General features: G+C 34.7%; 1 long non-coding RNA gene across 3 annotated transcripts; it reads right to left on the bottom strand.

The window, feature by feature from the left end:
- Window positions 1–25,243: 25,243 nt before the first annotated feature.
- On the bottom strand, window positions 25,244–92,753 carry LOC102120185 (uncharacterized). Of its 3 annotated transcripts, none has more exons than XR_010582634.2 (8): window positions 92,686–92,753; window positions 90,684–90,736; window positions 71,358–71,429; window positions 68,425–70,238; window positions 63,406–63,513; window positions 43,870–44,007; window positions 42,572–42,719; window positions 25,244–25,722 (listed from the first exon to the last, which is right to left on the bottom strand). It is a non-coding gene; the product is annotated as an uncharacterized lncRNA (long non-coding RNA). The 3 variants fall into 3 exon arrangements; XR_010582633.2 differs by lacking the exon at window positions 25,244–25,722 and adding an exon at window positions 37,212–37,832; XR_012426694.1 differs by lacking the exon at window positions 25,244–25,722 and adding an exon at window positions 37,212–37,832 and having other exon boundaries at window positions 68,425–70,200.
- Between the last annotated feature and the right edge of the window lie 45,431 nt (window positions 92,754–138,184).

The raw sequence follows: 138,184 nt of genomic DNA, 5'->3' as shown, positions 1-138,184 counted from the left end.
ATGTATTTGTGTATATATGCATATATGTAATAATGAAAGAATAAAACCTAAAAATGCATTAAGATGAATACTTTAAAATGCTATCTATATTTTAAAGGAAATCTTTTCTACTGAGAAAAATATCCTGGTAAAACATTAGTCTATGTTCTAAAAATTCAAACTAAATCACTAAAGCTACATGTTGGGTTAAGATAAAATAAGCAGACTCTTTCTCTGAGTTTTATTAGACTGAGTTGAGATTGGTAACAATACACAAAGACAAATTGAGAAAATGTTATTATTTCAAAAATTGATGATTATTCCTCCAATAAATAATGTGATATAGATTCATTTAATTACTCCTCAAAATTTCATGAGACTATGAAGTACTTAATGACTGTCTTTAGATATCATTTCTTCTACTCCTTCAAAAGAATTTCCACCAAGATGCAATCAGTATTTGTAAAGTTATCAATCATTTTATCATTCCAATGCTTGTAAACATTTGAACATTATATCATATCTCACTTAAATTATTTATAAAAATGCTTAACTTGAAGAAACTGTAGATATTACATTATATGTTTGTCAACGAATACTACATTGTTGACAACTTAAATTTTATTATTTAATTTATGCTCTGTAAGATCATTTTAATTGTTTATAAATATTTAGGAAATGTTTTTGGCTATTTAGAGTTTTATTTACTTTCTCTTATTTTAAAGTTAGTACTTTTCTCTAAAATATCATTTTGAACATAATATCTATTAATCATGGAATCAAAATGTGTGTACACATGTACATTGATTTATCATCAACATTTTTAGCAGTTCCTCCCTCCAAGATCCAGACAATATGGTATTCACTAGGAAAAAAATTGAACAAAAATAAAATATAGGCCATAATATTATTAAAATTAAGATGACTGGTAAATGTCAGTGTAGTTAAAAGCCTAATCACGTTACACTCGATATGAATAATATTTATCAGATTATTTATTCATTCAGCAAAACAAATTATTTGACATGTATTACATATCAGGAAAATATTGTATATTATAAAACCTGTTCATTAATTGTCTCTTTAAGAACAGATTATTCTGTTTTCAGGATCGTTCTACTAATCAAAGTATTATGCTGGAGAGCAGAAAGAATGCATATGTCATTTGCAAATAAATGGTTAGTGATTCTCAGTTCCCCACAATAGAAAATTATTTACTATTATCACATAGTTACTATACATTTTGCAAGGAGAGAGTAACTCCATCTGGGACAATCTTCAGCATCTCTGCAGCTATTTACACACATTCAGTAAAAAAAGTAGAGGACTTCCAATATTTTCCTTCAGAGAGATATAATGACTGGCATTATCACAGACTGGGATATCTTTTTCCAAATGATTATTGATATTGTTTGGATCTGTGTCCCCATCCAAATCTCATGTTGGATGGTAATCCCAATGTAAGAGGTGGGGCCTGGTAGAAGGTGATTGGATCATAGGGACAGATTTCCTCCTTTGGGGCTGATCTGGTGATACGAGTTCTCATGAGATCTGGTTGTTTAAAAGTCTGTGACACCTACCCTCTCACTCTTCCTTCTGCTTCAACCATATAAGCGCTTGACTGCTTTCCCTTTGCCTTCTGCCATGAGTAAATGCTCCCTGAGGCCTCCTTAGGCATGCTTCCTGTACAGCCTTCAAAATCATGAGACAATTAAACTTCTATCTTTTTAAATAAATTACCCAGTCTCGGCCATTTCTTTATAGCAATGCAAAATCAAACTAATACAATTATAGTTTACTATGTAATCCACATTTACTGATGTTCCCATTGTTAACTATGGTTTCAAGGATGATGGAACTAGACATTAAAATATAAATTTTTAACTTTAAAATTATGAATTTCTCCGATGAAATATTTTCTTCTCTTCACTATATAGTTATCAGATAAGTAATCACATAATTGGCATTATTTCAAAGATGTACAATGGAACAAGTGTGATTGTAATACTTAATGAGGAAAAACAAGTCACCATCTAATTTTTGACTCTATAAGGAAAATCAGTTTTTAAAAATGCACATTCCAATATCCAAAACCGTATTTAATTTTATTTTTATGCTTATTTTTCAATATTATATGCTTTAAAGATTTTGTTAACTTTCTAACTAGAGTATTACTTCTTTTAGAATAATTCTTTCCATGCAGTATTAAACCTAAATATAAAAGAATAATTCTTGTTTGAACATGTTATATTATTTAAATATAGATATATTGGTTCTTGCACTTACTGGCTTTTGCTTCATTAATACATATCAAAGTAACATGTAAAATTCATATATTATTGTCTCAGTTTAATAAATTATAGAGCAGAACACTTTTAATGACACAAATCCATTAATCTATATCCACATCTACAGTACTTCTTACCTAGTAACTTCTCTGTCTTTTCTTACATTTCTAATATATAAAACTCCACAGCATCATTTTCACAAAGAAAACATTGCATCTATATTTTTGGATGCTGAGTTTCACTCTTAAGTGGTCAAAAATAGTGTTTTACTTTAATCAAGGAAAATAAAATCTAGATAGACAGGGTAAATATCTAGGTAAATTAAGACACAGCCATAAACGTAAAACTTAAGGCCAAACTACTAAAAAAATTCCAGTTAGCATGTCTGGAATGTAAAAAATATAATTTAGATATGTGATAAAATATGTTCATCAAATGAAATTAATAAATGATCATTGTGTTATGCTAACTAACAAGGGCTTATGAATTATATTTACCACATGGAAGAAGAAATAGAAAATGTGTTAATTCTAACTGTATTCAGAGCTGCACAGTTGGACACATTCAATAAACATCTTTCACATCTCAGTCCATATGGAAGGCAGTGTCTGAAGTTGGAAGACATAAAGTTTGTAGCTGCGCACAGTGACCTTCTATACTAAAAAATTTGGGTGCAGTAGATCACACCTACGAGTGCAAATGTAATCTAAACTCCTCAATTTGCAAACACCTGTTCTTCCCCGAAGTATTGGTTTAAGATTGAGCAATACATTTAACCACCACAAATTAGTTCATTAATTTGCAAAATGGAAATAAAATTAGTGTAGTATTACAAGCATTCTTGTAAAAGTTAAATTAAATAATGCCTACCAACTACTTGATTCAGACCATATAAATAATTGAAAGCATAAGTGTTAATTTGTTACCACTAAATTAATTAAATTATTTTAATTTCATATAATTGTTATTCAGTGACATAAGCCAAAAGTTTTCATTGCAAAATGAACCAATATGCTTTATATATTTATAGAGTGATAACAATTTTAAAACATATTTTAAAATACTACTGGGTGCTCACAATAAAGAAAATATTACTTCAAGGACCCCAAACAAATGATTGATGTGCAAGCTGAAGAAAAACACATTAAATCATACATACTATTTTATTTTCTTAAATATTGAAGAGTATGCAGAGTATGCCTCTTTTGGAAAACAGAATGTAAACAGATTCTTGATGTGTCATCACCAAGTCATGTCGGAACAATGTAAAATCAGTCCAGAGTGTTTCAGAGCAAACCTCTAAAAGTAATGATGTGTAATTCCTATACAGCATACACAGCTTACTCCTAGGAAATCTCATTTCTCTTTATCACAAAAGAAAGAATTCGGAAAAATAATTGTCAGTGTCAGTAAGATAACCTGAAGCTATAACAGAAAAGCGGTTAACAGGCAGAGGGGAAAACTTTAAAAAAAGAAAAAAAATGACTGATAAGAATATATATAAAAGAATGCAAATGGTTCATTATTAAGAGGACATAAGGATTTCTAAGTAAGCCTGATGTATTTTCATTGGTAAAATCGCATTTTATATGTCAAAATGCTGTTTGATCAATTATTTTTACAGTACAACTAATTAGAGTTAAAGGTACACCAAGAGACACAGACATTATTTCTTCAAAATGAATTTCACTGATTATGTCACACAATTTTATATTTAGAACCAACCAACTCAATTAGGTTTCTCAAATTTAGATTTATCTGTCTTAGTAGTTAAATGCATTAGTTCATTTTCACTCTGCTATGAAGAAATACATAAGACTGGGTAATTTATAAAGGAAAGAGGTTTAATCGACTCACAGTTGGGCTGCAGAGGCCTCAGGAAGCTTACAGTCATGGTGAAAGGGGAAGGAAACATGTCCTTCTTCACACAGCAGCAGGAGATTAAATTGCCAAGTAAAGCATGAGAAGCCCCTTATAAAACCATCAGAACTTGTGAGAATCCACTTACTATCACCAGAACAGCATGAGGGTAACTGACCTTATGATTAAATTACCTCCCACAGGGTCACTCCCATGACACATGGGGATTATGGGAACTACAATTCAAGATGAGATTTGGGTAGGGACACAATTAAACTATATCACTAAATGTATTTCATTTCTCTCTATTTTACTCCTTCATACTTTAGCATTCAGGAAATTTAAAAGAAATTTGGCTGATTCAGAAGATACTTATTCAATTTTTATTCATGTATTTAACAGACATTTATTGAGCCTTCATTGTGCTAGGCACAACTTTAAACACTAGGAATATACTGATGAGGAAAACATACTCTTTCATGAAGCTTGCTTTCTACTGAAGGAGTTTGAAAGTAATCAAGATAAATATATTAAATATGCAACATGTTATATGGCCATAAAAACAAAAGAGAAAAGTAAAGCAGGAAAAGGAAAATACGAAATGTTGAAAAGGTTTTGCAATAGCTTCAAATCTGGATCCTGAACTACTGAAAGATCATTGTCACCATTTACCAAAATGAGAAAGACTATGAAAAGACAAGGCGTGGTGGGAATATCAGAAGCTCAGTTCTAGGTGCATTGTTTTTGATGTTTGTTTATTATTCCTTAAGATTCAAGGTTCTGTGGTTCCTGGGAGAGATCGAGGCTAGAAAGGTAAACTTGAGAAAAATTAGTATATGTATGTATTTAATATGGAAAACCAGGAAGCTGTCTGACATCACTGAAGGAGTAAAATGGATAGAAAGAGACTCAGTCGAAGGACTGAGCCCTAACACACTCCAGTATTAAGAGGCTGGAATATTTAGATGAAGAGAATCCAGCAAAGCATACTGAGGTACATCGTTTAAAATAGAAGGAAAACAGGATGAGTGTGGTAAACTAAAAACCAAGTGAAGAAAGTGCTCCAATGACAGTTGAATGTGCTAAATGTTGTTGGTATTAAATACAGATTAATATTGACAAATAATAATAGGATTCAGCAACATGCGTATCATTAGAAAACATGATGGGAAAAAGTCTTGTGGTTGGCTGGAATAGGTGGAGTAGGTTCAAAAATTTCAAAATGTTAAATGAAATGAGTGAATGGGTCCAATTCAATCAGTTGAGGTTAATCAAGCCAGCTTTCACACAAGTCACAGACACAACCATGACTGTTTTTTTCCAGAGGTTCTCAGAAGGTTTAGTATTTATACATTTTCCTAAAAAGAGGGGAGGATGCAGTGAGACAAATCCTTACATACTTGTGAGACTTTAGTTAATGTGCAGTAAATCTACATTTTACATAAGATAAAGTGAACATTTGAAGAAAAAGGAAATAGAATAAGAAAATAATTATGCAGATTTCTGGGTAGGGAGTGAAGGAACAATTGATCTCATCTTACCTTTGTTTTGCACCAGAAATATAAACTAATAATGGACATCTATCAGTGTGGAAGCTAAAAGACTTTGGTTTTAGGAGCTAGACATCTGTTGCAGATCTAGAGTTTCAATTTACGTGACCTTGTTTTGTGGGAAGATATACATTAGAAGGTTTTGAGGCTAGTAAAGAATTTACTTATGAGTGTTTTTTTGGTGAGTAGTCAGCAGGAAATGTCTGAGGTTTTTGCCTTACTGTGGGGTCTGTCTAATATATAAAGGGTTTTGCTTGTTTGTTTGTTTGTTTGTTTTTCGAGATGGGATCTCCACTAGAGTGCAGTGGCATGACCATGGCTCACTGCAGCTTCTGCCTCCTGAGCTCCAGCGATCCTTCTACCTCAGCTTCCCGAGTAGCTGGGACCACAGGCACATGCCACCACACCCAGCTAATTTTGGTATTATTTGCAGAGAAGGGGTTTTGCCATGTTGCCCAGGCTGGTCTCACACTCCTGGGCTGAAGCCATCTAATCACCTTGGCCTCCCAAAGTCCTGGGATTACAGGCATGAGCCACCACTGTATAATATTTTGACACCAGATTGGGAAGTAAAAGTTATTCATGTTATTCATCAGGGAAGATGATGGCAACATAGGGTGACTCAGCCTCCAAGCTTAACTTTCCCTTTGTCATAAGGAGTTTTGGTGTCCCGTGATTGTATTTTCCAAGAGAAATTGGAAGCAGTTTTAATAGACAAATCTTTATAGAGTCTTGAGCAAAGCGAAGGACTATAATCATAAGAGGATGGAAAGACAATAGTGCATCATAGTTTATATTTTTATTTTTTGGTTGAGACAGAAATTATGGTACATTTATATGTTTATGGAAACAATCCAGAACAGGAATATTTGATGCTAGAGAAGAAAAAAAGAGATAGTATTGTAAGAGTAAATACAAATCCGAAGAAAAATAATAATAATTTTTCCTTTCTATAAGAAAGAAAAGAAACTAGTCCTTTCTTTTTTCTTAGAGCAGTTTCTTTAGAGAGTTGGTCATTGTAAATTCTTTTTCTGCTTCTTTGATATGTATGTAAATCATTATAAATGCCAAATAAACATCTTGCTGGTTTTATGGCCCAGGGATGTTTTTCTCAAGGACCTGGGAGGTATGTCTTTGAAATGCAAACATTAAGGAATATAGAGCCTCTATCTCCAGTTTCTCTGGGAGTGTGGGAGCCTACCTTCAGTGGGTACCTTGCTCCAAGTTGCAAAACTACTATCCATCATGAATGTATTGTTTACTTTTCCTTTAAATAAAGTCAATTAGGTGACACAGTCACCACAAGTACCAGGTGAATTTAGGATGAAGAATGTGTAACAAATGTTGCTGTCACATCCTCTTGAAAACAAGTATAGCTTGATCATATGTATGTAAAGAGTTGTATCTGCTCGGCTTAACAAAGGATAAGAGTTCTTTCTCCCTTTGTATTCTCTTTAGCAGGCTGCCTATGATATGCATCACATTCTGATTTAAGGTTTATTCCGTAATAAAACTTTTCTTTCTGTTCTTTTGTGAGGGTGTTTCTGAGTTGGCAGGAAATTTTGTTTGTAATTATATTTTCCTGACAACATTCAGTGAGTCAGTACAGGGGATGGTTTCAGCTAGGAGCTCAGGTAGTTCATCTTTGGAAAGCTGGAATAGAACAGAAGGTACAGTACATCGTTACAGAAACGAAAAGTGTGTAGGAATAGTGATGGAAACTCTTTTGATTGCTCCTCTTTTCTCAGTGGAAAAAAGGAAGTGATATCAACAATAAGAGATAGGATGTGGTTCGTTGTTTGAAGTGCAAAAGGAATCTAAGATCACAAATTCTCACCTAGTAGAGTAGAGCGATAAAGGTGATGGAATATAAAATTTATTCTAGGCATTGCTAAGGGCCAGAGAAGAGTAGTGTTGATTAATTTAAACTTAAACCAGTCAGGATAAAGGCATTTTCTCCATATATCTTGAAGCACACTAGTTCCTGCGCTAACTTGGGGAAGAGTTGCTGGGCTAAGTTTTAGACAAGTAAGCCTGAAAAACAATGAAAAGAAGAGGAAATAATTGAGAGTTTTAAGTAAGTGAATAATTCTAATGATTGATCATAGAATTTACCTGATATACATAACAAGCAGAATAAAACATCAACAACAGAATATCCCTTATGTTCCATGACAGACAGCACTGTGAATTTATGTAAACACATTAGCAAGTGAGCATTTATCAGAAGTATTAAGTGCAGGGAACAATATAAAATAGAAGGCTATCATAGAGATAGAGCTGAAAATGGTCTTTGATCTTAATGGTCAGGGTAAGTCTGACTGCAGGTGGTGCATTTGAATTGAGACCTGAACCCAGAAGGCTACACTTGGAAGATTCAAGGGAATTATATCTGCCCTCCCTCCTGGCCAAATAGGCAGTGAAAACAAAGGTAGAATGAGTTTGACATATTTAGGGAGATCAAGTGTTTATAGCATAATCAATGAGGGTTAGCTGGTGTAGGACGAGGGGATTGGAGGGGTTGGTGGGAGCCAGATTAGGGAAGAGACTAGCTAGGATCTTACTCAGAATACAGTGGAAAGACTTTGGATACATTTAAGCCGGAGATACATGCCTTAAAAAATGTACCCCTTAACAATATCTCCATGGGTGTTACATGGTAAATGGATGTCAGAGGCTAGAGTAGAGGAAGAAAGACGTGAACAGGATTCTTATGCAGTGCAGGTAGGAAATAATCCTGTTTCAGACTAGGGCTTTAGGACTAGAGGTGATAAAAGTGACCAAATTCAAGAGGTTTCCTGGAAAGTGACCTGTCAAGTATTCATAATGAATGGGTAATGTGGGTAAAGTCAATAAGGGGATGAATCTAAGATGAAAAATGAGTGTTGCCTTCAGGAGGTGGGTGTGGGTTAGTGCTATTTCCCTGAGCTCAGCAACAATTGCGATGAAAGCCAGTTAGATCCCCAAAATGATTTCATGTGACTTCTCTCAATTTCATACTTAGGCAGACATTTTTTTTTTTTTTTTCTGTGCTCCTTGCCAAATGCTCACCCCTGATTGCTACTCTTGAGTATTTTCTTAAAAGTTGTAGGAGCCCCTGTATAGCATCTAAGAAAATATTAAATGTACAAGAAAATTAAACATCTAGAAGAAGTCCTCGCCTGATGGATAATGGTTGGGGTGGGCAAGTATCCCAACCTCTTGTCCTTCAGATGAACAGTCATAAAAGGCATTTTCTTTCAAAGGTTCTGGTAAAATTGAGCACCCAGTGGCCCATATGAACAATCTCACTAATATACCCTGTATTGCCTTTCCCCTTTCTGTCTCACACTCTGTGTCCCCTCATTCTTCCTTCATGGTGTCATCTTCCAAATAAACTAGCTATAATTAAATCATTGTAATCATGTGGTTTCAGGGTAAGCCAAACTAAATCCTATTGTTGCAGGACTTTTCCTTACTTCAGCTAAAGATGGGGTCCTTGTCCATTCCACGGCCACAAAGATTTAGGTGTGCAGACGGTTTGAAGGGTGAGTAAGGTAGCGTTTTATTTCGTGAAAAGGAAGAAAAGGGGGAAACAGGGACTCTCACAAAGCCAGAGTCCCTGCTGGAGAGCCTCCCACCCGCCATTCAAATCTCACGTTCCACACAGGAAGGGAGGGAGCCTGACTCCTGCCAGCTGCAAAGGGTGCCAACTTCTGTGGCTCTGCCCAGCGTGCAGGCTGCTCGGAGTTTCTCCAGGGACACTTTCCCATCTTGGTGTCTCAATATACTTTTATTCAAGAAAAAATTCCAATAATAATAAAAAAAAAAAGTCCAGAGATTCAAATGAGAGGGAGAAAGATAGAAGAAAATCAAATGAGCCTCAGAAAAGCAATTAGATGTAGAAAATGTGGGACCTGGAACTGTATGTTTAGCCTGAGTATACAACTAATATGAAGGAAAAATCCTTTTTTAGACATGCAGCACTTCAGGATATGCAGTTTTTTATCATCTGTCTGAAATATGGATGCATTCAGCAAACCATCAACAAAAATTAGTTAAAAACTATGATTACAAAAGAGCATCGATGTGCTCTGGTGGTATTTAGGGTCTGGTTGCGACTGCTTATAACTGTAGAGTATCTGAGATATCTTAGTAGCGGTACAGGATACACATTTGAAGATCTACTTGGAGGAAACTCAAAGATCAAAGATGTCTGCCTATATTTAGTGAGGCTCAATCTGTGGTCAAGTGTTCATTTTGCTTCATTTTGCTTACGTCCTGAGATAAAAACATAGCAGGAAAAAAAAATAAGCTTTTGAGTCTTAACTTTTTAGTATTTTCCAGTAGTAACAAAAAAATTAAGTATGTTTTTTTCAGATACTATTCCAATATACAGTGCATATTGCAATATTGATTTGAAAGATACAATATAAATTACAAGATAAATGCTAAATAGAAATAATAAGCTGGGGGTGGTAACTCATGCCTGTAATCCCAGCCCTCTGGAAGGCTGAGCCCAGGAGTTCAAGGCTGAAGCGAGCTACGATTGCACTACTACACTCCAGCCTGGGAAACCCTGTTTCAAAAAAAAAAAAAAAAAAAGAGAGAGAAAGAAAAAGAAAAGGAAAGAAATAGTAATCCTTGTTATTATTAATTTCAAAACAGCAATGCACTATCATATGAACTCTGCTTTGGATATCTCTGCTACCCAGTATTACATTTAAAAACAAATTCCCAAAGTAGATTGGGTCGGACAACTTTATAGTGCAAAAGAGTTTTTACATATGAAAATATATTTCTTCTTTGATATCTTCTTTATCCATAGGCAACATACTGCCCAATAGGCTAAGAATGCAGCTCTGTGCTTCTTAACATTTAGGAAAATTTTTTTTGACAAGTACATTGCAAAAATAGTATCTTAAGATAATTTATCTTCTGTTTTTTTGTTTGTTTGTTCCCCAATTACACAATGTTAGAGGAGAACAGGGCTGAAGAAAGAGGGAATACAGTGATGGAGGCAGGCAAGGGGAGAAGAGGGAAGCCAGGGGGAGCACGAGGATCAAGAAGGAAAAGAAAAGGAAGAAAGAGAAAGGGAAGGGAGAGGAAGAGAAAGGAGAAAGACTGTTAGTTTAAGATGTCCTCAGACTGAAAAGAAATTTTTCAGAAACACCCAGAGATATTTAGAATTCTTCCCTAATTCTCAGCTGCTCTCTGAAGGCCTGGCAGGACTGCAAAGTGTTCATGTGGTACAAGGGAGGCTCTCAAATGCTGGATTTTGCCAAACAATTTGGTAACCCATGTGGAACAGCAGAAGAAAACTCAGGGGCTTTAATGAAAGCGATAATATCTGTAACTGTTTAACTAACAACAACTGATGGGACATTCAGACACTGAGGACCCAAGAAATCAGGTTCTGCCCTTAAGGCTAATGAAGACTAATGAAAGTGAAGATAAAATGCCCCATTCCCCTGTTGGGAATAAATGCTTAAAATCAAGATCTACTCGTTTTATCAAAAATACATAGATGAGGCAACCTAGAAAGACCTCTTCTCTGGAAAATAATTTTTAAAAACGATTAGCTGGGCATGGTGGCATCTACCTGTAATGCCAGTGTTTTGGGAGGCGGAGGTAGGAGGATTGTTTGAGGTCAGGAGGTCGAGACCAGCTCAGGCAAAAAACAAGACTCCAAGTCTACAATAAATAAAGAAATAAATAAAACAAATTAGCCAGGCATGGTGATATGTGCCAGCTCCTTGGGAGGCTGAGACAGGAGGATCGCTTGAGCCCAGGAGTACGAGGCTGCACGAGCTAGGATCGTGCCACTGCACTCCAGAATGCACTCTTAAAAAATAAACAAATAAACACTAAATAGGTAGATTAAATATGTTTGTACGTAGAGTTTATAAGCTAAAATTCATGCCAATTTTACTGATTGCCTCTTTTCTGGGCATTTAGGCATAGGAGTGAAAATAAAGTCAAATCCAGGATATGTGAGCCTAAAAGTGATTTTAGTTTGAGTAGAAATTAGGCCAATGTGCTTTAACCTCTTCTGTGACAACAGTTCCAAATGGAGTCTGCTAACTGAACCATGTGTGCAGGTAGTGACTAAAATGTTTTAGTAACGATGTAAGAAGTGTAGCAAAATGACAGTAGGTGTGCATTTCATCTTGTCCTTTATAAGTTCTTATTTATTTTAAACACATTTAGTCAGATATGTACGTTCTCAGTTCTTCTAGAAGCATATGCCGAGGCGAATATATGAATGGAAGTAGTTTATTTCAGGAGTGATCCAAGAAACACTGACAAGGAATAAGGAAGTGAGACAAGGAAGGATAAAAGACCAACATTATCGCATTAGCAGACAAGCTACTGCAGTGGGTAATTGGAGCTTAATCTTTCAGGCGAACTGTGAGAGCAGATACAGAACAAGCACTTCAGTTGTTCCTCCCACAGGACAAGGGAGCTGGGATGTCAGTGCTAGGGCTGCTCCTGGGATGCCTTAATGTGAGCACATCTGGTTGGCTCTGTGTGTGCTGAAAATTGGGCCCCAATAGCCAGAGAAAGCCCTCAGGCAAAAACAATGAACACTGACATTTGGAAGTCCAGCTCAAATACACTGAAGTGATAAGTGTAAAGAATTAAGGAGAGCATAGGCAACATTTTGTGTCATAGACCCACCAATGTTTATTTTTCGATGCCTGCCTGCTTGATTTATTCATATATACACTAACTGCATGGCCTTAATACACCTTTGAATTCATAACTTTTGACATCACAACTCCTCGAGAGTTGTGACTACAAATTTCTCACTTGTAAAACAATGCTTAAATGATGTCTTGTAGGAATTTTTAAGGGAAAATCAAATTCAAATGAACTTGTGTTAAGTTACCATTCTGTAAGCATTTGCAGGCAATCCAAACTTTATTTGTGTGGAGGAAGAAATGTCTCAGACATTTTCAAATGTGAATAAGTAATTGATGACTTAGAAAACATAAAAAAACTTTTTTTTTTCATTTTTTGACATTATGAGTTTATTTGTTTAAATAATAAATTGGAAGGTTTTTATATTCTATTTTTCATCTTAAGGTTTTTATACTACTTGTATAATTGACCTAAAATTATAGGTTATTCAGAAAGTTAACAGGAGAAAGAAAGAAGTAATTCAAATTTAGTAGTCCTTGCTTTGATGGTGAATTGATTTGGAACTTTGTAGAGCGATAGACTAGGGAATAGTTCTTAAGTCCTATGCTCATTCTAGTGCCATCTAATACAATTAATACTCAGACAAGTGAAACAAAACTGGGTCAAATCATTTATTTATTAAATTCTTAACAATAAACCCAAAAATCAAATCAAATGAACAAAATGTACAACATGAATCAGGGCTAAATCTATCATCTATTTATTACCTATTTTTAAAAGTCCATTATTTACCAAACATGTACTTATTCAAAACCCACACATGCTTACAACATTATAGACCTTAAGAATGTTGTGCCTTCTTTGGCTAGGCCATCTAAATGCAAATTCCAGGCATGTATCCTAAAAATCCATGTGTGATGTAATCATTTCTTTCTAGCGTTTTAAAAATATGACCCCAGTTATCTACATATTAATTTGTGCTGGTGTGTACATAAGTGAATACTAGAAATTTCAACATTTGAATTACAAATAATGGGCACAATGATAGTATTTAAGCCTCACTGCTTCCAAAAACAGCTTGTTAAGAAATTAAGATGATCATTTAAAGCTAAAAGTTCTGATTGTAATTTCAGATCTTAACCTTGATTACGGAAGATAAAAGAATGCCACACACTTTTATTGTATGTTGTTCTACAACATTTATTGAAATACACTGCAAAGAAAACATAATTAGAAACAAGTAATTCATTTTACAATATTAAATAAAAAAAGAAAAGTCACTGAATTTTAGAATTTGAGTATATTTTAGAAATAATGTTTTTGGAATTATTATTTTTGCAAGTGATAAAAGCGACCCTTCGTTTTATTGATATACCAAGCTGAAATAGTCACAATCAGTAGCAGTGCTGACATTTGAGCACAGGAATATGTCCTTTCTCCGGAGTTTATGCACAATATGTCATTACTTCATTAAGCATGACAAGGAATCTACTCTTCTGCAAATACCTTTAATTATGTTTTTCAACTAGGAGAGTCAACATCTCTGTATTCCCCGAACTATGCGGTGCTGGTGATCCTGCATCTACAGCCCTGATTACAGTCCTATTGTAAATGGAGCAGACTATGTTAAAAGTTTATTGGGAACACAGCAGGGATTTGAGCTGTTTGTGGATGTGTATGCTCTAGATTATAAATAAATCCCTGCACAGCACAACATAGCAACATAACAACACTCAGCCCTCGCAGTGACCTTAAATGAAAAGCCCCAGGCATCTCTGCCCAGCCAGTTACTCATTCCACTTGATAACATTTTGGCTGATAGAATGAAAGAGGAAAAAGCTTTTTCTGTGTAGTCCATGAAAATATTATAAATGAAAAGTAGAGAAAACATGACTGTACTGGGAGTGAAATAATAGTGGATGATCCTTCCACTGAAAATCATGAATGAACAATTCTCCTAGAGAATTATTCGTTAGACTAAATGTCAAAGATGCTAATATATGCTAATATATATTATATGGAGCCAGTTATATCCCAAATTCAAGTTTCTCTCTGAGTTTGTTGTTCATCTCTTAAACATATATTAATCAGTTGAGGGTTTAATTTGATACAATTTTTTGGTTTTAAATTTAGTTTGAGTACTGGGCAGTGACTTTTGTACTACACAGTTATTGCATTCTATATGACTAAGTAAATGCATTCTATACCCATAATAGTACCTTAAATGTACCAGTATAACATGTGATAAAATACATGACTTAAAGATAGTTACTTTGAAACATGTGCATACTACAAAGATAATTAAATGTACTTGCATTTATAAAACGATTCTCAATCGTCTGTACAAAGCTAACTTGTTAATATCTGATGTGAATTTTAAAAATACATTATAAGTAGTCATAGTCCTCAAACATTGTGTTGTATTTCAACAAAAGAATCATATTGCAATGTTTGATTTGAGAGGAACTTGCCAGTAGCTGCAAGATATAGTTTTTACCGAAACCTCGTTCATTAAATACCAGTGAATACGTAAATATTTCACATACATTTTCTCTTAACATATCAAAGTCAGCACCTGCAAGATGAAGTTAAACCTTATTAAATGTAACTCAGAGTATTATAAGAGAATGGCATTAGGTGAAACACGTGAGAGCATTTTGAAAATAAAAACTAGTCTGTAAATGTTACCTCTATCTAAATGCTGAAGTCATAGATAGTTAAAAAATATATATATATATCAAATGTACTTGCATTTACAAAAAGATTCTCAATTGTGTGTAAAAAGTTAACTTCTTAATATCTGATTCGAATTTTAAAATTACATTATAAGTAGTCACAACCCTCATTGTGTTATAGCTCAACAAAAGAACCATATTGCAAAGTGTGATTTCAGGGGAGCTTGCCAGTTGCTGCAAGACCTACATATATAAAAATATATACATTTATAGTATAATATATATTATAATTATATATTATATTAATTAATTAATATAATTATATATTCTATTATATATTTATAATATAATTATATATTCTATAATTATATTTATAATATATTATATATCTTATAACATATTTATAATATATATTATATGTCATATAATATATAATTATAACATATATACTTAAATCTCTTGATTTATTTAACCTTACAGTTCAGGTATCAAATATCATCTCCAAATCAGAATGAGCTAGGAACAATAAGACATAGATTTCAAATTTATCCAAACCACTAGGAAACTTTGGATTTTAAATGAGATCACAACAATTATGCATAGAAAGGTTGTTAATTGAAAAGGCACACTACTTCTGCTAGCTCTATTCCAGCAGACATGCCTAATGGGAGTAATGTGGCTTTCACAGATTTGGAAAATCAAGATTTTCTTAGTTTACATAAACATTAAAACTTTTTCAGAACAATACAAAACAAATGTGCATATGACATGATACGAAATACAATGTTACAGTCCAAATTGCTTTTAGAACACCATTAAAAATAACTGTTTTTAGGACTAACATAGTGGCTTATGTCTGTAATTCCAGCATTTTCTGAAGTTGAGGCAGGAGGATTGTTTGAGTCCAAGAGTTCATGACCAGTCTGGGCAATGTAGAGAGACCTTGTCTCTCCAAAAAAAAAAAAAAAATGTTTTAAAATTAACCAGAGTCGGGTGCAGTGGCTCCTTGCAAGGCCAAGGTAAGGCAATTGCTTGAGCTCAGGATGAGTACTTCGTGGCACATGCCTGTGGACCCAGCTACTTGGGAGACTGAAGTGGGAGAATTGTTTGAGCCCGAGAGTTTGAGGCTAAGTGAGCTATGATCATGCCACTGCACTCCAGCCTGGGCAACAGAGCAAGACTCCATCTCAAAATAAATGAATGAATAAATAAATAAATAAATAAATAAACAGACAAACAAATAAATAACTACCCAGATGTAGTGGGTAGTGTAGTGGCACACATATGTATTCCTAGCTACTCAAGAGGCTGAGATGGAAGGATTGCTTGAGCTTGGGTGTTTAAGGCTGCAGTGAGCTGTGATCATGCTACTGCACTCCAGCCTGGGGAACAGAGTGAGATCCCATGTGAAAAATAGTCGAAAACAAAAACAGAAAATGCTGCTGCTGTTACAAGCAAATAAATGGTTTTATGTAGGAACTTTTCCATGCAAAACTTTTTGGTGCAATGTTGTGATTTGGTGCAATATGCTACGATTGTGAACTCGAAATAAATTTTGGCATATTTCCATTTGGGGAATTGCACACTTAAACAATATTATATAGCTATCAATTTAGCTTACAAAGAGCTGCCAGATAGAATTTACATAATGTTTCCAGAGACATCCTTGTCAATTAATTCTGGCAAGCAAACCAATTAGGTAACAAAGATGAACAGTTCAGCCAAAGAAGAGAAAAATGATTTTTCCCGTGGCAGAATACTCATCTTAGTAAACAAAATGTATAGAAAACTTGATATCAGAAAGATTACAAGGTTAATGATTTCTCCATTTTTAACTCACATTCATATTTTCTAGAAAGTCATCGTTAATATTACTTAAATTAGGAAACCAATTGTTTTTAAATGTACATGAAATGTACTTTTAAATAATATTTAAAAATTAAAATAATTTTCATTCCTTAGTAAATACATAGAAATGAATAAAATTGGAAAAACTAGAGAGAAGCAGAGTCAAGGATAACAAAAATAAATTTTTCTATAGTTCATTTAATTGATAAAAATGTATACATAGTTTTATACATATTAATGTATGGCTGGTCAATAAAACATAGAAAATCAATACTTTCTAGAAAGATACGCATTCTGGTGGAGAATGAGAAATATGTCAATCAGTACAAACATGCACACACACACATACATGTGCAGATCCATACCAAAATATATACCACATATATACCACATATTTTATGCAAATATATCTGGCAAATATGTGGTACATACTTTTGGCAAATATATCTCATCAGCCAAAAGTATATACCACATATTCTAGGCAAATATATCTGATAAGATCAGCTAAGTTTAGCTAAATCTACTTAATAAAACTTAGTTTTGATAGAATTTCCAAAATAAAAATGCAACAATTTTTGTTGTTAATTTATTTAAAAAAAAAAAAAACAAAATAAGAATATGCCTTACACCTTACACAACACACAATAATCCTTTCAAAATGTCATTGGTTCTTCTTGGCATTCAGGCTCCCAAGTGAGCATGTTCAGCAATGAAATAAATAAGGACAATGATCCCTCATTATACATGTACTTGAAAGTTCTAATCTAGTGGAATAAAAGCCTTGTACTTAAAATATATATCTATATGCCTTCATTCATTATTACAGGGAGATACATGTTATTTCTATCTTGAGTTCAATGTTTCACTGCACAAATAGAAACATCAATGCATATGAAAGCTATCATAATAGAAACTCATTTACATATAAGATGGTTCCAGAAAATTAAAAATGTCATGAGGAAAAGACCAAGCTTAAATTCCTTTACACTGAATTTGAATAAGCTCATACTATTCCTCTGATTGTAATTATATATTATTGTCTCTAATGTATCACAATTTCCAGTAGGATTACTTTTTTTTTCCATTTTACATTTGTGTGAATTATACTGTTTCTGAACTTTGATTTTGACCTTCCTTAAATTATAATCAGAAAGAGTGGAGTTACATCATGAAATATTCATATTTACATTGGGCAGCATCATTGGATGAGCAGATGAGCTCATATTTACTAGTCTCCTTCAAACACAGTTTTGTTTTGTAAACAAAATCTAAAAGTAACTGGAAAGTAGGGTATCACTCTGGTTAAAGGTCTGGTAATTAGAGTCAAACAAACTTACTTTCCAAAGTGTGCTGTGATCCTTAATGACTATGTAGAATTTTTCAATGTAATTGAATTTGCCAAGATGTATAACTTCATAAACTGTTCCTTATATGAAAAGATCAGGATAATGACAACTATTTCCATTTAATAATCTTGAGAAAAAAGAACAAAGATAGAAACATATCACATCCTGACCTCAAAATATATTACAAAGCTACAGTAATGAAACAGTATGGCACTGACATACACACAAAAGACAGACATAAAACCAATGGGACAAAATGGAGGGTCCAGAAATAAATTCATGCACGTAATGTCAGCTGCTCTTAGACAAAGGTGCCAGGAACACACAATGGGGAAATGACACTGTCTTCATCAAATGGTGTTTGGCAAACTAGATATCTACATGCAAAAGAATAAGTTCAGACCCTTATCTCACCCCATACACAAAATTCAACACAAAATGGAATAAAGACTTAAACTTAAGACCTGCAACTGTGAAACTCCCACAAAGAATAATGGAGGAAGAGCTTTATGACATTGGTCTTGGCAATTGTTTCTTGGATATGACACCAATATCCACCAATATGCTCAGGCAACAAAAGGAAAATAGCAAGTGAGACTACATCAAACTAAAAAGATTCTATACAGTAAAGTAAACCATCAACAGAATGAAAAGGCAACCTATGGAATAGGAGAAAATATTTCAAGCCAAATATCTGATAAGGAAGTTAGTTTTCAAACTATATAACGAACCTCTACAACTAAGCAAAACAAACAACCTGATTAAACATGGGAAAAGCACATGAATGGATATTTCTTAAAAGAAGACATGCCAATGGCCAAAACATATACCAAAAAAAATGCTCAACATCATTAATTATCGGGCAAATATAGTTGAAAACTACAATACAATGAAGTATCACCTTACATATGCTAGGATGGTTATTATAAAATAGAAAATATCAGAACTGGTGAGAATGTGAAGAAATTGGAATCCTTGTACACTGTTGGTGGGAATGTAAGATGGTTTGGCAGCTATGGAACACAGTATGGATGTTCCCAGAAAAATTGAAAATGAAACTATGGTATGATCCTCCCATCTTTCTCCTGGGTAAATATGCAAGGGAATAGGAATCAGGATCTCAAAGGGATATCTTCATGCCAATGTTTACTGCAGCATTATTCACAATAGCCAAGATATGAAAACAGTCCATGTGTCCATGGGCCAATGAATAAAAATGGATAAAGAAATTGTGGTATCTACACATCATAGAACATAATTCATCCTTAAAGAAGAACGAAATCTATCCTTCCATTAGTAGCAACATAGTGGGACCTGGATGATATTATGCTAAGTGAACTCAGTCAGTCACAGAAGAAAAATGCCACTTACAGAAAACATATAAAATAGTTAAAATTATAGAAGCCAAAAATAGAATGTTGGTTTTTCAGGGGCTGGGTGGTGGGAGAAATGGTGAGATGTTATTCAACCTGTATAAAGTTACAATTATACACCTGAGTATGATCTCAATATCTGTTGTACAAAATAGTGCCTACAGTTAACCAAGATGGTACTGCGTATTTCAAAATTTGCTAAGAGCATAGATTTCATGTCGCGTTCTTACCATAGAAACAAAACAAAAAGACACAAGGAAACAAAAAGAAACAAGAATACTTTGGGAGGTGTCAGATATGCCTGCTTCCTTGATCGTGGTGATGTTGTCACAGTTGTTTGCATATGTCCAAACTCATCAATTTTGTACACATTAAATAAGTACAGTTTTTGTACATCAATTTTATCCCAATAGAACTACTAAAATTTTTTAAAATGTGTCTATGAAAGTAATCACCTTTTTCCATACTTAGAGAAATGTATATTCAAGATTTAATGATCAGGGAGATGAAATGGCTCAGATTGAAGTAAGTGAGACAAAACCAGATATTAAATAAATATAAATAATAATATATTAACTAAATAGAAAAGGCAAACTGTGGGATGGAGGCTGGGCAGGACAATGAGAGTAAGAGGATACACAAATTGAGAAAAGGACACAGTTGAAAACGGAGACTCAAACAGTAGAAAAGAATCCAACTATTCGTGTGTATCAGATGTAGCAGGATTTAACAGAAATACAGCTCAAACTTTTGAGTTAGACAGATATGAGGTCTATTTAATTGACTATTCAATTATTCAATTAAATTCTTATTTGTGTAAATGTGGTTACCACTCAGTCCACTCAATTGTACAATTGAAGAAATAATATTCTCTATGGTTCTTAACAAACGGTAATTATTAGCATAGATACTTTGCAGAGATATAGGCAAGGGACGATCTAGAGTTTGTGGTTTCTGAAACATATGCAATTTGTGGAGTCCTCTTAGAAAAATAATTCAAAATTAATGTTACTAGCTTACATAAGAATAAAAGTTTTGCATGAGAAAGTAAATCACCACCAATTACAAATACCACAAATTTCATGTAGTTCCAAAAAATAACAAAACATTTTTATTAATAAACAGCTCAACACAGCTGTAGAATACATTTTTCTAAAATATTGGTGGCATATTTCATGACTACTTCATAGGACAATGATTTCATAATATAGTTTCCTATATAAATTACAGAAAACTAGTTTTCTCTTTCCTCTGGCATGCTTGTAAAAATTTGTTACATTTATTACTATTATTATTATTAAAAGGAAGCAAGTTTAGAAAGTGTTTGATTCAGGTTCACAGCTTAATACTGAAATTATTATCAAATATTCAGAATTATTGTTAAATTTGGGAAAACTATTACCAGGTTTCTTCCACTTAGAATACAAAACTACAAGTCATTGAAAATTTTCATTTGGGGTGACATTTTATATACTAGCTGAATTGATGCTACCAATTAGCCAGTTTGTCACTGATGCTCTTATAATGTTATTTGTATTATGAATTGTCTATTATCTTTGTTAATGTCAGTATTTTGTGTCAAACAAACAAGAAACAAATCTTTGGCTAATGAGCTGACACAACACAATAATAAGTTGTAATATATAAAATGTGTGATCTCACATGCAGACGTACTCAATATTTGTTTTAATGATACAAACTTGTGCCCTATAAATACGAGGTTTCTGATAAATTCTACTTTATGTAATGCCCCCACAAAGAAAAATACCTATTTTTTTTTCTTATCTGGCATATGATGCATTATAGTGTATATGCCTGACAGAACATTTCTTCCTTTTTGATTAGACATCAATAAGAATCAATCTTTTGCATATTATTTTATATTCCTGATGATTAGTATAATTTTTCACAGACTATCTTCTGACTCCAAACATGTGGAATCTTGTTTCTTCTATTTAATCAACTCCTCATAACTGACGCTAGGCAGTTTTTTGTATCATGTTGATGTTGTGATACTTCTTCTAGACCTACTTCTTTTGCACTATAGTGACGGACTAGGGATTGTGGGCAGTAGAATGACTTCTGCAAGCACTCCTAGATTAAACAGAGAGTAAAATTTGACTTTCTGTGTGTCTGTGATACAGAAAAATATTTTTTTCCACAAAATCCAGACTATCTCAGCTCAGCTTCTTCTGAACCAGATCCTAAAATTGTCTGGAAGCACTGTAGCAACATCGACAGTAGGAAAAGTGGGATGGAAAACAAATAAGAGGTGTAATAAAGTTGGTTGAAGCAAATGCAAATAAAATATTTTAAAACATAGAAATTGTTATGTAAACATAGCACCATATATATTAGTCAGCTCAGGATTCCATAACAAAATATCACAGACTGGTTGACTTCAAAAAATTAATTTTCTCAAAGTTCTGGAAGCTGGAATTCCACTGACAGAGGTGCTAACAAACTCTGTTTCTGGTGAAGGCCTCTTTCCTGGTTTGCAGATGGCTGCAATCTCACTATGTCCTCATGTTGCCCTTTCCTCAGTGTGGGTGCATGGGGAGAGAGAGCTCTCTGCTGTCTCTTCTTATAATGACATTATTAGATCAGTGTCCAACCTCATGACCTCATTTAACCTTAGTTACTTTCTCATAGGCTCTGTCTCCAAATAGAGTCACATTGATGGTCAGGGCTTCAGTGAATTTATGGGAGGTGAAGGTAGGGAACAATTCATTTTATGAAACCATTCTTAATACCTCTCCTAGGGTCTTGTAGGGAGTTTGTGTAAATGAAGGTCTTTAAATCTTAAAATTCTTCAACTTTATCTAATGCCACTGGTCACCCATGGGTTCTACCATTTCACGAGCATGCTGCTCATGTGCCTATCTTAATATAGTATTGTTATTAATAGTGCCACTTTAATTTTTATTAAGTTTATTATTTTAAAAATGAAAACTCTAAAATGCATAGTATTTAAAATAGAAAATCTATTAGTCACTTTGCCTATTTTAAAATATATGTTTATACGTGTTTAAATACATACATATATATGCATTTCAAAAGCTATATTTACAAAGAAACCAGTAAATTAGGTAATAAATTATTCAACTGCAAACTTCCTAAGCTTAAAGTCATGGTCTCTGTCATGGTTTCATATATAAAGATGTAGTATTTTCTACATGTGCATAGGATACTTCAAAAATAATCAGACTGTATAGAGAAAATATAATTTCATAAAAGTCTGTAATCAAATCTAACACTAAAAATATTTGCTACAGTTTAATATTGTTTTCAACTATTTGTAATGTTTTGAAAAAGTTATTTTGATAGTTACAAATACAGAAAATTGTTTTTATATATGTCTTATTTTAAATAAGTTATGCTTAGAGGAGTCTATAAACATAAATAAAAATAAGTATTCTATAGCAAATTTTTTTCTATAAATAAGTAAAAAATGAATTTTTTTCCAGATCTGATTTTCAAATTATAAGTTCATTTATTGCTGCTATTAGTAGTAATATTAGGCAACAATTTAAGGAAAGTCACTAGAAAAATCATCCAGCTTTCATAATCGAACTGTGAGTAAATAAGAAATTAAGTGACAAAATAAATAGAAGTGAGAAATTGAAGAAGCTGAAGAAAACAAAGCAAAACTTAATAGAAGAACAAGTGCTTTAGACTTCTGTGCAGAAATCTTACTAAGTATATAATTAGAATAGCAAATCCATTTGGCATTTGACTGTCAAAGTAAATAAAAGGGTAACATTTAAAATTGAGTGCCTCCAATAAGTGTTTAATTTAGATTTAATATGATAGTAAAAGTTGAAAATGAAAAACAAAAATGCTTTCAATTAAAGAACTGACAGTTCATATTTAATTCAGATATCGTGACTAAATAGTAAAACGGCTGTTCTCTTAAATTTGTTTTCCACAGATATCTGGAGAGGTTTATAATTAGAATACTCAAAAATATTTTTAAAGTATAATTCATTTATAAAATTTTTCTTCCATAATTATTAATGAATACATAAAATATATTACTAAATTTTGTTGGAGCTATATGTGTGTAGATATGTATATACATGTGTACATATATTTATATGTATAGATACACAATTCCCCATTTTTTTAATACATAGAATTTCAGGTTCTTCAACAAATGAGTTAATTTTTCTCTTTTCATCCTCTAGAGACACTTATTCATAAGTATTATTTGTGTCAAGTGTGTTCAGAAGTTCTTACACACTTTAAATAATTTAGTTCCTTCATTAAAAAGTCTATGCTCGGCCAGGCACGGTAGCTCACTCCTGTAATCCCAGCACTTTGGGAGGCTGAGGCAGGCAGATCACCTGAGGGCAGGAGTTCGAGACCAGCCTGATCAACATGGAGAAACCCCGTCTCTACTAAAAATACAAAATTGGCTGGGCGTGGTGGCACATATCTGTCATCCCAGCTACTTGGGAGGCTGAGGCAGGAGAATCGCTTGAACCCTGGAGGGGGAGGTTGCAGTCAGTCAAGGTCATGCCATTGCACTCCAGCCTGGGCAACAAGAGCAAAACTCTGTCTCAATAATAATAATAATAATAATAAAAGCCTGTGCTCCAATTTTATGCCAAAGAGATTCTTCATGTTTTCAAATTGTAACTTGGTATAGAGCATACTACCATGTAGTTGCCTACCCATGTGTGAATATTCATAGAAAATAGTTTATATTTCTCACTCTGTGTGTGTGTGTTTGTATATATATAAATACATAGTTCCCCCGTGTTAAATAACCATAGGGCTATTACAAGTAGCATCTGCCTATTTTAAAAATTACTAATTAAAAGCAGTAAGAGAATCTGCTACTGGTATGGAAGAGTGAGGGCTTCAACAAAGAAAAGCTGAAGGAGAAATGCCTTCTCTGTTTTAATCAAGGCTTTAAAAGAAATTAACATCATTACTTCTCAAACTATTCTATAAAATAAAATGAGAAAATACTTTCCAAATTATTTTATGAGGGCAATATTACCCTGCCATCAAAGCCAGACAAAGATATCACAAGAAATAAAAACTACACACCAGCATACCCTATAAATATAGATACAAGTATCTTCAACAAAATACTAGCAAAGCATAGTAAAATCCAGCAGCATATTAAAGGATTATACACTATGATCAAATGGAATTTACCCCAATAATGCAACGTAGGCACAAAATATAAAATCAATCAAGGTAATATCTGATATTACTAAAATAAAGGAAAATAGTTATTTCAATTGATTTTTAAGAATTGACAAAATACACACTTCAACATGATAAAACATTCATCAAAGTAGAAATGGAAGGAAACTTTCTTGGATCTCCAAAATCCCACAGTTAACATTATATATAATATTGAAAAAAGCTTTCCCCACTAGACCAGGAATAAGACAAGAGTGTCCACCCTTGCCAATTCTATTCCACATTATACTAGAAGTTCTAGCCAGATAAGACAAGAAAAAGACATAAAAGGTATTCCAATTGGAATCAAAGAAGTAAAATTATCTCAATTCACAATTCATATATAACTTTATTGATAGAATACCTTAATAATACATGTACATGGAAATCTATAAGTCTTAATAAAGAAGTTCAGCAAAGTAACAGATACAAGCTCAATATGAAAATCAGTTTAATTTCTGTACAATGATAATGAACAATCTATAAAAGAACAATTTCACTTATAACAACATAAACAAATGTGTAATTATATAGTTAACAAGGAAGTGTAAGATATAAAACATTGTGAGAAATTAAATAAGACCAACAAATGAAAAGTCATGTCTTATTCATCGATTGGAAGATATGATGTTGTACGATAGCAAGTCACTGAATTGACCTACAGATTCAATGCTGTCCCAAATCAAAATTGCAACAGGCTTTTTGGCCTACAAGCTGCTCCTGAAATGCATATAAAAATAAGGGACCTGAAGAGCCAAACAGTTTTTAAAATAGAAACAAAATTGTAGGACTCCGATGTCCGATTTCCAAACTTACTGCAAAGCTGCAGTAATTAAAGCAGTGTGGGATTGGCATAAGGATAAACATAGAAATCAATGGATTATAATTGAAAGTTCAGAAGTAAACACATCAGGGACGTATGATTATTCAATAAGGGAAGAATAGTCTTTTCCACAAATGGTGCTGGGACAACTGGACATCTGCATGGAAAATAAAAATGTGGATCACTATCACATGCTATACACAAACATTAGCTCAAATGGATGAAAGATTTATACATAAAACTCTTAGAAGAAAACGTAGGTGTAAAATTTTGTGATCTTGAATTAGGTAATGGCTTCCTAAACACATCACCAAAAGAACAAAGATAAAAAGAATTTAAAAATAAATTGGATGTCATCACAATTAGAAAACAAAACAAAAACTTACGTTATTCAGAGGACCCTATCAAAAAAGTAAAAATGACCACCAACTTATAGAATGAGAGGAAATATTTTTAAATTGTGTATCTAATAAGTTTTTAGTATCTAAAATATATCTTTTCTTTTTTTTTTTTTTTTTTTTTTTGAGATGGAGTCTTGCTCTGTCACCCAGGCTGGAGTGCAGTGGCCGGATCTCAGCTCACTGCAAGCTCCGTCTCCCAGGTTCACGCCATTCTCCTGCCTCAGCCTCCCAAGTAGCTGGGACTACAGGCGCCCGCCACCTCGCCCGGCTAGTTTTTTGTATTTTTTAGTAGAGACGGGGTTTCACCGTGTTAGCCAGTGGGTGTACTAAAATAATAAAATCATTTAAAAAAATAAAATAATTTAACAAATATTTCTGCAAAGAAAATACACACACGGCCAATAGACACAGGAAAAGATACTCAACATCAATGGTCATTACAGAAATGCAAACAAAACTGCAATAAAACACCACTTTATGCCTACCAACATGAGTATAACCAAACCAAATCTAACCAACTGAGCAACCAACAAAAAATATAAAAAATCGACTGGAGGCAAAGATGTGGAGAAACCGCAACCTTTATACTACTGCTAGTGGAAATGCAAAATGCAAATGCGCAGCTGCTGTGAAAACCTTTTTGTCAGTCCTTCAAAAATGTAGGCAGAACTTACAATATATCCATGCATTTCACTGCCAGTCTGATATCGTAGGGCACTGAAACCATGTTAACATGCAAAAAGTGGCGTACACACTTTTAAGAGAATTTCACCAAGTTCTAATATTCACATGATTTGAGTCACAAAGGGATAAGAGAAAAATAAAATTATGGCCAACATTTTCCAACTCTGGCAAAAGACATAAAGTTACAGATACAAGAAAATCCCCAAATGAGAGGAATTCAAAGAGAATCATCCTAGGCACATCATATTTAAACTTCTAAAAGCCAAAAAAATACGAAAAATCTTGAAAAGAATCAGTGATTTTAATTACCACAAATGTAGAAACTATGGTGACCACAGAGAGAGGGACAACAGCTTTAAGAGACAGAAGAAAAAAATAAAAATGAAGACTTTCAACTGGTAATTCTGTATTCATTTAAATCTCCTTCAAAAGTGAATTTAAAATAGAAACACTTTCAGATAAAGAAAAAAATAATAAAATTTGCTGTCACTAGATATGTGATACAGGAAATGCTAAGTGAAGTTTTTCAAGCTGAAGGGAAATATACAGGAGTGAAAATCTGGCCATTAAAATAAGAAAATGAAGAGCATCAGAAATAGTAAATACAGTTTTATATATACAATAATATTTTTAATCTTCATTTAAAATTTACACGACTGTTTAAACATTTTAACCCTTTTTTTGTGGGAGTAAGATATATGTGGTAGCAATACATATGACACCTATAGTATAAAGATTGATATGGTGGATAAATGAATTTACATCATTGAAGGTTATCAGTAAACATATTACATAAAAAGGTACACTATAAATTTTAATCCGTAAGCAAATCCCGAAAAGATATAATGCAAAGAGATTGAGCTGAAAGGTCAATAGAAAAGTTAAAAAATTAAATTTTAGGGCCGGGCGCAGTGCCTGCCTCACGCCTGTAATCCCGGCATTTTGCGAGGCCGAGGCGGGTGGATTTCGAGGTCAGGTGATCGAGACCTTTCTGGCTAACACGGTGAAACCCCGTCTCTGCTAAAAAAAAAAAATACAAAAAATTAGCCAGGCGTAGTTGCATGCTTCTATAGTCCCAGCTACTTCGGAGGCTGAGGCAGGAGAATCGCTTGAACCTAAGAGCCGAAGGTTGCAGTGAGCTGAGATCACGCCACTGCACTCCAGCCTGCGTGAGAAAGCGAGGCTCTATCTAAAAAAAATAAAATAAAATAAAAAATAATTTTAGGAGTGTCCAAATAATTTAAAAGAGCCAGAAGTGGGACAGAAAGGAACATAAAATAAAAACAGCAGTCAGAAAAAAAAAAAAAAAAAGGCAGACCAAACTTCAATCATATAAATATTTTCATTAAATGTTAGTAAACTAAGCACTTCAAATGAAAGGCAGGGATTATAAGAACTCATTTAAAAAAAAAATCTTATAATTTGCATTCGTTTAAGCATTTCTTATTCTTTGCATCACTTGAATATCCACCAGCTTCTTCATTGTGTCTTCTAGTATTTGGTGGTCAGAACTGAGCCCTGAATTCAGAGGCAGTGTAACTGAGCCAAAATGGTTGAGTAAACATTAACAGAGGACAACAGCACTCAGAATGGGGAGGCAGCAGGTTAATTTATACGTGTTGACTCTCTCTGAAGAAATATATTGGAAGTTGTGTTTTTATTTGTTTTCATACTTACTTTTATGTTTTTCCTCAAAATGTGTTCAACCAAAACAAAAAAGAAAACTTTGTTAAATAACCAGATTATTCAGCTAAATTTCTTGACATAAATTGCTATGACTATAACTTGAATAACAAAAATTATTTACTTTGTCTGTCTGAATGAAGCCTATCATTTAGAGTATGTAGAGATTTTTTTTTTTTTTTTTTTTTTTTTTTTGAGACCGAGTCTTGCTCCATTACCAAGCTGGAGTGCAGTTGTGCGACCTCGGCTCACTACAACTTCTGCGTCCCGGGTTCAAACAATTTTCCTGCCTCAGTCTCCCGAGTAGCTGGGACTATAGGCATGTGACACACGCCTAGCTAATTTTTGTATTTTGAGTACAGACTGGGTTTCACCATGTTGGCCAGGATGGTCTCGATCTCTTGACCTTGTGATCTACCTGCCTTAGCCTCCCAAAGTGCTGGGATTACAGGCGTCAGTCACCGCGCCCCACCAAGAATATGTAGAGATTTTTAAAAATATTTTTCATTGAAAATTAAACAAAACATACACTAAAATCACATCCTGTTGGTAAAGAAAATATTTCTGGGGAAAAAATACCCTATGCCTCAGACATTGATACATTGTCAAGTGGAGTTGAACCTAGGAAGTGATTTACTACTTCAATGATAATTTGATCACATCAGGAGATCATAAGTATGTATTTTGGTAAATAAGAGAATTTGGCTCTTAAACTTGCAAGCCAATACTGTGATGACAAATAACAGACCTTGTATATCCAAGTTCCCATGGAGAATTCAATTGCTTTCTATTCATTTCTGAATAGTAATGGTATATTGAAAGTATTTTATTTAAATGAACAACCAAGTTGCGAATTCTATAACATGGTGATTTTGTACAGGGTTAAAGATGCATACTTTACACTCTAATAATTTCAAAAACTGTTCTATAAATACTCATTTTCAGTTAGCCACTATTCAGAGAATTATAGTCACTCTAAGAATGTGTTTGAAAAACCATTGCTGAATTTAGCAGTGAGTGTTTAGTTATGTTATTAGAGGAGTGCTGAGTTTTAGTCATTGAAATTTAACACACTTCTGCAACCCATTGCTGAGAGTACTTCATTTCATTCCCATAGAAACTGATGCTTCTTTGACAAATAGACTGTAAGTAGCTTTTGACAAATGAGCTTTAGAATTTTAAGTCTTTGCTGTTGTTGGAAATTTTAAGCATAACAATATAGTTTCAGAAGATATTTTTCCTATTCTAAATTTTGTTTCATTGTAACTACTAAAAACTAAGTTTTATATGACAACTATTTCCAATAAAACAAATTTTTAGAAATAAATACTTGGTATTTTATGCTGTACGTGAAATGGTGTAATACAATTGATAGGTAGATCGTAATAAAAGCAAGATGCCTTTTGTAAACTCTAGGGCAATAAATAAAAGATATAAAAAGTTTTCAAATAATAAGCCAATAATGTAGGTAAAATGGAATCATAAAAATTTAAATAATAGAATACAAGCGGAAAATGAGGAAAAAGTAAGAAAAAAACATGGGCCAACCAGTAAAATCACAAAAAAATCAACTAGTAAGGCTATAGATATTCTTTAATAGATCAATAATGACATTAAATTTAAATGTTGGAAACATCCTGATTAGAGGACATTATTGGAAGACATCCTGATTATTACCAGATTGGGTAACAAATCAACATCCACTTATAAAGGAGGTCAATTTGGCAAGAGGATCTACAAATCCAAAATATTTATTCACTTAAAACATAGCTTCAAATATATGAAACAAACTGATAGTCATATGAAGAAATAAAAGAATCCACAGTCACAATCAGATATGTCAATACCCTCTCCCTGTAATATATCCGTGGCCCATTATAAAAGTCTTAACATATTTAAATAGATAAAAGTCTACATAGTACATTATCTGATCACAGTGGGATTTAATTAGAAAAAAAACAACAGAAAGATATCAGGAAAATTCCCTAATCTATAGAAATTGAACAAAATGCTTCTAAACAGAACATACGTCAAAAGAAATAAAAAATAAAGTTAGAAAGTATATATTCTGAACAAATAAAACTGAAATGCAACATACCAAAATCTATAATACTAATACTGTAAAGCAGTATTTAGGGAGATATTTATAACACTAAACATTAGAAAACAAAATTTTTTAAACTCAATGAACTCAGCTTCTCCTTTAAGAATTTAAAAAAACACAAGAAATAGGAAAATAGCAGAGATCAAACAAGTAATTAATGAAATAGAAAAACAGAAAATTAACATAGAAAAACCAACAAAATAAAAACGTTGTTTGAGAATATCAGTAAAGTTGATCAACCTCTAGTCAGACTAATACAGAAAAAAAGACAAATGGAAATTTATTATACCAACAATAAAGGGTAATTAAGGAATATAAGAAACTTATATGCCAAAAAATTGACAACTTAAGTAAAATAAAAAATTCATTGAGATAAAACCTACTAAAATTGATAAACTGGATTACTTCAAAATAACTTTTGTGTATTAGGGACTCAATTAATAGAGTGAAAGACCACCCACAAAATGAGAGGGAATATTTGCAAATTATGTATCTAATAAGAGGTTACTATCTAGAATATTAAAAAAAAAAAAAAAAAAACCTGCAGCAACAACAACAACAAAAACACACAAAGAAACTAACTGGAAAATGAGCAAAGGACTTGCATAGATGTTTTATCATAAGAAATACTAAAACAGTCAATAAGTGTATGAAAAGCTGGCCGATACCCCCAATCATTAGGACAATTCAAATGACAACCACAATGAGATATCAACTTATCTATGAGGGTGGCTACCGAAAAAATGAAAGCAAAACAGAAAATAACAAGTATTGGTGAGGATGTGAAGAAATTGTAACCCATTATGCACAGTTGCTGGGAATGTGAAATGCTGAAATATCTATGTTAGTTCCTCAAAAAGTTAAAAATACAATATGATCTAGTAATTCTTTGGGGTGTATAACCAAAATTATTGAAAGCAGGTACTTGAAGAGATACTTGTACAACAATCTTCAAAGCAGAATTTTGTGTAATTGCCAAAGGTAGAAGCAATCCAAACATCTGACTATGAATGAATAGATAAGCAAAATGTGGTAGGTGTTTACAAGAAAATATTATTTGGATTACTACAAAAGAAGGCAATCCTAACACATGCCACATGTTTGGACTTTCAAATTGATCAAATTTATGAAGCGATTGTTCCAAAGAAGATGTCACTCTACTTCAGGATCACACAAATATATTGTGAAAATAATAGTGATATAAGTAGTAAAAACGTGCTCTCAGTTTAAAATCTCAAAATAGCCGGGCGCGGTGGCTCAAGCCTGTAATCCCAGCACTTTGGGAGGCCGAGACGGGCGGATCACAAGGTCAGGAGATCAAGACCATCCTGGCTAACATGGTGAAACCCCGTCTCTACTAAAAATACAAAAAACTAGCCGGGCGAGGTGGTGGGCGCCTGTAGTCCCAGCTACTCGGGAGGCTGAGGCAGGAGAATGGCGTAAACCCGGGAGGCGGAGCTTGCAGTGAGCTGAGATCCGGCCACTGCACTCCAGCCTGGGCGACAGAGCGAGACTCCACCTCAAAAAAAAAAAAAAAAAAAAAAAAAATCTCAAAATAGTCAAAAAATTGTAAATCACACACACTTCAAAGAGAAGTTGGCAATGTAAATCACCATAATTCGGGTAAAGTCACAGAAACTACAGGGTAAATAAATATAAATGCTAAGAGTGAAAGAAAATGAAATGTTATTTCAAATACTGTAATATATTGCTTATTTATTAATTCTAAAGTTCCATTCTTACATTTATCTAAAGCTAGTTAAGTCATTGACATTTTAGAAGAGTTACCTTCTAAATAATTATAATTTGCAATTTAACTAGTATATACACACATACACTGAGAGAGAATGTACTCATAATGATCATTATACAGTCATGTTAATTGTATCTGTCTTTGAGGAGTATGAATTAATATTTTACAATGTTTTAAACATTGTATCAATGATTTTACTCACAATCTTCTGGTAGAAAATCATTATTTTTATTGTGTAATCCAGGTGAAGAAACATACAGGTTTAATGCCTCAGCTAATGATATACAGAAAGTTGCGGCAGGAGTCAACGATTACAATTTATTTGGGGATGTCACTTTCAAACTGCTGTTACACATTGACCTCTGAAAGAAAATCAATTATATAGAGCTTACTTGCTTAGAGAATGTCAATGCAATGCAGTTTAATTCATCATTAAACCTGTACTGTCTGTGTTACTAGTCTATTGTTTACTGTGAGCAGTAATGCAGCATAAAAACAACATCTGGAAAATAAGGAAAGGTTTATTTATTGAGATATCTACTAGACATTAGTAGTATGCCTGCTGAAGTGCTTCCCTATCAGACTGAATACATTTTTCTAAAAGATTTTAATTTATTGAATGAGACTGAAGCAGAAAGTAGAAGAGATAATCATTCTATTGTACTAAATGTAATGTGTTATTGTTATAACTTCTGGAATTGCGTTAAAACACTCAGGGAAATAAGCTGTCTCGATGAAGAATAATGGATTCAAAGGCAGCTGGATGACAAAAAGAGGTAACTAAGTTTTCCATTTCTAAGCAATTTACTGTCTGACAAAAAGGCATGCATATATATATGTGTGTATATATATATTATATATATATAATGGGAATTGTTTTGTTCTGTAACTACATACAGAACTCCAAATCCAGTAAATCCTCTTACCAACAAGAACATATGACAATAGGCCGGGCACGGTGGCTCAAGCCTGTAATCCCAGCACTTTGGGAGGCTGAGACGGGCGGATCACGAGGTCAGGAGATCGACACCAACCTGGCAAACCGGGCGAAACCCCGTCTCCACTAAGAAATACAAAAAACTAGCCGGGCAAGGTGGTGGGCGCCTGTAGTCTCAGCTACTCAGGAGGCTGAGGTAGGAGAATGGCGTAAACCCAGGAGGCGGAGCTTGCAGTGAGCTGAGATCCGGCCACTGCACTCCAGCCTGTGCGACAGAGCGAGACTCCGTCTCAAAGCAAACAAACAAAAAAGAACATATGACAATAAACACAATTCAGTCAACTAAAAATATTGGCTAAAGACATAAAATTTATTCTCAAGAGAGTACTTCTTGTGAATTTTGACAAAATGTTAATAAGCTAGAATTTTTCTTTTTAATTCTTCCTCCCAAAATTCATATGATTTGCATAGTGTTAACTTGGATTTCTCACTTGTACATGGAACAAGTTCAGGGATTAAATTTTTTGTAAGAGACATTTCTGCTACCACAGCATAGAGGCATAGGACAGACTTTCTGGGACCTTCTTAAATACATAGGCAGATTTTTCTCTAGTGTAAGTTTTATTAGAGGACAACTATTATTGGATTATGAAGTTTTTTGGAGTGATTTTGGTTTTAGTTTCTGACCTCATTTGGTTCCAAGGTAACTTACACCTCCTGCCCTCTATAGGAACTGTATTAAAAACTAGCCATAGCAATTTGGTGATAGGGCTTACAATAAGTAATATATCTATCCTGTCTTCAAACTAATTCATGGCATTATTTTCTCCTGCTTTAACTTATCATATTTGTTTTCACTATCTGGGACTTAGGTTTAGCTTTATGTTATATTACAAAATAAGAGAGTATATGCATGTGTGAGGTTCAGTATATTTTTAATATATAAACAACTTCCTATTTTTCTTCTGAGTGTGATTTAAAGATATCTTTTTGAGAGAATCTGCATGACTGCCTCCTTGGTTCACACATTCCTATTCAGCCTACTGAATTTTCCTGCCCCACCATGTCATAGTCACTTGGTTATGTGTTTAAATGTATGCACACATTCATACTGAATATTTTTGGTGAAAATAAAGCATCGTTATTTCTTGTGGTAAGGGATATTAGATGTCATGCATTTCCACTTCCTTCAGTTGCTTAGAAATAAAGAAACTCAGACCTAGAAAAGTCAGGCCATTTCCTCAATATCATTCATCACAAAATATGTTGCACAGTTCTATTTAAAAACATCCTGATTTACTATCTTATTTTAAAACTTTGTAAAATTTAAAAAAAAAAAAAAAAACTTGTGAATCATTTGCAAAAGACCTGATACTCACAAAATTGGGAGAATGCTGCATCTCTTTAATGAAGTAACACCAAAACTACCATCTGTGTTTGTGTTTGTATTAGTCCATTTGCACACTTACATAAAGATACTGCTGGAGACTGGGGAATTTAAAAAGAAAAGAGGTTTAATTGACTCATGGTTCTGCAAGGCTGAGTAGGCCTCAGGAAACTTACAATCATGGTGGAAAGTGAAGGGGAAGGAGGCACCTTCTTCACAAGGCAGTAGGGGAGATAAAGTGTTCAGAGGAAACTGACATTTTTAAAACCATCAGATCTCATGAGAATTCCCTCATTGTCATGAGAACAGCATGGGGAATACTGCCTTCATGATCTAATCACCTCCCACCCGATCTCTCATTAGACATGTGGAGATTACAATTTGAGATGAGATTTGGGTGGGGACACAGAGCCAAACCATATCAGGGTTCTTTAAATACAGATTTTCATGAAAGTGAAATAGAGGTAGTGCTAAGAAGCATGAAAGTGTTTAAAATTATTTAGAACATTAACCCAAATTTATATGCCCATTCTTGGCTTTTAATAAACATAGTGAATGTTGGAAAACAGTTGTGTTCTTTTTTTATATTTCTATTTAATAGTCCTAAATAGTTCTGGTTATATTTACTTATCATTAAATATATTTTCATTTATGTTTTAAATTATAAATTTTACAGTGGTCATTTAACTTAAAACTTAGTTTAATATACGAATAAATCTATCACATATGTACTTCTTTCAATTTACAAGCATTATTTAATCAAGTAGTTTCCTGATTTCTATTCTAGACCAATGTATAACAAACTTTGAGAATATCTACTACTCATTTTCTATGCATTATATATATATATAACTAAGTGCCACTGAGAATGAAGTACAAAAATTCTTAGCATGTCATGACAGGTTGATTACCTTTTGGGCCATGTTTGCTTTCATCTTCATCTCCTGACATTCCAAGCTAAACCCTCCTTTGCCCTCTTCAGGGAATTTCGTGTATCTTAAGTGTTCCCAAAGTTTCCATATCATCTCACACATACTTCCATCTGCACAACTTTCTTTCTGTCCATTGAAGTTGTTTAGAGTTCATCTGACAATATTTGACTCATCCCTGAACCTTCAATTCAGATATTACTAATTTATGAAATTTCACAGCTCAACCCTAGATAGGGTTAATACCCCGGGAGAAAATGAAGTATATTTCCAGCTGTTAAACTATGTTAGGTACCTCATTTAATAATTACAACAACAGTGTAAATGTATATGTTGACCCTTTGGTGCCACTGATAAACACTGCTCTTAAGTAGGTAAAAGGTAGTCAGAGAAGCTCCCTGTTCCTGCATGCCTCTCATTCTCTGAAGCATTCGCTCTGCATGGTGTGACTTGACCAGTGAAGATTGGTGGTCCACTTACAAGACCTAGGGAATTATGCATTTCTGTTGATTATTTCTTATTCCTTTATAGCCAGAGAGTTTTGTGAGATAATGAATGTTTCACAATTGATTAAACTTTTATCATATAAACCTTTTTGTTTTTCTAACAAGAGACAAAAATGAAATAAAAACTAAATAAATTATTTTTCCTACCTCAATACAACTTTCTCTTAGTTTCTCCCTTCTATGGAATAAAAAATCACATGATCTCTTTAAGAATCTTTAGTCACTTAGTTTCCTTACCCAAGAATAAAAAACAAATTTAAACTAAATTATATTTAGTCACAAAATAGGTGCATATTTAATGCTATTAAACAATTTAGTAATATATTCTAAAGTCCTATAGAGAACACACATTAATAATATAATTTCCTGAAAGACTTCTACAATTCATGCTTTAAGCACTACTGTCTATGAATTTATCTTTTAGAAGTGCTCACAAAATTGCTCACTGATACATTGTTTGTAAGAGAAAAGGAAAAAGGAAGAGCAAATTTAAACAATATAAAAAGCCATCAATCAAGGATTTCTGAGAAGAGCTCATAATCCTATTCCAATCCTACTTCTTAATGCTAACTATTAATAATATTAAATATATCCTTCTAAGAATTATCATTTATGTCTATGTAAATACCATTATGCCATAAACATGTTTTAACAAAAAGGAATTATCATACGAATAGTACTGTTAATTTACTGCTTTACTTAACACTACAATGTAAACTAGGTATTTTTCCTATTCCAAAGGATAGAGCTCATTTATTTTAAAAGACATAAAATAAAGTTGAATAAATTATTCTACAAAATTTCCAATGAGTAATTTCTTTTACTATGATGTATTTAACTGATGTTTTATAATGCCTTACTACTTCAAACATATGAAATAGTGAATACAAAAGCAATTTTAATGTATATGAGCTTAAAAACAAAAAAGAGTGATACCTAGGTGCCAATTAACATAAAGGAACTCAAAAAACACAGTGGTAGACTGAAATCAAAGTTGCATTATCCCCAGGGTATATTTTGACTGGATATGGCTTAGAGGCTTGGATTTTAAAACTAGTATGAAGATCAGAGTCAAGGCCTTAAGACCAATGCATGGCTACAGCTAAACCCGATAAATTCTATAACTCAAGGAGCTGAGCAAAGCCTGTCTTACCTACGAATGGAGAAAATAAGGCCCTGGTTAATGAGCTCACATGCAGTAATCACAAAGCATACATAGAAACTTATTTCCAACTCTCAATTAAAAAACAAATCTAGACTTAAGGAAGGAGAGATTTTATTTGAAAAGACTACTACAATAGAGAAAGCACTCTGACCTCAGCGTCTGTAACAAGCTTCTCAAAATCACACAGAAAAAGAGCTTTCTTGTATAGGGAGATTGAAACAGGGTATACAGGAACTTTGTGGGGAAATTCCTGCAAATCCTGCCCATGTAGGGGTGAAACGTAGGTATGGGAGTGAATATGAAGCATCAATGGAACAGTCTAGTAGAAAATGTTCTCTGTTGTCAGTTGACTCTTGAAAATGAGTTGTTAAGGGAGGACGTTCTGCACATTAGTGTTTGCTTAACTCTGGATTGAGCCAAATTTTAGGGGCCAGAGGGGGAGACGAGAAGCGTGACTAAAGTGTGGACAAGCCAAGTCACTGGGTAAGTTACAGTATGTTGTGAGCACTTGGTCAGCACCTCCTGTTGTTAGACACAAAGCGTGCCCTTTAGACACTGATAGGAATAGAACAGGAGTCACTGCAAGGCTGAGATTAGTCAAAGTAGTTTTCAGAGGTAGACTGGCTTTTATGAGTTTGTTGGCCTTGAAGGATGGACTGTCTCATCTCTGGAGTATTTGCGAGACTGGCAGTTGTCGGAAGGTCTTATATATCAGGCACTAGAAAAGATAAGCCAAGAATATAATAAAAATAATAATTATTAAAGGCTAAATAAGTGAATAAAATCAATATGTAAGTTTTGAAGGGAAGTTTGTGGGAAGATGAGAATATTTCAGGACTGAAGAATCCTTAGGTTGTGGAATAAGGAGGACTGGCAAATCATCAAATTTTCAAGGTTGTGGTCTGAATATTTTTGGTGATGGCATAGACATCAAAGAGATTGTGAAAAAAAAAATACATACAGTAATTGCTCTGACCTCTATGCAAATGTCTTTCTAGAAAGCACAAATTATGTCCACTGACACATATTTTGAAGCACCACTCCATTTTATAGTTCTCTGGTGATGATGTTAGCGGTTTTGGTAAGATTGCCACATAATCCTGGTTATTCTCTTAGCAAATCATAGCAAAGATTCAATGCATTTCTCGAGTTGCCCACGCAGCAGTAGCACAAGGCACAAAAAGTTATTCATGATAGAACTGCAACAATGATGAGTCCTTCAAAGTACACATCAAATCGTTGGTGTACTTTTAGCTTGCAGTACTTTTTAGATCCAATAAGGTGCTGGAGAGTCAAGTTTTAGTTCTTGGTGACACCAAGTCAGGAGAGAGAGAGAAAAATTGGACAAACTTGTTTGGAAGATTTTAAGAGACGATGAAAGAAAATGGAAGAATTAAACACTTGGTAATGGTTGACAATTTGTGTTAGGTGACAGGACATAGCCCAATTCACAGTTAAGGGACAAAGCTGTTTTATCCATAGTGAGAGAGGAAATGTAAACCAAAAGTGTGTCTTATAATTTTCTGATATATAAAATGTTCATTTTACAGTCACCCTCCCTTTGATTATAGATAATTTCAAGGATCCATTATTCTTGACAATAAAGTAAGACTAGCCTTGTTAGGTTTGGCCTGATTCTTTATATAGGTGCTACAACAATGATAATTTACCTTAAAGCCTTGCTTAACTTGCTTTGCTAGTAGTTTATATAAAATGTATCAGATTAGACTTTTAAAAGCCTCTCGAGGCTATGAAGCTGAGCTGAGAGCTTACTGTACAATTTTGTGTGTAGTACTTACAGATTTGAGTAAATTTCACTTTTCTCTTTGTAACCAAAATATGCTAAGATTCCTGGGTCTGACCGGAAGTGAACTTACCCACTCATTTGAAAGACTGGAAACCTTATAACCCAGTCAACAAGCCAATTTTCTCAAAAGGTCTTTGTAAGCATTGGTTCCATTAAGTTAATTTTACCTCCTTAAAAGTGTCTTTTCATATTTGATTAAATGAGTAATATTCTTAAATATGATATTTCAGTCAAATCCTTGGTTGCATGACCAATGTATTCCTTTAATAAGGAGGGCAGACTCTTACGGATTCTACGCAAAAATTATATTGCCATGAAAGTAATAATAATAGATTTCAAAGAGGAGCCAGACAGAGAGAAAAGATAAATATGTCAATCCTGTTTACAAAAGCATAGTCGACTAAGTTTTACGGTTATAAATAGCTTAAAGGAAAAGAAAGATTTCTTAAGTCCAGGAAATAGAACGCGGCAACAATTTTGTTTCAAACAAAACCATAATTATCCTTCTTTATCTCAAAATTATACACAAGTTTATTCAGTCTTATGTATAATAATCCAAACTTATCCACATGGCATACATTTCAAGGTTCCCAGGAGATACATGAAACCATCGATAGCACTTAACACTATACTATATTTTTCCTATACATACCCTGATAAAGTTTAATTTGAGAATTAGGCAAAGTAAGAAATCAACAACAACTAAAAACAGAACAAGTATGACAACTATAGCAATATGTTAGCAACACTACTCTTGTGCTTTGGGGCCATTATTAAGTAAAATATGGATTACTTGAACATAAGCACTTGTCTACCAGGGCAGATGATATGATAAGGGCTATGATAATCCACACCAAAGATGCTATTTATTGACTCATGAGTGTTTAACATATATAATATGGAGACTGTGGACAAAAGGACAATTCACATCCTGGGAGGGACAGAGTGGGACAGTACAATATCTTATCACACTACTCAGAATGGTGTGCAATTTAAAACTTATGAATTGTTCATTTCTGGAATTTTTCATTTAATATTTTCAGACCATAGTTGACTTCACATAATTGAAATGGAGGAAAAGGAAACCACAGATGAATGGGGACTATTGTAATTAATTTTTTGTTCTGCTCAGTCTTGGGATAGCATCTCTTTATCCCACCTGCTTTATTGTTTACTAGAATTCTTCATATCCTGACTCAGTCCACTGAGATGGTCTGTTATTTAAATTATTCCATCAGAGGCCTTGCTCAAAACTACCTGGCTGACACAGTCATTTTTATGAGTCTGTAAGAAAATCTTGTTTTTTTGTTTTTTTGTTTTTTGTTTTTTTGACAAATCTGATCTGTAGTTGACTCAAAAGTGCTTTCAGGCATGCATGAGAGTTAAAAACCACATGTAGGTGATAAAAGGCTTAAAATGTTTCTGGCAATCTTGCTAATAATTTTTGAAACTCAAATATCATATAAAAGTTATTATAAAAATAATGTAAGTGGCAATGTTGTTTCTGTGGAATGCAAAACAAAACAAAGTAAATCCCAAATGTTTTAGAGAAATTGTCTAATAAATTCAATTATTAATTTTATTTTCAACAAAGATCGAGTGTATCTAATTTATGAAAAGAGATTAACATAATACTTACAGAAGAAATTTCAGATACACAACAATTCTAAGACATAACATACTATAAAAATAACAAGCCAATAATTAAAATATATAAAAATACATTAAGACTATTAAGTAAACACATTCAGTAAGCCTGTAGTAGCATCTGTATATCAATGAAATGAAAAAGGAGTTATTACAACCAATATGACAGAAGTACAGAAGATCATTCAAGGCTACTATGAACACCTTTACATGCATAAACTAGAAAATCTAGAGGAGATGGATAAAGTCCTGGAAATATATGACCCTCCTAGATTAAATCAGGAAGATTTAGAGACTCTAAACAGACCAATAACAAGCAGCAAGATTGAAATGATAATTTTAAAACTGCCAACAAAAAAAAAGTCCAAGATCAGATGGATTCACAGCTGAATTCTATCAGACTTTCAAAAAAGAATTGGTACCGATCCTCTTGACACTATTCCACAGAATAGAGGAGGAAGGAATCCTTCCTAAATAATTCTATGAAGCCAGCCTCACCCTAATACCAAAATCAGGAAAGGAGATAATCCAAACAGAAAACTGCAGACCAATATCCCTGATAAACAAATATACAAAAATCTTCAACAAAATACTTAGTAACTGGTCAAGTGCGGTGGTTCACGCTTGTAATCCCAACACTTTGGGAGGTCAAGGAGGGCAGATAACCCGAGGCTAGGAGTTAGAGACCAGCCTGGCCAATATGGTGAAACCAGGTCTCTACTAAAAATACAAAAAATTAGCTGGGCATGGTGACAGGTGCCTGTAATCCCAGCTACTCAGGAGGCTGAGGCAGGAGAATCACTTGAACCCAGGAGACAGAGGCTGCAGTGAGCCAAGATCATGCCTTCGCACTCCACCCTGGGCAACAAGAGTGAAACTCTGTCTCAAAAAAACAAAGCAACAACAACAAAACCCCAACAACAAAATACTCAGTAACTGAATCCAACAGCATATCAAAAAGACATTGCACCATAATCAAGTTGGTATCATACCAGGGATGCAAGGATGGTTTAACATACTCAAGTCAATAAATGTGATACCCCACATAAATGGAATTAAAAACAAAAACCACATGATCATCTTAATAGATGCAGAAAAAGTATTTGGTAAAATCTAGCCTCTCTTTATGCTTAAAACACTTAGCAAAATTGGTATAGAAGGGGCATACCTTAAGGTAACAAAAGCCATCTATGACAAACCCACAACCAACATTATACTGAACAAGACAAGAACTGGAACAATACAAGAATGTCCACTTTCATTACTTCTATTCAATATAGTATTGAAAGTCCTAGCCTGAGAAAACAGACAAGAAAAAGAAATCAAGGGCATTCAAATCAGTAAAGAGGAAGTCAAACTGTTGCTGTTTGCTGATGACATGATCGTATACCTAGAAACCCTAAAGACTCATCCAAATAGCTCCTAGAAATTTAAATGAATTCAGCAAAGCTTCAGGATATTAAATTAATGTACACAAAACAGTAGCTCTGCTATGCAGCAAGAGTGACTAAGTTGGGAATAAAATCAAGAACTCAACCCCTTTTACAATAACTGCAAACAAAATAAAATACTTAGGAATATATTTAGCCAAGGAGGTGAAACACCTCTACATGGAAAACTACAAAACACTGCTGACAGAAATAATAGACAACACAAACAAACGGAAACATATCCCATGCTCATGGACAGCTAGAATCAGTATTGTAAAATTGACCATACTTCCAAGTGAAATCTACAAATCAAACAAGTCTCATCAAAATACCACCATCATTCTTCACAGAACTAGAAAAAAAAAATCCTAAAATTCATATGGAACCAAAAAAGAGTCCACATAGACAAAACAAGAATAAGAAAAAAGAATAAATCTGGAGGCATCATATTATCCGACTTTGAGTTGTCCTATAAGGCCAGTGTCACCAAAAACAACATAGCATTTCTATAAAAATAGGCTCATAGACCAATGGAACAAAATAGAGAACCCAGAAATAAAGTCAAATACTTACAGTCAAGTGTTCTTTGAAAAAATCAAACAAAAACATAGGTGGAGAAAGGACATCCTATTTCATTCATGTAGAAGAATGAAACTGGATCTTCATCTCTCAACTTATGCAAAAGTCAACTCAAGGTGGATCAAGGATGTAAATCTAAGACCTGAAATCATAAAAAAACATCTAGAAGATCACATTGGAAAAACACAACTAGATATTGGCTTAGGCAAAGACTTCATGACAAAGAACCCAAAAGCAAATGCAACAAAAACGAAGATGAATGGGTGGGACCTAATTAAACTAAAAAGATTCTTCACAGCCAAAGAAACAATCAGCAGAGTAAACAGAGTGGGAGAAAGTCTTCACGATCTATACTTCTGGCAAAGGACTAATATCCAGAGTCTATATGAACTCCAACAAATTATCAAGAAAAACAAACAAAAACAAGCAATCTCATCAAAAATTGGGCTAAGGACATGAATAGACAATTCTCAAAATAAGATATAAAAGCAGGCCCAAAAACGTATGAAAAAATGCTCAGCATAACTAAAAATCAGAGAAATGCAAATCAAAACCACAATGCAATACTACCTTACTTCTGAAAAGGTTGCCACAACAACAACAAAAAAATAATAGATGTTGGCATGGCTATGGTGAAAAGGGAACACTTTCATATTTTACACTGTGAAAAATGAACACTTTTCCACTGTTGGTGGGAATGTAAACAAGTCTAACCACCATGGAAAACAGTGTGGAGACTCCTTAAAGAACTGAAAGTAAAACTACCATTTGATTCAGTAATCCCATTACTGGGTATCTGCTCAGAGGAAAATAAATCATTATACAAAAAAGATACTTGCATACTCATGTTTATAGCAGCACAATTCTCAATTGCAAATATATGGAACCAGCCCAAATGCACATCAATCAATGAGCGGATAAAGAATATTTATAAATATATATTTATAAAAAATACATATATTCACCATGGATTACCACTCAGCCATAAAAATGAATGAATGAAATGATGGGATTCACAGTAACCTGTATGCAACTGAAGACCATTATTCTGTGACGTAACTCAGGAGTGGAAAACCAAACATTATAAGGTCTTTCTTACAAGTGGGAGCTAATCCATGAGGGCGCAAAGGCATAAGAATGATACAAAGGACTGGCCAGGCTTGGTGGCTCACACTTGTAATCCCAGCACTTGGGGAGGCCAAGGTGGGCGGATCACGAGGTCAGGAGATCAAGACCATCCTGGCTAACACGGTGAAACCCTGTCTCTACTGAAAATACAAAAACAAAATTACCTGGGCGTGGTGGCGGGAGCCTGTAGTCTCAGCTGGTCGGGAGGTTGAGGCGGGAGAATGGCGTGAACCCAGGAAGGGGAGCTTGCAGTGAGTCGAGATCACGCCACTGCACTCCAGCCTCGGGGAGAGAGGGAGACCCTGTCTCAACAACAAAAAATAGAATGACAAAATGGACTTTGGGGGCTCGGAGGAAAGGGTGGGAGGGGGATGAGAGAGAAAAGACTACAGGTGATGGGTGCACCAAAATGTCAAAAATCACCACTAAAGAATTTAGTCATGTACAAAAATCAGAATAAGAAGAAAAAAACTTAAATAAATAAAAAAACTCCATAATAAGGAATGTTAATTCTTAATTGAAAACCACTGACCTAGACTCTACTGTATTCAAATGAAAGACATTTAACAGTTACCAATATGTTAAAGGTTACTGAAATTATGACTGATAACACTATACTTTTTTGCCTAATAAACATCAGGCAAAACAGGACAGAATTTTGATGAATACAAATATATCAGAACAGTGAGAGCATTGATACATTACTAGGAGCCTTATACAGTCTCTAAAATATTTATATTAATAATTTATTTATACCTATTTAATCTAGGAAGGGCCAAGTATTTCATTTGACTTGACAACATTTCCCATAAAACTTACAATATATCAAATAACCCTAATCATTTCTAGCACCTCTGTCATTACAAGGTGAAAGAGCAAATCCTTTGTGATTTTCCACGGACTCTCTGGAAAATCTCAAAGACAGTTTTATGTGGAAAATATATCTTTAATTTAGGACTTGCTTTGAGGAAGAGAAAAATGTTAAAAGTTGTTGGAAAGTTTGAGCATTTGATTAAGTAGAATCGTGGGTTGTGAGAAACAATACTTGGCTACCTATTTAATCAAAGTGACAAAAAATGATATCAAAAGTCAACATAGCAAACCACTTCTCACTTGACAGCAGGAGAAGTTCCTCAGCATAAATAGTGAAAATTTTTGTAAGGTATTTTTTAAAGTATCTGGAAATATCCCTAAGGGCATACAACAAATGAAGAAATATTTATTCAAGAAAATCTATGAAAACTCATTAAGAATTGTGAGTCTGCAGTATCTGACTGCGTGCCCTCCAACCTTCCCCCAGCTGTGTGAGATGAAAACTCCACTTTGGACTGGTACAGCCAAGAACACAGGGCTCCCTTTCTCCCTGCAGGTCCCAAGAAGAAGGCCATTCTCCAAAGACAGGCAAGACAGCATTTCTCATGCTTCCCCCAGCTACCTATTGTGGAGGCTAAGTTCCTAGTGAGTGTGGCCAAGAGGCAGAGACTACTCTTCCACTGAGCTCCTGCTCCTGAGATGTGGTGTTGGGGGTCTAACCCATGCCTCTGAGAATTCTGGGGTCCTGATTGCCTTTACTGTGACTCATTGCTGTGAGAGGCAAGTCAAGTAGACCTAGTGCGGCTGCCTTCCCTATCCACTGACAGCTCAGTTCCTAAAGGGGGAGTGTCTTCAGACAGAAGCACACCATCGTCCTCACCCACAGCAAAGACACTGTGGCTCAGAGAATTTGCCCTGGGGGAAGCAGGTCACAGTACAAAACTTCCATCCCTCCCCTCAAAATTGACTTTACTTGCAACAGTGCACGGAGGTGTTCAAGCCTATGAAAGCTCTTGAACCAGTGAAAGTTGTGATGAAGGGAAATTGGGAAGAATTGGTAAGTGTGTTTAAAACAGAGTCTGAAATGTAAGCTGGTTAATTTGCCAAAGATTAACAGGGAGAGAGATGGCTGGAAAAGTCCTCCTGTGGTCAGAACAAATCTAAAATACTGACTTCAGGAATTCTCCCTTCGAAGTGCTGGTATTTGATTAGATTAGTCTGTGGGGCAGGTTATGTCCCAAGTCATTATTGAAAACATCAAAGCTATCACCTTGCAATTAGTGGAACTTAACACCTATGAATGGTCAGGAAAAGTGACGGTCAAAATAACAAACAGACAAACAGGGCTGGCAGGAACTTTGTAGGTAAGTAGGATAAGCAGGTAGGGGTGAGAAGACACCATGATCAGGTTGTCTGTTCACCCTTGCCTGCTAATTTAGCAGGAAATGTTCTTCTCTGTGGCACCATATTGATTGCTGAAGCTTTAAGTCAATCCAAAATTTAAGAGACTATGGGGAGGAAAGAAAATCCACTAATGTTCAGTCAAACCAAGTCATTGGGTAAGTTATTAGTAATAGTGAGCACTCGGTAGCAACTGACAATTTGTACATCTAGGAGCTGTCAAATTCACATGCCAAGAGCTAAAGATAATAGAGCAATCGGAAAGAGACTCAAACCTTTATGTTTAAATGCCCTCAGGGACATTAAAGAAAAAAAAGAAATAAAAATATAAGGATATAGAATATTATGGCTAGACTCTAACAGATACTAAAATGTAAGAATTAGCAATAATATAAATAGAAGCTAGATTTGGTAAAGAGTCAAATATAATTTCTATAAAATAAAATTTACAGTTACTATAATAAAAGAATAACCTGAAATGAGTAAGTTATACAATAGTAAAGAAAAGTTAATCAATTGTTTTAAAAATAATAACAATAACAAACCAAAAATTGGAACATGAACTGGGAAAAGATTATAATCTATAATACATAAAGTTTAATAAAAACATAATATAGAAAATGGTACAAAAAAGTGACAACTCAAGAAAATAAAAGCACAATGTCAATAAATATGTGAAATTATACGAAACATTAAAACTAATTTATCAATTACTATATTTCCATTTCTCAATTACTATATTAAAGAAGAATTAAAATCATTGCTTATAAACACTGGTCTAGATTTAGGAAAATTAACCATGTATAACCTTTGATTGAAAGATGATTGTGGTCACTTTTGGGGAATAATTTGGCATTGTTATCAGAAAAACAAAACTGTCAAATATTTAAAGTGGTTTATTCTGAGCTAATATGAGTAAATATGGCTCGGGGAACAGCCTCAAGCAGTCCTGAGAAAGTGTATCTGAGTTATCCAGGGTATGGTTTGGCTTTATACCTTTTAGCTAAAACCGTTGAGTCAATACATTTTAGGTAAGTCATAAGTCAATACATGGAAGATGTAAATTGGTGTAGCCTAAAGAGGCAGAATACCTTGAAGTAGGGTGATTCACAAGTCATAGGTGGATTCAAAGAGTTTCTGATTGATTGGCAGTTGGTTGAAAGAGTTAAGCTTTGCCTAAATACTTCAAGTAAAGACTTGAGTTATGATAAGGGGAGGTTGTGGAGGCCAAGGTTCTCATAAGGTAGACGAAGCCTCCAGGTAGCAGCCTTTAGAGAGAATCAATGATAAATGTCTCTTTTCAGACCTTAAAGGTTAGACTCTTTTAATCTGTAGTAGATCTGGGAAAGACATATACCTACAAAGGGAAGGCCTGCTGCATTAATGGAGATTCTCTACAGATGCAAATTTTCCCCACAAGAGATGGTTTTGCAGGGCCATTTCAAAATCTGTCAAATTTATTTTGAGGTAAAATATTTTTATTTCCTTCAAGGTCTGCTATCTTGCATGTGATGCTATACCGGATTCAAGTTGGAATTTGGTAACTTATTGTCACAGAGACTATTTTGTCAGTCTTATACTCTCTATTTCAATGTTAACGCTGACCAGTTATGCCTGAACTCCAAAAAGGAGAGGATATAATGAGAAATGTCCAACCCTCCTTCCATCATGGCCAACAATCCAGGTTTTTAGGTTTCTCTGGGGTCCTCCTGGCCAAGAGGAGATTTCATTCAGTTGGCTGGGGGGCTTAGGATTTTATTTTTGGTTTACAGCATTATATACTGACATTTTATGTGTGTGTCTTTGCCCTGACATATCTGCTTCTGGGAATGTATTTAATAAAATTATCTTAAAGTGTGTAAAAATATACACAGAGGTTATGATGACAAAAACATTAAATGATCTAAATTTTCACCCATAGAACAATTTCATGTAAGTACTTTTTAGAATATAACTTTCCAATAATATTTACAAAACTGGAGTTTTGCAATGTATTTTGACCTATAATTTAGCTGCTTTTCTCTAAATGTATACTTATTAAACAAGAAAATAAATGGGTTTTACTGTGATTCTTTTGTATCAGGGAGCCACAAAATGCATCTCAACTAGAAAACATTTAATTATAGTAATAATAAAATTATTAGTTTCATGTTAAATTATCACATACACTTTGACAACCTTAAATATTAATGTAGTAAACAATGTTTTATCTACTATGGCAAAAAATTAAAGCGTTCATTTTAAGATATCTGGGTCTAATCATAAAACCCAGAGAAGTCAACTCTAAACCTGGAGAAGCCTTTAGAGTCCTGAAAACTGAAATATTTTTTAGCTAAAATAAAAGACATATTTTAAGAATGCAGAAGTCAAATTGAAAGATTCAGTGTAACGTAAAGTCTAGTATGAAGATATTTTAAAATATTTTCTGATTTTTTCTGTTTCTTGATGGTTACTGCATTCAGATGACTAGATTATAAAGACTGACTTGCCTTAGACAATAGACATTTAAAAAGGAAAAACTATCCCTTTTGTTTTTTTTGGAGGGATAGCAAGGCTGAGGGAAACACAAGGCATGATATTTATCTGATAGATACAATGCAACCTAAACTTTACAAATCTGCTCATATTTCTCTAGGTATGTGGAGCTAGAAAATCATAAGGAGAACTATAAAGACTTCAATATTGGTAGATTCCTGGGTGGGTTGAAATTTAAGCAATTCACCCAGTAGTTTAGGAGTTTTGAGAGTGTAGAGGAGACTTGAGCCCACATTATAGGTAAAAAGAATTCCAGGGAGATAAAATGTGTAAAATACACAGTGGATAGTATGTTACGTATGTTACATGCTTTAGACACTCAGTAAGTTTCCTGCAAACCAATGAGATCTTGGAGCAGCCTATTAATCCTTGGTGCTCAAATACCAACTGAAGTATTCAGAAAAACTGACATATCGATATAAGCTAAATAAGTTGAAAGAGATCTTGTTTCATACAATGAGTTAGTAACCTGCCTATAACTATAGTTGAGAACGCGGCAAAAAAAAAAATGGCCATATATGGTGTTGGCATCACATAGGCAGACAACAAACAAAACCACATCATTCAACCTTCTCTCCACACCACCAAGTGCCTCAAGGCTGAATAATATTTTAAGACAGTAATTGGACAGATGGTTCTCATTAAATTCTCTGAAAATTATTTTTTAACTTAACTGAGTAAGAAAAAAACAATGTATCCATTAGAAGATACTTCATAAGGACTAAAAGTGATAATAGTTTATAATTTGTGATGGTAATTGAGAGGTAAAGAAAATAACATTTGTAAAAGTCAATTTTTTTCCCAGAAAGCAGACGATAGATTGATAGATTGATGCATACATAGATACATGATAGATAGATACATAGATAGATAGATGATAGATAGGATGGATGGAGATAAATACATACATACACATATACATACATAAACAGATAAATGATAGATAGATAGATAGATAGATAGATAGATAGATAGATAGATAGAAAGAGATAAGAGGGAGGGAGGGAGGGAGAGAGCAAGAGAGAGACAGCGAGGAGGGAGGGAGAGAGGAAGAGAGAGAGAGTGAGAGGGAGAGATAACGAGAGAGAAAGAAGAGAGAGAGAGAGAGAGGCAGAGAGAAGGAAAACAAACCATCGTCTTTTCTTTCTGTATTAAGGATATTTTCTTGTATCCTACTGCTGACAGTTCCACTACTTTTCCCATAAGAAATTTGCTTTGATTGCTTTGTAAGGTAAATGGACTAGTTTCCCACATGCAAGATTTGCTTATTCTTCTTAACTAATTCAGAGTTAATGATCCCCCTAAATAGTTCAAACTTGTTCAGGGACCATCTGCCAAACCTAAAGAGACATTTCTTCCTGGGAATGAAAAGATGTCTGTATTTATGTTCTTGTATTTATGCCTTTGGATACATGTTGCATGGGAGGTTAGTAAGAATAAACTTTGGTCATATTTTACAGTGCAAGGGATTCAGTATTTTTCTGATGATAGTAATTATTGTCACCATTTCAGAGCACATTTTATTAGGTCCTATACTAACAATTCTACGAGAAAGTATTAGAGCTTATTTTCAAGAAGAACAAATTGTATTTAACAGAGATTACATCACTTTCTTAAGCCCACCCAGCTAATAGGTGGTGTCGATAGAATCAACGTTGAGAGGGTGCTCACAGTCACTATACAACACCATTTACGTGTACTCTCAAACTCCTGGCCTCAAGTAATTCTCCTGCCTCAGCCTCCTCAGTTGCTGGAATTAAAAGTATGAGCCACTGTGCCTTTAATACATTCAGACAATATAATATAGTTCTATATAGTACAATGGATGGTCTTCTGTGCTGAAAATAATCTGTAAGGGAGTAACAGCAGAAGAAACACTGGTTGAGACTATGACAATAATCAGAATTCAGACAACTGTTAATAGACCATTGTGGTGGTAGTGAAAAAGTAGTGAGACAGTCAGATTTTTGTGTATTTTTAAATAGAATATACTAATGAATTGGGAATGGGATGTGAGAGAAATATAGCAATGAAGGATAGTTATAATAGTCATAGCTGAATCACCTAGATAAAGTTTTTATGGACTGAGCTGGGAATACTTTGGAAGGAGCAGGTCTGGGGTCAGAAGAGAGGACAGCAAAGGGCAGGAGTTAGTCTTGGGCATGGTAAAGCTGAGATGCTTATTGTGCTCTTTGGTTTTGCTTTGACTTTGTTCAGGAAAATAAATTTGAAAAAGAAATTAAAACTCCATTGGATAAAGAAATTAGGATTCATACCAATGTTGGATGATTTGGGAATCCAGGTACATTGATCAGGGAAATCATTACCGAAGGTCAGGGAAATCATAGCTAGAGGTGAAGCAGACACCAAAGCACTGAAGCCCGTAGTTCTCAAGTGTTCTCTGGAAATTTTCAAATCTTAAGACTGACTGACAAACTTCATATTGTCTCAGTATGTAGCAATGAATCAGGTGATTCTCAAGTTCTCATGTATCGGGCTGTGACTCTCATGCCTACCCACACGTCTGGCTGCTACTTCCATTAGAGAATAATGGTGTTCCTTTCCTTTTGCTATCCAGATACTGAAACCTTCCCCCTGACAGTCCTAACAAGAACCATAGAGGGCAGTAGACACCAGGATATGCTCTTAGTTGTTCCTCACCATGCAGAAGGGACCTCCAAAGGGGGTACTGGGCATGCCAGATCGGGAAAAATATAATCCAATATAAATTCGTGATCAAAATATCTAGTAAGCAATCAGATAGAGAAGTTTGTTTCTGGGAATGAATGAGCAGTAGCATCATAGATGGTTTCCTAGGGCTGCCATAACAAAGTACTACAGACTAGATGGCTTGAAACAAACAAACAAACCAACAAACACAACTTCCTCATAGTTCTAGAAGCTAAAAGTCCACGATCATCGTCTCATCGTGGTCATGTTCCTTCTGAAAGTATGGGCAGAATCCTTCCTTGTCTCTTTGTAGCTTCTTGTGGTGGCCATCAATCCTTGCTTCTCCTTGTCTGACAGCTGCATCATTCCAATCTCTGCTTCTGTCATTGCATGCTACTCTTCCTGTGTGTCTCTCTCTTTACATGACATTTTTCTCATTTATAAGGGCATTGGTCATGTTAGATTAAGACCCGCCGTAATGGCAGCATCTTAACTCGAATTAAGTTGATTAATCAAGTTAATCAAGTCTGGAAAGGGACTGTAAAGACCCTATTTCCAAATAAAATAACATTCGCTGGCACGGTGGGTTAAGACTTCAACTCATTTGGAGAGGGAGAGAGCACACTTCAACCCATAACACTGGTCTTCAAAGTTCTGAGACTGGACAAAAAATAAATAAAAAAAAATAAGTGAATTTAGGTAAGAAAGAGGAGAGCTCCTAAAATTCCCATCTGACACATAGAAGAAGAGATCAGAAAGATTAGCCAATGAGATTAATAAAATGTGGTCATTGAGATAGAAGGGTTTATAATTTTTTTAAAAAATTGTTGCTGTAACAAATCACCACAACTTAATGGCTGAAATAATACAAATAAAAATTTGGAAAAGTCAATGAATGATAGAAAAAATGAACAACCCTTTAAACAGAGAAAATGTTTGAATGTTGGTACTTTATTTGAATAGCACATAATTGCTTCTGAGCTAGGAATAGCACTGGGTAGTCACAAGAGGATGGAAAAATCCAAACAAGAGCTAAAACAGGAACTATGCAAAAATAAATCCACAGGATAACAGAAAACCCAAAATAAGAGAGAGTAAATGGCCAAAATCTCAGTCAAGGTGACATGTCCATAACTCTTCTGGGCAAGCCCAAATAAGGAGGAAAGGGGATAGCAATGAGGGGCATCCTTGAAATCCTCCGTTGTTCCAGAATATCGAATGATTATTTCACCCTCTAATTAAAGAAACACCCATAAAATGAGAAACCCAAACTCTGTGGTGTGTGACTCGTTCTCATGAGCATGCCTGCACTTCTCTCTTCAGTGTGTACTTTTGTTTTGCAGTAACAGTCCTTGCCTTTTACTTCATTTTGACTTATCCCTGAATTCTTTCTTGCAAATATATCAAGGGTCTGGGAATCAGCTGGGGCTGAGGTCTCACCAGCATCCTGAGACCCTGCTGAGTCTCTGACAATATTTCTACAAGTACACATGTTTTCATATGGGTTGATGAACATTTAGTTTTAAAAATGTATTTATTTTTCTACAGTTGACTGTTCATCCTGGCTTTAATAAATCCAAAAGTTCTTGTCTTTTTGGAAAAAATAGAATTTTTAAAATGTACTGCTACCTCTATTAATCAGTGTTCTTCAGAGAATCAGAACCAATAGTGTGTGTGTGTGTGTGTGTGTGTGTGTGTGTGTGTGTGTGTGTGTGTAGGGTAAGAGAGAGAGAGATTTATTATAAGGAATTGGCTCAAATGATTTTGAAGGTCGAGAAGTCCCAAGATCAATAGTCAGCAGGCTAGAGACTCAGGAGAGCCAATGGTGTGGTTCAAAATCTGACATACTCAAGACCCACAAAGAGCCCATGTATCAGCTTGAATCAAAAGGTATGAAAAAGGTGGATGTTCCTGCTCAGTCAGGAGGATTTTCCTCTTATTTACAGGAGAGTCAGCTTTTTTGTTCTATTCAAGGTTTCAACTGGTTGGATGAAGGCTACCTCAGTAGTGACAGCAATCTGCTCTGCTCAGTCTGGCAATTCAAATGTTAATCTCATCCAAAACATCCTCCCAGACAAACCCGGAATAAGGTTTAACCCAGTACCTGGGCACCCTGTGACACAACCTCGTTGATACATAAAATTAACCATTGCAGTCTATACCAAAAATATTCTTTGTGAACTCAGTAAGTGCCATGCACTATTCTAGAAATTGAAAATAAATTACAGCAGAGAAAACAACCGAACAAAAAATTCTGCTTTGCTGTAGTTTACATTCTATGGAGGAAGATTGATTTTGTGTACAAAGTAGGCATGTATGTATTTATACAATAGGGTCTATTTAATATGTGTATTTTTTTAATAGATTTTAAAATATTGAAGCTAAGTCTGATATTTTTAAGGAGCTATTACAAGACCATATTTATTCCATTTTTAATAAACTTTTATTTCCATGTTTGAACATCATGGTTAAGCCAACTGAAAATTTGACCAAACAAAATTGAAACACATTTAGAACTCTTCAAATGTGCTTTTAAACATTACAAAAACATATGGGCATATTTTGTTTTGATATGCATGTTATTTAAATTATTCTGTAATTGTGATCACAAAACATAAAATTGGAGTTCCTCAATATTTATAAATACATAGTTAAGTTGCTGGTTTTGAAGTGAAAACATACATGGCTTTCATATACAAAAATAAAATACAAATTATACTGTTTAGGATTATATCAGTATGTTTTTGTTTTTCACAAATGTAATTATCATGTTTTTAAGGTATCAAATGGTTTTCCATAAACATGTACAAAGAATTTTTAAAGTATTATCTGAAAATCTATTATTTATTCATCACTTCTACTTTGGATTTTTTTGAATATCAAATGAATTTTTACATATTACTATTCCCTAACACTTTAAAGTACTGTAAAATCAAACTATTATGAGCTTCTAAACTCTATCAATGTATATATATCTGTGCATGCAGTTGTGAGCTTAGTGAGAGCTTTTCATATAATGTGTAATTGATGTTAAAAATTGCTTTCTGTCTCTGAACATACTATTAGGATGCAACACAAAAATTGTTACAAAATTTCTCTAAGGATTATTCTGCAATATTTTAGCACTATCTGAGTGATTGAATGCATTAGCAGTCTAGGAATTTCAGCTAGAATCTGCATTAATCCCTAGCAAGCCTGAGTTACACTTACAGTAGAAACCCCGAAGCAGTCTGTGCTTTTAATTACTGCTCCCTTCTTTCTAGATATATAACTCCCCTGGTGATGAGCAACTGAATAAAAATCCATCATTAAGGCACTCAAAGTTTATCATTGTTAGCAGTGACCTTTCCATGAACCTAAGTTTAAGGGCAGGTTAAAGGAAAGGCTGTGTGAGTACAACATTTAAGAAGCTAACTTTATTAGAGTAAACATTAAGATAGTTAACTTGCTTGGTGTAGTAACAATTCTTATTAGGAATCTGGTCAACACAGCAAAATAATTTGTTTTTGTTGTTCTTAAACCGAAGATCTGCAACAAGTACTTTTTATAAATCAGAGCTAATTTTATTTTAAAGACATTTTTAAAATACAGTAATGACAGACCTGAAATTTATTGTTAGAAATTAACTTTTTTAAAGGCTTCTTAAAAATTTAATATAAACACTCATATTTTCAAATTCTTTGAAAAATATTTATAAATTTAGACATTCTTGGATTTGGTTGCATGTCCTCACCTCAGTTCTTCTTGATTCATTTTATTTCCAGAATATCTTTGAAATATAACAATCCAGGAATCTCCAAGAATCCCCAAATTATGAGAGTGCAATAGATTTGATATTGCTCAATCAAGACTTAAAGACGTCTAACTTTCTAATGCATCATTTAAGTCAAATATTTTTCATTGACTTCCATTCTTCTGTACCATCAGCACTCTCATACTATTGCCCATATTGTGCACAATGATATTTCAATCTTCTTAAAAATGCCTCTAGTTCAGGAAGCCTCAACTGCTATGAACAATAAGTCTAACAATTAGTTGATATTCATCAGTTTATTTCAATGTTTGTCAAGGTTTCTGGTGCCTAAAACACACTAAAATTTTGTCAACATGTATGTAATGCCAACTGAGCTCATAATATTTAGGAGAGAAAATAAGACAAAAATGACTTCCAGTTTCTTCTCCATAAAAGTATAAAGTATATTTCTAATATTTTTCTTTTTGGGTCCCAAAACATCACTGAGACACTTTCATAATGCCATGATTTCATTTTGCTTTCCCATTTTGTTTTCACAGCTTTCTCCTTTGGTGTTCTAAACTTTCTATGTTGAATCTTGTCAAACTTCCATGACATTTTATGTGATCTTTTTTCGTAATAATCAAGATACTTCTGTTTCTAATAGAAGAGATTTATACAGCACCCCGTACACAAGTAACTCCATCTTAGAAGAAGGCTCCATCTTACATGTCAATAGGCACCATGCCAACAGAGACAAGATGCTTTACCTAATCAATAAAGACTGCATCCAACCAGATAAGGACATAACCAAGCACACTCTTCCACTATCAGCCCTCACCAGAAGATTCTGTGGCCATAAAAAGAGCAGGACTTCTTCAGCTCTAAACATACATTTTACTAGACAACGTCTTGCTGTCACTTGTGATAAGCACCTGGCAACCCCAGCCTAAGGCTCTGCTACAACATCAAAGACATTTCCTTGCAAGTCACTGATGCTCATGGTCTGTACAGGGCCAAGGTAGGACATTGTTTTTGTCCATGCTGCTTTCCATGAACTGATTCATTAACCCTTTTTCCTAACCCTTTTCTCTGTATATTAAATGTTAGTATACTTTGTTTGCTGTGGATTGTTTAATTTATAATATTTTTATATTAACTATGTATACTATTGTATATGGATTACAATATTGACTGATTTGTGGAATTGCTTGAGCCTGTGTGCTCACAGCTCCGACTATTGTGAGCAGGATGAACTAAGAAGAACTACATCCTTGCAAACCCCATGAGGCTTGCTTTTAGGATTGAAATTGCATCAATAAAAGTGTGACATTGTGGAAAGACACAAGGCTGCCTGGACCTGGTTATCTCTGACTTTGTGCTGCTCATGGTAAGAAAGTTAAATCAAACACACTTTAAGAAAACAAAAGGGAAGAGGGAATTGAATGGCTTAGGTCATTGAGCCACTGAACCACCAGAGTAGGGTTGACCATAGTGACAACTGCAGTGAGGGACTTGAACATTGTACACTATCTTTACACCTTGTTTTCACACATCTCAGATGTCAGAATCATTTTCTTAGTAGAATTTCTCCACAAGTCAGGAGATATGACTGCGTGATATACTGTAGGTTTCTTGTTTAAAGAGAACTTCGGAGGACTTACCAAAGTATAGATTAGAGAGGGGACTAATCTTAGTCTATGTCTCCCACATATTTGCTACAAATACTGAAACATACAATTTAAGTTTATATTGATAAAGAGATTATGGTACTAGCAACTAATTGTAGTAACTAAGTTTTGGCTTTATCTTGTCTTAAAAAAATCACCCTCATGAGAGTAATATATTTACTTTGCTTGCTTAAGGCCTTTATTACCTTACAGCAAAATAAAGCAAAAGTTTGACATGTACTCCTGCCTAAATTATTTGCAAAAAAATTTTAGCTTTCTTTTTTTTTTTTTTTAACACGAAGCAAACCAACATATTATGATCACACTTTTTTTCTTCAACATAACCACCAGTGTCACTTTACTTTAGATCCTTAAAGCTATCTTGTATGAGTGTGGTAAGAAGTAGGGCCAAGTGTGACTACTGACCGTAATGATGGAGTTTGATCCCCTTAGCAGATACGTCAATTTTTTATTTTTATTTTTTTAATCATGGGACCAAGAAGAGGATATATTGCTCTGACTAGATAACTTTTGTAAATGGATATCTGATTTATATGAATGTGTAAAATTACTTTTTACCTCTTACATGTCATAATTATCAGTGAAAATATAATTATATTGACAAATAAATAATTTCTATATTTTAAAAAATAATATATTTTGAATATTATATTTTTTAGACAAGCTACAAAGGCAGAGATAACATTTCAAAAAATATTACATAAATATATGTAGTTAACACTTTTCTTTTTTAAATGGATATATAATAGTTGCACATATTTTTGAGGTATGTGTAATATTTTGATATTTGTATAATATAAAATGTATAATAATCAGGCTAATTGGGACATAAAAATTAGATGAAATAAGTTACAAAATGAAAAAATGTTATACGGCCCATACATATCTTGTGTGAAAACATTGGTATGAAAAATGATTTAGAGTGCTAACATTCCTCAACAAAAGGGATTATTGGTGATATCTATTATCCTATCAAGTCCTTCAATACTTTCAATCTTTTTGTCAATGTAGTCTTTATTGTTAATATAAGTGGAGCATATTTTGTGTTCTATAGTATTTTCTGAATCAATTAAAATTCCCCTGAGTGAAGGTCATATAAGTCTCTAATATCTACAATAGTACCTAGCACAGAGTATCACAACTATATACTGAATTTGAATCTATTATTACTTTTTCTTACTATATTTTTATAGAGGGCAGAAGGATGTCTTAAAATATACTTCAAATTAACATAATTAGATAAAAGGTAATAATGATCGTTTTCACAACCACGTAATACACATCTCAGTGAGAAGTATTAAAGGTGAAATAACTTTAAATACTGTATTTTTTAAGTCCTTAGTGATCTTTAGACTGAGATAGTAACTAGAAGTCTCTACAAAGAACTATTTTTATGTTGCATTGTTCAAGGCTGAGACTCTAGGACAAGTAATGAGTCAGATGTTTTACAAAATGCTAGGCAGCACCAAAAAGATGTGTGTCTACTATAGAATGTGCAGAACATCCTTATTTATCATATATTAAAAAGTCTGCATTTCTGCCTTGTGATTTATTTATTAAGCTGTTTTTCCCATGTGAATAATGCAGCACTTGAAGGATGCATATTTCTTCAAGTTACCAGAGGAGTACTTCTCTTGATAACTGAAGTGCTCGTTGAAACATTTAGTAACATTTTACAAGTTTTGAATATCTTTCAGGAAAGTCACCTTCCCCAACTATTTTTTAAATTCACTTTATTGATATGTTTCCATTTAACTTTAGCATTCATCTAGCTTCCATGATTATTTTCTTGAAATAATATTCAAAATTTTCTCAGATCCAGAGGCAAGACTTACACCAAATAAGTTCCCTATCAGCAAGGGAGCAGCAGAGGAGATTACAGAATGGTGTAGTGTAATTTTACTCATCTTAATCATTTCATTCACCCAATGTACATATATTAACTACTCTTTATGAATGAGGACTAGATAGACCTTGGTGATAAAGAAAAATATTAAAGTGTGGTTCTGAATTGTAAGATGCATATGCTTTACTGAAATAAATAGTTAAGCAAATAGTGATGATAAAACAATGCTAGATGTACAATGGGGTTGTTGCTGATCACAGAAAGGAGAGAATATTCTGGTCAAAAGAACAATGCAACCATATTTGAAGATTAGTTTCAGTGACATACATCACCATCAAAGTAAAGGTCTGAAGCATTACTGGCCAAGGAATCATTTTAAAAGCCTGAACCACAATCAGTCTAATATAACATGTAATCAGAAAAGAATATTGACAGGACATAACCTGTTAATGAATAAGATCTCACCGAAATGGCTGCCTTCAGAAAACCACTATGAAATTTGATATGATACAAGACAGCACTGGTTAACAAAAGAATTTGTCATATTTTGGTGCAGGTACATGGTAAGAGAAGGGGATTTTTATGAAGTACGATTCAATTTTTTGTGGATTTTATCTGGAGAGTCTGCATGTTATAGTATACCAGGTGTCAGTGGAAATCCCATCATTGTTGCCTGGAAAATTAGAGAACTGAAAATGGGGAATCAGTGGTTGCTGCAAAAAGAGGAAAAACTTGTGAAAATTGAAAATTGGAGAAAAGAAAAAAAAAAGATGGCAAATTATCTCTACTATAGCTCTATCTGACCCTTGAACTATGCATGTATGGAATAGATTTAAGAAAAAAATTCAGCAAAAAATTATATATCTAAAATGAGACAGTGGATGGGGCCAATAAACAGGTTTGATTTGTGTCCAGTGAAGATAGTTGAATGCTAAACAGAAACAACTCTCAAGGGAGAAAAATGACATAATCTTCTGTCTTTCCAAGTTTCTATTCATAATTCTGAAGACTCCATCTAAAATTACTCTATATAAGAAAAACTGGGAACATGGGAAACATTCTCAAAAGGAAAAAAATGACACCAATGACAAGATAGCTTCAATATTGTAAATAGCAGACATCAATGTTAAAATAGCAGCTATAACTACCATAAAAAAAGATCACCACAATATGCTTATAATTAAGGAAAGATAGGAATTGTTCATATATCTACATATTATAAGGAGAAGCAAATGTAAAATGTAACTTAGATGTGAAAAGTACAATCTCTGAAATAGTAAACTCGCTAGATGAACATAAACCTTAATGGAGATTACAAGGGAAAGAGAAAGTGACCTTGAAGGAAGAGCAATAAGCGAAAAACAACCACCACCACCACACACACACACACACACACACACACACACACACACACAAATATAAATGGAAATGAACAGAGCCATAGAATCAGTTAGATAATATTAGAGTCTGAAATCTGTGTAATTGGAATTCAGAATGAAAGAAAAGAACTGGAGAGAAGAAAAAATATATATGAATACACATATGCACACACACATACACACACACGTACATATACCATATCATTTGAAGATGCAACTCTTGAAGTTTGCCCACACTCTCTTAGATATATTTTCAGACTCACATCATAAAATTTGCTCAATTTTGGGGTTTGTTTTCCATTTTTGGTTTAAAAAAACTGTTTCTCCCACTTTCATTGTATATGTATATATACATATATATATAATACAATGAAATGAAATGAAATCATGAAATGAAATATATGTATATACACATATATATGCATACACAAAGCAGGTTTACTACTGTTAATCAATTAAAAAAATACACCTTACAAGAGAAGCATGAGCATAAAATGTGGATCAATTTTATGATTACATGCTCCACTTGCCATTTTCTTACTTTAAATAGCCCTCTCCTTACCATTGACGCATAACTATTGAGCATAAAGCATCCACTCCCACCATCACCTTGTATTATGGTCTTAAAAGGCAACTCAGAAGCTGATGCTCTGATTAGGTAATGTCATGTGGAATAATCATTTTCAACATGATGGTATCCATTATTTATCTTTGTTTTTTAAAAACAATAGTATAATTTCCTCAAACTTAAAAAACTGTTAAAATAGTTCCACATTAATTGATCAATCTTAATTATCATTTACCACTATTGATGATACTGTTTGACAACTTGAATGAGATACTAAGTGCCATAACTAGCTCATTGCAAAAGTTCATTTCTTTCTTTTAAATACATCATTAATCAGTAAATTTACACCCAAAAGTTTTGAATCCATCTATTATCCTGACTTTAGCCAGCTTTTACAGTACGTTTGCATAGTTGGGTCTTTCTTGTTCTAGTTCTATCTTTGCTTCTAAATATACTTGCTATTTCCTTCTACAAATAAGCAGTTTTTATAAAGGTAAATTTTAAACTTATAATAAATCTTGGAGTGTTGCTAGAAAACAGAGTAATATGGAATAGATCGAATAAGAGAGAAAGAGAGTTTGTAAACAAACTGAAAAGTCTTTCCCAGAAGTAGCTCTGATGAATGAAAATCGACAGAACTTTTTAAAGCTGCAGTGGCAGAATCAATACTGAGAGTTGTCAGAAAACCATTCAGCATGGATATGTCTAGATTTGAAGGCATCAGCACAGACTACTTTATGCCTTATTAGGGGAATTTAAAATGAATTCAATGATTCTAGTTTTGGAAGGATAAATAGCTCTTTCTGTAATCCACGTGTCTGGCAAATTTATAGACTTAGGATGCTAAAGGAAGGAATATAAGATGAAACACTCACTACAGATATTAGACAGAAAAGAAAACACATCAAGAATTGAGTTGTATTTTGGACTGATAGATTATCTCTCTATGGGAATCACACTAGTGAGTGAGAGGAAGTTGTTGTAAAAGATTCTTAAAACTGTTGACAATTTGGGAAACCTAGAATATAAATTACATTATTAAAATGAAGGAATCTACAAGAAAGTACCCAAAGGAGTATATTATCACAATCAATGAAATTATATAAATTAAAATATAAATCAGGATTCCAACTTTTGCCTAAGAAGTAGTGTAGTGTAATGATTAATATTCATTGTCAACTTGATTGGACTGAGGAATGCAAAGTATGGTTATGTCTGTGAGGGTGTTGCCAAAGGAGATTAACATTTGAATCAGTGGACTGGGAAAGGCAAAACCACCATCAGTCTCGGTGAGCGCCATCTAATCAGCTGCCAGCGTGGCTAGAATAAAACAAGCAGAAAGAAGTTGGAAGGATTTAACTTGCTGAGTCTTCTGGCTTCCATCTTTCTCCCATACTGTATGCTCCCTGCCCTCAAACATTAGACTCTGAGTTTTTCAGCTTTTGGATTCTTGGACTTACACCAGTAGTTTGCCAGAGGTTCTTGGGCCTTCGGCCAGAGACTGAGGGCTGCACTGTCGGCTTCCCTACTTTTGAGGTTTTGGAACTCAAAGTAATCCACCACTGGTTTCTTTGCTACTCGATTTGTAGATGGACTATCAGGGGAGATTATCTTGTTATCATGTATGTCAATTCTCCTTAATAAACTCCCTTTTATATATACATATATCCTATTAGTTCTGTCCCTCTAGAGAGCCCTGAGTAATGCAAGTATAAAGCTGGAAGGGGTATTATTTCTACAGAAATAACATCAAAGGTACGATGATCTAAAAAAAAAAATTAAAAATAAATAAATAAATAAATAGTAATAGATGCATGTAAGGAGAAATAGACTGGCTCACTGATGGCAGAGGGTAAGGAAAATAATACTGTCATTAAAGTGTTATCTAAATGCCAGGGTTTCAGCACAGAAAGCCAGTCACTGAAATGTTGTTTCTCTCAGCACAGAAAGCCAATCACTAAAATGATGAGTATTAATAGGGAAGCAAGCAAATCAGGTTCTGCACCCAAGGAAATGGGTGTTAAGTCCATTTCACTGATGAACGAAAATTATGGCTTTATTTAGCAAAGAAGAAATGTAACTATGCATGAAAAAAACAGGAACTCAGGTGGGGTAAGGAAGCAATCATGGATGCGGGGCCCAGCATATTATTGCCTAGATGCATGTTTCAGTTCTTTGATACTTTTTAATAGTCCTGAGGGTCCATTTCTCAGGAAAGAACCCAGATAAAACTGGCATAAGTTTCAAGATTTAAGACCAGAAGAGTCAATTTCTATGTTTATCAAAATAAAAGCAAAGAGTCTATGGGACATTTGGGTTGGTTTCAGCCCCTTTTTTCTATTTATCCATTCTTCAATCATGGTGAATCTGTTGTCAATTTTTCTGTCTTCTTCATGCTGAGGAGGGGAGTCATGGGAAGCTCCATAGCATGGGTGACTAGTTTTCTTCTGAAACACAATCTTTCTCTCTCCAGTCCCCCACTTCCACCAAAGGCAGATCATGCAGGATCAACCTACCTGCAAAGTAAGCTGCAGTCCCATATACTTGGCCTAATTACCCACACAAAATGCAGCAAGACTAATTGTCCACATAGGTTCTCCTAAATTGGCCTTGCTAGACCTCTCACAAAACCATTTCAGTTAAAGCCCTGAGCAAATAACCAGTACCTCCACTTGTGTCCTGTTAGAAAATAGATTCTTATTGAACTTATTCAAAGAAGTTGTATGAATTCAAAATATTCATAAATACAAATAATTTACAAATTCTGGAGAAATTAGGCAGATGGAGAAATGTGCCTCAAATTATGTTTATCATAGTATACTCAATTGTTAAAGGTTATAAATAGCTCAAAAGGAAAAAGTTATATCTCCTTGGACTTCAGGAAACCTAATATCCAAAATAGTTATTCTGAGGTAAAAAAGTCTGGCTTTAGAACTTGAAATTTTGCTCTTGGGAAGATTGACGAATATAAAAGTATTAAGACACTTGAAATCACAAAATAGGATCACAGGTCACAATAAAATAGTCATTCATTTAGCCAAAATGATAAAATTGAAATGTTTACCTTTTGATAGAGAGGAGACTCAGGTTCCCAAACAATAAGACTTAATAAAGACAGTATGAGGCCAAATGAATCTGTCTCTCCCTCCTCCACTTTTTCCCTGCAGTTCACCTAAAAGGTAAGCAAAAATATTTTCTCTCTTAATAATATTACACAACATCATGTTCAAAAGTGAAAATTAAAATGTTACCTTTGTATGATATATTATTAATGTGAAAGTTATTTTAATAAATTTTATAAGCATGTCTATTTAATTAAAATCAGTTTGATCATAAGGTAAGATATCCGTAAACTTTTTATAAGCTTTTACAATTCTTCATTAAAGAGTAGATCAATACTCCAAGAAAACCCTATCATTATGACACATGAGCCCAGATTCAGGCCTCGCATCAGTGTGCTTTTGATATTAATGTTTAATTCATAGAAAAATTCTGAACTAATCTTAGCCCTCAATCGGTTCTTACAATCTCACATGCCCACCTTTTCTACAATAGTCCTTGGGCCTCAACTGAATAGTTTTAATTTCTGACCCTGTGTCTCAAGAAAACTGTTCATTTTGATTGTCATGTTTTCCCAGGTCTGAAGACAAGGATTCGACTACTGTCAATGCTCAAGATATAGCAGTGACTTTTTCAGACCCAGAAGTCAAAGCCCTGTAACTTAATAGCACAAGGATTAGTTCATAGGATATTTATACTACAGAAAATCCTATCATTCTGTCGATTATATTACAAATTAAAACACTATGATTTAGTGTCCTGTGGTGACTGCCTGCAGCACTTCATTGTATTAAAGTGGTTAGATTACTCCTTGCATATGTCTAACTGCTAGCATTTTAGTGACAGAACTGTAACCAAAAGCATCAAAAATTGACAGGTTCTTTGCCCATCTTATCAAAGTAATGATAGAGGTAAGAGGCAGAGAAATTCTAGGCAGACAAGGTTGGGTCCCCAGTGAAACCCTACCTTCAATCCATGCCTGAAACTGAAACATCAAAGTGAGAAATGCTATTCCTGTTTGCCCACTATATCCCTAAATAGTGTACTTTTACCAATTGAATGTTGCCTTTTCCAAAACTACCTACAGCCCACCCACCCCCAACCTGTGCCTCTGAAGACCCCAGACTCATTTGGTAGAGGGGAAGATGGCCAGACTTCAGTGAAATGGCTGGGCTTCAGGGAAGAGATGGCTGGGCTATGGAAGAGACAACCTGACTATGCGGGAAAATGACCAGCCCATCCAATATCCTCTGCAGCTTGCCTCTCCATGGAGAGCCATTTTCATTGCTTAATAAAATTCTCTGCCCTTCAATTGTCTGTGCAACCTCATTCTTCATGGACACCAGACAAGAGCTCAGGAACTCCTGTGTCTGGCTATCCAGAAAGGCCAACACACCAGCCCTTTGTCCTTGCTGGTGGAGGGTGGCCACCCCATGCAATGAGGCAAGTGGCCTACTGACTTTCTAACACACTGCTGTCCATGGATGGTAGAACTAAGAGAGCACTGTAACGCAAAGAGACAAATTGGTTGGGCGTGGTGGCTCATGCCTGTAATCCCATCACTTTGGAAGGTGGAGGCAGGTGAATCATGAGGTCAGGAGATCGAGACCATCCTGGGCAACATGACGAAACCCTGTCTCTACTAAAAACACAAAAATTAGCTGGGCATGGTGACGCATGCCACTCTAAATCTAGCTGCATGTTTAATTATATTAAAAAAGAATGCCAAACTGCCAATGTATTTATTTATTTATTATATTTCTTATTTTACCTTCATCAAGACAAAGAGCCTTAACTATAAGCAATATTAATCAACCAAATTTATCCAATTTTCTATCAGGCTTTAAATAATATCTTATTACTTAAACTTTTTCCACTTTCTATTTTCTTTGTATGTGCATGAATACAGACACATGGAGAAACAGGGTAAAAACTGCATATGACTTACACAGACCATCTATGATATGCTTGAATTTTCTGTTTTGTCCTAAATTTTCTTTCTTTTCTTTTTATTTTTTTCTTTCTTTCTTTCTTTCTTTTTTTTTTTTTAATAAACAACCAGTCATCCAGTCATTTTAGTTTAGGAGAATAATTCACCACACATGATCTTTTCCCATGCAAAACTATAAGTTTTTCTTTATAACCTTCCTTACCAAAAACACATCTTCATATCCATAACTATGTTTACATCTCTCTTCAATATTTACTGGTTCCTTGCTACCCTGTTTTGTAAATAACCTTTTCTAATACATAATTTGAATTAACTTTTGATAACTTACAAATTAGTAAAATGATTCTTTTTCTCTATAAAAACACATCTTTGGCATATTTTATATACATAATTATATATTAACCAGAATATATAATTCTTATCCTTAGTAACCTCAAATTTTAGTGAAAACCTAGGAATTAAGAAATCCTGAACTGACTATTCAATATTAGCATTTTATTGATGGGAACCATTCCACAATTTTTAGAAACATATTTCCCAATATCATAAACTTCTCTTAATTGTAAATGTCCCAGATATCCAGTGAGCATCTATCATAAAATCCAAAACAGGCCAGGCGCGGTGGCTCACGCCTGTAATTCCAGCACTTTGGGAGGCCGAGGCGGGAGGATCATGAGGTCAGGAGATTGAGACCATCCTGGCTAACATGATGAAACCCCATCTCTACTAAAAATACAAAAATATTAGCCAGGCATGGTGGCGGTCACCTGTAGTCCCAGCTACTCAGGAGGCTGAGGCAGGAGAATGGCGTGAACCCAGGAGGCAGAGCTTGCAGTGAGCCGATATCATGCCACTGCACTCCAGTCTGGGTGACAGAGCGAGACTCTGCCTCAAAAAAAAAAAAAAAAAAAAAATTCCAAAACAAGTTTAAGAACTTATATTACACAAAAAGTTTACCTACAACATTTATCTCACTTACATGTACTCATTTTATTCATTTTTAAGTTCTAGTTACTTTTGAAAACTGTGATACTAGACACAGCTTGTCCTCATTTAAAGTTAGCTATTTCCTTGTTAACCATTTTTTTTAATAGTCAGTGAACATCAAATACTCACCTAGTTAAGAACTTTAACATTAACTACACAGGTATTTTTGGCAATAACGCAGAAGATTCAGCTAACAGCATTAAATTAGTCTCATTTGTCAAAGAAGTGACATACACCAAGGTTAGTTCATTTTGGCTGGGTTTATCATTTTATAATGTTCTATGCCAAACCTTAATACCTCAAAATATCTAGCAGAGACAAATATAAACCCAGACAAAGATGTATGCTGACAATTCTGAAGATAGTTCTATTTATATTTTATCAATAATTTTAAAACCAGATTGTTTATTAAAGGTTTACTTATGTCATGGGGACTTGAAAAATACTTTGGACTCACTTAATTTATGAGTGCTCTTTCATTTGTAAGCCAATTTGGTAGATACAACATTTAACATAATAAATGTACATACATAAATACATACAGAATGTATACACACATAAAAACAAAGATCCAATGGCTTTTATTTCAGAACTGTAGCCATGAGATAGCTGTACAAACTCACCAGTTTACATAGCTACATATTTTTTTTTGCCCCAGTAGGCAATCCAATGAAGGCTGTGAACCAAACTTTTTGGTAAAGCCATTTCCACTTTTTAGTAAAGCCATTTAATTTTTGATGACCAAACTTCCCCAGACTCTAAAGAACACTGGAGCCAAACAGCACCACAGAAGGATATCACTTGGACCCTAACAAGGAGGCCCAACCATGCTTAGAACAGCAACATAAAAACCTGAATACATAGAAATTCATCTCACTTTTTAATTCAACAGCAAACTCCAAACTCCAAAGAATACTGGGGCCAAACAGCATTGCAAAACAAATATCAGTTTAGCAAATTCTAATTTCCCATAACTTATATTCACACCCACCCACCCACCCACACACACACACACACACAAAATAACCAAAACACAGTTCAACTTCTGCAGCAACAGACAATCCCCAAGAGTGTCCAAACTGTAACAGTCACGGTGCATTCCTCTCAATATGTTGGGCTTTTTCAACCTTGAAATGGAAATTCCTTCAGAATTTTCCAAATTCAGAGAAGCAGATAGCACTATGTGGTAGCCACAAAACACACTCACTTGTCTGGACACACACACAACACACAATTACGAACAAGCCCCCAAGTGTCCATACTGAAACAGTCAGAGTGCTTCTCTCTGTCAGTCAGCTGGGCTTGTTAGCCTGCAAGTGGAAATTCCTTTAAAATTTTCCAAACTGAGAGCAGCAGATCTTGTCTGGACGCAAAACACTGCTCAGGAGGGCTTCTGAGGCTCCCAGCCCATGGCAGCTGAGCCACAAGCAACAGGTTTCTGTCAGGGAACCAAAATCTGTTACTGAAACCCAGGGGTTCAGTCTTGGTCCCGCTGCTTGCAGTACAGAAAGCCAATCACTAAGACAGTGATGATTGCCAAGGAAGAAGGCTTTAATCAGGGGCTGCAGTAGAGGAAATGGGATATCAGTCTCAAATCCATCTCTCTGACTGACTAAACTTAGAGGGTTTATATAGCAGGGAAGAAATGTAACTATGTGTGGGAACATAGGCACTCGAGAGGGGTAGGAAGGAATCATGACAAATGCAGGGCCTGGCATCTCACTGTCTGGATGTGATAAGCTGGTGAGTTTTACTTGTTTGATACCTTTTGAGAGTCCTGAGGGTCTTTTCCAGAGGAAAGAACTCAGATAAAACAAGTGCACTTTTCAAGTTTTAAGACTAGAAATGTCGATTTCTATGTTAATTAAAAAATTTTTTTGATGGCCTTAATAGGTCCGTTTCAAAAGAAAAAAAATTTCCATTACAATTTTCAGTTTGTTGCTAAAGACTGACTGTAGCTTAACATGAGAGCTGCAGACATGTTGGAGATTTTGTAGGCACTCTTCTGCTATTCATCATGAAACTCCATAAGGCACACAGAAGTTAGTCTGAGCAATGAGTAAAAGGCAGGATAAGACCACCTACCTGGTACAGGCCTGGAAGAAGGTAGCAGCCGCCACAAGGGAAGAGGCAAAAAGCCTTGACCAAACTCTTTGCTTCTGAAGACAAAAGCCTAAAATAGAAAGTGAAAGGGCAACAAATACGGAGGACAACAAGGTATAGTGTTATTGTTTTTATTTTTTAAAGTATGTAAAGGTAAAAAAAAAGATAATAAAATAAAGCCTGGGCGACAGAGTGAGACTCCATCTCAAAAAAAAAAAAAAAGGTAATACAAAATGAACTATATAGGTACAAATCCAACAGAATGTGTTCAAGAGCTTCATACTAAAAACTATAATAGGACAATAAAGCAAATTAAAGGAGATTTAAATAAAAGGAGCTATACACCATTGTCATTATGAGAAGTAACACTGTCAATTTTTCCATAAATGATGTAAAGATTTAACACAATTTCCCTAAAATCCTATCAGTATTTTGGCCAAAATCAATAAGTTGGTTCAAAATGTACATGGAAATGAAAATAAACTTGAATAGCCAATATAATTCTGAAAATAAAAAAATGATGTTTCTTGCCCCAGGCTGGTGAGGCCAATACCTGTATCTTTCAAAGTTTTTAGCCATACCTGCCCAGAAAGTTGTCCAGCCCTGGGAGGACTCCATGTCAGGCAAAGCAAAGGGAGGACTTTGCACATGGATTTGAGGAGTCACCAGGCAGACTGACGCTTCAAGTACAATTCTTTCAGAATATGGTCTATTTCCTGGATTAAGAAATTATGACATATATACACCATGGATGGAATACTGCATGGAATACTATGCAGCCATAAGAAAGAATGAGTACATATCCTTTGCAGGTACATGGATGAAACTGGAAACCATCATTCTCAGTAAACTACCACAAGGACAGAAAACCAAATACCACATGTTCTCACTCATTGGTGGGTGAGAACAATGAGAACACTTGGACACAGGGTGGGGAACATCACACACCAGGGCCTGTCAGGGAGTGGGGGCCTGGGGGAGGGATAGCATTAGGAGATATAACTAATGTAAATGACGAGTTGATGCATGTAGCAAACCAACATGGCACATGTATACCTATGTAACAAACCTGCACAATGTGCACACGTAACCTAGAACTTAAAGTATAATTAAAAACAAACAAATAAAAGAGTCTGCTTCCTCTGGCACTGGTTGAGGAAATAGAATTCCAGCTGCCATCCTCACTGCTGCTATCAACCTTGTGCGTGGAGTTTGGTAGTCAGGCTATTTAAACCAGGACAGTGCACAAAGCAACAGCTTCTGTTTTCAAGACATCCCCTGTTTGTGGTAAGGTTTCAAATAGATTCCAGTGTTCTGGAAAGTCACTTCTGTTGATTCTTGCCAGTTCATTAATTACATTGAGGAGGGACTGAGCTCTGGACTTTCCCATTTTGCCAATTTTGGTAACACTACCTCCGTAATTAGCTTTCTTAATCACCTTATTCTTCTCTTTTTATACCAGTAATGGTAAATATGCGTTGGTTTGTTTATGTTTTACCCCTCCATAAGCATAACACAAGTCTTGTGACTCTGTTTATTTTTCTGTTCTGTCTTCAACTGTGCTTGGCAATAATAATGTCAATTATGGATATTTAAAATCGATAAGAAATGAAAATAGGCAACGGAAGATCATAAAAAACTGTAGCACTAAACTTGCTTGGTTGTCCATGGAAGATGTACTCTTTAAGGTGTGGCTTTCCTCCATTCAGTCAGGTCTCACTGATCCGGTTTCCAAGTGATTCTGCAATTCTACTGGGCCTTGTTTTCACACGAATCCAGGGAGAGGAAAATGAGAGCTGTAAGAGACACACTAGTTCATAAAAGCCTTTTCCCTATAGTAACACGCATCCCTTCCATTTCGGTTTCACTCAGTTACATGTCTGGCAAATAGTTCCAAAGAGTGAATGGATTTTGGTAAACAGCTAGCAATTTCTGCCATGGGATGGTTTGAGTCAGCTTTTTTTCAGATCATTCCTGAGAAATGGTGAGTAGTTTTCCCAGAAGAGAGTAGGATGAAGTGAAAAACCAGAGAGAGAAAGTGCATGTGCAAAGACCTGGAGGCAGGAAACAGATCAGAATGCTTCATATCTGAATGAAGAGTGGTATGCCCGAAGGGAGAGTAGTGGAAATTGATGATGAAAATGTATGCAAGGGTCAGAACAAGCAGATTATTTGTACAACATTTTATAAAAGTTATAGCTTATATTTGTGCTACAAAGAAAATCCGTTTATAGAGGCTAACCAGGGAGAAAATTTATCAGCTTTGCAAATTCTAGGGATTACTTTCCTTATTGAATGGATAATTAGAGAACCTTATGTATAAACAAGAATAACCAGAAAGCTTTCACTAAGACTGTGGAGGTGAAGATAAATAAACACATGAATTAGTGATGTTTCAGAGGTAAAATCAATAGAATATGGTTGGCAAACACTTTCAACTTTAACATGAAAAAATAGGCAAATACTCGAAAAGATGACACGTAGTAATGTTCTCTGTCAGTATTTGATGTTGTTCTTTAAACAGCACCTAGTATAGAGTTCATCTTTGATAAATACATTTGAAATGAATGAGTGCGTTAAAGTACAACACTAGGGATAGAAAAGAGAAGAGTAGCTACTGTGTGTGAGCTATTTCAGCACAATATAAGAAAGAATCTTCTGAAAATTTAGAAATGTCCTAACTATTAAACTATTACTATTAAACCTTCATAATATCACCAGAGGTTGGATTATCAGAGGTTAGAAACTGAAGCACAGAGTAAAAACAACCAACTCAGAGGAAGCACTGGGAAGTTCTGCTCACAATTAATGAACAAGGAAGTTTTGTTCTAAAATGAGAATTTGAGAGCAATGAAGGCTAAATCAACACAACCCAGGGAGCATATGCTTAGAGGTTTCCACCTCTCAGTGTTTACCTGAGTTCATGTTCAGTGCACAGTGGCCATGGCGTGGTAGTGGCATATAACACATGTAAGAATCTGATATCCCTACAACAAAAATAAAACACATCTAATTTAGCATCCTGTATAGGTATTCAAAATTCTCCTTAAAACTATAATATTTGAATATACTTTAATCTAAAAGAGGCTGTGTGTTAATGATTCTACTATGACTCATTTGATGAGCAATTAACTTTTTACTTTAAAATCATACACTTTTGTATCTAACTCAACCTGAAAATTGATACACGGTATAAAAACACATTTATAGTTTAATAATTTTTTGAAAGAGTTATTAGAGTCATGATTGAAACTATTACCCACTGTGAAAATGAGAAAGATTTTTAATTAGCTTTATTGAAACTGCTTAGATTGTGATACATGATGAAAATTCTTTTTTCACTTTTGCTTGTTTTTCATATCAGAATTTGTTTAGTGGAACTCATTATATAACTAGTTCACCTCAATTGTTTAATTTTCAAAGTACATTTAACTGAAATACCTTCAGTTAGAAAAATTCTACTTTTCAAAATGAAAAATCCCCTGAAATCCAAATGGCAATTAAATAAAATAGGTCAGGATGATCCTCTGCCTTGAGGGAGAAGAATGGGTCTGAGTCAAAATATAATGGGAAAGGAAGAGATGTGACATAAAGTCAAGCAGAAGAATGTGACATGTGCTCATAACGGTTTTATCAGAAACTTAAGAGTACATTTCTTTAAGTTAGTACTCAGATACATAGATGATTAGAATTTGCTTGAACAGTAGATATTATAGCAGAGTAGTTCCATAAATTGGCAAATGGCACCAAGCATTTTCTATGTTTTTCATCTTTTTCTTTCTGCTGCAATTACAGAATTAAATTGAGCTCTTCCAGACATTGTTTGGATCAGCGGTGGGTGTGACAACTGTCAGCACATACAGCCCAGGGGTACAAACTTTGACTAAAGAGGAGGACTGGCCCCAAAATGAAACAGACAATCTTAAAAGTGGCATTTTTGTATCTGTTGATAATGGATTTCAAGGAAAACGGCTTTAATCTAAGCATCTGTCTCCTGTCAACCTCAACCACCACCATCACCTCTCTCCTGATACACATTCCCTTAGGTATAAGAAATCACAGACTTTCAAGGATTCTTCCCTTCCTAGAATATTTAGAGAAAAGAGTTACAATTTTTGCCTGTTTCTGAGTCAGCTCATTGAGGTGCCTAATTCTCCTATCTTTTCTGATTCTGAATAAGCTGCTTGGATTACTTTTGATTTTGCTGCTCTGCAAAGTCTGTATGTTGCAGTGACTTTTCTCCATAGCTCATATGCTTCCATCCTTTCAATGGCCACATTGGAGAGTTGGTGTCGAAAAACTCCCCACTTAATTAACAAATTCTAGCTCATTAGAACACCACCACCTTTAGTCTATTCTAAGTAGTAGGCTTTCAAAGAAAGGTAGAACTCAATAGATGAGAATTTCAGCATTATTCAGAATATGGCATACTTCCTCTTTTTTTGCTAGTTGCTGGAGCACATCTAGTTCTGCCATCCCTAGGCTATCAGCCTACCACTGCATATCTCCACATTACTTGGGTGACCTGTTGAATCATTCAGGCCTTCTGCTTCTTCATGCCACCCTGAGAAATACAATACAGACATTGTGAATTACACATTTTCTGAAATCTCAGTACCAATCTCTTTAGTATATCTACTTCAGCTCAAATCCAGAGCAATTCTCAATTAAAAATGCATATTAATATATATCTTAGTTAGGCTTCCCACGGAAACTAAGAACAGGTATTAATTTGGATTTCAAATAATTAAAAAATGAGACATTTTCATTTTATTCTGAACTCTTTAGTATTGTCTCATACGGAAGTCTGGGCTCTCTTTTGACTACCCAAGTAGTCTGTTACAGAAGCAGGTGACATATGTTGTTATGCTTTTGCTCTAAACCAACAATGTTCAACTGGGAGTATCAAGTGGGTAAAGGCTAAGGATGTTGCTGAACATCCAACAAAGCATAGGACAACTCTTTAAAACAAAGAATTATCTGGACCAAAATGTTAGTAGGGCTGAGGTTGAGAAATCTTGCTGTAATTAACATATGCATCCTCTGTTATAATCCTCCATATAACATGTCTAGATGCAGACCCATGTAATACAGTTGCAACTTTATAATTTTATGTATTACTTATTAGTATAAATTGATAATGAATATTTTGTTCAATTAATGATTATGTAATTAGAAATATTTTGCATATGTATACAACTTAATAGATTAAATGCTATCTTTCACATCATGATCTTATAAGTTCATTAAAAGAAGACTTAAGTAAGGTACTTTTTTCTCCATATTGAGAAAAAGAATGTTAGATGTAACTAAGCCCTAGCTAGCATTCAGTCTGTTCCCCTACTTTCTAGATACAAGAGCTAAAAAGAAGTAAAGCAGTTTTATGTTACATTGCTAGATAATATAAGTACAAAAAAAATAGAATTACATGTTTAAAATATTTTTCTTTTAAGGATCTTTTTTAAAGGATAACTGCATCCAACCCCCAGAAGCTATAAGAAATGAATATCATATCCAGCTCCTCATCCTCTTCCAAACCTATCCTAGCTTCACTAAAGAATTAGCCACAACTAATGAGAGTCACCTTAGTCTGGGAAGTTTTGTTTACCCAACCCCCACTCCTTGGATGAGGGATAGCTAATGGCTCACTATATGGACATACAAGAGCCTAGATTTCCTTTCTCAGGTGGGGGCAACTCTAGCAAGGCTTTACCTGAAACTGAATCCTTGCCAAGCTCTTTTCCCTTCCCTATTTTTTTCATTTCCTCGGTTGCAGGTTTTTCTGAAGCACACTTTATTATAAAGTGACAGGCACTTGAATACTTTTCTCAATTTGTTTCTTGGAAACCCAAACTAAGACATTTGGTACTCTCTCCTTCCCTCTGCCACACCAATATCTAGGGTTATATCACTAGGAAGCAACTGGGCAAGATTAAGGAAATAGATTACATGGCAAAGGAGCTGCAAAACTGATCAACTTGTAAAGGCAGGAACTGGGAGGGTAGGACAGGAGTGGATTCCAAGAGTGCTGGATAAAGGAAGGAAAAACAAAATTGGTTTTCCAAAGTAAGCTCTATGGATGAGCTTCTAGAGTTGGGTTACTTACTGGCTGATGAACCCCATCTCTACTCATCGCTCATTATGGAGTGTAGCTGCTAAGCCTTTACCTGTGTTAATCTGGAATGTAACACAGGTGGAAAAGAATGCCCTGTCTCAAACCATATCTCTAACATTTAAAGAGAGAAAATGACAAGATTAGGGTATCGACAAAATCATAAATATTAAATCAAGTTTAGATGCATTTGCATAATATCAATGATAGAACAATTCACTTAACTGTTTCCCTTCCTCACTTCAAATGTAGAAACTTGCCTTGCTTAAGAACTATACAAATGTCCAATAAGAAAGTATCTTGTAAGATAATGCTTCCTTCCTTGGAATCTACCTTCATCTCTTCTTTCTTAGACCAATAACTAGGGTTAAATCTCTACATGATTTTACTAGGCAAGTTCTGGATTTGCTAAAGAAAGATAAGGATCGTATACTGAAGAAGCTGTAAGACCTGGCTATCATGTGCCTGAGAGAGTAGAACTAGGTATGCCTCCTAAGGAAGTAAAATGTAAAGGTGAATGAGAGAATGTTTGTTAATATAGAGTCACTCTGCTGTGACATAGGGTTTAACGTCCTTGCAAAAATCCCAGGGTGTGTTCTATTACAGGTGGAGTAGCTCTGGGAATTTTAAGAAAAGCAATGGCTCACATTAAAGAAGTAGAGGTATGAGAACTGTCATGAAAGACTATGGAAGAGCACAAAAGGTTCTGATCGTTTTGACTGCTATCATGGGGCTACTCTGTAAGGAAAAGCCTCCAACTTTGCTGAGATTATTTTATTTATTTATTTTTTTGAGTTGGTGTCTCACTCTGTCACCCAGGCTGGAGTGCAGTGGTACAATCTCAACTCACTGCAACCTCCACCTGCTGGGTTCAAGCGATTCTCCTGCCTCAGCCTCCTGAGTAGCTGGGAATACAGGCATGCACCACCATGCCCAGCTAATTTTTTTTGGTGTTTTTTAATACAGACGCAGGTTTGCCTTGTTGGTCAGGCTGGTCTCTATCTCCTGACCTCAGGTGATCTACCCGCCTTGATCTCCCAAGTGCTGGGATTACAGACGTGAGTCGCCATGCCTGGCCGAGATTAAAATCTTTTATGCTAGAAAATTGTATTTATTAACAGTTAAAGGGATATCAGGAAAGCCTTAGGTGTTCTTTACCTAAGGTAAAAACAAACACAGTGGCGAGAGAAGCATAAACTTCCTTGAGTAGGCTTGTCATGCCTATTACTTGGTAGACCAGAACTAATGGTAGGAGATGCTATTACAGAATTAGTCATCTTGGTAGCAAATGGTATGATCAGATGTAGCAATTCAAAGGCGAGGTGGCAGCATTTACAAATAGAAATAAGGTGGGTATAATTACCATAATGAACAACAGGTTCAGAATGATAGCTGGGGCTTTTGACTTGCTAGACTCTACAGAGATGGATAGTATAATTTGGTGTTCCAGTAAGCAATATAAATAAGTAATCAATAACAGTATTGCTTATGTATAATCACAAGTGGTTAATAATGAATGAGAGTAAGACTGCACTCAATTGCTACAATGGTAGTCTTAATTCTTTCTCCAGTTTTCAGACCTATTGACTGAAAGAGAGAACTAGTCCAAGATTGGGTTCTCATGAAGAAACATCCTTTAAACACTGTAGCAAGTGCATGCAGTATTGATTATTCCAATAACTCTCCAAATGTAGTAGAGATGCAAGAACTCTGCTGGAAATGGACCCAAAACTATATTCTTAGGTAACTATACACTGAGGAAAAGGAACTTTCCGGATCTTTTGAGAACCCTTGACTACAAGGGTAGAGTTGATACCAATAACTGGAAATCCAAAGTGCTAGCATAGTTTCCCTATTGGACTAACTATATATGGGAGTCAGGTATTAAGGGAGTCTTTATGCAGGTTCATCTCACAGTGAGTCCACTAGATCCATGGACCTACCTGGTAGTAATTTGCTGAATATATAATTAGAATGCATTTACCTAGATATCGGAAAATGACTGAGGTTTCTTTCCTTACCTGAAGAGTTAGATCTATCGTAATAGAAAAAGCTAAATAGAGTACCTTACTAACGTACTGTCTTCACTATAATATGAGTAAAATAAAAATAATTGCATTCTAGGGGAATAACATAAATTAGGTTCACCCAAAAAGTCCTAAAAGATGCATGAATCTTGTCTTCTCATATTCTCATTTTGCTCACCAGTTTGGCACTTGCAAAAAACCAGATGGACAATGACAGATGTAAGTGGGATACCACAAACTTAATCAAATAGTAGTCCCAATTGCAGCTGCTGTGCTGGATAAGGAATTTTTACTAGAGCCAACCAACACAATCTTGGCCACTAGAATAAAACTTTTTCTGGACAAATGTGTTTTCCATACCCATCAGTGTGGAAAATTACATGCTATAGCATTCACATTGTAAAGACAACTCTATAGTCTTGACCCAATGCTAAGTTCATTCGTTTTCACTCTGTTACAGTACAGTGTGACAGAATCTAGACCATCTGGCATTCCTATGAACACGTCATAGATCCACTCTATCAATGCCATCATGATAATTACACCTGATGAAAACAAAACGGCATCTAATCTGAATGTTCTGGGAAGATACATGCTCTCTGGATGTTGGATATAACCCCTCCAAAGATTCAAAGGCCTGCCACTTGGGTTGAGATTTTAGGAGGTGAATTGCTGAGGACATTCCAGGACATCCCCTTTAAAGTAAAAAAAACAGGCTGTAGTACCTTGCAGTCCTTGTCTGTCTCTAAGAAAGAAGCTGAGCGGTTGGTAGATCTTCTTACCATTAGGATTTAGAATATACTTTTGAGAATACTGTTCTTACCTACTTAATAGGTGTGCAGAAGATGGGTAATTTTGAATTGAGTTCAGAGTAAGAAATGGCTCTGCAGCAGGTCTAGCTGATTATGCTGGCAACTCAGCAGTTTAGGCTATGTGATCTGGCAGACCCAAACTATGATAGATATCTATGGTAGAAGAGTGTCATTTGAAATTTCTGTCAAGTGCAAAGGAAAAGCCACATTACAGACCTCCAGATTTCTAGGGTAAAACATAAAATAGCTCTTGACATGCTACTAGTCCCTTGGAGGTTGCAGAATATCTGACCATGAGACGTCACACGACCATGCAGCCAGACCTGTCCGTCATATGCTGGCTGCTGTCAAACCCACCAACTCTCAAGCTCAGAAAGTAATCTTTCGTAGCATGGAAGTTAGTTTGCCTGCATTGGACAGAGGGCATACATAAGCTGTGTAAAGTGAACTAGCCCCCTATCCTGTGTCACCTATCCCTGCTATACTGACACCTCTTCTTCAGCTCTCATCTGTGGCCTCACAGGGGATCCCAATGACCAAGTTAGCTAAAGTGAAGGAATCAGAGCTGAGTTCTGAGATGAGACAGTTTAATATGCTGTACATGCCACAAATGGGCAGCTGTATCTTTATCCCCTCACCCAAAGATGACTCTAAATTTATTTTAGGTAGTGCACTCAGTAGTCTACCTTGTGGGAAGAGAGAAGTGGTCCCAGTAAGAATAGATATGGAATTACAAATTGCAGGAAATTGCTTAGCTGATTGGATGGTTAGGGATATGTAGTGTAGAGGCATGTGCAATGACCAGAGTGTGAAAACTTTATAGTATTCACCAGCACACACAAGAGAACACTAAGAAAAAGACATGAGATACCCAACGGTGACTTGATCAGTTGATGTGAGCATGACTCTTTCCTTGGTCATTTTGTGTGGTAGGCCTATGTACAAAGTAAATTGAGTAGCAGAAATGGAAGCTCTGCGTGGGACTAAAGTATGAGATCCTGCTTTCCAAGGTTGCTCTAGTGATGACTGCTGAAAAATGTACTACTTATAAGCAATAAAGGCTGTTGGTGAGCCCACAGAATAGCCTCACGCTTCAGGATGCTCAGTAGCCATTGGGTGGCAGGTTGATTGTATCAGATCTCTTCCATTCTGGAGTGGGGAGCTATTCATTCTGTGAATATCTACAAGATTCACACATATCCTGGCTATATATTTTCTCTCCCCTCAGGACTTCCCATAGCACACTATCTAAGCACTAATGGAGTGTGCAATTAATTGAAAAACAATGATGCCAAGATAATAGTTTTGTGGAAGAGGACTTGAGACAGTAGTCGCAAGACCATCAGGTGCATTGGCCATCCTGACAGGATCGTGAAATGATTTTTTTTCCATATTAACAATTTTTATTTGTTAAATTCAGTGGGATCACGTATAGTCACATTGTTGTGCAACCATTATTACCATCCAGCTCTAGAACTTCAGTATCTTTCCAAGCTGGAACTGTATTCCCATTAAAAAATAATTCCCCATTGCCCCTTCTCCCTGTCTTAGCAGCAACCATTCTATTTTCTATCATCACAAATTAGACTATACTAGATATCTCATACAAGTGGAATTATACCATATTTGTCTGTTTGTGATTGTCTTATTTCAGTTGGAATAATGTTTTCAGTGTTGTGCCATATTGTACCATGTGTCAGAATTTCCTTCCTTTTTAAAGTTGAATAATATTCCATTTTATGCACAGGTCACATTTTGTTTATCCATTCAACTGTCAATGGGCATTTGGGTTGTTTCCAACATTTAGCTATTTTTTAAAAAGCTGCTGTGAGAATGGTTATACTAACACTATCTTTTTGAGTTTCTATTTTCTTTGGGGTATGTATTTCCAGAAGTGAAAATCTAAATCATATGTTAAGTCTGTGTTTAAGTTTTTGAGGAACTGCCATAAAGTTTTTCATAAACATTGCACCATTGTATATTAACTTCAGCAATCACAAGTGTTCTCTACATCCTCAGCTATACTTGGTATTTTCTCTGCTTTAAAATTATTATTGTTTTTAATTGGCACATAACATTACACTTGTACATAATTATGGGGTACAGAGTGATATTTCATTTCATTTATACAGAATGCAATGATCAAATCAGGGCAAATAACTTACTCATCACCTCAAACATTTATAATTTCTTTGTCTTGAGAATATTCAAAATATTATCTCATAGCTATTTGAAATAAACCATAAATTATTGTTAACTAAAGTCACCAACAGTGTTTTAAAACACTACAAGTTATTCTTCCTATCTAGCTGTAATCTTGTATCCTTTAGCAAACCCTTCCCTATCCCCAACTCCCTAATCCCTAAAAACTCTCTACTTCTACAACATCAACTTTTTTAGCTTCCCCAATATCATGTGGTATTTTTTTTTTTCGGTACCTGCTTTATTTCACCTAACATAATGTCCTCTAGGCTCATGTATGTTGCTGCAAATGATATAATTTCATTATTTTTATAGGTGAAAAGTGTTCTATTATGTACCAAATTTCTTTATACATTCCTCTGTTGATGGACACTGAGTTCGATCCTGTACCTCAGTTATTGTGAATAATACTGCAATGAACGTGAGAGTACAGGCATCTCATCAACATACTGATTTCCTTCCCTTCGAATACATATCACTGACGATAAAGATCATATGACAGCTTGAAGATGATACCCTTTAAGAATGATGTTTTACATGGTGAAACCCTGTCTCTACTAAAAATGCAAAAATTAGCTAGGCATGGTGGCACACGCCTGTAGTCCCAGCGACTCGGGAGGCTGAGGCAGAAGAATCACTTGAACCCAGGAGGTGGAGGGTGCAGTGAGCCAAGATTGTGCCACTGCGCTCCAGCCTCGTGACAGAGTGAGACTCTGTCTCAAAAAAAAAAAAAAAAAAAAAAAAAAAAAAAAAAAAAGATGTATTAGGCCATTCTTGTATTTCCATAAGAAAATATCTGAGCCTGAGCCTGAGCCTGGGCAATTTATGAAGTAAAGAGGTTTAACTGGCTCACAGTTCTGCAGGCTATAGAGGAAATAGTATGCTGGCATGTGCTCAGCTTCCAGAGAGGCCTCAGGGAGCTTTCAATCATGATGGGAAAAAATGTGGGAGTAACCATATCACATGGCAGAAGCAAGAGCAAGACAGAGTGTGGGGGAGGTCTCTCTACACTTTTAAACAAACAGATTTTATGTGAAATCACTCACTCTCCTGAAGACAGCTCCAAGCCACGAGAGATCTGCCTCAATGATCCAAACACCTTACACCAGGCCCCACCTTCAACATTGGAGGTTACATTTCAACATGAGATTTGGGGGGATAAATATCCAAACCATATCAGATGGTGAGTGACACTTCAGAATCCTTTTATATTTTAAACTGAAACCCATTATCTGGTATTGTGTCTGCAATAGGTAGAATGGATCTGGGAACTAAGGAATATAAATAGGAATGACACTATCAATCATCACTCCTTGTGACTCATATGGTAACTTTGTACAATCCATCCCCAAACATTTTGGCTCTGTGAGATTAGAAATCCTGGTTTTCTGAGCAGAGGCACCACAAACACATTAATTCTATCTCCAAACTTAAAACCCCAGCTTTCACTTGGTCATTTGATGCTTTTTGTATCAGTAGATCAACAGGCATGAAAGAAATATCAAGCTGGAAGAATTATTGGAAATAAACTTATGAGAAGTTAGTACTGTTGCAATGGTATAGGAAGGGAATATGCCTGGAACTTAGTTTAATGTGCTAAGGTGTATCTTTTTGTACTTCCAGGTTCCGTTTTAATTATAAATGAACAAATATAGCAACCACAGCTGGGTAAGCGCATGTGAAACCAGGGACACAGACAATTCAGAAATGAAAGTCTGCTTTATCCCAACAGACAGGGTACCTAGATCAGCAGAAGTGCTATATATAACGGGAGGGAAACATTTTGAATGGATGTTCCAGGATGGAGATGATGAGTAATAGTCCTGAAACTAGAAATAGCTTTAGCAACAGGGAGTGCAATTCATTCTGTTATGCCTCTTCTTTTAAGTTTCTCCAGAAGCAAAAAAAAAAAAAAAAAAAAAAAAAAAAAAAAAAAAAAAAAAGAATTAAATGGTACAAAGGTTGGAGACAGTAGATTGAAGTTGTCTCCTCCAGATCCCTTTTGCCAGGTCAGTTTATTTGTCTTCTAGTTGCTAGTGAGTGTTGGCAGTTAATAACTCACAGTTGCTTCGGTTCTCCAGAGAACTGACCTAACTGGCACTGCCTTGCAAAGAGTAGCATGCTTTCTTTCTTAAGAGTTGACCCACAGCTAATTATGAATTATAAGAGGTACAAACAACTATATCCATTGATTCAACTGAAGTACATTTTTATGTTGCAGAATCTACCCTTAGAGTAGCCTAGGCTTAGAATTTAATGGAGAGCACAACCATGCTAGTCTCTTTAATTTTCTCTATTCTGCTTCATTTCGCTCATTACAAGTTTTTCCTAAACAGGACTTAAAGCTGCATGTGCATTTCATTTCTTTTCCTTCACATATATACCCATAAATCCTTGAAGTTTTATGTGCACTTCAATTTCTGACTCAGCCTCTACCTCTAAGGCATCCATCACAAGACCACCTGACTTTAAATCTTTATATTAACCCCTATTTCATTAGTACCCTGAGTCCAAAATGATCTAACTTATGTCTTGACTATAAGTTAAAATTTTTATATTTACCTTCCATTATTAAATTAACTTATATGATATAAACATTTAAATAGGAGATTCATGTCAGAATATTTTAAAAACTCTAAATTATTCACTTCTTTTGATCGAATTGCCAACAATGACTGATCTTGTATATAAACACATAGATAGATGATTGGTAAATGATAGAAATAGACATGTATATTAATATACCAAATGCAAATCATAATTATAATTGCATATTAAAACTATTTTGGGAAAAATTTCTGCCTTATGTTTAAAATTAAGTGTGTATGGACAATCCAGTTGATTCAACTAAAATAGAATTTCCTTGTAAAGTTCTTCTTGGAGTAATCCTTAGACAATGCTTAAAATATATTTAGCATTTAATGTTCTATTTAGGTTTTCTATTTCTTGGTTTTACTGTAACTCCTAATTTTTACCAATATGTATGCCACTACAAAATTGTCAATTTCATCTTGTTACTTTGAAACTTATTTTAGCTTTATTATATTTACTTCTATTTCTTCATGGTGGATGTGTATTTGTGGGGTGTGTGTATATGTGGCTATATTTGTAATGTTTTGTATCTGAAAGTATTAACAGTTCCTGTTGAATAAATTGGTCATTTCAAAGTCTTCGATTTTTAGTTTTTTTTGAATTTTGACTTCATAGATTTTCACTTTCATTATCAATGTTTTTCTTCTATCCCTTAAGCTAACTTTTAATTATTTTTCAACTTTTCACAGTGGTGGTTGCTATACACAATTCTATTTATTAATGACAAAAAATTAAAATAATTTTTATCTAATGATGAATGTATTTATTATGCTATACATATTTGCTTTTATATTTTATCTGTGATTAAGACTTATTTAGAAGACTGAATAAAATAATAAAACCAGATTTTTAAAAATTCCTTATTTATATTCATTATAATATAGTTTCATTGCATTCTAATTATAGGTTACAGTCTGTATGATTTCTGATTTTGGAATATGTATATATTTATAGATATTTTTCTATTTTGTAAGCCAATTCTTACTTTTGCTACAATGTTTCATTTATGTATTTTATTTTTTTACTTGAAGGGCGCAATGCATTTTAATTGCATACATAAAAATTCAAGTGATATTAATTTTTAAATTAAATCAACCTTGTTTTTAATTTTATTTAAAACTGTGCATTTCTATTTTTAGGCAACAAATGGGTCAAGCTCTGAGAATAATGACTGTGGATATTTCTGTTACTAGTATCACTATGCTTGGCCTTTGTTAACATTAACTCATTAAAATACATATTTTTTCTTCCTTTCAATCTTTAGATATAATTTTATTTTTAGTTAAAATTTCTTGTAAATAGCGAAAAGATAAGTTTAAATTTGCTAAATTTGATTCCTTAACAAGGAAAAAGAACACATTCATGTTTAAGGTGGTAAATAAGATTTTAGTTTTTATTTTTGCTATTTCATAAAATGGTTTATGCTTGTTAGGCATTTTTTTTTGTCAATTGTATTTTTTGTAGTATGTACATCATATTATATTTGCATTCTATTTTTAGCTACCCTACATTTTTACATGGACATATTTGAAACTATGTAATTTTATCGATATCAAGACTTAGTTTTACTATGTAATTCCATTCCCAGCACGTTTTATTATAGCAAGTTGATATGGTTTGGATTTGTGTCCCCACCCAAATCTCACCTTGAATTGTAATCCCCTTAATTCCCATATGTCAAGGACGGGACCAGGTGGAGATAATTAAATGATGGGGGTGGTTTCTCCCATGCTGTTCTTGTGATAATAAGATAGTCTCATGAGATCTGGTGGTTTTATAAGTGTCTGGCATTTACCCTTCTTGCACTTCTCCTCCTTGCCATCATGTGAAGAAGAACGTGCTTGCTTCTCCTTCTGCCATGATTGTAAGTTTCCTGAGGTCTCCCCAGTCATGCAGAACTGTGAGTCAATTAAACTTCTTTTCTTTATACATTACCCAGTTTCTGGCAGTTCTTTATAGCAGCTTGAGAACAAATAATACACAAGTTCATGAGTTAATGGTCTTTGTCAGATTGTGAACTCTGGGAACTTGAATTGTGCATTATTTGTCTTTCATTCCCCAATGTCAGAACAGTTTACCACACAGGCTCAACTCAAGGTGATAATAGTTGTGATGGTTAATACTGTGTGTCAACTTGATTGGAGTGAAGGATACAAAGTACTGATACTGGGTGCATCTTTGAGGGTGTTGCCAAAAGAGATTAACATTTGAGTCAGTGGGCGAGGGAAGGCAGATTCACCACTAATCTGGTGGGCACAATCGAATTAGTTGCCAGTCAATATAAAGCAGGAAGAAAAATGTGAAAAGGAGAGAGTGGCCTAGTCTCCCAGCCTACATCTTTCTCCCATTCTGGATGCTTCCTGCCCTCGAACATGGGACTCCAGTTTCTTCAGTTTGGGACTTGGACTGGCTCTCCTTGCTCCTCAGCTTGCAGACAGCCTATTGTGGGACCTTGTGATCATGTAAGTTAAAACTTAATCAATACCCCTTTACATATACATACATACATACATACATATATATATGTGTCTCCTATTAGTTCTGTCCCTCTTAAGAACCCTTACTAATAACATAGTAAATAGATTATTTCCTAGATTCTATTGCACTGATTTTCAACTCTCTTTCAGAGACATGTCTGCTTTAGTGCCCCTTTTGACTCACTAATGTAAGGCTTCTCACTAACTGATCTTGCTAGGGAATACATTACCATGATTACTCATTCATTCCCTGTATTGTTCTTATTCTTCCTATAACGTTTCCCTAGTTCAACTATTATTTGAACGACAGACTGTCACCTCATTTGTAGTTAGAGTCTGTTTATCCATTGCAAAAAATTGGATATTTATGTTGCCCCAAAATTCATATATTGGAATTTTAACCCCCAAGGTATTAGGAGGTGGAACCTTTGGGAAGTGATTAAGTCATGACGGCAGAGGACTTATTAATGAGATTTTAGAGCCTTTACAAAAGAGACACCAGAGGGATCCCTTGCACCTTTCACTATGTGAGGTTACATTAGAAGACTGCTATCTACAGGAAATAGGTCCTGCCCAGGACTTCTCAGCCTCTAAAATTGCACTTAATTAATCTTGCACTTCTTAGCCTCTAAAATTGTGAGAAATAGATTTCTGTTGTGCGCAGTCCTAATTAGCAAAAAGGAGTCAGGCTGGTAACACCAAGGAAAAGAAAAAAAGAATGCAGATAAGCTAAGTCTGCCTTTCTTCATGGTCCAGAACGCATAGCCCTCCTGCACAAATAACTCACAATCTCCCAGACCAGTTATTGCTAGACCCTCAGGTGATATAAAAACTGCAAGTTAACTTGCTACAACCTTGGCATTATCAATACTGCACAAAGCCCTCCTCAGCACATAGCACAGACACCATCCTATAAAAATCCCAGCAAGCCTTTGTCTCTTTGCAGTCAGCTCCTCACTTGCTGGCCTGCCTGTTGCTTCCTTGAAATGTATGTTTATACTTTCTCTAATAAATCTTCCTGAGATAGTTGCTGATTACCCATGACATGTTGTTTAAAAGCCACTCAATCTATGATATTTTTTTTTCTTGCAGCCCTAACAGACTAAGACACCCATTGTACACATTTTTAGTACTCAAAAAAATTATCTGAATCTATTCAGAGTTTAGTGAATGGTTAACTTTCAATTTTATTAAATATGCGTATACAAACATGGACATTTTGAAATTACATTCAGTAACTTACCAAAGTTGTGAAATAATCAGAATGCAGATAATTCGAGCAATGGTTATATTTCTGAAGAATATTCCAAATTTAGAATTGTCTGCATTAAAACTAAAAGTGTGCTTGGGCTGATATAAATATGTGTCTTTACTTTAAACAATTTTAATTAAAGATGATATGCAGTCAAAGAATGTGAGATCCCAATTGACTCAGGATTAAATTCTCACAGCTGCAGCTGTATGTTTGTTCCTGGACACTAAATTGATAGATAGATTTCTGTATATTCAGAAGTATGTGTTAAGACCATTCATTATGAGTTTGTGAAAATAATTAAAGAAGCTGGCAATGTTTATTCTAAAAAATAGAAATACTATAGGGCCTATAATAATTATACTCAAGTGTTTGAAGAAATTTCCTTGGAAAATTAGACCATACTACCTCAAAGAGATGAGCTAGTGATAACAATTAAAGTCCCAAAGCGGTAAAGCTTAGTTCACTACGTGGAAGTATTGTTAGTTGTCCATGATTCAAAGTGGGCAGCTTGGAAGTTTTTGGATCCCCGGTCGGTGGAAGCGATCAGAAGCTGAATGACCATTTATTGAAATGATTCAGGAATAAGAGGTGGTGTTTTCTTTCAGGTCTTTCCAATACTAAAATAAAAAACATGAGTCTATAAAATATCTTGATTCTTCTTTATTATTTTTAGCATTTTCATCTATTATTTTAAAAATTATCATAGATTTATAATATAATTATGGAGTTCTATTGAGATTACATGCTCATAAAACAGGTGAGTATACTGAAGACAGAAATACAAAAAGACCCATAGGGAGTTTTTGATATTAAATAACTTGTCCTGCTGATGTTTTTGTATTTTAGTAATGGAACATATGGTAGTTAGAACTTGGGTGACTGATGCAATGCAAGATAGATAACGCAAGTCCAATTATGTAACTTAACATTTTATCATGATTAGTTTTAACATGATTTTAACATAACCATGTTAAAATGTCAGTTACAGAATCAAAAATATGCTGTGATACACACACATATAAACAGAGAGCTCAATATAATAACAGAGGGCAGGTATTAAGGTCCTGCCTTATGGAGATATGCAAAGATACTAAAGATCACATATTGTAGCACTCTATCATTACACATTAGTAAATTTTAAGTAATTTAAGCAAGGTTACAAAAGAGAAGGTAGCAGAGCCAGAAGTAGTACCTACTCTTCTAAGAAGCAATCTGCTTTTCATTTATGTAAAGAGTTCACACATTTCTCTAAGCTACATGAGAGGTAATTTGCTATGCATGAACAGATAAACTATTACTTGCAAGAGGTGGTAAGGAGATATTAAACATATATTTTTCAAAACAGGAAAAATAACCTGAAATTTTAAAGTTACTTCTCTAAAAGTTTTGCCTTTTACTCAGTGTTCTACTTATCGTTTGCTATCTACAAAAATTTAGGCAGGTGATATTCAGAAACAATCAATAGTATATCTCCATTAAATCCTCTTTCCAAGGTCATATGATTTGACCCTCTTGGAGTTAATCTTTTCAATTCCACTAAGCTAAAACCGAAAAGTGATTTTGAATCTCTAAGGGCATACAACACCAAGAACAAATGAAAGGGAGCCCTCCCACTGCAGCAGTGCCTTGTTTTTCCAGAGTGTCTAAAGCAAGAGAACTAAAGGACAGGCCCCTAGAGTAGCTTCCAAAAGAATATTCATAGGTGTAGAAAAAAATACAATTTGCACAAACATTAAAAATCCAATCTAGAAAATCAAATTCATCAGAGTTTCAAAAACCTCAATACAAATATGATATAATGAAGTTATTTGCTTCATTGAACAGGTGAATGGTTCAATTTATAGAAATGAAAGCAATTGCTACAGGAGAAAACATCTAATGTTTTAGCAACGAATGAACAAGGTACTGTGTCTTGGCACTTTGTGAAATTATCTTCCCAGATTGTTTTGTTGTTGTTCATAAAAAGGTAGAATTAAGGTTGGGGTCAAATTAGTTTCCTAAATTGGTAAATATTTATTGATATGTATTAATGGATAGGTAAATATTTATTAATAACCTATTCTAAGTATGTCATTGATAAAATGACACACTGTTTATATTAACAATGCACTGAGGAAGAAATTTTGATCCTTATAAAAAGGGCAACAATTATGCATCAGAAATATTCCATGAGTGTTTTTGTAAGGAAGGTAATGCAAGAAAATATCACACTTCCGCGATATGTACATAGAGGGAAACAATATAATAGGACAATTTGCCTCTGGCTCATTTAGTTCAGACAACAGGGAAGAACTCAGTGTTAGTATGTGGGCAGTCATTATGATATTCGAAGATAAATGAAAGGGTAAAGGAGGAGAGATGTGTTACTCTCAAAAAAGCACACTGATAGGACAGCGGGAAAGAATGATAAATTCCTTTGTAATTGTGAGATTTGGAAAGAGGAAAGTGTCTGCAGAAGAAATCTCAGAAGTTTGCTGAGAAGTGTGTTAAGTAAAAGTTCACGAATACCCTTTGAGGAAATCTTCATTAAATATATATGAAGTCTTCATTAAATTACAAATATATATGTATATACACACATACATATATAAATTATTTAATTTTTGAGTCAGATTTGTACTTATGTTAAATTATATTAAATGAACCTAAATTAATATAGATGTTTCATTATGCAGTGACAGAACCAAAAAGGAATCTAACATTTTATAAGTGATTTTCTTTAAATATAATTGTGCTTTCAAAGTACAAGTTACTTTCACAGATTTTATTTCATAATTTGTTTTCATCTAGATTTTCCCACGCAAAATAATCCCAAAAATTATCTTTAGAAAATAATTGGGAATGTTGTATCTTTGAGCAAGCATAAACATAGGTTGGATTCTACAAAGCAAAATAAATGCAAAACAATTAACTATACTCGCTCAACAGGTGAAGTGATTTAAAATCTATTATAATATGTTAGCACTAAAAAGTAACTAACTTAGGAAACATGATCTATTTTTTAAAGTTCAAAAAACAACATAACTTGAAGCAATTGCAGGAAATCAACCTCTATTTGATAATTGTTCCCTTCATCACACAAAGAAATGTGCACAGGTGAGAACTGCATCATTGTTTTTCCCATAGCTTACTGACTCCCTGCTGTATACCTTCACCTAAAGTAGCATTTTAGAACAATTAGTGACTGTAGAGATGATTATAATGCCACAAATGTGAGATTATAACTTTAGCTAAAGAATAAACAGCAGGAGAAGAAAGGCTATTAAGGAGTAAATATACTATTTCTCAGGAAGAATGGTTTGCAATTAGAAAGAAATGGGAACAACAGAGAATAGAAAGATTCAGTTATAACCATTTATGATTTTTTTAAATTGTTGCTAATTTTAGCAAGAAAATAGTTTTATGAAGTAAGTCATCTGTTGAATTTTAAAAAAAATCACAGAGGACTATAATTTGGAGAAGTTCCCCTTTGTCTTGGAAAAAAAAATCAAATACTTTTAGAACGGAAAACACGACAAAGATCAAATCAAAACATTGCTAATTAAGTATGACAGATAGTATGTATGAATGTGAGTGTTAATTTTGAATGGTTATAGTTACTTGAATGAAATGCTCCACCAGGATATGTGAAAACTAGATGTCAGAAATCTGAATACTTCCACCTCACCCATCTCATAATATAAACTAGATTAAACAAGAATGAGTAGAATCCATGGCCAGGCTGTGCCAACATTTCTCTTCTCAGTTAGATCACTGTTATTTTTAAAAATAATGTGCACACAATAGAGATAGATACATAGATACACATATACACACAAGAAGATAAAAAGGCAACTGAGGTAATAGACAATATTTTTGAGGAACTTTGCTTCAAAAATGTGATTTATTTCCCAAATCTTTTGTATTTTTGCCCTGAGTAAAATATATATATATATCACCAGCATTCTAAAAGAAAATGTTGAAATAAAATATGAATGACAAATGAGGTTACTAATAAAGCAGAAAGAAAATCTGAAATTTCTAATTCCATATCATGAGAAGTAAATTCTATATGCAGTAAGGTTTTTGGCTGACAGCTTTTAGGAAAGAAAATGGAATCCTAAAACAGGTGAAGAAATGTAATAAGATAACGGCCAAATTAGGACACTGAGCACCAGAAAAAAAAAAAAACAAAAACCCACCACCCTTGGTTCAAAAAGATTAAACCCAAGAAAATTGTGCCTAGAGTAGTCTCAGTAGGGAAGACACTCGTGGGAAATGAGGCTGGTGAGATAGCACAGAGATGGACGATTGGTGTCAGTCAAGGTTCTCCAGAGAACAGAACCAACAGAATATGTGCATGTAAGTGAGTGTGCATGTGATTGAATGAAAAGTATGTTCATGTGTGTGTGTATATGTACATATGTGTACATGTAAAGAGATTTATCTCAGATATTATCCCCATTTATTAAATGATTTCACTGCAATATCTATATTAGTGTTCAACTAAATAACTAAGTACTATAGCCTAGCTAAGTTGACACATAAAACAAATCATGACAATGATACAGAGTCTTCTGAGCTATGACAAGGGATTTGGAGTTGACTCTAAATAAAATGAGAAGCCTTTGATGGGTACTAGGCAGATGAAAGGAGCTATAACAATGTAAACACAGGGCCTAACAGCAAGACATTTATGTTATCTGTTTATAATGGTGGTTTTGAGTAGAAATGGCAATACTTATAGAACTATGAGCAAGTAAGTAGAATGTAAAACTCACTTACCTAAAGGAAACTTTCCAAGTATCCTAAGAAAACTGTCAGTCACAATTGCAAGGCTGCCAGTAAGGATAAAGAGTTTATTTATAAAACGTTTACAGAAACAGTTTACCAAAATACTCAAGGAATAATACAGATATTTCCTTAGTCTGTATTTTTGCTTTGTCTGCTTTTCAAAAGTTCAAATGATTATAAAAAAATTCAGAGACAACTAATATATTCTAATTTTTAAAAATAAATTTGCATTGACTTTTTCAGTAAAATCAAATTTATTATAGTGTTTAATCAGTGCTGAAATGCTGAATATATATTTTTAATGGCTAAGACATAAATTGAAGTATACTGATACGAGGAGAACATCAATTATATTCCAAGTCAATTTATATGATGGATCATCCGCACTGGGAAACTAGACTTAACAATTATGGAACACAGGGATAGAATAACAATGTAGGTGCATTAAAATATGCTTTTATGAAAGGTCTATTTTATATTGTTTTTCTTAAGCAAAAAATATTATCTTTCTTCTCTAATAAGCATAATAAATATTTTCTCCTTTCTAGCTATACTGAAATTATGTACTACCATCACCACTATATAAAGCTCATAAAATATTTTTAATTCATATAAATCGTTTCCTTAGTATCAGTTATCTGGCTTATAATAGTCGTAACTCAGCCTTCATATTGAACTTCTTCTCTAAGAACTCAGATGACTTAAATCATTAGCTAATTAAATCGCCAACTACTACATCCTTGTAATTTGTAAGGCATTTAATGTTTTCCTTATTCCCCTTCTTGGATGCTAATCTTTATTTGGATTGGAAACATTATATTTTGATAGCATCTCTCTATTATTTGGAGTGCCTTAGGTTAAAGTACTTCCATTGATTCTTTGCATTTAGTTTTTAAATAGCATGTTTTCTGATAAAGAAGATGTAGGGTCTGTTTCCAGATTCAGACAGGCCATTCAATATCAGAATTTTATTTTATTTTTTTAATTCAAAATCATGATTCTATAGCAGGCAATTGCATACGCTGCAAAGACTTGGTGAAATGGGCATTCCAGAATGTATAACATGCAGAGTATGATTCCTTAAAAAGACTGTAAGTGCATCTAGCCAGTGTATTTTCATTAGAAATAGATTAGATACTATATAAATGGGGTCAGTCATTGGAGGAACTCATAATGACTTCTTTATTGGGAGTATACATCACTGCTAAAGTCACAGGGGAGCTTGGTTTGTGTGATGGTCGTTTGACATTAACACTGTACTCCAACCTGACCCAGAGAGAGTATCCGTCTTCAAAAGATGGCTCCAGGGTATCATTCAACTCATTCTGTGCAGTTGTTCCCTACAGAGTCCATCTATAGCTTTTATCTTTGCTTTTGGAGACCTTTGACTTCAGAAGGTACTCTGAAGAAAAATCACAAAGGTTCTAAGAGTTATAGATGCTTCATAACCTCTACTTAAAAAAACAGTACTTGTTATAGTATTGCTAATATAGAACTCATCAGTTATGTAAAGTGGAAAAATCTATAGACAGAATAAGTCATAATAAATATTTCAAATAAATAAGTTTCTGTTATTTTTAAGGGCATTTTCAAAGCATAAGTCAAGTTGTAAATATGTGTAACTTGCAAATTATGTCTGTACTAAGTATAATATTTAAGAATTATTTAGAAGCTGCAATATTGTAAACACTACCAACAAAATTCAAAGAAAGTATTTATATCTTTTCATGTCCTTCTATTTGAAAATGAAATTATCTCAATTTTATAAAAGCAATATCTTTCTAATTAATCCAGAGTTGCAGTAAGAAGTTACGGAAGCTTTTCAAAATAGTTTAAATTGTTTTCATAAAGTACCAGAGGCAGACTTACGTGTTTCCTCACGCATTTCACAAATTTGAGATTTCCCACTGAAACTCACCCAGTTGCCCAATAGACTATCCTTTTTGATAAACATAGAAATTGACCCTCCTGGTCTTAAAAACTTGATACTTACAGTTGTTTTATCTGAGTTTCTTCCTCAGGAAATGACCTTCAGGCCTCTCACAAAAGTATCAAAGAACTGAAACCAGATTGCACCCCTCATTCCACACGGTTGCTTCCTTGCCCCTCCCAAGTTTCTGTTTTCTTACACATTGTTACATTTCTTGCCTGCTATATAAACCTCTGGTTTGAGTTAGTCAGGGAGTTGGATTTGAGACTGACTGAGCTCTCATCTCTGACTGCAACATCCAATAAAAGCTTTTTTAGTTGGCAATACTCAATGTCTCAGTGATGGGCTTTTTTTTTCCCCCCTCCTGATGGAGTCTCGCTCTGTCGCCAGGCTGGAGTGCAATGGTGTCATCTCAGCTCACTGCAACTTCTGCCTCACGGGTTCAAGTGATTCTCCTGTCTTAGCTTCCCGAGTAGGTGGGACTGGGACTACAAGCACGCGCCACCACGCCCAGCTAATTTTTGTGTTTTTAGTAGAGACGGGGATTCACCACGTTCGCCAGAATGGTCTCCATCTCTTGACCTCTGTTCTGCCTGCCTCAGCCTCCCAAAGTGCAGGGATTACAGGTGTGAGCCACCGCGCCTGGCCAGTGATGGGCTTTTTGTGTGGCGAACAGCAGGACTGACACCGAATCCCTGGTGTGTCAGTAACACTACTGTGTACTAGGAACACGGCAAGACACTGGGAATAAATGGTGAGCAAAAAGATATATAGTTCCTGCTTGCTATGGTTCTTTTGGTATGATGAGTACACTAGCATTGGGAAAAAAAAAAAGAAACAACAATAAATGTAGAAATACAGATTGAGATGTGTTGTAAAGGCAGACAAATGGGTTCTGTGAAAAATAAGTTAGAAAAATACCCTGTATTTGAATGGAAGATTAGGAATAGTATCTTGGGGGAATTTATAGCTATCCTAAATTCTTTTCTTAAGTCTTTTAATGTATTTATTTTTAGTGATAAATAAAATTTGTATCTCTTTATGGAGTACCTGTAGTATTTTGTTATATGCATATAATATATAATGATCAAGTCAGAATATGTCCTAAATTCTGACGTTTGAGTAAAGATAGCATAATACTGATTAGGGAAGTTCTGATTATAAGAGAATGGAATAATACAGGAAGAAGGGAAATAATGTGCAAAATGTCAATGGTAGGAGAAAACATGGAACATTGGTGAAACGGAAACAAGGTCAGGAAGGTTCGGGCACAAAACCCAGGAGCAGATTAGTTGTAACCAGGTTAGAAAGGGAGTCAGCGATTACATTAGTGGGTCTTTAAACCTCTTGAAGAACTGTGCTTTTTTTCCAAAGAGCGATAAAAAGTTAAGAGAAATATTAACCAAGTGAATAAAATCATCAGTTTAAAAAACATTTTGTGCTACAAAATGAATAAACCTAGAGGATATTATAAGTGAAAGGAGTGAGACACAGAAAGACATACTGCAGGGTCTCAGTATTTTTATTATTATTTATTAAAGTCAAATAAGCTATAGAGACAAATCTCTGAAATTAAAATAGTTTATTTGGGAGAAAATAATTGCAATTCAGGGCATACACGCAAACCGAGTTGTCTTCAATATGTTCGAAGAACAGGAAGGGTAGAGGTCATAAAAAGGATAAATATTACATATTGCTCTTTGAGAAAATTCACTGGTGCTAGTAAGGTTCTGAAGAGGAGGCAAGTTGTGACTGGTAAGTGACGGTGGTGGGCAAAACTAGTCTTAGAGTTACAGCAGATCTTTTAGGAGCCATTTGACGAAACTGGTTTAGGGTTACAGCAGGCAGTTTTAGCTTCAGGGCTTGCAGTCAATTATATTTTTTAGAGCAATATTCTGCACCCTGAGTGTTTTTCCCCCCTGACTTCTCATCTCTGTTTTAGTTAGAATGACAAGAATGGCCCAATTTGAATAATCACCTTTCACAGATTCAATATGTGAAATCTTTAAAAGAAAGGGAATAGATTGAAACAGAAAGTGGATTGGTGGCTAGCAGATGCTAGGGTGGGTTGGGTGGAGCTGTGGGAGAAGAACTGGGAAGATATAGGTTAAAGAGTACAAAGTTGCAGTTATATTGGCTAGATAAGTCTAGAGAGCTACCGTAAAAAAAAAGTAAGACTCTAGTTAATACTGTATTGTATACTGTACAATATTATTATTGGTAATTTGCCAAGTGAGTAGATTTTAGGTACTCTTACCAGTTACTTAAAGTTGGAAATGGTTATATAGTTTCAAATATATGCATAATAAAAGAATAAGTAAAAGGGAAAGAAAGAAAAAAGAAAACTATATGAGATAATAAGTATGTTAATTTGCTTAACTGTAGTAATCACCTTACTATGTATATCTAAACATATACGTGTTTGTGTGTGTGTGTGTGTGTGTGTGTGTGTGTGTGTGTATGCTGGTCTCTATGAATCTACTCTGGTCCTCTCCAATCCATTTTACACATTAAGGCCAAATATATTTACATGTAATATATGTATTTTTTATAATCATTGTATTTTATATGTACATTCACAGATTTAGGCAAATATATATATACACACACACATATATATATATATTTGTCCTTAATGTGTAAAATGGATTGGAGAGGACTACAGTAGATTCATAGAGACCAGCATATGTATATATATACACACACGTATATGTGTATATATAGTGTAGAATGTGATGTTTATATATATGTATTTTATATATACATATATTTATTTCGTATATACATATATGTATGTATTTCATAGCTATACATATGTATATGTGTGTATATATATTTGGTATTAATGTGTAAAATGGTTTGCAGAGTACCAGAGTAGATTCATAGAGACCAGCCAAGAGGAGCATGAAGAGTTTAGTAATAGAAATAGAGAAAAATCTAAGACACTGGCTGTGGCTAGTGAAACAAAGGAATGGATCAAGAATGACTTCTGGTTTTCTGACTTGGGCTTCAAAATGAATAGCACCTATTCCAGAATTTTCATTTTTTGGGGTCAGGGGCTAGTTTCACAGGAAAGATCAGAATTTAGTTTAAAAACTGAGGTATTGTTGAGACATTCAGATGGGTAACTCTGGTAGCTAGTTAGGTATATGAGCTAGTATTCTAGGAAGTGTGTAGGGAGACCCCCTGAAACTATTGCTACAGAAGAAAAGATGAAATGCTCCTGATTATTGTAAATACAGAACTGCATGCAGGATTGTGGAAAGACAATGCCAGGTTGGGCTGCCAGAATGAGCCAACAGCATGTGATCTGCTTCCCCCTGCAGAGAGCCTATGAGCAGACATGCAGTCAGGGAGGTTTCACATCGCCAAGACTCCTATCCCAGAAAAGCAGATGTTCATAGCTCTGGGAATGGAATGCGACCCTTGTGGAGAGCCTATAAATGGACGCATGAGGGGTGCCAGTTCCTATGGATAAGATAGGAATATAAACGCCCTCATCTTGCCATGGCTTTTCTAGGCCTCTTCAGGATTAAGGCATACTCCCTTCTGAGAATTTCTGGTCTAACCAGTTGTCTAGCTTCACGTCCTGTTTCTATTGATTGTTTGTAACTAGCTTTTGCTGCAACTGCTACTGCTGATTAATATCTTGCTAATCATAGGTTGTGGAAAGACTGTTTCTGTTTTAAGGCTCTGTTAGAAATTACTGATGCACACACTATATTGTAAATTCGTATCTCTGTATACTGTACTTCTGCATACAGACGTTATGTGAAAGAATTACTTCATCCCCATGTGACCATCTCACCTCATAATCAAACGACCCTAAATCCCTCACTAACCTACACCCGCCCTCACCAAAATTCAATAGTAAATGCTGGTATAACCAGTGCATTGGCGGCATCGCGGGACCAGAATGCGGTGACCCCCTGGACCCAGCTTTCACTATCTTGTGTGTGTCTAGTATTTCTCGACCTGCCGATCCGCTGGGGACAAAGAGAGAGCCCCATTGCATTGCAGGCTACTGCCAGATCCCACAAAATAAATGCCATTGGCGAGTATATAAATGTGAATGTCATCTGCCCAATGAGGATTCCTGAAGCCCTGAGAGTGAATGATTTTCCCAAAAGAAATGCAAAAATGTAAAATATAATGTATAAGAGAGCCTTGGGAGATACTGTTAAACATCAATTTTTAAATGCTACAAACGCAGCTTTAGGGAGGAAAGGTGTTCAGATTTGGGAACACAGTTTTCAGGGAGAAAGCAGTTTTCAGAGTATTTTCTGCAGATGCAGGATATTATATGTAGATTCTCTTTGGAAAAGATAGGCCTATTAATTCTAGTTGTAGAACAAAATTATTGATAGAAAAAATATATATTCCCCAATGTAATGCATTCTTGAAGCCCCTCCTCCTACAACAGCATACACTCCTATTCAGTATTTTTTTTACTCCTACCACCTTTCACTTTTTTTTTCTTTTTTGAGAGAGTCTTGCTCTGTTGCCAGGCTAGAGTGCGGTGGCATGACCTCGGCTCACCGCAACCTCCACTTCCCAGGTTCAAGTGATTCTCCTGCTTCAGCCTCCCAAGTAGCTGGGATTACAGGCACACGCCACCACACCCAGCTAATTTTTGTATTTTTAGTAGAGACGGGGTTTCACCATGTTGGCCAGGATGATCTCTATCTCTTGATGTCGTGATCTGCCCACCTCAGATTCTCAAAGTGCTGGGATTACAAGCGTGAGCCACTGCGCCCGGCCCTTTCACCTTTTAATATACAGTGTAATATACTTATTTATCATATTTATCTCCTGCTTTCTCCCACAGGACTGTAGACTTCAAAATGGCAAGATTTTTTCTTTCACTGTGTCACAACAATTTTGACAATGCCTTCCACGTAGTAGATGCTCAATAAATATTTATGGAAAAAAGAAAGGAATTAGAGTGAATAAATTGGAGGAGATCTATGGTATGCTCAGAGCAATTACAGTACCAGGTTAGGTTGTCAAAGAGGCTGGAAATAGTATGACAATGTAATCATTGTCATAGGACCTTGTAGAATTTGTTTCTTTTTCAAAGATTATCCAGGTCACTGGAGGTCACTAAAATGTGCAAAAAATAAAAATGATAACAATAATATTCTAGAATGATATTTCTGGTAATAGTACGAAAGCTTTATCAGATAATAGCAAAATAGTGATAAATATTATCAGGAACGTGTCTTATTCCATAAGATTTTTGACAAGGTAATAGCAGCTTGAGAAAGAGATGGATGTAAGTCAAATCATTGTAGTATTGCTGAAACAAATAGTGGACAAAAAAACAAACCTAGAGTTAGAAAGCAACTTGGTACTCTGACAAAATAAGGTTTTGTGTGTTTGTGTGTGGCGTATGTTTTAATGTACCACAAATACTAAACTTTAGGCATTCAACACTGTTGTTTATGTAATTTTTTTGTGGATTCCAAATACAAAATCCTGGGTTGTCCTTTAGTGGCCTGGTTCTTCTCTGTATCCCAAAACTCAGCTTGGGAACTCACAGCATCTTTGTTTGTCTGCCTCTATGTCATATTAGCAACGATTCATCAACTTATTTCATCTGTTTAGTCTTTGAATGTTTATATTCTGCAACCAGACTCAGAGCATCTATCTGTGTTTTGTCAAGTTCTCTCTCCAACTTCTTTTTTACACTGAAAAGACAAGACAGTGAAGAAAAAAAAAAGTGCTCTTTTTCTTCAATCAACAAAGGGGACTTTGACATTTATCAGTTTTCATGGAAGAATATAAACTTATTCACTAGGGAATAGAGATGGTGTTCTATTTAAATTTTATTCCTGTGTTCCAATGTAATCCCAGCACTTTGGGAGGCCGAGACGGGCGGATCACGAGGTCAGGAGATCAAGACCATCCTGGCTAACACGGTGAAACCCCGTCTCTACTAAAAAGTACAAAAAACTAGCTGGGCGAGGTGGCGGGCGCCTGTAGTCCCAGCTACTCGGGAGGCTGAGGCAGGAGAATGGCGTAAACCCGGGAGGCGGAGCTTGCAGTGAGCTGAGATCCGGCCACTGCACTCCAGCCTGGGCGACAGAGCGAGACTCCGTCTCAAAAAAAAAAAAAAAAAAAATTGTGTCCCCCTCACACTGGCTCAAAGGACATGGTATTGCTCAGCCTGATTCATCAGTGTATTGCACTAAGAGTGCGTAATAAGGAAAGGAAAAAAGCACTATCAACATCCATCTATGCTTAGCTGAGGACTTGGTTATAAAATAATGGTGATAAAACCAGACACTTTAAACTGGAAATAGCCATTATATGAATAATATACTCTCTTATGCCCACTGACAAATAAAACTTTCAAGCTACTGCAGGAAAAATTATGTGATGGTGCTTCCATATAACCCCCATCCCACCCCAACTTCTGGAATCCAAGTCAGCAAGTAGCAAATCAAAGTAAATTTGTTGCAATTTGGCATCTTTTATGTTCATGTGTATCACCATGTTTATTTATTTGGCAGTTTCTAGTACCAGTGAACCAATATCAATCATCTTTCTTATAGGTTTTTTTTTTTTTTGGTAGGTTGACCAAACCAGTTCCCTCTCTCACTGTCCCTATGCACATTTCCCCAACTGTTGAGTTTTCCTTATGTAGCCTTCTGCTCAATTCTATGCCAATGTTGTGTGACCTAGATGTGAATGTGGATATGTTATGTAGGTTAAGAGTATGACCTTTGGAATCACAGCGAGTGCATTTGGACCTCATCTCAGTCACTTATATTCTATACACCTCAGTTTTCCTACTTTGAAAATACAGATATCATGTGCTAAGTAGCATGCTTTTGAGGAGTCAATGAGATAATCCAGGTAGGGCACTTAACACGATGTGTGGTTTGTAATAAGCCCTCAAAATGGTTTGCTCTTATTACTGTTAGCCTGCCCAGTGTTTATTTTCAAGAACACTACATTGGAAATGCATCACTAACTGTAGGTGAATATATAGTCACCAACTGTGATTCAGTCAAGGGAGGTTCAGATAACACTTTTATTTGCTATTTCTTTATTCACTATTTCTAGAAAATCTGTTACTTTGCATATATAGTGTACATTTAAGTGTATTGATGTCTTGCCATAAAAAATATTCTGCATTTGGTTTGCTGTATTGACTGAAATTTCTTCCACTTTTTAGGTACATACATTTTCTCCAGAAACATCTGAAATACAGATGCAATATGGTCTATGTAATAGATACAAGATCTTAAAAATCATTTCTTTCACTGATTTTTCAGCAAAATGCGAGAGGCTAAGGAGCAGATGTAATAAACTTTGCTCGGAATAAGGGAGAAATATAGAGAAGGTAACACTAAGCAGTGACCTATTGAAAAATATCTTATGGGAACCCCAGTCATGGAGCACAAAGTTTCTGAAAAAAAAAAAGTTTAGAGAAATGAACTCAGAGGTTCACAGGTTAGCCCTAGACCACAGTATGCACATATCAAGTGGCATATTCAACAAAAGTGAACAGAAGTAAGTAAACAAGTCATATCTAGAGTAGAAATACATACCTTATGGTGACTGATGTTTTCATAACTCTGATTTATTCCTTCAAATAGGGAAAATTATTGAACAACATTTAAAAGGACTCCATGATGAAACATACTGGATAATTATGATGCACACTACAAAGTTCTATTTTGATAATTATATTATTAGGTGTCAAATTACTGATAAATAATCTATTTGAATTTTTTAAAATAAGTGCTTATAAGTAATATGTAGCTCTATTTTCAAGAATGGTAACATTTGTGGCCAGATGTGGTGGCTCACACCTGTAATCTCAGCACTTTGATAGGTGGAGGTGGGCGGATTACTTAAGGTCAGGAGTTCGAGACCCCCCTGGTCAACATGGTGAAATCCCGTCTCTACTAAAAATACAAAAATTAGCCGGGCATGGTGGTGAACACCTGTAATCCCAGCTACTCAGGAGGCTGAGGCTGAAGAATTGCTTGAACCTGGAAGGCAGAGGTTGCAGTGAGCCAAGATCATGCCACTGCACTCCAGCCTGGCAACAGAGTGAGAATCGGTCTCAAAAAAAAAAAAATAATAATAATAATAGCAACATTCAATGAAGAATAATTTCATTGTATACTCAAAAAATATAAAAATTATAATATTTATATCTTTTCTCCTAGACAGGGGAACACGTAAACTCTATAATATGTATATTATTAAATCATTTTAGTCAAAAATAGATTATTACAAATAAATCATTTTGGAAGGCAGAAAATTTGATTTAAGATCACTGAATATAAACAGGTGTAAACAAAGAACGTGTGTCATATTTACATTTACTTATTTATATTTATGTCTATATTTCTGTCATCACTTTTTTATAGCTTTTAGATCATATTGCTTCTTACCATATTTTCTATTTTCTGTTTTCTATTTTCTTCCATTATTCTTGAAAAATGTTCAGCCCTTCCGCTATGATTTATTTCCTGATCCATAGATTAAAAGTGAACAATACAATTAATTTTAAAAGCACAGAATATAAGTATATCATTCATCCATGTGACTTTAACGTCATGCCCTCAGAAAAATCCTCATGCAAAGTGACACCTCAATATCCTTATCCAATTAAGTTTTTCTCAAAATACTTATCGTATACTGACATTTACATATATAATATATGTATATATGTGCATGTGTATATACAAATTTACTGAAATACACACACACATATCCACGTTATTTCATTAATTTACAAATTCTCACTAATTAAATAAATTATTTTAGTCCCTTTTTGACCACAAGATAGTTATATTTTCTTTACCATCAGAAAAAGCAGTCTGCTGAAGGAAACAGGAGCCATAATTAATAGGGGCTTCAACTATGCAGAAATTTATTAACCCACTTACCAAGAAGGCTAGAGGGTGGTGGATGCTGGCATCTATTTGTGCATAACAAAAATCATACAGGATTTTGTTTTACTGTCGTCCTATATTCATCACCTTATGGTTACCATAGAGCTATCACAATCCTTAACATCAAATCTAAATATTAGATAGAATAAAATGGTAAAGGTAAGAAGGCAAAACTCTCTGCCTTTCACTTTTGTGAGAAAGTAGAAATTTCACCAAAAACATCCCAGGAGACTTCACCTGTGTGGGCGGCAAGCCATCCAGGTACCGAGGCAAGAGACCAAGGGCACGAGCCGCTCCAGTATAATAAAATACATAAAACAACAAGAGTTGTACCAGATCTAGATAATAGACATGATTATATATGAATATCATTAATCATTAGCTTGTAGCAATTACTTCTTATTCCAATAGTATAATATTCCTTGCTCTACATGTATAATCTAGGAAAAACCAGACCATACATACAGAGATAGGAGCTGAAGGGACAGAGTGAGAAGTGAGCAGAAGACAAGAGTGCGAGCCTTCTGTTATGCCCGGGCAGGGCCACCAGAGGGCTCCTTGGTCTAGTGGTAACGCCAGCGTCTGTGAAGACACCTGTGGCCAAGCAGACTGTGGTCTAGAGGTAGCTTCAGTGCCAAGGAAAACCACCTGCTACTTAGTGAACCAGGAAAGGGAGTCTCCTTTTCCCCGGGGGAGTTTAGAGAAGACTCTACTTCACCTCTTGTGGAGGGCCTGACATCAGTCTCCCTGTGATGCTGCGCTTCAGTGGTCACGCTCCTGGTCCATTTTCATGTTCCATCCTGTATACCTGGCTCTGCCTTACAGATAGCAGTAGTAAAATTAGTGAAAGTAATAAAAGTCTCTGATATGCAGAAACAATGCTGTAAGCTCTCGCTCTCTCTCTTTTTTTTTCTCTCTCTCTCTCTGCCTTGGCTGCCAGGCAGGGAAGGGCCCCCTGTCCAGTGGACATGTGACCCACGTGACCTTACCTATCATTGGAGATGGTTCAAACTCCTTACCCTGTCTCCTTACCCTGTCTTGTGTCCAATAAATATCAGTGCAGCCTGGCATTCGAGGCCACTACCAGTCTCCGCGTCTTGGTGGTAGTGGTCCCTGGGACCCAGCTGTCTTTTCTTTTATCTCTTTGTCTTGTGTCTTTATTTCTACAATCTCTCGTCTCCACGCACGGGGGAAGAAAACCACCAACCCTGTGGGGCTGGACCCTACAGACCTTAAGTTTTACTGAGTGAGCAAAGTTGACCTGGAACAAAGTCAATGGGAAAAGAGGGGTTTGTAAACCCATGTTGGCCAGGCAGTGTACTGAGCCTGCCATGGTGTGTTATACTCTTTCTTGTATATTTTAGTATTTCTAGCTCCTAGACTCTGTGAGGATTCTGGCACATTAATTTACTTTTTTATATTATTTTACCTAGTACTGTTAAATAGTTTGAAAATTGAATTAAATTGAATCATCTTTCCTGTGCTTTGTCATAAAAATTACCCTCCTGTTCTGGTCATAGGCACTAATAACAATTGATTTAAAACAAAGGAACAAGAAGACCGTGCCATTAGTCTGTCTTAGTAGTGGTTCTGGATCATGTGTTGAGTTAAGCTGTATCTAACAATCCGCTATTTATTTACCAGGTTTTCCTTTCAAATCTAGTAAGTGATAGTAAAATTATTTATCTTTTTGTTACTAAATTCACAGAGATTTTTCATACTATCAAAGACCCTAAATGAAGCACCAAATTTATCAGATATTTAAAAAGTGTTAAAACTGATAAAGCACATGAAACCAACTTATTTCACAAATATGATAATTATAGCACATCTGGCATAATTTCTGCTGGTCCTCCCTGCTGTTTTTTCTCGTTGGAGATTTGGACTCCAGATGTTGCTGATGCAGTTGGATGGTTACCCACAGTCTATCACCCCAAGGCACAAGAGCTGGAGCCAAAACTGACTTAAAGTTCCTGATGGCAAAAATTTTCAGAACAGCAGAAATGTCTTGAAAACAAATGATCACGTCCTAAATTATCAAAACGATTTACAGAAATCGTTTTATTTATAGAAATATGCAAAGAAGTTTTAAATTGCTTGATTTGCTTCTATAAAATATCTATAGAATTTTATTATGAAATTCCTTACTCATTAATAAACTACAATATCATGAATATGATTTCTTATTTTATCCTCTAGATATCTAAGAGAAAATTATTTTAAAATGGTATCTATACTCCTGATACATACACATACATACATATATATATAGAGAAGTTGTGATTGCTTAAGATATCACAAATCACATTTACCATTTTTCTCTGACTTGAGAGACTTATTCTAATATATATGTGTACATATATAAAATACACATTTAGACATATATATCAGAACATATATATCTCTACATCGTAATACTGTTTACAATATCTTTTTGACTTGAGATTTTTAAGAAATAAAATTTCTGTAAACATTTTAACATATATTTTATATATTTTAACATATTATTGTGAATGAAGCTACTTTTTCAGTATTGTGCACCCTCTTCTCTCACATCTAGAGAAAATTTCATATATGATTGTTTCTGGAGAGGTAAAGTCTAAGCCTTGATACTGGTCACATTTCCTGCCGCTTCATTAAAATACCATCAGTAACACTTCTCTATTCTTTTTCTTTCTTTCCTTTTTTTTTTTTTTTTTTGAGACAATATCTTTCTTGCTTTTGTCACCAGTACCAGGATGGAGTGCAGTGGTGAGATCATAGCTTGCGACACCCTCAAACTCCTAGGTGATAGCCTCAAGCTCAAGCGATGCTCCTGCCTCGGTCTCCTGAGTAGCTTGGACTACATGTGTCCCATTATGTCTGGCTATTAACACAAAAAGCGTAGAGATGAAGGTCTCACTGTGTTGCCCAGGCCAGCCTTAAACTCCTGGCCCCAAGTGATCCTCCTGCCTTGGCCTCCCAAAATGCTAGTATTATTGGCATGAGCTATTGTGTCAAGCTCCTGGAGTCTTTATAAAGGCACTAATTCCATACATGAGGGCTCTGACCTTATGATCTTATCACCTCTCAAAGACCTCACCTGTAAACACCACCACTTTGGGGAGAATTAGGTTTTAACATATGATTTTGAGGGGATATAAGTATTATCTATAGCAACTAATTCAATTACTTATGCTATAATCTGATACAGTAATGTAAAAGTGAAGTTATTTTCTAACATATTTATCTATTATAATTTATTTCATATTTAATCCACCCATATTTTCTGTATTAGTTTTCCATTGCTACTATGACAAAATAACACAAATATAGTGATTTAAAATAATACAAATTAATGTTTTTCATATCCTGGAGTTCAAAAATCCTAAAAAAAAAAAATTTGGCCAACAGGGCTGTGTTCTTTCTGGAGACTACAGGGCAGAATCCAACTCTGCCTTTTCTAGCTTCCGGAGATCACTTGCTTTCCTTGGCTCTTGGGCCCTTCCTCCACATTGAAAGCCAAATTTAGCATTTTCAAGTCTCTCCGTCTCTCCCTCTCTCTCTCTCTCTCGCTTTCTTTTCAATCTCTATCATTATACTTATTTTTTTACCTTGAAAAAACACTAAATATTACATCAAATATTACATTAAAAATCTCAATATTTTGACTCTAACCTTCCTCCCTCCCTTTTTGAAGAACTATTGTGATTACATTTGGACTTGTCCAGACATTCAAATAATCTCTCTATGTCAAATTTCTTAAATTAATCACGTCTGTAAATTTTTTTTTGCTATGGCAAGTAACATATGTAGATTTCCACTATTGGGGCAAGAACATCATTAAATTCTTACTAAACCTACCAAAATTCCCTTTCAATTATTACACAAAAAGGCCTACCTCACATAACTGGCTGCCACCAACTAAATGTCAATGATCTAGAAATGAGCTAAAAAAAATGTAAGTACAGAAAAATACATAAATAATGTGGATTTAGTCAATTTTACATTTTTTATTCATGGATGTACATATTGATCCTTACTTCATTAATAATTCTTCATGGTTTGATTTTCCTGAACCACAGAGCTTTAAATGTAGAGGATTATAAGAAGAAAGTTCCCATACAAAGCAGATTTATTGGCAATTATAAAAACTAGAAACTTAGAACCTGATATTCTTCCTGGGCCAAGGGTTGAATTCCAAGAGGTCAATGTACTTTTCACCTCATGCAAAATTTAGGTACAAATAGGAATATTAAAACTTAGTTTCTTTTTATCTTGCTAATGAGGCATCTAGATTTCTAAACCAGAGTCAGCACTAATGTGAAACAAAGAAACATAAAGTTATCATAAAGCTTCAATTTTTTACCCTATTTAAAAAACTCAGCAGGATGACTTACATTTGGGAAATATTACTGTGCAAAATTTTTAAAGTAAATTAATTATTTTGCTTGAAGCAGTAAACATTATCTGAAATATTTACTGTCATAAAATGTGGCACTAAAGATAACAAATAATTGCAACTTTTCTTTGATACAAAACCAGCAACTTTATCAACCCCTTATGGAACTCTTTGTAGTACACTTATTTGACTAAGACGGTACAGAAATCTTGTTATACTAATCATTAGTATCATTCTTGTCTTAAAGTATCAGCAACCATAATTTAAGACTGAAATTGCCTTTTAATTTGTATGTTGAAATGAGTTAAGAATATGGAGTGGGATATTTAATAAGATGGTAAATTTTCATCAGGTTTAGGATTTATGGAATTTATTTCTCTTGATACATATAGTAAATTGTATACATTATTTTAATTATGTGCTTTATTTTATGTTTTACTTCAGATAAACTTTTGCTGTTTGCTGTTTCATGCATCTTTAGTTATGTTTCTCTGCTTACTTTTGATAGGAGTCATGTTATGAAAAAAAATCTAATTTGACAATATCTTTTTCTTTCCTAGAAATTTGGGATATAAGTAATCAATCTTTACAGTACATTGTGGTGTCGTGAATGAAATTAGTTGTCAAATGAGAATACTATCAGTTCAAGTGGTTGATTGTGCAATATGCACATTATAATAGAAGAATTATCTTAGTTGCTACTCATCTATCATTTTCAAGCAGTCTTTTAAAGACTTAAGAAGACATTGGACATTTGGAAGCTTCAGGTGACAGATCATTTTAAGAGAAATAATTTAAACTTTGAAGGTAGACTAGAAGTGTCTGGTTACCGTCTATCATGAAATTCTAAAAAAAAAGAGAAATAAGGATGTACCTTTTCAATGTTTTTATATGTTTTGTGTATAAAGTCCTATATATGAGAGGTTTTATAGGTAAAGCAAGGCGAAAGTGAGTGAATGAGAGAGGTAAAAGTAATAATTGTTTAAACCATGTATGTTATTCTTAATAATTATACTAAATTTCCTGAAACTAGATGAGTGAACCATATGCATTGGTTTTGGAAGAATTGCACTAATGAAAGTAGAATATATTAGAATATATCTCTCTATTATAAATGATACAGAAGGATAATATTAAGCATAGTTGGAATAGGAGACCAGAATGATAGGAAAAATTCATGGGAGCTAAAATTGGTTAACTGGCCTAAATGGTTTATATAGTTTATCTTGCATAATCCTGCTTAGAATTCTATGATACTAGGGTCCAGTTTCATTTGAATTTCAGAAGTAAGATTACTAAGCCTAGACCTGTTAAGTAACATATCAACAGTTACACAGGTAATAGGTGCCAGAGATTTGGGATATGAGTACATTTATTCATTCACCAAATATGTTAAGCCAGGCCACTGAGGATAGGAAGTTCTATCATCACTGATCATAATTCTACAGGAAGTATCATAAAATAAATGGGAAAACAGCTAATATAGCAAGTGGTAATAAAGAGTAAGGAGTAAAAAGTAAAGAAGGGATAAGGAATTAAAAGAACAAGGCTTGTTGATACCTGAGTGTCTTATTCTATTTTTGCTGCTATACAAGATATCTGAGACTGTTACCTTTATTTATTTATTTACCTATTTATTATATTGTATTTATTTATTTATTTATTTAATTATTTTTCAGACAGAATTTTGCTCCTGTCGCCCAGGCTGGCGTGCAATAGCGTGATCTCAGCTCACTGCAGCCTCCACCTCCCTGGTTCAAGCAATTCTCCTGCCTCAGCCTCCCGAGTAGCTGGAATACAGGCACCTGCCACCATGTCTGACTAATTTTTATACTTTTAGTAGAGATGGGGTTTCACCATGTTGGCCAGGCTGGTCTGAAACTCCTGATCTCAGGTGATCCACCCGCCTCGGTCTCCCAAATGGTATATGTATTTTATTTTTAAATAACATTTATTTCTTATAGATTGGGAGAATGGGGAATCCAAGGTTAAGTCACTGGCAAGTTTGGTGTCTTGAGAAACCCTGGTCTCTGTTTCCGTAGTAGCATGTTGAGTATTGTGTCCTTACATGGTCGTAAGGGAAAGGGCCCCAAAATTTTGGAAGCCTTTTTTATATGAGCCTTAATACCATTCAAAAGGGAAGATTTCTCATGATGCAATCACCTGTTAAGGGCCCCACGTTTTAACATTATCTCTTTGGCAATTATGTTTCAACACGAATTTTGGAGAGGATACAAACATTCAAACTATAGCACTGGGGGAATAATATTTCAGGCAGATAAATAGCAAGTGGAAGACTAGGGTGTTCAAGCAAAAGCTAGGAGACCAAGAGACCTGCATTAAACCTCTGGTGATGATAGGTTCAGTAATAGATGAGATGCGACACCAGCGAATGTATGGTCAGGTTTTATAGGCTATGTAGAAATTTTAAGTCTGCTCTGGCATATTAAGACATCAAATAATTTTGAGTGGAGAAGGAACATGCCATAACTTAAACTTTAAAAGGATCACTCTGCTGACCATTGATAGAAGTGATTGATTGGTATGAAGGCAGGGTGGAGAGTAGAAGAAAGGAAGCCAGATAGGATGCAAATTAACTGTCTGGGAGGCAAATTATGTTTGCGTTGACAAAAATAATAATGGTGGTAGTGTTGAAAAACAAACTTTGCAAGTATGTCTCTATAAGTCTTTGTATTGTTTTGCACATAGATGACAGGCAAATAGAGATGTCAAGAAGTTTGATACCGAAATCTGGAGGACTCATATAAAAATACCTGTGGTTAAGATAGACATTACAACTGGAAATTCCTCACCCTTGGGTCCTGATAATATTGTCAGGGAAATGGTGCAGATATAGGATAGAGTCAAGGAGAAAACACTGGAGAATGCTGATAGGATCAAGTGGAAAAGTAGGGAGCTGGAAAACAAAATTAAGGTGGGGTGGACAGTGAGTTCACATGAAAACAAGTAGGAAGTGCTCTTAAAATCAAAGAAAGCTGATTTTGTACTACTTGGCTAAGTAAGACAAGAGAATTTAGTTTATTTCCATTTAGTATCATTAAACAAATGGTGGGTTTTCTTGATTGTAACATAAATAATATCAGTAGAAAAGTTAGGCACATATGTCAGTTTGAGGAAAGTTGAATGAAAGAGAAGTAAAGAAGCACAATAGCATGAACACACAGTGCTCGAAAAGAGAGTAGATGATAGGGGCAGTATCTCTAATGGGATGTGTGGTCAAGAGAGTTTTGTTTTGAAATTTTCTGTTTTATCAAGGAAGGATTATTTTTATATTAAATTTGGTAACTGATGAACTAATTCTGTGTTAAATAGTGATGGCTGTTGCAAGGAAAATAAGAGTAAATTAAGGAGCAATGTCCGTCTGAAATTTGGAGGAAATGTGATACAAAGTAGAGAGTGGAAGTGGGGTGACTGTTTTCTGATAGGTAAAGGGACAATTTTTCCCCCTATTATAATAGAAGGGAAGAAAGAGAGATGGTAAACATGCATGTTGTCTTGTAGATATGGTAGGCTGAATAATGCCTTCCCACCCCTCAATGGTGCTCATGTTCTAATTCCTCAAACCTGTGAATGCATTACCTTAGATGGCAAAAGGAACTTTGCAGATGTGAGCAAATTAAGGATTCTGAGATGGGAGATTACCCTTCATTATTTAGATAGGTACAGATGTGATCACAATGGTCCTTGCAGGGAGCCAGGAGAATCCAAATAAGAGAAGAACACATGAAGATGGAAGCAAAGGTAAGAGTGATCCCCTTGCTAGAAGGGGCCCTTAAACCAAGAGATGTAGTAGCCTGTAGAAACTGAAAAAGACAAGAAACAGATTCTTCTCTAGAGTCTCAGAAAGAATGAAGTCCTGCTGACATTTTAATTTTATTCCATTTAGGCCCACTGTTGAAATTCTGATGTCCAAAACTGTAAAACAATAAATTTATGATTCTTAAAGCCGTTATGTATTTGGCAATTTGAGGCAGCAGGAAAAGGAAACTAATCCAGTAGTCTTGGGTGTGGGAAGACAAACGAGGGCAAGACTAGGCTCATCTTTTTTCTTAGAGAAGATGATATCTTCTGAGATGTAGTGGATAGAGAATGGGAAGTAAGGGGATAGAAAAGCTTGTATAATAATTTAATATCATGAATTGGAAAATGGCAAACAAAGTAATAGAATTTCTCCTGAAATAAAAGAGGAAACAGTCTCTTCACTTGTGTTATCTTTCCTAACCAATATAAATTCAAATACAGAATAGAGAGGCATTTGTTGTGACAAATCCATTTTTTTTTTTTTCAATGTGGGGAAAGGGAATGAAAAATGCACAGGTGATTTGAGGGCACTGACTGATGAGTGAGTCGTGCGATAGGCAGTGAATCAAGTCTGGACAAGAAGAGTGCTGAACACAGGAAGGCTGATGAATAGTGACCAAAAAAAGTGAAGTCAAGTAGTTTAGAAAAAATAAGTTAAGTTAGTGGTTTGTAGAAGGAAAAACTTAATGACAGACTATAGTAATCAGAGAGTAATCATAATAATGATGAGCTCAAAAAGCAGAGTCCAGGATATTGGATGATTTACCGTGTATATTTAACAGTGTAAAATCACTAGGAATGATGCAGAATTAGAAAATATGGAGCATTTGACTCAGGAATAAAAGTCTTCATTTAAGAAGAGTAGTCACAAAGAAGTTGACACGTGTCAGAAATACGTGGGGAGCATAGTGTAAAGTGTCTTTTTCAAATGGAGCTAACGGTTTTCAAATAGAGCAGATTTTCCAGAAACAGTCAATGATTTGGAAAGTCATAATAGGAAGCAAGGATGATACTATTAGTACCTACGTAGATGAGAATATATACATAGGTTTAAAAGATATGTACAAAACCCACTGTTGTAAATAATCATTAGTGAGATAACAAATGATTTAAAAACCTCTTCATAAACAGGACATACCTTAGCAATAGAGCAATGACAATATAACATTACTCACACTTCCTTATGTACTAGTCATTTATTTTAGAAATTTCTGAAAAGAGATATAATGAAAAAATTATTCTCTAAAATCTGATAAAGATCTGCCTTAACCTATTAAATACATAAAATTTCCTAAAGCTATTATTACAAATAGATGTTATGGTGTGGTTGATCATTTAGTTTTACTTACATACTAAAACATAAAGGACCTCTGAATACCTCTAGTTTCAATACAGGAATTGATGATAGAGTAAAAAAGAGAGCACTCTGAGGAGAGAATCTAAGCCCACAGTGGAGTCTTTTCTTACTTACTTTCGTAGACTAGCTTTGGACAGATAGGCATCCTAAAGTACTAAAGGAATCCTCGGGTAGCAGGGCCTCCAGCAAAAAAAAATTATTTCTATTACATTTTGGCAGCTCACGATTTGAAACATGGGGGATTTCTGGTAGACCATAAATTTCCAATTAATTCCATTAATTAAGGCACTTTAATTAAAGTGATAATTAATCCTTGATTGAACATAAATCAACATCTCTTTTCTAAGTTCAGAGAGTGTTTACAATAAGAGGAGAGAAGATTAAGTTCATAGCATGAATTGAGACAAATTTTAACCCTAGCTTCTATTTTGTTCACAACTAAAGTGAAGCTACCTTAAATATGATGCAACAGTTGTGAGTGTAATTGTGTCTGTGGGCATTGCTTTATGATTGATATAACTAAGCATTTCTTTTCCTACTCTGGTGTTGCTGCAGCTCTCAGTGGAAATTTGTTTTGCTATAATCATTCTGTTTAAATTGCACATTTATTTATGAGGATACATGAGGATTACTTTGATGCCATGTCAAGAAAGACACTTACAAAGCTATTTTTAGAATTCCATATCAGAAGTAATTTATTTCAACTTCAGAGGCATTTGTTAAATTGGTTAAAATTTTATTCAGTGCTTTTAGGAAACAATGGCTCAAGGATAATATGCTTTTGAGAGGCTTATTTAGCAGAGATACACTGCCTTTATTTGGAGTTTACTTGGTTAAACAAAGGCATTATTCATAAAATTCTAACTAAATTTGATAATTATAACAAAATCAAAGTGAAATAGATCAGAAAATAGATTTTTAAAATTACATGAAGGGTACAAAATGGCAGCAAGATTCAAGTAGATCCACATTTTGTTCACTTCCCTGAACATAAGGATCTTGCGCCAGTTTCCCTGGAGCATTTCAACATCTCTTTACATAAGAATTTATTTCATATCTGTATAAAGGATGGAAAAAGGAGTAATGAGGAGGTCATGGCTGACTCATCACCCTACCTCTCTGAAATTTAAGTAAAAAGTTACAGAATTAAAAAAATGTTTTATCTTAGTTTAGGTAATGATATTAAAGACATCTTATTTTATTTTAGTTTGGGTGACCTATATTACACAAATATAACGAGCATTTTTGTTACAGAAGAGTGAATGTTTTTCATTTTTATATTGGCTACCTCCTAAGGCAAAAGTGATGATGATATGCCATGGCAATCAGTGGAATGAGAGGAAAAGATGGAGTTATTGCATGACATCCCTATGGCATTTTCAGGAAAGATTCTATTAATTGCTATTTTACCTGAGTAGTAAGTTTAACTTTTTTTTTTTTTACTTTTTGATGGAGATAATGTAATTTTTAGATAGTATAATAGGCTAGGAGCATGCAAATATATATATATATATACACACACACACAATTATAAATATATATTTGTATTTATATACATATATGTAAAACTAAAAATAAAATCCTAAGCCTCTGCCCCGTCAACTGAACAGACACCCTCTTGGCCAACAGGACCCCAGACAAACTCTTAAACCTGACTTCCAGCCATGACGAGATGGGAGGTCAGATCCGCCTAGTTATACTCCTGCCTTTTATAGTTTAGGCACAACTGACCAGCATTAATGTTAAAATAGAGATCCTAAGACTGACAGAACAGACTCTGTGGCAATGAGATACCAAATAAACAGGACCTAAGCCTATGCCAAGCAAGGATTAAGTCACGTACCTCTACACTTAACGAACAAAGTATATTCTAATAATCACAGGAAGTTTTCTTTTTTTCTAGCACTTAAACAAGTACTGGCCACAAGATAAGCAATATTAAAACAATTACAACTCATCCAGCTCATAGACACTGACTAACTGACATCCTGTTCCACCAGCCGGAACTACAACTTTGATTGGACAAGAGACTGATTTCAGTAACCTTCTTCTGATAAGAAAATCACTAACCAGGGACTGGTTCTAGCTGGTTTACAGAGGCTGCAAACTTGCACGTCTTCTTGTCCTGACAAGGTCTTTGGAGATACAGGGCCTAATTGTAATATATTTAAATGTTAGGTCTCTGCCCCAAAGTGAACATAGGGTATATGTTACATGTGTGTTTGTTCAATACACATGTGTCAGGACCACGTTCATGTATAGTCATAGCTCCTCCTACCATCTATTAAATATGTATATTTAGCCAACTCATTCAGCATAAACTCCTACCTGAAACTCTCCTCCATCAAAGCGCCTGTCTTTGGTCTTAGCAGAAGGTTGTGCTTCCCAGTTTATGGAATGGCCATCTTGCAGCCCGTAATACTTTATTTAAAAAAAAAAAGAAAAGTTTCGTTTCATTTTCGAAATTAATCACACTTTTTTTTTTTTTTTTTTTTTTTAAATACAGAATTTCCCTCATGTTGCCCAGGCTGGAGTGCAATGGCACGATCTTGGCTCACCACAACCTCTGCCTCCCGGATTCAAGCGATTCTCCTGCCTCAGCCTCCTGAGTAGCTGGGATGACAGGCATACACCACTACACCCAGCTAATTTTATATTTTTTAGTAGAGACGGGGTTTCTTCATGTTGGTCAGGCTGGCCTCGAAATAAATCACATTTTTTTAAGTTAACAAAATATTACCTTTCATCTGCACTGCTGCTCCAACCCATATGTGGTATTAACTACAGGAATTAGGTATCTTTCTCCTCAGGGGGAACTATGATGGTAGGTCTACAGCAATCGGTCTGTTTCCATCTTGGTTGATCAACATTCCATTATGTCTCCCACTAGTCTGTGTCACAGCCACTTCATCCAAATCTTATCTGCCTGTTTTCTGCATGTCCTATGATTTGATCTAATGCTCTATTCCTCCTTCTACTTTGTTCTCTGCAAACTTCCTGATGACTTTGTGTCTTTATCTTAATTTAAAACTGATTGTCCCTTGAAGGCATAGTTTTTGTTTTGTTTTGTTTTGTTTTTTTGCCTGTAGTCTTTTCAACAATAAATTGTACCCTTAAACCAACTGAATGTGTGGACTTTTTGAGTTCCAGTCTCTTCTCTTGCCAAACCTATCAGCTTCTTGGAGACTGATACTGCTGGCTTTGCAGTTTTCTCATTGTCACTATGTTCATCTGTTGAGCTCCTGATTCCTCACACTCACCTTCATGGACTGAAGATTTCAGCTGCATTTCTTAAATCCTTCAGTTGCTTCCTGTCATTTCCAAACAATGTCTAAAGCCTAAAGCCGGTGGTACACAGGCCTCTATCTTTACAACCCTTTCCTACTACGCTTCCTCTTCCTCACTGAGCTTTAGACATACTAGTTGTCTTTTAGAACCTGGAATACATCCATTTTATCTCACTTCTGATTCTTAACGCTTACTTTCTTCTCTTCACAAGCCAGCTACTTTTTTTTTAAGCTCTCTAATGAAATATCCTTCTTTCATGCTTGGGGTATTAGGGAGTCCATTTGTTCACTACAATAGGACTTTCCTTAATACTAAAGTAATTTCATTAACACTAAAGGAGACTCTCAGAAAAGCTGAGTTTCTGTTATAAAATTCGATACAAATTGTTCCAGTATTCAATTATTCATGGTGATTATGCCTTAACACTGTGCTTTAAAAAATGTGTTATTTGTTGAAAACTATGTCTAACCTAACACACATCCAGGTGCCTTTTCTCCTAAGTGTTCATTCATGGTCAAAATATTGACTTATGTCTTTTCATAGTAGAGAACATTCATTTGATTTTTACCAGCAAATTTCCACAACTGCGAGGCATTGGCAACCTTGAGACAACATTTAACTACTAATGGCAGTCTCAGAAACTCTATCAATCTCTTTCGTCTGTTTTGCCTCCAGGTGTGAAACTTCTCTACTATTGCATGTTGAACCACAATTTAAAACTTATCCCCATTCTTTGTCACTGCACTTTCTAAGAATATTGCTTGTTTCTGATATATTGCAACCTCTAAAGAAGAAGCAGTGTTTGTATGATCACCAATCGCACCGTGGGAGGCTGGTCTTCAGTGGATTTTGTCTTGGCACCTGAAGCAGGTGGGGCATCTAGATCAGCCTAAGCATATCCGATTTGAATTTCATTTTTATTTCCAGTAGATTGTTGAAAATATATATTTAGACACATATTTGAATCCCTTTTTTTGCAATTCCTCCTATATTTAGCATACTTGGTTTTTGTTTAAACCAAACACTGTGTAACAATGCATCCAGTAGATTGTTGAAAATATATATTTAGACACATATTTGAATCCCATTTTTTTTGCAATTCCTCCTATATTTAGCATTCTTGGTTTTTGTTTAAACCAAACATTGTGTAACAATGCACAGTCCATATACACTTACACCCATATGATATACATAACATGCGTCCACACAAGAACTTCTACCCCAGGACAATTATACCAATCTAAAAGAATAATCTAAAAACTTTCCCAGATTCAATGTGTTTAAAGGATGGCCCAAATCAGTTTAGCATCAGAACTCTTCTACTCCCACAGAGTTCAAGGGTTTTGACTGAATTTTATATGCAGCTGGTAAATGTACCTAATGATAATTCAACTGACACATCATGAGATGTGTACAGAAATATATAGCCTAGATATAAATTTGATCCGGAAATACAAGATAGAATTTGCTTGAACCTCAGGTTATTCTACAGTGTTTCAGAGTCAAGAGATTTGGAGAATTCCTGAGGAGGATCTATGTAATGATCTTCTACGACTCAAGTAATCTTTCCATTGTGCTGTGTAAATTGAATTCCCACACACACTTCCTTCAGAGCATTATAAAATGTGTCTCTTTTTTATACTTATATTTTTCTTATACTTGCTCATATTTTCTTTTAGTTCTACATACACTGAATCTTTTGAGGTATCGTCTTTTCTCCCAAGTGATTAAATCACCATTTTCCCCAAATAATATTATTTTACTCCCAAAAGAGCAATTTAGCAATCCCATTAATCTAATAAGATGTCTCGAGTTATTTAATTTAATTAGTTATATTAAATATTGTAGACTTTTCAATTATTTTGGCATGACTACATTTTTGTCATAAATTATATTATCAGATTTTATTACTGATCTGTTGCTGTGTTTGGTAGTATTTTATTTATGAAATTAAAATATCTATTTGTGAAATAGGCTTATAATTCTCTGTGAGATTGTTTACATTTGTTTTCCATTTCTGCTTTTTATAGATAAATATCACAGGCTGCGCTTGGAAGCTCACGTCTATAATCCCAGCAATTTGGGAGGCTTAGACAGAAGGACTGCTTGAGCCCACGAGGTTGAGGCTGCAGTGACCCATGATTGTGACACTACACTTTAGCCTGGTTGACCGGGCAAGACCCAGTCTCAAAAAGAAACAAAAATACATATGATAGACTTAAATAATAAAATATGGAGCTTTTATCAGTTTTATATGTCCATTCAATTTGAATATTACAGGAATTATTCTCACTTCCAAATACATTAGCACTCATTGCATTGTATTCATTCTAGATATACAGAATATATATTTATTATAGCAGACATGTTGGCTATAGAAACATATCACAGCAGGACTCATCAAGCCAAATGAAAATCGTGTTAACAAGCATCTACAATCTCATACTGCTATGCTGAGTGAGGGGTTCAAATTCTTGCTGCTGCTGCTGTAGCCCATTATATGCTCAAGTCTGTAATCCCACTGCATCTACTGAACTCAACACCAAGGCACCTGGAGATTGCTGTCAACTACAAATACCCGCCACAGCTCCTGCCAGGGCAAGAAACAGGAAAGAAAACATGTAATTTCTCTTTTTCTTTCTCCTTTGAATGCCTCTCAAAGGCAACACTTAACTAAAAACTAACTGTGGAAAAAAGAGAGATGAATGTGCACCTAATATCCACAAAGCAAAGGAGAAAATATTGGTAGTTAATATTGCTCTTATTTCCATATCTTGTCACTGGACTGTACATAAAATTAGCAACAACTATCTTTCATTACTTTTTTCCATATTCATTTTTCTTATTTGCATGTTCCATTGTCCTCAGATGTTCTGAGTTAAATGCCAAAATGCATCTTAGGTAGTCAGTGTTTGATATGTTGTAGCATGACTCCAATCTTTATTTAGGGATAATCAGTCTTCAGTCACCCTGCTTACATTGGGTTTCTACGGTCTTGCATTAACTTTACGGCTAGACTAGCAATACTGTGAAGTACAATGGAATACATCACAAGTTCCTGGCATAACTGTGCTTACATTCACAAGGTAACAAATTTGTATAAGAAAAATAACATCTCGGTCTCCACTGCATTTCTCTTCTTTTTGCCTACTGGTCCCATAATATGATGAGTATATAATGGCTGAAAGTCAACGTAGGCTTCTGGAACAGTGGAAGCATTGTAAAATTTTTTTGTCAAAGCAAAAATCACAGAGGACTAAGTTAAACAGGCAAAAAAAAGAAAAAAAAAAAAAAAGAAAAAAAAAAAAGACATTATTTGAAAGTATCCCAATAAGGGAGAGAGGCCAGAATTTAGTCTAAGCTCAACTTCACTAAAAAAAAAAAAAAAAAGATGAAAGTTTTTAAAAGCTAAGGTGAGTGGCTTACTGGCCATCTGTGCTTACTGACTGGCTTGACTTAAAGGAAAAGTGAATTTTCTGGTATCTTCATGACAGGAAGCAGTTTCACAACTTGAAGCAAAGGAACCCATTCTTAAGCTCCCATAGAAAACAGAAGATAGAGATCCTATCTTCCTTGATGATTACAGTTCAAAATGATGACTCCTAGGTCCTTGAGAAAGACCAGTAAAGGCTCCTAAAAAAGATTTACATTTCAGAGCTGTGGAGTAAAGATTACAACTTATGTATTTTCCAAACTAAATGCTTTAAGGAAATTGAGTTCAGGGCCTAGAGTCAGAAAGATGATTTTCCAAAGTTTAGTCTAACTGAGGAAATGTCGAGACTGTCTTGGTCACTCCTGCTGAAATCGTTTTTGCATTAAACACTAAGACTCATAAACAACACCCACAGTTTGTGTGCCTCTCTTGTATCTATTCTTTGGTTACCTGACCTCTCCATTGTGGATATGGGAGGAAGAAAATGATTTGTCGGTGACTAATTTAGAACAAGTGCTGCAACCTGAAGGGCAGCCCAATAGCTTCATGCCACAGTAATCTCCACTCTGTCTTGCTGTCCTCTATAGTCATAACTGTAAGCACCGGTCAATTATTAGTAAAACTGGGTTCATTCTATCATTCCCATTGAGAACTCAATAGCTACAACTCCCCATCTTTACTAAGGGATTCTATAATATATCATTTGAGCTTTTTCCAAGGATATTAGCTCTTTCTTCACTAATGAACTGTTCAAGTACTGGTTAAGGAAGTGGCTTCCAGGACTGCTAGGGAGACATAGTTAAAACATGGGTAAACCAAAAACACATAAGTCCACTTGAATACCCCAATCTTTTAAAGTCTTCAGATCCTTTCTTCTAAAAATACTGTATTGAATACAAATATAGTGTTAAATTCATATGTGTCTTACAAATTTTTTAGTTATACTAAAAAAATGCAAAATATTTTAATAATACATTTTATTTAATTTAATATAGATAAAATATCACTTTAACATATAATTTATATAAAATGCACTAATGATGTTTTACTTTTATTTTGTATTAAGCCTTCAAAATATGGTGTATATTTTACACTTAAAACGCATATTGATTTGGAGTAATCACATTTCAATTGCTTGGCAGTCATATTTGGCTAATGAATGAATACTGTACTGAACAGAACAGTTCTTGACTATAACCAGAAATTTCTAGTGTTTTAATCGCATGCTGAGTATAAAATTATTGAGTCTGCTTCAGACATGTGACAGAGAGAGAAAGCGAGAAAGAGACAAAGAGAAAATTCCTAACTGCTAGATAAAATACTTTGAACTCAGCATCTTTTTCCTTCCTTCTTCTTAGTTTAGCAAACTCACAAATTACCCACGGTTTTGAAGGTATAGATTTAAAAACCTTGCAATACTTTTGCCATCCCAAGTTCAACTTCTTAACTGACACCCTGGGATAGCCTGGGATGTTAACAGGATTACAGATCAAGACCCATTCAGGAATGGTAAGGATGAAGCAAATTGACAGTCCCTTAAAAGATAGCTACTTAAATTGAGGTCTGAATGGATTTCCAATTAATGCAAGTCAAATTTCATCAGACAGTGAAAGAGTAACCACCTCTGCTGACTAGAAAGGCTCAATGAATTTCGAACTTTTGCTTCTCAAGATTATCTAAATACTTCTGAATGTCATTATTCCAGCTATCAGGTTCCCATATTCCTAATGAACAACTTTGACAGAAGAAATCTGGAAGTCTGTCAGTTCAATCAACATCATAATTCATATCCACCGGTCACAAAGTCTTTGTATGACTTTTGATGATAAAAACTTTTGGACTCTTTAGATATTTCTTGAACAGGGAACTGAAAATGTTTTCTTTCTTCAATTTTTCAGTATTGTGAGAAACATTTATCCCCCTCACTCTATAACCTCTGTCTTTTGTGTGCCCAGAACAAATGCTATGTTGGTCAATATTTGTTCCTCCATAGTTATGCTGCCAGTAGGTATTTTATTCCAGGTCACTACAGGTGATTATTTAAATGACAGTTTTGCCACTGTGCACCTTAGACTACTTAGGTTTCATTCTCTAATGTTAAAGATGTTAAACTTCATTCTTTTGCCTTTAAAACCTAGAGGAGATTACATAGCCAACCTCAAAATCCCATTCTTCTAGGGTTGGCTATTTGCAATTATGTATGTTACTGATTACTTTATAATTTAGGTTTCAGCTGCACTTCATGTTTCATTAAGCAAAAGGGAATTTAATACAATGAAATATAAAAGTAGAATCTGAACTATGAACTATCTGAGCAACTCAGAGAGAAGTAGAAACTAGTTGTAATAGCATAGTACAATTTTGAAATAAGTAGATTTCCACTGATAATTCTATTTAGTGGTTTTATTTCCTATTTTATTATGAATTATACATTATTATTTTTAAATTAATGCAATTATATTTATGATTATTTTCAATGTGCCATGCATCTTGAGATGAGATGTGCTTTATTTTCGTAATTACATTACTTGCGTGAGAACCATATAAGATTAGTAGTATGACAATGAGCTCTTTGCCAATAAAGACATGAGAAACAGGGTGGTGAAGGCAAATAACTGTTAAGAGCGAGCACTAAGGCTCAAGTACAGTGTACATCTCTATCTGAAAACCTCATGTTTTCAAATATTGTGTTACACAGTCTCACAAAATATAAACTAACAAAATTATAATAGTGACTAATTTTTACTGGAATAGCAACACCTGTCAAGCTAATATTTAAAAGTTACTAAATTTTTGTCTCTTCTCGTGACATGTGTTGATTAACCTAAGAAGAAAAATAAAGTTTGGAAGCCTGCATTAGTGTTTTGACTTACAGCGTAGTAATTATTCATAGGTAAATCTCAGTGAATATTCTAGATAATATTTAAAGGACATTTCTAGTGCCCATTTCTTTGCTTGTAGGATATGCAATATCTATGGCATATTATATTCTTGAGGATAATTGGTTGTATTTTTTTTCAAGGAGAAAATTTAAAAAGTAACTATGAGTTCTGTTAGCATACTTTGAACGTATTTCTTTCTTTCCTTTTTTTTTTTTTTTTTGAGACGGAGTCTGACTCTGTCGCCCAGACTGGAGTGCAGTGGCGCAATCTCGGCTCACTGCAAACTCCTTCTCCCAGGTTCACGCCATTCTCCTGCTTCAGCCTCCTGAGTAGCTGGGAATACAAGTGCCCACCACCATGCCCAGCTAATTTTTTTGTATTTTTAGTAGAGACAAGGTTTCACCATGTTAGCCAGGATGGTCTTGATCTCCTGACCTCGTGATCTGCCTGCCTCGGCCTCCCAAAGTGCTAGGATTACAGGCGTGAGCCACTGCACTCGGCCCTACTTTGAACATATTTCTAATCAATAACATTTTAAAATATTAAAACCTACATACACAAAAGTGCAAATATCATAAGCAAGACTTTCAATGCATTAATGTAAAATGAACCTAAGTAAACTTCATCCAGGTCATGAATTATAATATGACCTTCATCTCAGAAGCCTCCCTCTTAACTTTTCACAGTGATCACCCTTACATTTTCTCCAAGACAACCTTGTGACGACTTCTAGTTCCATATAAATAATTTTCCTGCTTTTGAAGTTTATATAAATAAATTGTAGAATGTATATTCATTTGAATTTGACTTTGTTGGCTAGGCATTATGTTGACTAAAATCATTTATGTTGTTTACATCTCTAGTTAGTTGGTTTTCTTTGATGTGTAGGATTCTATACCATTATGTATCCATTTTAATGTTGATGAACATTTGTTTTTTAAATTATGAATAGTGGTGGAATAAAACTATATTCATAACTTTTGATGAATACTTACATTTCCATGAGTTATTTACTCATGTTTCACGTTCCTAGAAAATTATTAAGAATTTTAGCTAGTGGTAGATTTTGACTCCCATTGATAGTACATGAAAGACCTATAGACCTTCACAAACACACACTTAGCATTGTCAGTCTTTTCCTTATAATAATTCAATTGAGTCAGTAGCAATGTTTTGTTTTTTATGACTGTGCATTTACATGACTGTTAATGTAGTTGATTATTTTTTCATATTTTTGGCCCAGTATCTCTTCAAGTATCTTATCCAGTTTTAGTTTACCTGTCTTTCTTGATTTATAAAAAATCTTTATATATAGATACACACACATATACATGCATACATATGTACACATATACATATACACACATATGCACATACATATACATACACACACATACATATTAAACACCAGTCTATCAGTTTTATGCTTTATAAATCTTATATCACACCTAGTGACTTGTATTTCCATTTTTTTAATTGTGTCTTTTGAAGAAATTGTGATAAAGAACATTTCTGAGTTATATTATTACTCTTGTGAGAAAGGAAACGTGTTCTCTGAAGAGTAGTTTGCATGAATTACTCGTCTAATAAGTATTCTGACTTTGACTTTTCCATTTTATGTAAGAAAATTACCCACTAACTTCCCAAAGTGGCTGAGTTTCTTGACTATAATTGAGAGGTCACAAGGCTTTAAGTAGCAACCCTTATAAAATACAAATTGAAAAGAAAGTACTTCAGGTGAATAACAGTATTTAATAATCTTCTTTTACTGTGAAGACTACAGTTATTCATACATTGGTACTTCTAGTGGAATTTTTTGTTAAAAACTCTCTCGCACTCAAGAGGAGTTTGTTCACATAGCAACGGCATCATATATTTTGTTTATTCTCCTAGCCTGATAGCACTTCAGGCTTTAGGTTCTGACTGGCATTGATCTATTTTATTCTTCTCTGTAAGCTGGGGAATATGCATTACTCAATTTCACAGGAGACTAGACCCTATCAATTTCTACTATTTTCAACATTTCTAACATTTCCATGTGATATTTTAAAAGTATGTCCATTTTTGAATTGCTTCTGAGCAATTCAGTCTTTGTTTCGTTACAGATTTTAAAACTTTGTTTTTTTTTGTAGTATTATGAAATATTATTCTTTCCTTTGCAAAACACAAATAATAAAAAACTTTGTCTCTTAATCTACTTGAATGCAGGTCTTCATATTTTGAGTTTTATCCTTTTTTCTGGTCATTTTATTCTAGCTTTTAAATTTCAATGTGATGAGGAGATATATGTTGTATGAGTTTGTGTGGGTATCTACCTGTGTGTATGTGTGTTTTCACTCTAGATGTTAGCTCTAAGGCTGGTCTCTAAAACAAGAAGTGAAAAGATGTTTCAATTTCTCAGGGTGTGCTGTAGTTTGAATATCTGTCCTTTCTATAGCTCATGTTGAAATTGAATGCACAACATGGCAATGTTGAGAGATGAGGCCTTTAAGAGGTTATTAGTTCATGAGGTTTCCACCCTTGTGAGTGGATTGATCCAATAATAGATAAATGGGTTATCATAGGAGTGGGAGTCGTGGCTTTATAGGAATAAGAAGACCAACCTGAGCCAGTGTGCTCAGTCCCTTCACTTTGTGATGCTCTGGGGCACCTAGGTACTCTGTAGACAGTCCCCACCAGCAAGAAGAGCCTCACATTAGAATATAGCTTCTCAACCTTAGAATTCCCAGCCTCCATACTGTAATAAATAAATCAATTTTCCTTATAAATTAGGGGTCAGATATTCTGTCATAAGCAACAGAAAACAAACTAAGACAGTGTGTCTTTCCCAGGGTGTCCTCCAATATTCTAACCATGTTGCAAAGTTGCTTTCTAGGAAAAATCTTCCCTTAATTCATTCACAGAAAATAGCCCATCATACCATTTATTAATTAGAATCATGAATCAGGATATAAGAAACAGAAATGTGTCCAGTCCGAACACAAGGCATGGATACTAGGAGGCCAGGATCACAGGGGGCTGGATACATAGAAGTGGAGCCAGCTTCAGGTTTTGGGGGACCTGAAGCTTACATGATCTTGGGAACACTTTTTAAGAAAAATAATAAAAAATTACAGGTACAAAAAAAAAAAAAAGAAACAGAAATGTACAAAGAAATATCAACCATAGCATGAATATTTCATTCCCTGCCAGAGTTCTTAATTTCTTCAATAATATCAAAAAGGATGCTTGAAATTGGTTGTAAATGAGGAAAAAGATCATTTAAATATGTTGCATGTTTGACATTCTACGATTAACCCTCAATTTAATGAATAAACAAAGAAGAGTTAATTTTGCAGTGACATACAACAAAAAGAAAAATTAGGCCGGGTGTAGTGGCTGACGCCTGTAATCCCAGCACTTTGGGAGGCTGAGGCGGGCAGATCACGAGGACAAGAGTTTGAGACCAGCCTGACCAACATGGTGAAACCACGTCTCTACTAAAAGTACAAAACTTAGCCGGGCGTGGTGGTGGGCATCTGTAATATCAGCTACTCAGGAGGCTGAGGCAGGATAATTGCTTGAACCCAGGAGCTGGAGGTTTCAGTGAACTGAGATCGCCCCACTGCACTTTAACCTGGGAGACAGAGCAAGACTCCATCAAAAAAAAAAAAAAAAAAAAAAAAGAAAGAAAAAGAATTAGAATTTAAACAATATTGTAAAACAACAGATTTCACCCATGCTATCCCCAGTCTTCCATAGGCCTAGGAAGGTGATCCTGAATGTAATGGAATTTGACCAGTTTGTAAGAAATGTAGGAATTCTTTAATGGATGTAGTCTGGCCTCAATACAACTAATATCTGCCATTTCTACAATATATTGCTAGAACACACACAAGATGAGAACTGTTTTGTTTTGTTTTGTTTTTTGTTTTGTTTTTAATATATATAGTAGTTTGGGGTAGCAAATAATACATCAAAATTACACCAGTTTACAAATAAGCTTTATCTTAAGACAAGGACAAGGCCTGTCATGATTTTCTCTTTTAAATATTTGCTATAACCTAGGTTCTAACTAAAAGGACTAGTTTTTGTAAATAGTTTTGTGGCTGAGCAAGGTAATTGAGGTAGAAAAGTGGTAGTATTTATTACCTGATAGGGCAAAGTAGTGGAGAAACGGAAGCCTGGTAAGTGTGAACCAATTAATTATAAATTTAATTTTGCAGTAATTTATTCAAATAGACAGCTGTCATGAAGTTGAGCTGTCCTTAAAATTAAGTTCAATATAGTGAAAACCTTGATTTTTCTCAAGGCCTGGTCATAGTTCAAATCACTGAATTCTAAATTGTTAGATGTATTAGGTAGAATGTTAAGACAGTCCCAATGAACTTCACCTTGTGGTATTACTCTTGTGTTTTTGTTACATAATACGGAAGAAAGTAGATGTCCTCACTGAGTCTAATTATGTGACTCCTTTAAAAGCAGAATTTTCTCTTGCTAATGACGGAAGAAGTCACAAAGGTTGGAAGTGTAAGAACATTTCCACAGACCACTTTTGGTTTGAAGATAGAGGTCTCATGAGAAGAAATGCAGGTAGCCTATATATGTAGAAAGCATACCCCAGTTGACAGCCAGCAAAGAAATAGGTACCTCAGACTTGCAAAAACAAGAAAATAGATTATTTCTGCAACCTTAATGAGCTTGGAAAAGAATTATTGCCCAGAGCCTTCAGATAAGAGCCCAGTCCAACCAACAATTTGAATTTAACTTTCTGTGGTTCTTAAGAGAAGCCAGACAAGTCCAAGAAACTTATCATCTACAGAACTGTGAGACAGTGAATTAGTGGCTGCAAGCTGCTAAATGTGTGGTCATTTGTTGCACAACAGTAAGAAAAAACAGGTTTTGGTACCTGGAAGTGGGATGCTATCTTAACAGAAACTTAAAATGTGAGAGTCTTTGGAAGTGGTCAGTGAGTGGAGAGTAGAAGAACTTTAAGGAGCATAATAAAAAGTGTACGTGTCCTTGAACAAACTGATGCAAGAAATATGAGGGTTGAAGATGTTGCTTTTGAAGGTTCAAAAGAAAATGAGAACTTGTGATTGGAAATTGGATGATTAAAGATCCTTGTTACATAGTAGCAGAAAGCATAGAATTTATAACACAAATTTGTAAAACTTTCTTAAATATTACGAGTTTTTTGTGATATATTTTTAGCTCATCAGCTATAATTACTGTTAGTGTATTTTATGTGTGGCCCAAGACAATGATTCTTCATTCAGTTTAGCCCATGGAAGCCAAAAGATTGAACACCCCTGTGAAATGATGCATGTTGCTATTTAGCTGAGATGATTTCCATGCAAAGTGTTGAAGATGTCGTCTGGTTTCTTCTTGCTACTTATAGTAAAATGCATGAGGGGAGAGATAAATTGAGAAAATAATCATTAAGTAAAATAAAATGAGGACTTGATTTAGAAAATGCCCAGTCTAACCAGATTAAAATTAAGAGACAATTTACAAAAGAGTGGTGCAGGAAAAGTAAGTGTATTCCTATACAAACTTAAGCTGCTCAGTGATCAAAAGGCCAGAGAATCCATTCACAGGAGATTATGTGTGTGCCTCAGATCTTCTCACTAATACTAGTAAAACTAGAGGACCTGTAGGAAGCTTTTGGGAACTGTCCCTTGTACCTCCAGCAGAAATAACCCAAAATAGAGAAGGTATTATTTTAGAAATATCGGTAGGCAAGATTTTTCTCCAAATCGAGTAAACCCACATAAAATCTATGCAAACCTCACGAGATTCTTCTAAAAACTATTTTTTTATGGGCAATTCCAGCTGGGTTGGTCATTCTATTTGACTCTGTGTCCTCCCCCCGCACCCACCAATCTCATCTCCAATTGTAAAAATCCCCATGTGTCAGGAGAGGGGCCTGGTGGGAGGTGATTGAAACATGGGAGTGGATGTCCCTCTGCTGTTCTCTTGATAGTGAGTGAGTTCTCACAAGATCTGGTTGTTCGAAAGTGTGTGGCACTTCCCCCTTCATGCTGTCTCTCTTCTGTCATCATGTAAGACATGCCTTGCTTCCCCTTTCCTTTCTGCCATGATTGCGTTTCCTGAGGCCTCTGCAGCCATGTAGAACTGTGAGTCAATTAAACCTCTTTTCTTTATAAATTACACAGCCTCAGGTAGGTCTTCATAGCAGTGTGAAAACAGACTAATACAGTCTGAAAGGTCAAAGTGCATGCTAAATAAAATAAGACTTTATTCAGAAAGTTATTAAAACAACCTTAACACTTTAAAATAGTAATTTTTCATTTAATCATACTGGTTTTATTATGAATCACAGTTAATTTCTGAAAAGAAGTCTAATCATATAATTTCCAAACACTGAATTTAGTACAGTGAAATTAAATAGATACAATTAATAGATATAAGTGATTTGAAGAAATCAGCAATTTGTCAATGAAGTCAAGAAAAATCAAGTTAACTGAGGATGTCTTACACAACCCTTTTTAAAAATAAATTATATTTTAACTTGTATCATGAATATTGGACCAACGATTCTATTTCCTATTATTTGCAAAAGTAAATCGTTGGTTAAACCACATTAGCATGTTCATGTGCTGTGGTGTATACAAAAATCATTTTATAATCAAACTCTGCTTTGGGCCTATTGACAGCGGTGCAGTTTACTAATATTTGACCAATTTGGTTATGTTTCTCAGTGAAACATATGAATCACTACACTTATTTAAAGGCAACATATTTTTAATGTAGCACATTTAAATAATCTGGGAGTATATTTGATTCATAGCAGCATTGGATAAAATATTTATTAATTTTTTCTTCTTCAAAAATAAAAATAAATCATAATATTCTTTTTTATTGTGGACAGTTCAGTTAGCTATTTCATCTTTGGATAAAACACACAAGTATATTTTCACACCAGGACTTGCTTTCTTTCTTACTCTCTTCTCTCACTCTCTCTCTCTTTTACCTTCATTCATTCTGAGTCTCATTGTTTCTATCTTTCTTGTATTATTTTTAAAGAAAAGAGACCAAAGATTAATTTTAATTCATAAATCAATTTCAGTATGCTGGTACTAATTATAAAAACAACTTATGTCAATATAAGTTCATATGAGACACAATACTAATTATCTTTTTTTAACATAAGAATCAAGTACAAAAATAATTTATTGGAACAAGAGTATTTTCTATAGACAAAATTTTATTGTACTCAATAGCTAATTAAATAACATGTTGAACTAATTAAAACTAATTTTATACACACACACGTACATAAGAAGAGGTCTTTAAAAAGTTCATGAAAAACACATATTATGAAAAAGACTATGCATGAATTTCAAAATTTGTTTGCACCAAAATAAACTTACACTAACTTGTTGTAACATACCTTAACAGGGTCCAGTTTGAGGTACTAAAAAGAATAAAGCATCAGTTTGAAAAGAGCCGCCATCAGAGCAACATGAATTCTCCTAAAGTGGAAGCAAGAACAAACATCAAATTTATGGTGATGCTTGGGTGAAAAAACGATGAAATCATTGATGCTTTGTGGAAAGTTTATGGGGTTAATGTCCTATATAAATCAGCAGTTTGCAAGTGAACTCATTTTTAAGAAGGGCCAAGATGATGTTGAAGATAAAACCCACCATTACAGACCATCTACAACAATTTGTAAGAAAAAAATTAATTTTCTTCTTGCCCATATGAAGAGGACCAATGATTAACAACAGAAATGATAGCCAACACTACAGACATCTTAACTGGTTCAATTTACAGAATTGTGACCTAAACATTAAAACTGAGCAAAATTTCCACTTGATAGGTGCCAAAACTGTTATGCCCAGATCAGCTGAAGACAAGAGCAAAGCATTCAATGGAAATTGCAAACAAGTGGGATCAAAATCCTGAAGCATGTCTTCAAAGAGTTCTACCAACAGATGGCTTTAACAGTATGATTCTGATAAAGAAGCACAATCAAAGCAACAGCTACCAAGAGGTGGTATTAGTCATAACAAAATCAGATTATTAGTCAAGTACAAAGGTGATGGCAACAGTTTTGTGAGATGCTCAAGGCATTTTGCTTGTTGTCTTTCTGGAGGACCAAAGGATGATAACATTTGCTTGTTGTGAGAGTGTTCTGGGAAATTTTGCCAAAGCTTTAGCAGAAAAACACCCTGGAAGACTTCACCAGAGAGTTCTTCTACGCCAAAACAATGCTCCTGCTCATTCCTCTCATCAAACAAGGGAATTTTGTAAGAGTTCTGATGGAAAGTCATTAGGCGTTGAGTTTAGTGTCTTGACGTAGTTCCTTTTGACTTATTTTTGTTTCCTAATCTTACAAAATCTATAAAGGGCATCAATTTTTCTTCAGATAAAAACTGCACTGATCTGGTTAATTTCCCAGGACTCTCTGGTCTTTAGGGATGGACTGATTGGTATCATCACTTATAAAACTGTCTTGAACGTGATAGAGACCATGTTGAAAAATAAAATTTATATTTATTATTTTTGTGTTTTAATTCAATTTTTCTGTAAACCTTAAATCTCCTATTATACATACACATATACATATTTTAGCAATTTGTCAATGAATTTTAAAAGTTGCTAAAATATTCTTATTAGCACTGTAAAATCACAATTTTTGTGATTTTATATTTTTGTTTAGAATATAATACCCCACACTGCTAAAATACATGACATTGATTTTTAAAGAAATATTAATAAAAATATTATAGTAGATTAAATAATGTTCAAAAGGTAACATTTTAAGTTTCATTTAACACAAGCAATTTGGCATAAATATATATTATATAAATATATATGACATATGTACAATCTATTATATTAATTATACATTATGATATATATTATCTATTATAATTATATAGAGATTAGATACATATAATAATATATATTTATTATATATCATACATATAATCAATATATAGTAAAGATATAAATATATATTTATTATATAATATAGTCTTATTATATTTATAATATATATAATTATACCAAAATGTTAAAGTATTAAATAAAAATAAATAAATCCTGTATGAAAACATAGGTACTTAATATTCTGTATATCAATAATAAAATGTATTATTCATTATCAAACGGTATTTTATGTATTTTCTAATGTAAAATTATTAGCTTTCAATAAATAATTCAATATAAATTTTTAGGAAAAGAGTTTTTATTGTTTCCACTAAAAATATAGTGTGATTTTCACTATTACTTCTCATCTAGATTTGAAGGAGAAACAGAGTGTGCTAAACTTGAGTCAGAATATGTTAACCTGAAGCACTGTGGTTTGGAGGAGAATAAAGAATAACTTGCATATACAAAACTACTGTAAAAGGATATTGAAACTGATAGCATTAGACTGTTAAGTGTATGTTTAAAAAGTAGAAATCATTGGCCGGGCGCGGTGGCTCACGCCTGTAACCCCAGCACTTTGGGAGGCCGAGGTCGGCGGATCACCTGAGGTCGGGAGTTCGAGACCAGCCTGACTAACATGGAGAAACCCTGTCTCTACTAAAAATACAAAAATTAGCCAAGCATGGTGGCGCATGCCTGCAATCCCAGTTACTCGGGAGGCTGAAGCTGGAGAGTCACTTGAACCAGGGAGGCGGATGTTGCGGTGAGCCCAGATCATGCCATTGCACTCCAGCCTGGGTAACACGAGAGAAGCTCCATCTCAAAAAAAAAAAAAAAAAAGAAAGAAAAAAGAAAAGAAAAGAAATGATTTACATGTTTATTATAGTTCAAGACTTTTTCTGATAGGTTATGCATCATAGAAGTAAATTCATTTTTACTTAGGTCTTCTGTGATGTGGTGAGAAGAAACATTATAGCATAGAAAATATAATTACAGGCTGCAGTTGAAAATTACCTGAGTTCAGATCTCAGCTTTTCTACTTAGTAGCTTTGGGATCATGAACAAATTCTTAACGTATCTTTGTATATCGTATCTTCGGAAAGGTCTCATGATTTACTGCTCTGCTGTTGCCACCTTGATATTCTTAATAATATTTGAAAAAAGTCTTGCATTTTCATTTTGTGGTTGATCTCAGAAATTATGGTGCTGGTTCTGTTCATATGTTAATGTGTGTGGAAAAGAGCTTTGAAATATGTCTGGCATAAAGAAAGCCAGCAATTAAGGAACACTAACACTGTCATACTGAGGTGGGAATTAATTCATCCTCCGATATCTGAAGTTCAGAATGTTTACCAGGAAATCAGTAACACATGTTTTTATGAGGCACTTTAAATTGTCATGTACAATTACATGCATACAATGCATCTGATATTTCCTCTGTTCTTAACAAATGGTTGTTCATTGAGGTTCTCTGTCAGCATGCTATTGTGTTCATACAGGTAAACAACCTTTTGATTTGAAGAACTTTAGATTGCAAAAAACACGCTTTTAATTTAATTCCTATTTTCAAACAGTGTACCCCACTTCAAATATTCTTATTTTTTAAAAATATAAAAGCAAAACAAGTCCAGGAGAGTAAGGTAACAACCTGCAAAGTCTTCCGCAGTGAATGATGACAAAGTTGGCATACCATTAGTAGGATTCTCATCTGAATTCAATGTTTTAATCATCCTTAATATCTCAAACTAAGATTGCCAGAAAAAAATTTGTCGTGACAGTGGAAAAAAGTGAATTTAGTTTTTATCACTCCCATGTGTGAATAGTTCATTTTTCTCCTTAAAATCAGAATCTATAAGAACAAGAAGTATGCTAGTCTTACTAGTCTTAAAATCTTTATATTTCTTTATTTGCAAATAGTAATCAATCATTAATTATTTTTGAATAAAAAATAAATGTGTTGAAAATAAAATGTGGTTTAATTATCTATCAGGCAGACCAGATCTGTGGGATGGCAATCCTTCAAACGCATATACCCACCTTAAATTTGGCGTATAGCAAGTCTTCCTAGCTGCACTTATTGACCTTAAGCTCAGAAATATTTTCCTCTACTACATCAGTTCTCACAGCTTTGAATGTATTCTTTCGAAATTTACATAAGCAATTCCATTATTTGTGGGGTTTTTTTTTCTTTCTTTCTTTCTTTTTGGAGACGGAGTCTTGCTCTGTCGTCCAGGCTGGAGTGCAGGGGCGAGATCTCGGCTCACTGCAAGCTCCGCCTCTCAGGTTCACGCCATTCTCTTGCCTCAGCCTCCCAAGTAGCTGGGATTACAGGCGCCCGCCACCTCGCCTGGCTAATTTGTTGTATTTTTAGTAGAGACGGGGTTTCACTGTGTTAGCCGGGATGGTATAGATCTCCTGACCTCGTGATCCACTCGCCTCGGCCTTCCAAAGTTCTGGGATTATAGGCGTGAGCCACCGCGCCTGGACTATTTGTGTTCTTTATCTGTATTTATTGCTGGTCATTGCTCGTGTGAATGTTGGAAGAACTGGCAAAGCAAAAATAGAAAGGGGACATGCGAAGTGTAAAATTAGGAGGACTTCATCTATACCTTGGTCCAAATACATGACTTGTATTTGTCTCTAATATTCTGGATACTCTGCTACATTTATTGCCTCTGGTGAAATAGTACTGATGCTACTGGGCAGGAAACCAATAGACTTTATACTACCCTGATGCTGCTGAAAATCATTGCAATCTCTATCTGCCTGCCTCCAAAGCCAGTGTTGTTGTAATATCCACCAAAAGCAGAAATTGAAGTAAAATGAAATGAAATGGTGACATTTATTTGATTCAACAAACAGCACTTCTCTGCCCTTATACTTATTAATCTGTCATCTTACTGCTCTTTGGTTTTATGTATTTGTTTTCTTTTTCTCAGCATTCTAAGAATGCTTCTCATGTTTCATTAGTGCATATGTAATGATCAGATTTCTTGGATTTGGAAATATAGATTTAATTAATAATGTCAGTCTCTTATCTTGGAAAAATTTGATATGCACTACTTAGATAAATCATAAATATAAAATATAAAAAGAGAGAAGAAAATATCTCATGGCAATAAATACTATATAGATAATTAAGACAGTGACGCAGTAGATACCACCTTAGCTACTTCAGATGGGACAAAGAAGAAGGCCTCGCTGAGGAATTAATTTTATGTATACTGTCTACATGACAGGAAGGAATCAGCTATCTGAAGACGGGGCAGAAGAAACATTCTTAAAACAAGAGAAGAGTTGATGGAAATATCATACATCAAGCCAAAACAGGCATTGTCAGGTGCTATGGTTTGAATGATTTTGTCCCTTCCAGAGTTCGTATTAGAAACTTAATCCCCAAGGCAAGGGTTTTAGAAGGTATGGCCTCTGAGGGGTGATTGAGACGTGAGGGTTCCATCCTTATCAATGGAATTAGGTACGCTTGTAAAAGAGAGCTGGACAGAAGGAGTTTGCTCCTTCTTGTCCTTCCACCTTTCTCCATATGAAGACAAAATGTTCTTTCTGTCTGGACAATGCTGCCCTCAATATACCATATTCGAAGCAGAGACTGGGCTTTCACCAGATACCAAGCCTGCTAGTGCTTTGAAATGAACTCCCAGCCTCCAGACTAAAATAATAAAATTTTGTGCTTTATAAATTACCCAATCTCAGGTTTTCTGTTATAGCAACGCAAATGGATAAAGACATCACACCATCTCCAAATCTCCAAGCTGGGTGACAGAGTGAGACTCCTTATCAAAAAAAAAAAAAAAAAAAAAAAAAAAAAAACAACTCACACCATCAAAAAAAGGTGAGGTCAATGTGCCAATTATAGAGGTATGGTACTTTTGGAAATACAGCCAGTCTAAAAAATTGTAAATTTAATCAAGGTGCAATGAAATGTCATTAGATTATTTTAAACAGAGGGATGACTTAACAAACTTATGTTTCTACTGATTTAGAATACCGCAGAAATAATGAGATATCCTTTCCAATATTAAGTAATAAAAAGATTGCTGTTGCATCTTGGCAGCTCTTTGTCTTTTGCTTTTAGGTAAGCTGGCTGCCATGTTATAAGTTGCCCTGTGGAGAGTCCTTTACAGCATGGTATAGAGAGAGCCTCTGGCCTATAGGCAATGAGAAATTCAGACCATCAGTCCAGAGACCTGAACAGAATTTTGACAATAACAATAAAAATAACTTGTAATGGAATCCACCTTCGTTTAAGCCTTCAGATGGGACTTCAGGTCTGGCTGACAGCTTGACTATAATGTCATGAAACACCTGGAGTCAGAGGCATCCAAGGAAGCAACCTCGGAAACCTGGTAAGCTTTCTCAGAAACTGGGATATAATACATGCTATTTTTAGACCATACAGTTTTGATGTAATTAATATGTTATATAACAGTGGTGTGAATGGTCAAAAGTTTTAGATGTAGCTCATTATCATATTGGAATAATACAATGCATGTAAATGTAGAGTATCTAAATTTCACAGCTTGTGTGTAAAAATATGAAATATACAATTCTACTAGCTATAACTAAGAAGTTAAACAAGTTTGCCACATTACTCATGAAATTGCAATGTACGGAGTGGCAAACCACTTTTGATTTCTCCCTGCTTAGATGACATTGCTGTATCAAGCAGATGTTTCCCTTCTTACAAACATACTTTTAAAAAAAAATTAAATATTTAAAAACTGGCAATAAGGTAAGGTGTTGATAAAGAGACGTTATGATTTTGCTTATGCAATTAAAAAAAAGTGAGAAAAATGCTATAAGAATGTAGAAACTAGAAGGGAAGGGAAAGATGATGTAGGAGACAGTTTATAGCAGCATGACAAAGAGAAGTAGATAGATGGTGATGAGCTGAGTCATATTAATAGTGGAACATTAGGGGAAAGATTTATTAACTGATGCAGTTACTTATTGGTCTAGAACTGCCTTAAATCTTCCAGGGTTCATGATTTGTATGAATGCTCCATGAACTTTGAAAATGTTATCCCCATAATGGCAGCTTTAAACTAGAAATATAATGTAAGACCTATATGCAATTTTATTTTTTTAGTAGCTATATTAAAGAAAGCAAATGAAAACAGGTGACATTTATTTTAATAACATTTTATTTAACGCATTTTCCCCACAGATCAAATCAATGTGTAATTATAATAACATTTATTAATAGAGATAATTTAACATTACTTTTTTTCTTCAAAACTAAATGTGTACTACTTTCATTACAATTTGGACTGGTCATATTTCAAGCACTCAATATCTACATGTGGCTATTGGCTACCACAGCTCACCCCCTATATAATTCCACACATATTCTTTCCCTATAATCACATAAACAGTGTCTATTATGAGAGAGTTTGGTTATTTTCAAAGAAAAGAACTTAAAGAAAATACAAATTCAGCATAGCTAATTGAATTTATAGGAATTATTTAAAAACAACTAATTTAATGTGGAGGAGGGAGACAATGGATCATATTATAGGATATATGGAGTTTTATTTTAATTTGTCTTAATTACTTGGTTAAAGGTAAAAGATAATGATGAATTGAGAATAAAATTGCCCAGGAAGATGAAGATGTGAGGACATCTCAGAAACAATTCTTTAGGGCTCAACAAAGCCACATCCACCAACTCCACATTTGATAGAAATTACTATGTGTCTCCAAATTAAAACCAGATCTTTACACTGAACCCCACAGTACAGGACAGGAAGGCAAAGCTTAAGAGCATCAATTACATCAAACTTAAGAGGGGTTAGTTGTAAAATCCTAACAGTACTGCAGTTTTATAATTACATTTCCCTTCAGGGCAGTAAGGGTAGCTGGGGGGAGGTCGTGATGGTTCCTCAGGCTGCCCTAGACAAGACTATACCTAAGAGTGGCTCTCAGTTTTTACTGAGACACATGAAGAGAGATTTTAAAGTTGGAAAGTAGAGTTGCTAGTGTAAACCAGGGACTCAAAACACATTTTAGGGGAATGTTTTAAGATGTTCAATCTGAAGAATTATAGTGTGTGTGTTTACACTGGTTGTGGGGAATGGGAGTGACAGTTTATGAACGCACTGCAAAAACTTTGAGAATTTTTGCTTTCCTCAAATACGTGAGTGATTTATATTTGAAAGAAAAATGAAGAATACTCCAACTCACATGAAATAATTGGGACAAGTGGTATACAAATCTGAAAGGCTTTTTCTGTATTTATCTTAGAGTTCTTCTCATAAGAACCTTCGTCCCTCAAAAGCACGGTTATCTGATTGCTGTGATTATTATGGCAAAACATAGATGATTTGTGGTCTAGATTTACACATGACCCCTTTTATTTCTGAAAATCTGTTATTCTTTAAACCATGTACATGTTTTGGTATTCTAATAATAAACAATAAAAGAAAAAATAAATAAATAAAACACTGTAAATGTTTACAAAGTATGCACTGGCTACTCTGAAATAAAATTTGACATGATGTTGTTGCCAAAGCATTCATTTCCAGTGTTCTTTTTAATGCATTTATATACATATGTAAATGTGCATGTGTTTTTGTGCAATCTTTTATTCCTAAAGATAATCATACTATGCACATTTTTGTCTGTTACTCTTTTTAATTTAACAAAATATTACTTCGCTCCAGACCAGTACCTGGAGGCCTAACCCATTTTTAATAGTGAAATACTATTCCAAAATACTGAAATGTCATAATATATTTAATCACTTCACTATCAACAGACATTTGTACATATTCAGTTCTCACACACTATAAGTAAACATACTTTCATACCTGTAAAAAATTCGAAGAGGAGGAATTGCCCTGTCAAATAATAAACTTTTCAATATTGATGTAGTTTAAAAATAAATACATATATTGAATGACTTTCATGTATAAAACATAACTCTAAAAAGCAACATCTAAACAATAAATACATCTCAAAATAATACCTTTCTGAGTACCTAAATTATCTTATACTCTTGCCTTCTGAGCAGCTTTGAAATTCCCCTTATAAAATTAAATAAATAGTTCCTTAGTCTTTGCTTGAATATGTCAATAAAATTCAGTTCAATATATCAACAAAGTACTGACATCGCATTAATAAATCATGTGCTGTTATTTTCTGGATATTACATATTTCAGTATTTTCTTAAGATTGTTTATTCTCAAATTAAAAGTTTATGATTTTCCAAAGACCAGACACATATACACACACACACACCCCCATACACAGAGAGGCACATACACACCACACATGTTAACTCTTACACCTTAATTGCAAATAAAAATTGTACATAAACATCATGAACCTTTCCTCAAAATGAAGAATATGCACCATGCTTAAACAAGTTAATTTATGGCCGGGCGCAGTGACTCACACCTCTAATCTCAGCACTTTGGAAGGCTGAGGTGGGCGGATCCCAAGGTCAAGAGATCAAGACCATCCTGGCCAACATGGTGAAACCTTATCTCTACTAAAAACGCAAAACTTAGCTGGGTGTGGTGACACGTGCCTGTAGTCCTAGCTACTTGGGAGGCTGAGATAGGAGAATTGCTTGAACCCAGGAGGCAGAGATTGCAGTGACCCAAGATCACACCACTGCACTCCAGCCTGGCAACAGAGCAAGATCCCATCTCAAAAAACAAACAAACAAACAAACAAACAAACAAACAAAACAAAACAAAAAAAAACAAGTTAATTTCTGTTACTGTTATGTTACTACATGACTTTGCTCCAAAAAGTTTAAATGCATACAACTAGTTTCAGAAGAAAGTCTATTTTGTTTTAAAAGTATATCTTAAAATGTATTTTGTTAACTTTTAATAATGATATCACTTTACATTGAGTATAAATACTTAGTATGTAACAGTTTAAAATAAAACCTAAAATTGAATAACTGTTTTTCTTATTATTATATACCTGATATACAAATTACTTAATGGAAACATTCTGAATTATTTTTAAATGTATGTCCTTTTAGAGTATCTTATAAGCATGCTAGGCTTATTTTTTCTTTTTATTACAGTATTAGTTGCATATATATATGCAAGTGCTGCTCGCCTACATTTTATTCCATACAGATCGTAATCCTAGTCAATTCCAATCAGGATCACTCCACAATCCCTTGGCTGCCGTATACTGTTGAATTATCCCTGTAAGTAGTCTCTGTTGCCTCATTCAGAGGCATTTCAAATTATGTAAGACCCATTTCAATTACTCAAAACAACTGAAAAGTACTGTCTGAACCCAATTATATGATATTATTAAAATGCAATGCATTTCTATTTTAATAGTTTAAATTCTATATTTGTTTATTAAAATACTAAGCTTACACGTAGATAAAAAGAACTGCTAATATACAAAATTGCTAATCCTTTAACTGTGCGGCCTAATTTGTCACGTCCAAAGATACATATATCTGGATAGTCTGTAGTGATGGTTGCTGAACTGGTCTGGGCATAATTTATGTGTGCACTTTTGCATGAATTTCCATTTTATCTTCAAAATATTAGAAATATATATCTTAAATACTTTTACTATTGCAACATTCTCCATTTA

Source organism: Macaca fascicularis, chromosome 17 (assembly GCF_037993035.2).
Source record: "Macaca fascicularis isolate 582-1 chromosome 17, T2T-MFA8v1.1".
In the NCBI taxonomy this organism is placed as follows: domain Eukaryota; kingdom Metazoa; phylum Chordata; class Mammalia; order Primates; family Cercopithecidae; genus Macaca; species Macaca fascicularis.
Note: the sequence above shows the minus strand (reverse complement) of the source record. Positions and strands in the feature narration are given on the sequence as shown.